Source organism: Ascaphus truei, chromosome 3, assembly GCF_040206685.1.
Source record: "Ascaphus truei isolate aAscTru1 chromosome 3, aAscTru1.hap1, whole genome shotgun sequence".
NCBI classification, from domain to species: Eukaryota; Metazoa; Chordata; class Amphibia; order Anura; family Ascaphidae; genus Ascaphus; species Ascaphus truei.
Window position 1 is genome coordinate 314790738 of NC_134485.1, and position 144179 is coordinate 314934916.

At 42.5% G+C, this 144179-nt stretch overlaps 1 protein-coding gene, 1 long non-coding RNA gene and 1 pseudogene across 2 annotated transcripts; 2 read left to right on the plus strand and 1 right to left on the minus strand.

Annotated features, from left to right (window-relative positions):
- Positions 1-20282: 20282 nt before the first annotated feature.
- LOC142491090 (uncharacterized) lies at positions 20283-45985 on the minus strand. Its single transcript, XR_012800276.1, has 3 exons — positions 45916-45985; positions 23778-23951; positions 20283-20737 (listed from the first exon to the last, which is right to left on the minus strand). It is a non-coding gene; the product is annotated as an uncharacterized LOC142491090 (long non-coding RNA).
- Positions 45986-55439: 9454 nt separating this feature from the next.
- LOC142491759 (U6 spliceosomal RNA) lies at positions 55440-55538 on the plus strand (annotated as a pseudogene).
- Positions 55539-76975: 21437 nt separating this feature from the next.
- DNAJC15 (DnaJ heat shock protein family (Hsp40) member C15) lies at positions 76976-100036 on the plus strand. Its single transcript, XM_075591089.1, has 6 exons — positions 76976-77126; positions 88131-88182; positions 88946-89019; positions 89176-89252; positions 91379-91449; positions 98801-100036. Exons 1-6 carry the CDS (start codon positions 77019-77021, stop codon positions 98869-98871), a joined length of 453 nt encoding a protein of 150 aa, XP_075447204.1. The 5' UTR covers positions 76976-77018; the 3' UTR covers positions 98872-100036.
- The last annotated feature ends 44143 nt before the right edge of the window (positions 100037-144179 follow it).

Below are 144179 nucleotides of genomic sequence, written 5' to 3' on the forward strand. Positions count from 1 at the left end.
TAACAAACACCAAATATCTGGGCTGAACTGAACGAGGCTTAGATATAATAAAATATATTTATTCCTTAAAAAGGTGAACACAGCAATATAGTACAATTAACAGGCAAGAAGGTAACACTTACTTTGGGTTGGGGAATGGAGAAGTATCAGCTAGCAATTCTCCAGCAATCCGGTGACATTCAAGATGAAATCTGAAGAACAAGAACTGTATGGTTGACACAGTTTATATACCTTTGTAAACCTATTCTTAACATTGAATACAGCCTATTGGTGAACAATTATCTGTATCCAATCCTTGACGTGGAAACACAGTTTAACCCAGGCCCTCCAGCTAGTTAGCCCATACATACTGGGACTCTGAGGGTCTTATTTCTGTAGCCCCATAATTAAATCAGGGGTGACGACCAGTCTACCAGATGAAGTATCTGGCAGGATCTTCATTGTTTGTAGGTGTAGATATAACACTTACAAACCACTCCAGTTTGATGCTTCTCTGCCCTCAGGTAAACAGTTAGAGTGGCAGAGTCTTTTGATCAGTACTTGGTTCCTAGACTTTGGGTCACCCCCCTGACCATTTGCATTCCTTTGTGTGAAGGAATCTGCGCGGGTTTTTATCCCCGCCTTGGAATACAATATTAAAGTTAAAACACAGACATATTAAAATATCCGGTTCCGTTAGGTCCAGCAGGTCCAAACTTTCCAGATCTTAAGGCCGGAACTGGGACATCATATGATCCACGTTTCAGACTGCTGCGACCTTCAGAACCAGAGATACACAAATACCACTTAAACCGTTTCATACTTTAACACAAAATTCTCCGCTGTAAAATAAATCACAGTTTGTCACTATACAACTATTAACCCTTGCCCTCCTGCATGGATCCCGGTGTGTGTGTGTGTGTGGTGCAGACACTGACATTATAATGAAAAATGGGAACAAGGGAACATACAGTTTCCTGGCATGACAAGGTGTAAGCCACATTCCTGGACCACAGTCCAGTTAACCCCTTGCCTCTCTGGTGAGGTCAGGGGTGGCCATATGGAGTGCAACCCCTTTAATACCAGCCCAACCCCCCTCTCCCTCTACAGTGCAGTTATTTCAGGGTGTTTCCTTGACACACCCATTGTTCCTACTATAATCCCTATGCTCACACACATTTTTAATTCCTCCCTATACTCTGGCACCTTTCCCACTTCCTTCAAACATGCAACAGTCATACCATTACTCAAAAACAGCATGCTTGACCCTACCTGGCTTTCTAACTATCAAACAGAAAAGAATGGAACTGGGTGCTTCTAGTTAACTAATAATATATCAAGTGTCCTAATGGTGTATATACCCCAATGACAGTGAATAAATTCTGAAAATACCTAACATATAATAAAAGTGACTGTAACCTTATCCACAAGTTAATATAATTAGTGCAATAATATATAGTGAAAATAAATGCAGCAGCTCTACACCCTTATAATGAACTGTCCAAATGGTCCCAAAAGTCACGCGTCGTCTTCCAGGTTAGGGGAGCGCTGTAGATCTCAGGTTGTATATATGAAAAGTGAAAGAAAAATACAAATGATAGTGTAGACCAGGGGGGCGCAAACTTTTTTCCCTGCGCCCCCCTGACGGCTGTCCCCTCGCTCCCGCGCCCCCCCCAACCCCAACTTACCCGCGCTCCTGCGTAATGACGTCACGTTGCCATAGCAACGTGACGTCACATGACCTCGCAGCGTCATTTTGACGCCGCGTTGCCATGGCGCCGCAGGGAGGAAGCCGCCGGAGCCACGGTAAGTTAGGTTTACAGAGGCCCTGCAGCTCCCCCGGCACTTAATTTAAGTGCCTTCGGGAAGCGCGCGGGGCCTCTGTAAACCCCGCGCCCCCCGTCGGCAGTGTCACGCCCCCCCTGGGGGTCGCGCCCCACAGTTTGCGCACCGCTGGTGTAGACAATAATAAAAAACGTGAATCCGAACAATACTGTGTCGGTCTCACTCACAGATTTATTCTGGTCTGAAAAGGCATATCAGAGATCCATCTCTCTCTGATGGGAGCCCTCAAAGATGGAAAGCTTTTTGAAGGTGGCCTTTGAATAGTGTGCTGTACTTGATAGTCTCTAGATTGAGTCCTTATATATTCCTCCCAGGGAATGAAAAAAAGAAAGAGAGCGCACAATAGTGTAGTCGAGTAGAATTAGGGTGTATTGTACATTCTAAACACATATAAATGATGCACTCACATTTTGTAAAAAAGAACAATTCATGGGAGAGAACCGCTGGTTTCTGAAGGTATACGCCGATCAAGCTGCTGCTTCGTCTGCTTCCGCGTACGTCACGCCTGGTCACGTCCTGTGATGGCTCAAATGAGGGCGGAAGAAGCTTCCCTGGATATTCGGCTTCTGCAGGTTGCCAGCACCTTCCCGTATTGATCCTCAGTGGTTTTCCAAACAGCTGATTCTACGCGTTTCACTTTGGCTTCATTAGGAATCATTGTTGGATTCACATTTTTCACAGTATTGTTTGGATTCACATTTTTTATTATTGTCTACACTATCATTTCTAACTATCAGCCTGTCTCCCTCCTGCCTTTTGCCTCTTAACTCCTTGAACGTCGTTTATTCTCTCGCTTGCTCCATTTCTCAACACCTATTCTCTCCTAGACACTCTACAATCTGTCTTCCGCACTGCTCACTCCACTGAAACAGCCCTCACTAAAATAACTAATGACCTCCATGCTGCCAAAGACAGAGGTCATTACACTCTGCTCATATTACTTGACCTCTCTGTAGCATTTGAAAACTGTGGACCACCCTCTTCTCCTTCACATTCTCCATACTCTTGATATTCGTAACAAAGATCTATCCTGGATTTCCTCTTACCTCTCCTATCGTACTTTCAGTGTCTCTTCTGCTAACACCTCCTCCTCTATCGGTCTCTCTGTGGGGGTACCCCAGGGCTCTGTCCTGGGACCTCTCCTCTTTACTCTGTATACACTCTTTCTAGGTGACCTAATCACATCTCTTGGATTCAAATATCACCTTTATGCTGATGACACGCACATTTACTTTTCAACCCCTCTGAAATTACGCCTGCTGTACAGACAGTTTCTGAATGTCTCTCTGCAAAATCATCCTGGATGGCCCTCCAACAACTTAAACTTAACATGTCAAAAACAGATTGTAGAGGGAGAGGGGGGTTGGCCCGGTATTAAAGGGGTTGCACCCCATATGGCCACCCCCTGACCTCACCAGGGAGGCAAGGGGTTAACTGGACTGTGGTCCAGGAATGTGGCTTACACCTTGTCATGTCAGGAAAATGTATGTTCCGCTGTTCCCATGTTTCATTATAATCCTGTATTTTAATGTTTTAAAGTGCATTTCTGTATCTCCAGCTCTGGAGGTCGCAGAGAGTTGATATTTGGCCAATGTGTGGAGTCACTGTAGGCATTAAAAACTGGAAAATTTCGACCCACTGAGCCCACCAGAATGGAACTTATTAATATGTGTAGATATTAAAGTGTACTGCACCGACACACTTTATTCGAGCAAATACCCGGTATGTACCTGGCAGATACCTGGAATGCGCCGCTCCTCACCTCTGACAAGCCCCGTTGCATTTGCCTTCCCAGCCTGGGTTCATGCCTGGCTGATGGGCGGCTGATCTGTTAAATGATAATGATTAGGATTTAATAGGCTGCAATGCTTCGCGTGTCTACCAGATGGCATAAATTCATGAATTGTAATGCAGTATATATATATATACTGTGCAGTATTGCAGCCAGAGGGAATAAAATGCTTCAATCCCTGCCTAGAAAATAACTCAATGCACTCGGGCAGAAAACAGTCACAAACCTCAATACACCCGGGTATACCCGAATTCGTGGGACTAGCCGAGCTCGAATAAAGTGTGTCGCCAGTGTATATGTATGGTATTTTGGATCTGCCCTGAAAATGCAGACTCCATCTGCTATGCTAATAGGTCATGAAGGGCAGCCGGCTGATTGAGCCTAAGCACTGTGATCAAAAGTTAACTGCCTGATTGTTTACCCTAAGTACTAATCAACAGATCAAGTACTAATCAACAGACTCTGCCACTCTAATTGTTACCTGAGGGTGGAGAATCATCAAACTGGAGTGGTTTGTAAGTGTTATGTCTACACCTACAAACAATGCAGATACTTCATTTGATAGACTGGTCGTCGCCCCTAATTTAATTATGGGGCTACCCAGAGTCCCAGTACACATGGGCTAATTAGCTGGGGGGCATGGGTTAATCTGTGTCTCCAAATTAGGGATTGGATACAGATAATTGTTCACCAATAGTCTGTATTCAATGTTAAGAATAGGGTTACACAGGTATATAAACTAAGTTTTTAGTTGTGCTTCTGATTCCACCTGGAATGTCACCGGATTGCTGGAGAATTGCTAGCTGATACTTCTCCATCCCCCAACCCTAAGTAAGTGTTACCTTCTTGTCTGTTAATTGTACTATATTGCTGTGTTCACCTTTTTTTAAGGAATAAATATATTTTGTTATATCTAAGCCTCGTTCAGTTCAACCCAGATATTTGGTGTTCATTATATCTTGTCATAAGCTACCGTGACACAGATCTCCTCATATTTCATCCCAAGCCTGGCCCCACTGTCTCCTACCACATTACTGTTGGAAGTTCTGTCATACACCCAGTAGCCCAAGCATGTTTCCTGGGTGTCCCACTCGACTTCTTTCTCACATTCTCCTTTCACATTCAAAAAGTATCTAAAACATGTCGCTGTCTCCCCTACAATCTATCCTAAACGCTTCTGCCTGAATCCCTTTAATCTTTCCTAAATCTGTCTCAACGTCTCCCCTGCTGAAATCCTTCTCATGGCTTCCTATCAAATCCCGCATGTCACAGTCAATTCTCCTCCTCACTTTCAAAGCTTTACACTCTTCTGCCCCTCCTTACATCTCAGCCCTAATTTCTAGCTATGCACCATCCTGACTCTTACAATCTGCTCAAGGATGTCTTCTCTCTACTCCCTTTGTATCTAATGCCATTTCCCACCTTAATCCCTTTTCACTGACTGCCCCACACGTTCTTCCCATCATTCTGGTACAGGTTGATCTTAGTTTCATCTGTCCAAAGAATGCTGTTCCAGAACTGGGCTGGCTTTTTTAGATATTGTTTGGCAAAGTCTAAGAAAAAAGTGTGGAGAAGGCTTGGAACGGCTCATGATCCGAAGCATACCACATCATCTGTAAAACACGGCAGTGTGATGGCATGCATGGCTTACAATGGCACTGGGTCACTAGTGTTTATTGATGATGTGACAGAAGCAGCCAGGTGAATTCTGAAGTGTATAAGGATATATTGTCTGCTCAGATTCAGCCAAATTCTGCGAAGTTGATTGGACGGCGCTTCACTTTACAGACCCAGGAGTTTTTAAGGCAAAAAAGTGGAATATTCTGCAATGGCCGAGTCAATCACCTGATCTCAACTCGATCGAGCATGCATTTCACTTGCTGAAGACAAAACGTAAGGCACAAAGTCCCACGAACAAACAACAACTGAAGATAGCTGCAGTAAAGGCCTGACAAAGCATCCCCCCTCCCCCGGCAGCAGAGATAGGGTGTACAGGGAAATAGAAAACAGTTGGGACACAGTTTCTGTGATTTCTGTGATTTGACCGAGTTTAGACCTGTTCAAAGGGGTATTTAGCTCAGTGGTTCCCTTATTCTTCTCAGGGTTCTGTTTGTAAATCCGTGCCAGCTTGTGAAAAGGAGTTCATAATTGGAAAAAGGGCACCAGGAACTTTTCAACTTGAGTTTATTGAACAAAAGCATTATCCTTGACAATCAGGACAGGTTTTCAGGCAGACAATACACAGAATCCATCTCCGGCATTTAGAGGAAGTCTATCACTGATTCCTACATAAATCTGGGGATAGAACCTAGCTTAAATCTACTCCCAGTCCATACTTAAACTTGGGAATAGAAATAGATCAATCCCACCCCCAGGTCCCTACTTAAACCTGAAGCTGGATTGCTTCCTGCACAAATGCTTCTGTAACTGGTACCTATCTAGGGCCCTGTACTATGGGATACTGTCCCTGCATAGAAAACAAGAAAGATGGCTTACATACCCCACAGGCTAGCTTAGCCTGGAGACCCCCCTTCGATGGGTCTGGAGTTGGGGTACAAATTAGAAAAGATCCCTGGTGTTACAGATCCTGGGATGAAAAGAGAAAAACCTGGCGCCAAAAGTTCTATGGAAAGTCCTGTACTCCTCAGGGGATCAGCACACTTGCTCCACAGGCCATGTATAGGAAAAAACACAAACACAGATCATAGTGCAACTCTGCAGGGTAAAAACAATGCTACACTACACACATAACATAGAGACTCCTAGTGACATATAAAACACTAATTTATTATATAAAAAGAACTATGCCATAAAATGGTAGGACAAATTAGAACACCGCTGGTCATCCAAGATGGAAAAATCAGAACCCTACTTACAAGCAGCAAGGCATATACTCGCGATGTAACAGAGAGTCCTCTTGGCGCTGATGGTATCTTGGCAGAGTTGTTTTCCCGCTGCGCTGCGGCTCTCGTGCCCACTCTGCCTCCAGGGGTTACCAGGAACAGTGACAGTGACGGAGGCCCGCTCATGGAGCACACAGCTCAACACTGCGTTGGGCCACTCTACTCACTTCCCCCTCCGGTTCAACAGGCTGTCTCTGCGTGCCCGCTAGCGAGTGTGCCCGTGCCCTTAAAGGGACAGTACATGCGTCCTGTATGCCAAGGGCTGACAATTGTAAAAGGCTCCAAAAACGAACCAAGTGTCCCAAATGAGTCCAGTACCAACACAAAGTGACTGTGTCACCTGCCCTACGCGTTTCGTAGACGTTACTCTACTTCCTCAGTGGCTACAACAACTGATACTAGGTGACATACATATATACCCTAACCAATTAAAAACTAATTGACCAATTACAGCTAAATAGCCTGCATGTCATTAGTATCAAATCACTATGTCTCTTACTACTTACTATACATAGAAATACAAAAATACATAAAAACATACAGATTAACGACACATAACTATATATCCTAAATATCCAATTGGAGTATCATAACTTCATATGTATATACCAAAAATACCAGAATGTGGCCAAAGGATAAACAAACATTCTAAACCACTTATTGTGCACATGCCTTTGCAAATAATTAGACAGAGTCAGATAGGTAAAGTGCTATCCATTGGACCATGGTTGCACTTAGTACTAATTGATATCGCTTTAGAGTCACATCATTGATGCTTACATTAACCTTTTCATCTACCCAAAAATGAACCCAGCTCAAAATCAATATTAAGGCCGTTTGGGGATAGAGTCTTAAGTTCATAAATCCAAAAAGCCTCTCTCCTATTGATGTGTTGGATATTATTACCACCTCTCCAATTTGGTGTACACAATTCAATAGGTTGACAGATAAGGCCCTTTGGATTTTTACCATGATGAACCAAAAAGTGGTGGGACACACTGTGTGATGTTAAACCCTTTTTAATATTGTAGACGTGTTCATATATGCGTCTTTGGAACATACGCCCAGTGCGACCCACATATTGCAGGCCACACGGGCACTGCAACATATAAATAACAAACTCTGACTTACATGTAATATGTGACATGATTTTATAGCTTTTGGCAGTAACGTTAGAATGAAATTCTGTACTACAACAACTATACTTACAGGCTATGCATTTGTTACATGGTCTGAACCCATTCTTAACCTGAATGTTGGTCATTTTTATTTCCTCTTGGCTTAAAGGATAACTTGGTGCCAATTTATTCTTAAAGTTACAAGCTTTTTTAAAAACAATAGATGGCTGTGGTGTCAAAAACTTTGAAAGAGTTGCATCCTGTAACAATATAGGCCAATGTTTGGCAAAAATATTCCTTATTTTGGGGGCCATAGCATTATATTGTGTTACAAAGGAAATATTATTTCTCACTTGGTCTCCCCCTTTATCCTTATATTCCAGGAGTTTATCCCTGTCCATATTTTGAACTAAAGAGATAGTATTCTCTAGTACATCTATCGGATAATTACGTTCTATAAACTTATTTTTGAGTTCATCCGCCTGTTCTGCAAAAGACTCCAAACTGGAACAATTGCGCCTGAGACGGATGAACTGTCCCTTCGGAATATTCCGAATCCATTGTGGATTATGGTGACTGTTAGCCATAACATAATTGTTGGCCTGGACAGGCTTAAAAAATGTTTGTGTATGAATATGATCATCGACAATACTAATATTTAAATCCAAAAAGTTGATGGTTGTTTCAAAAAGTCAAACTCATCCTGCGTGATAGTCCCGCATCTAAGAGGGTAACTAATTCAGAGTTTGAGGAAGACAACACCCTATCCTCTGTTCTTAAGGCCTTTTTGATGGATGGGATTAGATTTATATTAACCCATAATTATTTTTGTTATAATTTACAGTATTTTTTGCAGATATGTGGTACCGCTATGGGCACGAGGTTTGCACCAAGTTACGCGAACCTCTTTATGGGAGAATGGGAGAAGGAGACCATTTGGAACAACTGCCCATTTGGTGCAAGCCTCGTGCTCTGGCGGCGCTACATTGATGACGTTATTTTTATTTGGGATGGGGAACTGGATCTATTAGATGAATTCATTTTATACCTTAATGATAACCATAGAAATTTAAAATTAATATGCCAATACGATAAAACAACCATCAACTTTTTGGATTTAAATATTAGTATTGTCGATGATCATATTCATACAAAAACATTTTTTAAGCCTGTGCAGGCCAAAAATTATGTAATGGCTAACAGTCACCATAATCCACAATGGATTCCGAATATTCCGAAGGGACAGTTCATCCGTCTCAGGCGCAATTGTTCCAGTTTGGAGTCTTTTGCAGAACAGGCGGATGAACTCAAAAATAAGTTTATAGAACGTAATTATCCGATAGATGTACTAGAGAATACTATCTCTTTAGTTCAAAATATGGACAGGGATAAACTCCTGGAATATAAGGATAAAGGGGGAGACCAAGTGAGAAATAATATTTCCTTTGTAACACAATATAATGCTATGGCCCCCAAAATAAGGAATATTTTTGCCAAACATTGGCCTATATTGTTACAGGATGCAACTCTATCAAAGTTTTTGACACCACAGCCATCTATTGTTTTTAAAAAAGCTAGTAACTTTAAGAATAAATTGGCACCAAGTTATCCTTTAAGCCAAGAGGAAATAAAAATGACCAACATTCAGGTTAAGACCATGTAACAAATGCATAGCCTGCAAGTATAGTTGTTGTAGTACAGAATTTCATTCTAACATTACTGCCAAAAGCTATAAAATCATGTCACATATTACATGTAAGTCAGAGTTTGTTATTTATATGTTGCAGTGCTCGTGTGGCCTGCAATATGTGGGTCGCACTGGGCGTATGTTCCAAAGACGCATATATGAACACGTCTACAATATTAAAAAGGGTTTAACATCACACAGTGTGTCCCACCACTTTTTGGTTCATCATGGTAAAAACCCAAAGGGCCTTATCTGTCAACCTATTGAATTGTGTACACCAAATTGGAGAGGTGGTAATAATATCCAACACATCAATAGGAGAGAGGCTTTTTGGATTTATGAACTTAAGACTCTATCCCCAAACGGCCTTAAAATTGATTTTGAGCTGGGTTCATTTTTGGGTAGATGAAAAGGTTAATGTAAGCATCAATGATGTGAATCAAAAGCGATATCAATTAGTACTAAGTGCAACCATGGTCCAATGGATAGCACTTTACCTATCTGACTCTGTCTAATTATTTGCAAAGGCATGTGCACAATAAGTGGTTTAGAATGTTTGTTTATCCTTTGGCCACATTCTGGTATTTTTGGTATATACATATGAAGTTATGATACTCCAATTGGATATTTAGGATATATAGTTATGTGTCGTTAATCTGTATGTTTTTTTGTATTTCTATGTATAGTAAGTAGTAAGAGACATAGTGATTTGATACTAATGACATGCAGGCTATTTAGCTGTAATTGGTCAATTAGTTTCTAATTGGTTAGGGTATATATGTATGTCACCTAGTATCAGTTGTTGTAGCCCCTGAGGAAGTAGAGTAACGTCTACGAAACGCGTAGGGCAGGTGACACAGTCACTTTGTGTTGGTACTGGACTCATTTGGGACACTTGGTTCGTTTTTGGAGCCTTTTACAATTGTCAGCCCTTGGCATACAGGACGCACGTACTGTCCCTTTAAGGGCACGGGCACACTCGCGCGCGGGCGCAGAGACAGCCTGTTGAACCGGAGGAGGAAGTGAGGAGAGTGGCCCAATGCAGTGTTGAGCTGTGTGCTCCACGAGCGGGCCTCCGTCACTGTCACTGTTCCTGGTAACCATGGAGGGAGAGTGGGCACGAGAGCCACAGCGCAGCGGGAAAACAACTCTGCTAAGATACCATCAGCGCCAAGAGGACTCTCTGTTACATCGCGAGTATTTGCCTTGCTGCTTGTAAGTAGGGCTCTGATTTTTCCATCTTGGATGACCAGCGGTGTTCTAATTTGTCCTACCATTTTATGGCATAGTTCTTTTTATATAATAAATTAGTGTTGTATATGTCACTAGGAGTCTCTATGTTATGTGTGTAGTGTAGCATTGTTTTTACCCTGCAGAGTTGCACTATGATCTGTGTTTGTGTTTTTTCCTATACATGGCCTGTGGAGCAAGTGTGCTGATCCCCTGAGGAGTACAGGACTTTCCATAGAACTTTTGGCGCCAGGTTTTTCTCTTTTCAAGCACTTTCTGCTAGTACTGGCAGTATTACTAGGCAGCCTTATATTTATTTTGTTATTTGTCACAATGGTGTTGTAATCTTTAGCGCTTGTCACATTTGTTTCTTTTTCACAGATCCTGGGATGCTTTCCTTGGTGATGTGGTTCTCTTTGGGGGTCTGAGGATAAAAGGGTGGGTCCCCGCCTTTTATACTTAAAGCTGCAGTTCAGTCAATATCCTGCATGTGTGTTTTTTTTAATAAATCAGTTCTGTAGTAAGAAATAATACTTTTAGCATTTTCTGTTTTTAAAAAAACAACTTTGAAAGACCAATTTTCTTGTATTCTATTTTAACAGCCACTTGCTAAGGCACCGCCCCTTCATGTCCTGTCACAAGCCCTGGCACACCCCTTTGTCAGCCCTGCCCTCCCTCTAGCACATGTCAGTGCAGTAGTGCTCATGAATATTCATGAGCTTCCACTGACAGACAAGCAGATTATAAACAAATCCCAGCTTTTAATATTTCACCAAATTTCGACCTATCAATACATGGAGAACGAATTGACCTGCAGCTATACAGTTCTTTAGGTAATTAGAGATTGCACACATGAAACTAGTGAAGTAAAAAAATTAATATAAAAAAAAAAAAAGACTGAACTGCAGCTTTAAAGAGTGGCCAACACTCTGCTCCCAGTAACTGGGCAGAATAATTGTTGCCACTTGTCACCGCACCAGACATGTGACCCTCTAGCAAGTTCCAGAGAATCACATGTGCCTTGAAGTGCAACAATTTAGTAACATAACAGGAAATTGACTCACATGTCTAGCCTGGTGAGACATTAACCCTTGCACTGCCTGTAGCTACCAGGGCTGACATGCAGGGCAATGGGAATTTTTAGTAGGGTGCTACATATCATTAACGAGAGTGGAAAGCTCTATAGCATTTCTGGCTATTAATACCAAAATGTATTCACTGTGTCTATCTAGAGTATTTGCCATTAATTAGCACTGAATAAGGTGGTTCACAGCAATTAACTTATTCTGATTAGTGCCTCAAGATACTAGCCACATGCTGCTGAAGTAATTTAGACAAGCAATTGGATGAACGTGCCTTCAGGGGCTAACTTTTTAGTCTTTAGACTTCAGTGTGTCTGTATTTGTTGGTCATTCTTTAGATCTACTCTATTTTAAGTTACATTGTATTTGTACCACATCTATGATAAAATTTGATCATTTTGATCCGTCTGCGCCGGACGTTGGGCCCGCCCTCTAAATTCGCGTGCGGGACTGGAGGCCTCTCCCCCCCAAAGTATGTGTATTTGTTCTTGGGTGGAGGGATATGTGTATATATGTGATTCTTGGGGGGAAGGTGTTTGTGTGTGTAATTATTGGGGGGAGGTGTGTGTTTTTCTTGTGAGGGGGGGAAGAGCGTGAATCTTTAGGATGGGGGTGATTCTTGGAGGGGAGGTGTATGTGTGTGATCCGAGGGGTGTTGTGATTCTAGGGTGGGGGGGGTGTATGTGTGATTATTGGGGGGGGGAGGTGTGTATGAGATTCTTGGGGGTGAGGGAGAGGTTTGTAGGTGGTGGATTGAGTGTGGAGTGGAGATTGAGTGTGAGAGGAGGGGGCTATTAATTTAGTGAGCAAAAAAGGTGGTGTAGTAGAGAGATGTGGAGTAGTTTGAGGGAAATGTGAGAGGGGGAAGAATGGAAGAGCGATAGAGAGGGGGAAAAGAGAAAATAAAGTAGGGCGAGTCAAAGATGAATAATACATTAAAAAATATATTTTGTCCTGGTTTGTCACTTTAAAAATATGGTAACCTTAGGTTTATTGCAGGGACGCCTGTGATATTTCTGCTGCTAGTAAGTGGATTTATTTTATTTTTTGCAATTTCAGTCTCTGACCACCAGGATACACTGTGAATATATTTGTTTGTCGGTGGCAAGTACTGTGCAGTGCAGAACTTCCTAAAAATAGTTTTCGCTTTTATACACAAATATTTTTAATGCTGTGTTGCTATTATACAGCAATTGTAGGATTTAGTCTAAGATTCAAACAGCTTGAGCCTAAAAACCTACCCAATAACCAGGGTATGAGAAAAAAAAAGCACATATTTTAGATACTTATTAAAAAATGTTAAAAATGGTTAATTATGATTAATTAAAACACAACCTTTATTTATATACAATTCAAATTTATGTTCACCTCTAAGTGATAAAATAAAAAGACAATATCATGCTGATGAATTTCATTAAAAGTGTAGAACCTGTGTGTGGGTAAATGGAAAGCTGTTGCTCGCAATTACAAAAAGAAGTAGCACTCCTGGTTTGATTATTTTTTAAAAAATAGGCTTGTAGCAGGGGGTCTCCAGAGCTGAACTACATTTATTTCAGATCCGGGGAGACCCCTGATTCCAGAGATGCCGTTAGCCCTAGCAATCCCAGCTGGATCTGCCATTATAGATTTTTACCTTCCAAATTTGCACCTCCGCGCATTTAGTGGGAAGAGAAGTGATTAGACTGTAAATATATGATAGATGAATACTAATTGGGAATAGTGAACCTTTATTTCTGAGCCTAAAAATCTGTTCCACCATATATACATTATCTCTACTCTACTCAAACCACCCTCAGCTGCCTCTCCTTCCTCCATCTCCGCTCAGGACTTTGCTGACTATTTTAAGGAAAAGGTGGAATCCATACGGCAGAACATCACCTCTGTTTCTTCCTCCCATCCTACACCTCTTCCTAACTCTCCTCCTGCCTTCCTTGACTCTTTTTCCACTGTCTCAGAGGAGGATGTATCGCTGTTGATCGCCTCTTCTCCCTCTACCACTTGCCCTCTTGACCCCATTCCCTCCCATCTCCTAAAACCTCTTGCTCCTACTATAATCCCTACGCTCACACACATTTTTAACTCCTCCCTCTGCTCTGGAACCTTTCCATCCTCCTTCAAACATGCAACAGTCATGCCATTACTCAAAAACAGCAAGCTTGACCCTACCTGTCTTTCTAACTATCGACCTGTCTCCCTCCGGCCTTTTGCCTCTAAACTCCTTGAACGTCTTGTATTCTCTCGCTTGCTCCATTTTCTCAACACCTATTCTCTCCTAGACCCTCTACAATCTGGCTTCCGCACTGCTCACTCCACGGAAACAGCCCTCACTAAAATAAGTGACGACCTCCATGCTGCCAAAGACAGAGGTCATTACACTCTGCTCATATTACTCGACCTCTCTGCAGCATTTGACACCGTGGACCACCCTCTTCTCCTTCACATTCTCCATACTCTTGGTATTCGGAACAAAGCTCTATCCTGCATCTCATCCTACCTCTCCCATCGTACTTTCAGTGTCTCTTCTGCTAACATCTTCTCCTCCTCTATTGATCTCTCTGTGGGGGTACCCCAGGGCTCTGTCCTGGGACCTCTTCTCTTTTCTCTGTACACAGAAACCAAAGTTTCTGAATGTCTCTCTGCTATATCATCCTGGATAGCCCTCCGCCGCCTAAAACTCAACATGGCTAAAACAGAGCTCCTCATACTTCCTCCCAAACCTGGCCCTACTACCTCCTTCCACATTACTGTTGGAACTACGATCATTCACCCAGTAGCCCAAGCACGCTGCCTAGGGGTCACACTCGACTCCTCTCTCACATTGGCCCCTCACATTCAAAACATTTCTAAAACCTGTCGCTTTTTCCTCCGCAATATAACAAAGATACACACTTCTGTTGCTCGACTGCTAAAACTCTGACTCAGGCTCTCATTCTCTCCCATCTTGATTACTGTAACCTCCTGCTGTCCGGCCTTCCTGCCTCTCACCTGTCTCCCCTACAATCTATCCTAAACGCTGCGGCCAGAATCACTCTACTCTTTCCTAGATCTGTCTCAGCATCTCCCCTCCTGAAATCCCTCTCCTGGCTTCCGATCAAATCCCGCATCTCACACTCCATTCTTCTCCTCACTTTTAAAGCTTTACACTCTTCTGCCCCTCCTTACATCTCAGCCCTAATTTCTCGTTATGCACCATCCAGACTCTTGCGTTCTTCTCAAGGATGTCTTCTTTCTACCCCCTTTGTATCTAAAGCCCTCTCCCGCCTTAAACCTTTTTCACTGACTGCCCCACACCTCTGGAATGCCCTTCCCCTCAGTACCCGACTTGCACCCTCTCTATCCACCTTTAAGACCCACCTTAAGACACACTTGCTTAAAGAAGCATATGAATAGCACTGTGGATATTCTGAACACATGATACATAAAGTTTGGCCCCCTGCAGATGCACTTACCAGAACTCCCTCCTACTGTCTCTGTACGTTCTCCCTACCTACCAATTAGACTGTAAGCTCCTCGGGGCAGGGACTCCTCTTCCTTAATGTTACTGTTATGTCTAAAGCACTTATTCCCATGATCTGTTATTTATATTATCTGTTATTTATTTTATTACCACATGTATTACTACTGTGAAGCGCTATGTACATTAATGGCGCTATATAAATAAAGACATACAATACAATACAATCCCAATACCTGCAGTATTGTCCTCTGCCAAAAGAAAATGTTCTCCAGTGAAACGCCTACAACTACAGTGTACAGTATGTGTTTTCCAGGGACATGTGTGCTGTACATACTGCTCGTAGTGTCAATGTTCTATTGCACACCGTGGAATGCATAATAATAATAATAATGTATAACCTGCGTGCCAGGACACATTATGAAAAATGTATTTTTGACTGAAATGTAAGAAGTATACAGTTCCATATCTTTCCCCTTTATTTTGCCCAAACATTTTTATTTTAAAGTTTGGATCAGCTCGGTGGGATGTGGTCTGGCAACCGGATTTTAGTGTGTATGTTGCATTGAATACAAGTACTATACGAGTATAACATCGTACATACATGCTTTTACAGGCTAACCACCGACCGCACTACAACACAACCTACCCCACCCAACGCAATCTCTATCGTGCACACTTTCAAATAAATAAAATTATATGCAGGAAAACCCTTACCTAATGTATATTAAAAATATTGGACAAGCTTACTATTGTTTTTGTGTGGGGGAGGTGATAGAGTTACAGTATGTGTGACCATATAATCAGTATTCAATAGACATGTCATAGAGTTAATGACATACCAGGCAACTTCAACTCAAAATGTTGTTAGGAATTGTGTGGTAGTGCTGTCTCTTGTGCAGTTCTACCTGTAAGATTGTACATAATACCGCGCTCCTCCCTGTAGAAGTTTGCTGCTAGTAAAAAGATAGGCCTTACATATAGAAAAACAAAAAGAACGATTACCAATTAGGCTAAAATAAAATAGAGATCTCATGAATAAGGGTTATTTAGTTAAACCCTTTGGCCAAAGCATTATAAGCCTGAAGCCAATGTCAAGGCATAACCACATTTGCAGGTACCTACACTGATTATATGTATTATTTATTTATTTATTTATAAAATATTTTACCAGGAAGTAATACATTGAGAGTTACCTCTCGTTTTCAAGTATGTCCTGGGCACAGAGTAAAACAAATAATACTTGGTTACAAATACAGTTACATAAATGAACAGGGTATACATTATATACAAGACATTGCGTGCACAGTTAAAGAAAATATATATTATGGGCGTATGAAACAGTTACAGACCAGGTTAAAATGTGAGACAGCCTTGGATTTGAAAGAACTTAAGCTGGTGGTGGATGTGAGAGTCTCTGGTAGGTTGTTCCAGTTTTGGGGTGCACGGTAGGAGAAGGAGGAACGGCCGGATACTTTGTTGAGCCTTGGGACCATGAACAGTCTTTTGGAGTCTGATCTCAGGTGATAGGTGCTGCATGTGGTAGGGGTGAGGAGCTTGTTCAGGTAGCTGGGTAGCTTGCCCATGAAGAATTTAAAGGCAAGACAGGAAAGGTGAACTTTGCGCCTAGACTCTAGTGATGATCAATCTAGTTCTTTGAGCATTTCGCAGTGATGTGAGTTGTAGTTGCATTGGAGAACAAAATTACAAATTGAATTGTAGAGGGTGTCAAGTTTGCTAAGGTGGGTTTGAGGTGCCGAGCCATATACTATGTCTCCATAGTCAATAATTGGCATTAGCATCTGCTGTGCGATACGCTTTCTGACCAGGAGACTTAGGGAGGATTTGTTCCTGTAAAGTACCCCTAGTTTGGCGTAGGTCTTGGTTGTCAGGGTATCAATGTGCATCCCGAATGTTAAGTGGGAGTCAAACCATAAGCCCAGGTATTTAAAACTAGTGACAGGTGTTAGGGTGGTGTTAGCGTTGGTTCTAATCAGGAGCTCAGTCACTGGAAGCTTTTCAAATTTAGTCTTGGTCCCAAATACCATTGTTACCGTCTTGTCAGTGTTTAAAAACAGTTTGTTTTGAGAAATCCAGTTTTCGAGTCTCAAAAAGTCAGACTGAAGTATGTGTTGAAGGTCAGAGAGGCTATGGCTGTGTGCATATAGGATTGTGTCATCTGCAAACATGTGTATTGAGGCTTCCTTACAAGCTGTGGGAAGATCATTAATGAACACTGAGAAGAGTAGGGGCCCCAGAACAGAGCCTTGCGGGACACCACAGGTGATATCCAGGGGGTTGGAGTTAGAGCCTGAGATGGACACATGTTGGGATCTTCCTGATAGGTAGGACTGAAACCAGTTTAAAGCATGCTTCCCTATTCCAGAGCTCTGGAGTTTGTTAAGCAGGATAGCATGATCAACTGTGTCAAAAGCCTTTGTAAAATCTAGGCATACTGCACAAGTGAGTTGTCCCCGTTCCATTCCACACTGTATTTCATTGCAAACTTTTAGCAGGGTAGTTACGGTGGAGTGTTTGGGACGAAAGCCAGATTGGAATTGGCTAGGGAAATTTGTTTTGGTATAGAAATCGCTTAGTTGGGAGTGGACACATTTTTCCATGACTTTGGATAGAATTGGGAGAAGTGAGATTGGCCTGTAGTTTGAGACAGTGTTTTTGTCCCCACTTTTGAAGATTGGGACAACTCTGGCAGTTTTCCAGGTCTTAGGGATATGGCCTGCAGACAGGATAGAGTTGACTATGGAAGCAATTGGTTTGGCAATGGCTGGGGCACCAAGTCGTAGGAACCTAGATTGTAGTAAGTCTGGTCCACATTGGCTGCTTAGTTTTAGTTTGAGGAGCGCATGTATAATCTCCTCTTCAGATACTGGGCCAAATTGAAAATTGTGGGCAGTGTTGGGAGGGGGTGGGATTATAGGGGTACTCCCAGGATGAGATTCAGGTTTGTGGTTTGGGCTGCGTTTCGCTAATAAGTTAGTGGCACACCCCACAAAGTAATCATTGAATGCATTTGCAATGTCAGTGGGGTTTCTCAGAGAAATATCCCCCTTAGTGATATTACTTGGTTGTTGATGGTTAGGAGGCTGGAATATATTGTTGATAACCTTCCAGAAGTTAGCTGGGTTTGATGTATTTTGGTGGAGATTGTCAGAGTAATATTGTGCTTTTGCATGCCTTGTTTGCCTTGTGCACATGTTCCGCATGCATCTGTAGTGATTGAGATCCTTGGTAGTGCCAGTACTTTGTAGCTTTTCCACAAGGCATCCCTGAACTGGTATAGTGCTATAACAGTCAGGTGTAACCCATGGAAGGTGGGCCCCCCGTACCCTTATTTTGCATAGTGGAGCATGGGTATCGCAGAGTTTTAAGAACTCAGATTGGAAATAGTCGAGCGCAGAATCAGGGTCGGGAATTAAATCGATTCTGTGCCATGGGCAGTTGGTAAGGTCATCCAGAAACTGTTGTGGGTTAAAGTTTTTAAATGTTCTAGTGAGGAGAACTTTAGGGCTTGAATGGAGCGGTTTAATTTTCCTTACACAGTACACTATTGCATGGTCACTGAAAATATCAGGAAGGATGCCAGATGATTGGATTCTGCTGGAGTTTGAGGAGAGAATCCAGTCTAGCAAGGAATGGTTATGCGATTTCAGGTTTATCCGTGTGGGTTGGGAAATGAGTTGCGATAGGTTAAGTGACTTGAGTTGTATCTGGATTTTTGTGGTTTTTAGGGTCAAGCCAATTGAAGTTGAAATCCCCAAGAACTAGCAGCTCACTCTTCTCATTGTAATTAATGTCCCATGGACTAGTGACAAATGTGACAAACACTGAAGGGGTTAAATAAAGCATATGCTTTTGTGAGCAGTGCAATTAAAAGCTGGTTAAAGCCAATATCATAGTTACATTTAGTATAGAGGTAAACTGTGGGTGCATAAATTCCCTGGTGTGAATATAATAAAACTTACATATTATATCTTTCTGTCAGTCTTATACATTTACCTACTCTTGGAGGGTGATGTGCAGACTGACACTGAAGTGTAATATACCTGAACTACTGAACTAATTGGAAAATTGGTTGGGGCTCTTTCCTGAAGGGAGAAGACATACACCTCCAAGAAAATGCAATTTTATTAGGCTAATTGGTTGGAGTGCCGGAATCGTTCTTTTTGTTTTTCTACCTGTAATATGATGAACAAATAGATGAAATAATTAAAGACTGTGTTCCATTGAATTGTTGCGCATGAAAAGGTAGTTCTTACATTAATGATACAAGAGAAAAAAAAGTGTGAAGGGCACTCTTTAGTGGTATAAGTGAAAATCAATGAAGTGTTAATCACAATAGTGTATCAATCACAATAATTCACATTCACATTAGTATCAAAATCGTGCCTTCTGTGCTCTGTGAGTATATATACTAATATAACAGATACATGTGAAGAAAGGAATACAAAAAACAACATAATAAAGTGCATGCACTATATCATAAAAAGTGAAAAAATGCAGCTCAAACCCCTAAGAAGAATAGTTAGAGTTGTCCTCTGTAGACAAGTATAACGAAGAATTGGGGAGTGCAGATGTTACCATATAAAGAAAACATAAAAATACAACAAGGTGCAATATGTTTCAACTGGGTATGGATTTCTTAGGGTATTCTGTAAAGTGGGGACTCACATTCTTTTAAATAAAAGACAGCATTTTCCAAATCTGTTTGGCTGAAGTTTTCAGGTTTAGAACGGGTCCCCGATCTTCCTTGAACCACTGGTAGTGTGTGTGTCTAGTAGTTCCTCGGTGATGTGGTGATTTCAATAGAAACAGAAGCAAACCATAGTGTAAACTGTATAGAATGGTAGGTTATAAAAAATGTTTGCACAAACACACTTACATTTTAAACATATACAGTAGCCTTGGCTGGTCCAGTTATCTTTCTGCCCCCTTGTCACGTAAGTTCTCCTAGGAACAGACAGTGACAGACTGTCTTGTGTGGTCCCCCCCCCCCCCTCACACAGCCTCCCTGAGTGGCTGGAGAGGTGGTGACACTGGGTCTGTGTTGCAGCCTATCATGGTGCAGACCCTGTGCTCTACCCTTTTGCAGTAGCCATTAGTCTGAGCTATTGAAATGTTTACATTTAAGAGGTGGGTTCAAAGGTTTAAAATGGATGGACTGTCCTCGCTCAACCCAGGGTAAATAGATATTGTTGTGGGTGCAACCTAGAAGATGTTTTACAAACGAGTGGTGTGCGTAGTGCCGCATGTAGAAAGATATCCTATATATGGTGCACACCTAGTGGTAATAAGTGTGGTTTATGAAATGGTTATTTAGGATATTATGTAACTTTTAATATACCTTTGTACAACAAGCACCGTAAAATAAGTAAACACACACTTATTTTTAATATTGTATTAATAAATACTTTCATTGAGTATATTGAATTGTGCATAAGGCATAGACCAAATTCAGAATCACATGGATGCACTTTCCACATTATCAGGGCATATAGACCATCTTACGTGACGCGTAGATCCACTTCTGCCCCCCAAATGCTTGAAAGCAATCATTAGATGCTGGAAAGTCCCCACTGACCGTCCGTCTCATTCAGTGAGGAAGAATTTGTTTCCATGAAACCCCTTCCTAAAAGAGAAACACAACCTGTTACTGACCTGCTGCAAAATGGCACACTTACCTGTGTTACCTTCAGTAACAGAACGACGGAGGCAGAGACGTATGCCTTTAATTTGGGACCCCTCTCCCTGACATCACACTGTCCATGATTGTGATTGAAATCCTGAATATAATTTTTGCACGCAGCCAGCAATAACCATGTATATTTACCCAGTTGGTTTTTCAGCATCATGTGCCTTTTTCGATTTTTATGCTGAATGGGCAAGAAAGTGAACTTTGATGGTTCTCGCTGCAAGCATGCAATACTAAAGAACTTGAAGAATTACATTTGTATCAGATATTAAGTGGTTCAGATGTAGAGCTGACAATATGAAGAAAGTAAAAGACACACTATTTTGCTGGTGGAACTGTGGGCTCATTGAAACATATATGGTGGTTGGGTCCTAGGGGTTCAAAAATCAAAAGCCTAAATCTCCAGGTTGTGGGGCTTTGCCCTCCATGGAATATTAAATTACTATTGATGAGTAGGCCTGCTGAGTATTTGGACCATAATACAGATGCTCTGATCAAACATATTCTCTCTGCTGCAAAAAAACAAAATTGCTACCAACTGGAAACAAGTTAATCCCCCAACAATAAAGGCAGTCTGTAACAAAATGTATGATATAATGATTATGGAAAGCTAATGAGCCACTTTGAGGATGAACAAACTAAATTGACAAATATCTGAGGCTCACTACACTCTGGTAATTGATTATTACAGTGGCCCTGCTGAACACACGTGTGGTCCTGGCCTTCCAACACCGTGACTCATGGGTTGCCCCCAGTGAACTCAAATCTGTTACATTATTCATGTTATCCATGTGTATCTACTACCCCTTTCACCCATACCCTAATTTATTTCTGTATCCACCTACCTTCCCACCACAAAAAAACATTGAACTATTACGTCATACAGGGGCTGGTTTAAATTTGAAGTTTAAGGTATCATGTACCTCTTCTACAGTTCTTAGTGCTGCATATGCTATGCGCATGCGCAGTAATTCAATAGAACGCATTGAAAGTATAAAACATGTGCAAAGGTTCAGCTGCAGAAACATGGCAGGGGAGCCTGAGATGTCCGAAATGCTGGCAGTGGATAACCACACCTTGTAATTACATATTTTTCTTTTAATTTACACTTAAGGACCTACTGGAGATGTGCATTGGGACGGGCGCCTATTCTTGCACTTTCGCAGGCTGACTCCACCTGAGCTGATGCAAGGGATAAACTTGCAAGAACATGTGGGCTTCAGGAACTATGATGAGTAGTAAAGTTCAGTGTGGGGTATAGCATAGTAGATAGGGATATTTTCTAAGCCGTGTACAAGTTTATCTACAGTACAGTGTATTTAAGTATATATTTGCTAATTTTCTTACTGGTGGAACCTTTACACAAGGCAGCCAGGGCACGACAAAAAGTTGGGGGATGACTGGGGGTGTTTTCTATGCATTAAGATTTTTTTTATACTGTAATAAATATTTTTATTTTCCTATCCCTTGTATGGTCTTGCCTTTACACTCTCCATAACCCTTTAAATTGTCATTACACCTTTATCTAGTAAGTCAACATTTTAAAAGTACAGTGCTTTACAAATACAATCACCTCTTTTCCACAATCCCAATCATCTATTTCACAATGTACAGTACTTTTGTCTACTAAAATATAGTACCTCAATCTTCTTCTGACAGACACTACATACACTGTACCCCCATCCTTTAATCGTCAGTACAGTACCTCCAGCTGCATCTCTTACACATGGCTTCTCACAAGAACAAGGTTAACCTATTCAATTTTGCCCTGCATAGGTTAAAATATTATTAACAGAATAACTATGACTACACTATGTTTCTGTGTTTTACTTTAATAACTATGTACTACTGTAATTTTATAAGACTGTGCTTGATGGCTTTGATTTTCAAATATGAAAGAGTTTATGGGAAGAAGAGGTGGTTATGGGTGGCTTAAAAGTAAAACAACAAACTGAAGTGTATAATACAGTATAGCACCATCTGCTGGCTACTCATAGCAATAGCCTCAAATGACATTGAGTTTACCTTCCCTACATGCTAGCACCACCCATCATAAACTACGGAAATTACAGAAGCAGCAAGACACCACTGGACAGTCAAGTTTTAGCTGAGGTCACGGTACTGCGGTATCAGGCAAAGGTTTAATTACCAGGGAATTTTGCTTCCCTACCGTAGTCAAGGGAACGGTAAGTCTGGCTACATACTTACGTAAAACGTGTATAAACAAAATGTATCAAGCCCTCTCTGTCAAACATTTTGCAGCTATAAAATACTACCCCTGCTTATTAGGGTAGTTGAGAGTATGGCTTGTTTTCCTTGCAACTGAGGCTATTATTTGTGACACAGGTAATGAGTTGTATCAAATTAGCAGTAAATAGAAGATTTTTGTCCGCAAATGAGGAGGGCATTGAAAGAACACACAGTTCCCAAAGTACTAATACATCTTAACTCGTTTGATAAAATAATCACTAAATAGCCCATTGCAGAAAATGAAGATATACAGTAATGCTGGCAGGTGTAGCATATCAGTTCTCATGCACTCATTAAACCTTCCAGCAATAAAGGCTTAATGTATCCTTCTCAATACTGTATCATTAACTGCCTGATCTTTACTTACATTCACAGTAAGGTCTCCTGATACAAAAGATTATAAGTCGTGCTTATTAGAATCAGTATACCGTAGTATGTCAGAGGAGAGAGTAATGTCTCTGTGCCAATTGAAACTGCATATAGGTTGGGTTCTCCTTTAATAAGTCAATTACATAGTTACTGGATGAAAAAATATTAGGCTGATTAAAGTAGCAATACAAGTTAACTTATGAAACACATATCCCCTCCCCCCTTCCCTATGGGAGATGTTGCTGCTACATGGGGTGTTGTGGTGCATACCTGCTGGCTCACAGTAGATCTGAGTCTCCCGCATGGTGGTAGGGGATGTCAGAACAGGTTTGTGGGGTAACAACTAATTCATACTCACGGTGACAGCGCCTCCATCTCTTGCAGGCCCCAGGGATGAAGGGAGCAATCCCTGCAGGAGAGTTTCTTTAGCCTTCCCCTGATAGATTGCAGTCTCAGGCAAGAAGGTATAGTAACACAGGAACACTTTATTGCACACTGTAGACTTCTCAGCAAAAGTCAGGGGTGCCCAATGCTACATCCAATTGACAAAACATATAAAGTAATAAGTATAAAGTTTGAATACTTCAATAATAATATTTACTTGGTTATTTAGTTAAACCCTTTGGCCAACGCGTCATAAGCCTGCATACCACATTAAGGTAAACCAAAATTAATGCAGGTCCTACACTACACTGTGAACCCTTCCCTTTACCTCTGTACGAGGGGAAAGGATCATAGTAGATCCTGTTCTTTGCAGCAGTGAAAAGACCTCCCAAGACTTCACAGTAAAACCAGATATTCGGCTTTCACCCTCAGGATGTTTCCCTGGACACTCACTGCAGGTACAGGGCCCCCACAGCTGTCCATGCTCTTCTCTTACTCCCTGGTGGAGTAAGAGGAATAGTCTCCCTCCACTCCCCTAAAGGAGGGAACACAGATTGGCAGAGCCCTGCACAACTGTTATCGGTAGACCAGCCTCTCTCAAGGGTAGAGGCAACTGCTGAATTTGGTTAGTGCAGCCCCTTAAGTACAGGAAAAGCAGGAACCAGTCCTGATTCCCTGATTGGACACAAGGCCTAGTTGCACCGCCTCACCTGTGACTCACTGTAGCTGCAGGGGGTGAGGAAAACTCAAGATTAGTCCTGGCAGCCTGCTCTTACTAGGGCTTACTGCCAGGAGAAGGGCAGACTGGCAGCCAGAAACCAGGCCTGGCTACACGCTCCTTCTGGTTGAATCCAATGGTCCCCACTTGGACCCAAATTTTCGGATCCATCCTGCAGATGAGTAACCCGAAACAATACATCACGACATTAACATGGTATACAGTTAATAATACCGTCATATGTACACACAGAGATTTACCCACCCACCTTGGGATGGTGATAACTGTAATAACTTGGATTACTCCAACATGAAGTATCCCTTTTTAATAATAATACCTGGGATCATGTCTCTTTATTATCCTGCCCATATGATCTGGTACTTGCACGAAGTAAGATCTGGATGGACCATTCTCAGATCTGTATTCTACCCTGTCCATGAAGATCCCTCAGCCTACACTCCAGACCCTCATGAGGTAACATACCCTCTCCTCAGTTTGATAAGCAGAACTACTACTTCTGGATCTTAGGTTGTCTATAACTGCATCTCTGAGCCAAGCCTCTCTGTTAGGCTCGATCTCTCTCATGATAGGATCAGGTACATAAGGGTACGCATACCCATGAGACTGCCTATACCTGGACACTATAGTCCTATCTGCTCTACTGAGCTGTGTCAGCTTTTTACCCTGAGCCTTGTCTGGTAAGACCCAGTATACATGTTCTTCTGAGGCTATATCCTCGTATAGTATAGAGGGCCCGGCAGGCTTTACAATGCCTAACTTAATTTCCTTGACTCTTTTTCTGAGTTCCTCTGCGGCCTCTTCTGTGGACTAAGTTCACCGCGGTTCATCCCACCAATGGTCTACAGTTTCCCCGTCAATTAGTACAAATCTGGTGCGCTTCATGGGCACTGAGTTCCCTTGGAATAGGGGATACCATCATTTGCGGATAGTACCTAGTGACCCCACTGAAGAAGCTGACTCATCCTCTGTGTCTACTCTAGAGGATACACACGACGTACCTGAGGGACAGGAAGGAGAGCTGTTAGTTTTACTCTTAAACATTTCCTTGTAAGACGTGGGATTCTTTACAGGAACCATACTGGAAGCAAGAATCTCCCCATCAGATCCCTATTCAGATTCCACCCAGTGCCACCAGTCCGTGGATGGTTTAGAAATCTTCCTTTTCTTACCCCCTGACCCATGGTGACTATGTCAGGATCCCAAACTAGATGAAGCATGGGAAATGGAGACTGGGGCAGTGGCGCTAGGGGCTGGGGCCTTGGGAACAATTATGTCCGGGACAAAGTCCTTGAGCCGGGCTATGTCGCGACCAGTTGTGGTCTTCTTAGAGTCTGGGTTTACAGGCCTGCATTTACCTCGGCCCATAACTTCATGTAGATAATATTCCCGGTCTTCCCTGGACCGGGCAATACTCACCAGAGCGGTAACAGCACAGTCCCTGTCCGCTCTGGCGGTCGACACGGAAGAGACGTGATCAGGTGGAGACATTGCGAGATCCCGGTACAGGTCCAGGTCCCGCACCGGAAGTACAACATCCGCAGGGCGTGGCACCGGAAGATCAACGTGCTCCGCCACACGGAAGTAAGTGCCTGGCAAGGCCTCGTCTCTGGATTCCTCTGCCGCTGCCTGCAGAAAGTAAGGGGATGGTTCCTCACTGCTCCACTGGCTCGTGATGGTCGTCGGGTCGTCTGGATCAGCCGCAGGTACCTCCTCAACAGCACTGGAAGCATCCACGGCCGTGGAGCTTCTCCGCGGTTCAGGCCACACCAGCGCTTGCTGTCTTGGGACCTCTGGACTCGCCCGCTCTACGTCGCAGGTAGGTGGCTCTCTCTTTACAGCACCGCTGGAGTGGTCCGCCAGTTGGAGCGTCACCACTGATAAAAGGCTGTCGTGGTCATCATCTGAGGATAGGGGCAGGGACACCTCCACAGGGGATTGGCGTCGGGGCACCTCGCATTTATGGCTGGCTATTGGCAGGAAGCAGCCCCACTTCTGCGCCACGCATGGAAGCGCACCCAACTCTCCCTGGGCAGTCACATTACCCACTGGTTCTGACATATGGGGTTCCGGGTCTGGAACTGGGGCGCACAGACCCTCTGGAACATCTGTTAGGGCGCACAGGCCCTGCTTGGTCGCAGCGTCGAGGCTGTCCACCTCAATCAGCGTAGCTTTGAGGCCTTCCAGCTGGGCACCGACGGTTTTGAGCGGTACTACCGGCCATAGGTAGAAGGTTCCGCACTGCATGCAGCGAGCCGTGGTACTTGGTTCGCCTCCGGGTGTCCTGCATTGGGAGCACAGGCACCGCAAGAACTCTCGACCAGCTATCTCCACTACCAGGAGACCTCCTGGAAGTTGGTATGTCGTTAACCGACAGTTATCCATTTCTTTTATTGTTAGGGTAATCTCGGGCAGCAGCACTGTTAGAAGAGCTCTGTCTTGATCACCAGCTCCGAGGAACTGAGGGTGCGGCAGCTCGCATCCAGCTCCTCCATCAGTGTAGGTAGAGCTCTCTGATTGGCGTTCACTGTGCCCCCTCCCTCTGGTGGAGTTTAGAGGAGGGGCACACAGTAGTAAGGAGTGGTTCTGGCCCTGCATTGAACCACTCACATCGCAGGGGTGGGGCTCTGGCTTTCGTGCCAGACCCGGAAAGATTTCTACAAACAATTCTCGTGCAGCCTGTTTGCAAGCAGCACGTGCGCCATCCACACTTGGCGGGAGACGCCATTTTAGATCACGCAGTCCACACGATGCACTACCTTGCCGGGCAGCCGCCATCTTGAGTAGAATAAAGTGTTTCAGCATAGCGCAACCCTCACGATTTTGCAAAGGGCCCGCTCTCCTGGTACATCTGCTGCACATGGTAGTCTCTGACCAGTGGGACATCAATATACCCCAGGCTAGGCAAAACTCCCTCTGCAGCATACTGCAAACGATTGCAGCCCAATGCAAGTGCTCTGCGGTTCCATAGTCTGGCTACTGGCTAGCAGTACTCTGGGCTCTCCCTGCAGTATTCTTAAGTCGCCCTATCTTGGCAGCCAGTGTCTCGCAGATCCTTCCCTCGGTGGCTCCTGGGGAACATCACGTCCCACATCACGCAGGCCAATAGGAAGCCGTGATGTCATCCGGTGTGTCATTCCCGTGACCTATACCTTTAAACTCTGCAGAGATACAGGCACCCCCTACAGAGGTAAGTATCTCTACTCTCTCAGGGGGACCATGGAGTTGAGATTAATGCAGATTAGCTCCAGAGACCCCCTGCTTCAATCTTATAATAAAAACTAAATATATATATATATATATATTTTTTTTTAAACGTTGCCTCGTGTTGCTGCTTTGAGTATAGGTATCCCTGCCCCATCGCAAGAAGGACAAAACAAGCATCTTCTCTTTTCTATTCATTTTGGTGAGATATGGAACAACGCACACATTGAACAACACAAAATGTTCTACTTAACTAAATTGAAGTTAAAGCACCAACTGTGCATTACCCAGTTTAGTGAACAGGAGCCAGTGATTAAACTCACATTTCTATTAAAAAAAAAAAAGATTCTCCCTCCCCCTCCCACTTATGCAGTTAAACACCCAATTTCATAACTTGAACGACTATAGATGTGGATATGAAATATGTATAATGAATCATATAGAATGTTTGAGTGAAATACTGTATGTGGTTTCCTGGATTGCACAATAGACTACTTGAGTACAGCATGTACTGTACTGTAGATACAAGTCAATAGCTCAACATTTTATGCTCATTCGTAACACCTACATTTTAAGTCTTTTACAGGTGGCATGCATTATTTATTGGCATAAAAATCGGTGCCAATATTTTAAATTATACTTAACCAATCCTTTTCTTTTTTTTAGTAAAGTGCAAAATGACAGGGGTGGATGCCCTTGAAAATTGACTTTTTCTTTTTGTTATCATTATATGTCCAGTAATAATCCTACTGCAAATTAAATTGAAAAGCATTTCTGTACTTGGTTTTTAGTGCAAAATACCTTACCCGGTGCACAGTGTAAGCAAAGGAAAAGCTCAACATAGGAATATTTTAAGGACCATGATTGACTTTCTTGTCAGAAACAAATCCCTTGGCAACTTGGCAACTAAGCTAAGAAAAAGTTGAAAATACATGAAATTGCTTCTAGCAGTTTGCCAGTATGGAATCATATATTAACAGAAGAGTATATCACAATAATGTTGCTGACACAGGGTAAATATGGCCCATATTTATTTCCACCTGTAGCACCCTTGGCAGAATGCCAAGTTATTTTAGTGGGTTCATGGTTCCTACAGGGAGATAAGGGGTTAAATCACGGTACTGGCCATTACACAAATGTTATGTAGCCAGATTGTTCTTGGTCCCCTTTTACCTGCCGATCCGGGTGAGCTTGCAGGGAGACGGTGGTTGGTTGCGGATGCGGTTGTTGGTGCCACCGGAGTGGCAGGCGGACCCGGCACAGTTGCAGGGAGTGCTGCGGTAGGGGCCGGAGTGGCGATTGAATCGCAGGAACTCCGCGGTGTACCTCATTAGCGGGGGCCACCATCTTAGATGCCCGGTGCATGCGCAGTGAGTCACGGCGGCCATTTTGATTACGCATGCGCAGTACTGACTCTGGTATTTGCGGCGGCCATTACAAACAGGGCTCCGCAGGGGAACTATATCACCCAGCATGCTCTGGGTGGTCGAGACAGCTGATGCGCAGCAGCCAATAGGGTTGCAAGGATTACGGTAGCAAGAGTGATACTTTTTGGCACTCTTGAGGAGGACTACACCAGTCGGAGCAGGGATGCAGAGAGGTAAGGTACTTTCTGGGTGCAAGTGGCTCCCAGACTAGGCCAGATAACCCCTTTACGCCCCCTCTAGACCCCGACTCACACCAGATTGTGGCTGCTACAGGGAAAGCCCATAGCTAGGGACATTTCCCCAGTAGTTGCCTATAGTCAGAGTATAGCACCCGTGAGACGCCACACAGTGATTGCGGCCAGTGGTCTGGGACCCGACCACCTACATACAGAGACTCTTAAAGGTGAGACCCTCCAACCGGAGTTCACCCCATGCAGAGGCGGATGCCTTAGCGGACAACGATGTCACTGGATCAGCGGATCCCTGATTGTTATTCAGCAGCATCCGGGTACCGGAGTACCCGGGCAGATACCTCCCCTAAGTGCACCAACAGTTCACAGGGTAGCGCTACTCCATACACTTTTGGGTGGGCTCAGACATTGGGTAAGGACATCAAGGTATTGGTGCCAAGCACCCTTTGTACTTTGGGGGACACTCACTGGGTGTATTGGGGTTTGCATTTGTTATATACTGTGTGGTACAGGCTGCTGATATATACAGTGGTGTGAAAAAGAAAGTATACCCTCTTTGAATTCTATGGTTTTACATATCAGGACATAATAACAATCAACTGTTCCTTAGCAGGTCTTAAAATTAGGTAAATACAACCTCAGGTGAACAACAACACATGACATATTTTACTGTCATGAACTTTGCCATTGGAGAGGTTCATCTACTATCCCTGTGAGCTGTCACCGCTCCTTGCGAGCTCATTCCGGGCAAACCTTTTCCAGGATTGTGAGAATTTGTTTCCAACTGAGATGTTGTTCTTCTTTGAGGAAGCCTGTCAGGATCGCCTAGACCTCCTGCCTAACCATAGCTTCCTTGTCCACTGGGTGTGCTGCTGCCTTCTATTGGCTCTGGGTTCCTCTGTCTGTCTGTCTTCTTGTTGCTCCTGTCTCTGTCCTTATAGCTTGCTTCCTGTCTGTTGGTTTTGCCTTTGCTTGAAGTCAGATTCCTGATGCACATGCTTCTGATATCCTGATCTGTTTTCTGTACCTGTACCATAGAAATCTGTTCACAGTAAAAGCCCTTGCTGGTATCTGGCTTGTCCCTGTTTTTTCCTGTTCTCAGTCCCTGCCCCCAGACCCGTCCTTGCTCCCCTGTCCTGTTCCAGTCTCCTCGTTGCTGACCTCTGCTTGTTACCTGACTTCGCTACCTGCCGCCTGCCTCGGACCTCTGCTTGTTACCTGATGTCGCTACCTGCCGCCTGCCTCGGACCTCTGCTTGTTTCCTGACTGCGCTGTCTGCCGCCTGCCTTGGACCCCTGCTTGTGACCCCTACTACGCTCGTGCTGTTCTGGCCACCGAGATCCTACCCGCCACAGGAGTCTCCCGTGACAGAAAGCAAAGGCCACTTCTGGATCTCGCTGGAACAGATTCTTCTTCTGCCTGCACCCTTTCCTGCCTGCTGCAGCAGACCACATCCGCATGGTTGAAGATAAGTACTTTCGTTTCTTTTTTGGAAATCCAAGTTGGGATTTTGAAAGGTTTTTTTTGTTGCTGCTAAGTGTTCTGCAAGAATTATTGCGTTCATAACGAAAAAACATTTTTTCTGAGACTAGAACTGTTGCAGCAGAGACTATTGCAGCTTTCTTTGAGATTTTTATTTTTGTGCAGTGCCTGGATTAACCCTTGCAGTACCTGTTGCCACCTTTTTAGACTCTGACTTTTCATTTCCTGGATAAGGCTTGTCTCGGCATCACTGGTTGGACCACTGCTGTTCACAGGGTTCTCATTTCAAAAGACAAGAGTGCTTCTATTATTTTGTTACTGCATACTGTGATTTTTCCTGCAATCTGTAGTTTTTCATATGATTGGTTCTAAGGTTTCAGGTTTACCTGCAAGTTCCCCTAGGGTTTGTTTCTCTGCAACATATGATATCCCTACGCCTGATATCAAAGGTTTCAGATTTGACTGCAGGGTTCTCTGTCTGATATTCCTATGTCAAAAGTTTCAGATCTAACTACAAGTTTTCTCTGTATTAGTTTCCTGCTGTCTATGATATTTCTATGCCTGATATCAAAAGTTTCAGATTCAACTGCAGGTTTTCTTTGTCTATATGATATCCCTACGCCTGATGCCTAAAGATTTAGATGTAACTGCAGGTTTTCTTTGTCTATATGATATCCCCACGCCTGATGCCTAAAGATTCAGATATAACTGCAGGTTTCTCTGTCTATGTTTTTTCCTTGCATTTATAATCTCTGTGACTGATGTTAAAGTCTCAAAGGGTCAGCTCTCCTATCTTGTGTCTCTCTGTGTCTAATATTCCTGTTGTTCATTCTAATGCTTCTGTTTTAAAAACACATTTCCTCTTTACTGGTTTCTTGGGAAGTGTGGTTTAATTATGGCTCCCACTCAAACAGTCTTGAGCAGTAAATGTGAACACAGTACCACTGATTCTTCAGAACTTCTCAAAGCAAGGAAGAAGAAGAAAAAGAAGGGAGGCATTACTGTGGAAGTTGCAGAAGGAATAAAGAATGAAAATTTAACCTCAGAGTCTGCATTTGATGAAAGAGATATGCTGCAGCTTAAGGCAACTCACAGACGTATCCCAAGAATAGTGGAAGAGAAGAAAGATGCTCCTACTCAGACGCTTCAAGCTGCACGAAAAGAGATTGATTGTCTTCATGGACGTTTAGATAAAGCGCAAGAAGCTAAGGCTGCACTACAGAGCGGTCTATCCTCAGCAATTGCTAAGTGTGTTCTCCAAGAAAAAGAAAAGCACCAGTTGGAGAGTGACCTGGATGTCATGTCAGGTGAGCTGGAGAAGGCATATGCTGATGCTGCTGAGAATCGGCGCCACGCTTCTAAAAGTAACGAATTCCTGGAAATCTCTATGAAGGAAATTGACAGGCTTAATACAGAGCTTAAAGTCTCCCATGAGGATATTTGCTACTTCAAAAAAGAGATGGAAGTCGATCGGGAGGAGAGATGCTACTTGACAACAGAGATACGTTCTATGAGAGAAATCTTCGAAGGGTTAAATATCAGTTTTGAAACTGTAACCAAAGAGTGCAAGAATCTCTATGTCCAAGTCAGTGAAGGAGATAAGAAACTCCATGAATTAGGAGAGGAGAAGAAACAGTTGGCCCAGGAAAAGTTAGACGTGCAGACAGCACTGCAGAATGCAGAGAGAGTGCTGCAAGAAGAACGTGTCTCCCTGGAGCGGCGCACACAAGCAGAAAATATGCTGCAGAGTCAGCTGCGAGAACTGCGTACACATCTGCAGGACACCAAGGAGAAATGGGTGAATGCTGAAGAAAAGCAGCGAGTTCTACAGGAAGAAAGGTTCCAGACTGCCAACAAAATAAGGATGCTGCAAGATTATTTGAGTACCCAGTGTGTCCCCAAAGAACAGCATGAGGAGCTGAAGGCCACACTGAGCATAACCAGAGCCTCGCTGGAGGAAGAGCTAAAGCTAGCAGCTGAACACACATCTCAGCAGCTTACAGCTCTGCAGGCGCAGATCGCCGAGCTCAAGACACAGCTTGCCAAAAAGGAGGAGAGAGAGAAGGTTTCCGTCTGTCAAGTGGCTGGCCTGACACAGCGCTATGAGGTCAAAATGGCCGATACCTGCAAATTATTGGACCACACAGCCCGTGATAAGGTCCGGCTGCAGCTGGAGCTGGACAATGCTCGGGAGGAGTACCGGAAGCTGCAGATCAGAAATGAAGAAGATGAAACATATTTAAGCTTTACTCTGAGTCAGCTGGGAGATATGGAGTCGCGACTCAACTCCAAAGAAGCCGAACTGACAACTGCATTGAGTGGGAAAAGAAGTGCAGAAGGACAGCTTCAAGAGCTGAAAAATAAAATAGCTGGTCTTAATGAGAATTTAGGTGATACCACGAAACGGCAGTCACAAAAGAAGACCATGGAGCATGAATTCTATGTTCCCACTTACACATGTGAAAAGTCTGCACCCGTCATTGATGCCCACATTCCTGATGTCCGTGCCTCTGCAATGGAGTTGAACGTATCCATTGGGAAGTTCCAGATTCCAAAACTAAAAGAGATATATTGGTCACAAAAAGAGACCACGGAAAGTGAATATGTCCCCTCTGCCGCATGTGAAGAGCCTGATGTATCTGTTCCCGATGCCCCTGCTATGACGTTAGACGGATCCCTGGTGAAGTTCCTTGCTATGCCTAATATTCTTGATGCTGATGCCAACGCTCTTGCGATGATGATAAATGCACCTCTCACAGATTTCCCATCAGCACTTGACGTACACATTAAGTTGGCCTTCCATCAAGATTTCCCTGAAGAGCCTGGAGGGTTGTCCGGAGTTGTTGCTGATCCCTATGTTCCTGCAAAACATGGAGTGTTGTCCAAAGGCCATCATGAGTCGGCCTTCCATCAGGGACACCTTGCTATACTGGAGGGTTATCAGGAGGATCTACTGGCTCCTCTGCTCCTGCTGTGAAGACAAGCGCACGTTCTTCCGTTTATCTACGAATATCTGATGCGTCCTCTGCTGAGCCTGTGACCTACTCTGCAAAGTCAAGCTTACTGCTCACAGATTCTCTGGCGTTTGGGTTGATGCATCCTGACATTCAACTGTTCCGAGAGAGAATTGAATTCCTCTGTCGGCTTTCTGATGGACTTTTTCAGTCTGTACATGTGGAGAACTCTCTGCCCGCTGACAAACCACCAGAGGTGGGTCACCTTGAGTCCACTTTTCATCAAGGCCTCCGGGAAGAGCCTGGAGGATCGTCCGGAGAACACTCTTGAGAGGGGGGAGTAATGTCAGGATCGCCTAGACCTCCGGCCTAGCCATAGCTTCCTTGTCCACTGGGTGTGCTGCTACCTTCTGTTGGCTCTGGGTTCCTCTGTCTGTCTGTCTTCTTGTTGCTCCTGTCTCTGTCCTTATAGCTTGCTTCCTGTCTGTTGGTTTTGCCTTTGCTTGAAGTCAGATTCCTGATGCACATGCTTCTGATATCCTGATCTGTTTTCTGTACCTGTACCATAGAAATCTGTTCACAGTAAAAGCCCTTGCTGGTATCTGGCTTGTCCCTGTTTGTTCCTGTTCTCAGTCCCTGCCCCCAGACCCGTCCTTGCTCCCCTGTCCTGTTCCAGTCTCCTCGTTGCTGACCTCTGCTTGTTACCTGACTTCGCTACCTGCCGCCTGCCTCGGACCTCTGCTTGTTACCTGACGTCGCTACCTGCCGCCTGCCTCGGACCTCTGCTTGTTTCCTGACTGCGCTGTCTGCCGCCTGCCTTGGATCCCTGCTTGTGACCCCTACTACGCTCGTGCTGTTCCGGCCACCGAGATTCTACCCGCCACAGGAGTCTCCCGTGACAAAGCCGATAGTCCAATCTAGGAGGAGACGACTTCAACTATCACGAATGTCAAGGATCCGTTGCTGGTTAAAATGATCGCACCTCCACTGGATCTTCCAAATTTCCAGGTTGCTTCAGTGCTGCCTGATCCTTCATGTCCCAGCGAGGAGGCTACTTCCATGCCATTTACTGTTGCAGAGGATATGGTGCCACCTACCCTTGCGACTGAGGTACAAGATGATTCAATGCAGTCTTCTTCCTCAGATGTGCCGGTGGAGGTCTCCAAGACAGCTCCACTGACATCATCTCCGGTTGCAGAAGCCAACAAGGAAGATGACCTGGTGCCGCCTACCAAGTGCGGATCGCCCAGATCCAACGATGAGCGTAAGCTCCTTGCTTTGCAATCGGGGACTGGTCCAGTAGCTGTGGTGCTCCCTGTACTGAACTGATGGGACCGGATGTTCCACGGCTATGTCACATATTTAAATCAAACCCTCATGACCATTGAGCACTGGTGGGAAACACAGAAGAGAAAAAAGGAAGGATCCAGGCACACAGGCTTTTCTTTAGGAGATTTTTAATCAGCAATGGTGACCAACGTTTCTGCTGCCACGCAGTCTTTATTAAGGTGAGGGCTGACATATATATATACCTTGTGTACACCTACCCCAAGTTACAGCAGGTGTGTAATGGCGTGAAAATGGACGTCGCCGTAACGTCAAGGCCGCGATGGAGGTCCACGCATGCGCATCACCTAACTCACATGAATATGAGTACGACGCCAGCGTGCGGCACAACATCAAAACGGGCGCCCACCACGGAAGGTGCTTCTAACATACCAGAGCACTGTATACCGGTTTACCTGTAGCAGCAGAATTACAGTGACCCCAATAAAGGCAAAACCCAAAGTGATAAAAACAGAGAACACCTACTCCTATGCACAAATAGTACCAGCATCATATTCCCATAAATAAAGCGTAAATACCCTTAAGAGCATAAATTACTGAAACAAGTACAAAACTATAGTGTATATGCAAGCAGGGAAACAGTGAAAATCAAATGAACATATATAAATATATAGAACCCTACATACATAACAAACTACATAAACTAACTACATATAAACCCAATCACAGAAGTATCACGAAGCAAGTTATAAACCATCTCATATTAGAATAGAACTTCCAGCATGCATATCAATAAAGAATGAAGCAGACGGATGTAGAAGACGCAGGACCACCACTGTTATAATCAAGTCAATGCCTGTGTAACTTGAAGCTCACCACAAACGAAGCGCGACCACGGTGCTCAGGTAGGGGATTGGATAACTCCAACCCACAGTCACCTGGGCGCACCTAGGATGTAGAGAAGTCGTTCAAGCCAGGTCAGGGTTATAGATTGGAGAAGGTACTTGCCAAGTTCAGGAGCGGAGCGTTTCGGATGGTCGTAGTTCGTAGCCAGGTTCAGGATTGGAGAGTATCGGATATTCGGTGTACGTAGCCAGGTTCAGGATAGGAGAATGTTGGATCGTTGGAGTACTTAGCCAAGGTCAGGACTGGAGACAGGAGAATGGTCGTACAAGCCGGATCAGGAGTGGAGAGAAGCGGAGTCCAAGGTGCTAGCAGGGTTCAGGCAACAAGAGGTTAATCAGCATACAAGGTAAGGCAAGGATACAGGAACAAGGATGTGGCAAGGCACGGCATCACAATGACTATGCTCAGCAAGGAATGGTAGCAGACTGAGGGTATAAATAGGAGGAAAAAATGTGTGTGGTGCTCTCAAGACAATACTTAAGCCAGATATATGTATAACAGGAAAACAACCCTTGGTAAGTATATATAATGTCTCTAGGAATGTAGCCCGGTATTGACAAACCCACAATCCATGCAGTAAGGAAATGTCAATAACACCAGCAGGTGACCGGTAGATGAAACATCCTATAACTTGAAACAATATAGTGGGACAATATGGAACGAACTCACTTGGGAATCTTCATCCACCATCAGCAGCAAGTCCAATTGAGTTCCAATGTCCAGGGTTGAATGTGCATCCGTAGAAAGTACTCAGAATATGGAACAGTGAAGAAAAAACGAAGCACCAAGTCCAGCTGTAGAATAGCAATGACACCAACAGGGATACGTACCAAAAATAAGCAGTTTAATAGGATCCAGACAAAGTAACAAACACACCTACGCGTTTCGGACCTTAACAGTCCTTTATCAAGGTGAATACAACCGTAAGTAATGGAGCGCCATTTATACTCACTTAAACCGCAAGTAGCCCAATCGCGGAACATATCCGCATATGTCACGCGGGTCGCGTAGATGACCTCTGACCCATGACGTGCGGTCGCGTAGTTACGTTACATAATGCGTGCCCTGGGGTAGTGCCATGCGCGAAGGGGGTGGGAGAATCACTGCACGCGCATGAGCACATGCACCCGATGCTAGTGCCTCCCACTCCATAGATAGATAGCGCATGACGTCACTCCGTCACGATCATGTGACCACAAAGGTCAAATGCTAGGCGTAGCTAGGCAACCGAGCCCAATGCGTCCCAAAGTGCATAATACAAAACAAACACATCTTTATTGACATAAACAAAAAAAATATAATATAAACACTCCTAATGAGGAAATATATGCTAATGATAAAAACAATTAAAAATAACATAAAACAATTAGAGGTGACCTATGATAACACTATTTCAAGATCCTCATAGTTGGTTGTATGGTATTGTGAAGGCAAAATGGAGGCATCTAATAATAACAAATTAATATAATCATATATAAAGTGTAAGCTAAATTGCCTAGAGAGATAATGAAAAAAGAGACCTTCCTTATAATGTCTATATAGTTAATATACCCCATATACATGTCTGTAGTCTGACAATCTAATATATACTGAGTATATAGCCTATTTGGTCACCCACAGAGAGTGGTGTTGCGCAAAGCTAGGTATCAAACAGAAGAGTACCAATGTCCCAGTCTGAGTTTAAACCATATGGGATACGTGTTTGTAAAGTAAATATCCAATATAGTTCTCTTCTGTTTAAGATACCTAGTCTATTGCCACCTCGGATCGGATTCAATATATGTTCAATACCCTGAACACACAAATTGTCTGAATCACCCATATTACAATGACTAAAATGTTGAGATACAGGGTGACTCAAATCTTTTTTAATAATTAGTCTCAAGTGTTTGAGTATGCGGACTTTCAAGTGTCTTACAGTCCTACCAATGTACTGTTTCCTGCAACCGCAACTTAACAAGTATACCACAAACTTGGTATCGCAATTAATAAATGAATTCACATAATATTTTTTACCAGTTTTGAAAGAAAAGAAATCTTTTTTGATATCCATATGTTTGCAAATTTTGCACTTTGAACATGCATAGTTGCCCTTAGGTAATTTCTTAATCACTGATTTGTCTCAAGTGAACAAACTGCCAGATACAAAGTTCGCAATGGTTTTAGCTCTACTGAATACTATCTTGGGACCCTCGTCATATACAGTTTTTAATAAAGGATCTGCTGCTAACACTCCCCAATGTTTGTGAATGGATTCTCTAATGTTGTTAGATTGATTATTATGTTGAGTAACAAAATATGGAAAATTGGTAGATTTTTTATCTTTCCTATTTTGTACTCTTTTGAGCAAAGTAGATCTATCCAAATTTCTTACTTCCCTGAGTGTCTTTTTCAGATCATCTTTTGCATAACCTCTAGCTTCAAAACGCTCCATCAGCTCCTCAGATTGTTTTACAAAGTCCTCATCATTTGTACAAATTCTTCTTAATCTAATGAGTTGGCTTTTTGGTATTCCTTTTAGCAAGGATTTAGGGTGGCAGCTGTCAGCTCGCAAAAATGTGTTGCGTGAGTTTTCTTTGCGATACACCGTAGTGATAATTTGTTTGTGCATATTAACTGAAAGGAATAAATCTAAAAAGTGAATATGGTGAGCGTTGTGATTGGAAGTGAATTTTAAATTAAATTCATTATTATTTAAATATTCTGTGAACAAAAAAAGAGAATGTGCATCCCCGTGCCAAATAAAAATAAGGTCGTCAATATAACGCCTATAAAAAGTGATAAGATGTCTATAGGGATTCTTATCTCCAAACACGTGGATCGACTCCCACCATCCTAGGAATAAATTCGCATAGGATGGGGCAAAGCTGGTACCCATGGCCGTACCACGTGTCTGAAGATAAAAATCCCCATCGAACATAAAATAATTATGTGTTAACAAAAATTGAATTGCATTAAGAATAAAAGTGCTCTGTGCAGGTGAAAGCTCTGATTGTTGTAAATAAAATCTGACAGCTGCCAGCCCATGCTCATGTATTATCACTGTGTAGAATGATGTGATGTCAAGACTAAGCCAAATAAAATTTGTTTCCCATGTGATGGAGTCAAGTTGAATCATGAGATCACCACTGTCTTTAATGTATGATGGCAATGTTTGCACTATAGCCTGCAGGAAGTGGTCAACATATTTGGAAACACCATCTCCCAAAGATCCAATACTAGCGACTATTGGCCTCCCAGGTGGGGAGACCAATGTCTTGTGGATCTTTGGGAGATGGTGAAAGATAGAATCGTTGTGCTGAATAAATTAGATTACAAAATTGAAGCACTTCGACAACTTAACGATAGTTCATCATACATTCTACTCAGAGGAGACCCCACAGCAACATTCATTAAAGAACTTAGAAACCTCTTAGACGAGGGAGCCATTCTTGGTGCCCTTGACGAAAAAGAGCTTGAATACTTATTTTGCCCTTATCCTGTCATTCCTATCTTTCACCATCTGTGATGGAGTCAAGTTGAATCATGAGATCACCACTGTCTTTAATGTATGATGGCAATGTTTGCACTATAGCTTGCAGGAAGTGGTCAACATATTTGGAAACACCATCTCCCAAAGATCCAATACTAGCGACTATTGGCCTCCCAGGTGGGGAGACCAATGTCTTGTGGATCTTTGGGAGATGGTGAAAGATAGGAATGACAGGATAAGGGCAAAATAAGTATTCAAGCTCTTTTTCGTCAAGGGCACCAAGAATGGCTCCCTCGTCTAAGAGGTTTCTAAGTTCTTTAATGAATGTTGCTGTGGGGTCTCCTCTGAGTAGAATGTATGATGAACTATCGTTAAGTTGTCGAAGTGCTTCAATTTTGTAATCTAATTTATTCAGCACAACGATTCTATCTTTCACCATCTCCCAAAGATCCACAAGACATTGGTCTCCCCACCTGGGAGGCCAATAGTCGCTAGTATTGGATCTTTGGGAGATGGTGTTTCCAAATATGTTGACCACTTCCTGCAGGCTATAGTGCAAACATTGCCATCATACATTAAAGACAGTGGTGATCTCATGATTCAACTTGACTCCATCACATGGGAAACAAATTTTATTTGGCTTAGTCTTGACATCACATCATTCTACACAGTGATAATACATGAGCATGGGCTGGCAGCTGTCAGATTTTATTTACAACAATCAGAGCTTTCACCTGCACAGAGCACTTTTATTCTTAATGCAATTCAATTTTTGTTAACACATAATTATTTTATGTTCGATGGGGATTTTTATCTCCAGACACGTGGTACGGCCATGGGTACCAGCTTTGCCCCATCCTATGCGAATTTATTCCTAGGATGGTGGGAGTCGATCCACGTGTTTGGAGATAAGAATCCCTATAGACATCTTATCACTTTTTATATCGACCTTATTTTTATTTGGCACGGGGATGCACATTCTCTTTTTTTGTTCACAGAATATTTAAATAATAATGAATTTAATTTAAAATTCACTTCCAATCACAACGCTCACCATATTCACTTTTTAGATTTATTCCTTTCAGTTAATATGCACAAACAAATTATCACTACGGTGTATCGCAAAGAAAACTCACGCAACACATTTTTGCGAGCTGACAGCTGCCACCCTAAATCCTTGCTAAAAGGAATACCAAAAAGCCAACTCATTAGATTAAGAAGAATTTGTACAAATGATGAGGACTTTGTAAAACAATCTGAGGAGCTGAAGGAGCATTTTGAGGCTAGAGGTTATGCAAAAGATGATCTGAAAAAGACACTCAGGGAAGTAAGAAATTTGGATAGATCTACTTTGCTCAAAAGAGTACAAAATAGGAAAGATAAAAAATCTACCAATTTTCCATATTTTGTTACTCAACATAATAATCAATCTAACAACATTAGAGAATCCATTCACAAACATTGGGGAGTGTTAGCAGCAGATCCTTTATTAAAAACTGTATATGACGAGGGTCCCAAGATAGTATTCAGTAGAGCTAAAACCATTGCGAACTTTGTATCTGGCAGTTTGTTCACTTGAGACAAATCAGTGATTAAGAAATTACCTAAGGGCAACTATGCATGTTCAAAGTGCAAAATTTGCAAACATATGGATATCAAAAAAGATTTCTTTTCTTTCAAAACTGGTAAAAAATATTATGTGAATTCATTTATTAATTGCGATACCAAGTTTGTGGTATACTTGTTAAGTTGCGGTTGCAGGAAACAGTACATTGGTAGGACTGTAAGACACTTGAAAGTCCGCATACTCAAACACTTGAGACTAATTATTAAAAAAGATTTGAGTCACCCTGTATCTCAACATTTTAGTCATTGTAATATGGGTGATTCAGACAATTTGTGTGTTCAGGGTATTGAACATATATCGAATCCGATCCGAGGTGGCAATAGACTAGGTATCTTAAACAGAAGAGAACTATATTGGATATTTACTTTACAAACACGTATCCCATATGGTTTAAACTCAGACTGGGACATTGGTACTCTTCTGTTTGATACCTAGCTTTGCGCAACACCACTCTCTGTGGGTGACCAAATAGGCTATATATATATATAGACTATTCATGGTCCCAAGACTCAACAAAGTATCCGGACGTTCCTCCTTCTCCTTCCGTGCACCCCAAAACTGGAACAACCTACCAGAGACTCTCATATCCACCACCAGCTTAAGTTCTTTCAAATCTAAGGCTGTCTCACACTTTAATCTGGTCTGTAACTGTTTCATACGCTCATAATATATATTTTCTTTAACTGTGCATGCAATGTCTTGTATATAAATGTATACCTTGTTCATTTATGTAACTGTATTTGTAACCATGTATTATTTGTTTTACTCTGTGCCCAGGACATACTTGAAAACGAGAGGTAACTCTCAATGTATTACTTCCTGGTAAAATATTTTATAAATAAATAAAATAAATAAATATACTCAGTATATATTAGATTGTCAGACTACAGACATGTATATGGGGTATATTAACTATATAGACATTATAAGGAAGGTCTCTTTTTTCATTATCTCTCTAGGCAATGGAGCTTACACTTTATATATGATTATATTAATTTGTTATTATTAGATGCCTCCATTTTGCCTTCACAATACCATACAACCAACTATGAGGATCTTGAAATAGTGTTATCATAGGTCACCTCTAATTGTTTTATGTTATTTTTAATTGTTTTTATCAATAGCATATATTTCCTCATTAGGAGTGTTTTTATTATATTTTTTTTGTTTATGTCAATAAAGATGTGTTTGTTTTGTATTATGCACTTTGGGACGCATTGGGCTCGGTTGCCTAGCTACGCCTAGCATTTGACCTTTGTGGTCACATGATCGTGACGGAGTGACGTCATGCGCTATCTATCTATGGAGTGGGAGGCACTAGCATCGGGTGCATGTGCTCATGCGCATGCAGTGATTCTCCCACCCCCTTCGCGCATGGCACTACCCCAGGGCACGCATTATGTAACGTAACTACCCGACCGCACGTCATGGGTCAGAGGTCAACTACGCGACCCGCGTGACGTATGCGGATATGTTCCGCGATTGGGCTACATGCGGTTTAAGTGAGTATAAATGGCGCTCCATTACTTACGGTTGTATTCACCTTGATAAAGGACTGTTAAGGTCCGAAACGCGTAGGTGTGTTTGTTACTTTGTCTGGATCCTATTAAACTGCTTATTTTTGGTACGTATCCCTGTTGGTGTCATTGCTATTCTACAGCTGGACTTGGTGCTTCGTTTTTTCTTCACTGTTCCATATAAATAGGAGGAGCCTCCAATAGCCAGCCAGGGCGGAACCAGGAAGCACTGTAAGAACTGATTGGCTGCTGGTGCACACAGGTGTGCCCTATGATGCAGCCTAATCGGAGATGAGGGTGGAACTGCTCGTGCGCGTCACGGAGGCCAGGGGGCGGAGTTTAGAGCGCGCGTCACTCCCATGCCGATTCCTGGGACAAGAGGTGGCGGGACCCGTCGCGTGCCGACCCACGCGCGTCACGGAGGTCAGAGGGCGGAGCCGAGAACGTGTGTCATTCCGAAGGCGGTCCTGACTGTTCCCAGAGCGCGGGCAGAGCTTTACTTGCGCGTCAGTAGGGAAGCTGGCCGAACGCACACGTCGCGTGACAGAGATGGGGGTGGGATCCGAATCCACGGGCGGGTGATCAGAGTGAGCAAGGTCCGCGTGCGCGCGCGTACTGGGACCACGAAACCGCGCATCCTGGGTATCCATCACGGAAGGTTTGTTGGGATGAGGAGACGGTTTGCGACTGCCAGAATGGCGAATCCTCACAGCCTATCAAGAAAACATTTAAGGCTGCGGCCAGGCAGGGAGCGAGCATGCTGGCGCTCATGCGCAGTTACGTCATGGTCCCTGGCCGGGAGATATGTGGCGGGCTAGGTGCGCATGCGGGGCGGCGATTCGGAGCTGGTTTGCCCTCATTGGGCGAAACCGCTCACGTGACATGCTTGCGGATGACAGATTCAAATTTGCTTGCTCTGCTCTGCAAGCAGCTAAGCGTTGAGCAGGTGCAGGTGTTAGCAAATGCTGGCCACACACTAAGGCTAAGGCCCCGGTCTCTCCGCTGTAACGCGCGCCCGCGCTTTTGGCGGCGCGTTCAGCCGATTCTCCGGTCTGCAGTTCACTGCAGGAGGAGAGACAGGGGGGGGGCGTGGTGGAGGAGTGACAGGGCGCGGCCATGACGTCACCCGGCAGGTTCGCCCTCATTGGCTGAACCGCCGGGGGGCGTGCCTAATCGCTCGACACGAGTCCTGCTCTCAATTCTATTGAGAGCAGGAATAGCTGTCGCGCGAGCGCAGCGGCCCCCCCTCGCAGCGGGCCCGGCGCCACTGCGGGGAGGGCTCTCATGCGCGCAGCGTCCGCCACAGCGGACACTGTAGTAGGCAGCGGGGGCAAGGCCTAAGGTTCAATTGTTCATTGAGTCCACTCCAATACTTGTCCTTAAATGAAATATCCAATAAGCTTCCCTCCTTAAAAGTAGGGTATCTCTATCTACGGCTCCCCTCAATGGTGGTATAATCTCAATATCCATAACCCGCATAGCAGATATCGGATGTTTGTTCTGGACACAATGTTGCACCAATATCATAGGGTCAGTGCCTTTCTTAATGACACTTTTATGTTCAATAAATCGTTGTTTAAACATCCTTGTTGTCTTACCAACATAGAGTAACCCACACGGGCATCGAAGGAATGCGTAGATCTACATGTCTAATCTTAATGCTCTCACCAGTACACGGATGACAGAACGTATCCCCAATACATAAACTATTGCATATAGAGCAACTACAGCATCTGAAATTACCAGGCTTACCCTGTCTTCAAACATGTGTAGTTTGATGATAAAAATTGTCAGCTGGTTTAATTAATGTTTGAAATATTTCTCCCTCGTTTGAATAAAAGCATAGGGAGATCTCGGCAAACCTCGGACAAAATTTGATCATGCTGTACGATATGCCAATGTTTATTCATGGTGAATTTCAAGAAGTTGCTACCTCTATTATACGTAGTGGGAAAAATAATACTCGGTGGAGCTTTTCTTTTGTCCAGTGATTGGTACTTCCCGTTTGAAGGCCTCCTCAAGTGAGGCTGATATATAACCTCAAGCCAAGAAACGTGTTTTTAAATCTAAAATTGCAGGACCCAATCTTTCCGGTCTGTCTATAATTCTCAGGACTCTCACATTTTGTGAGTAAGGAAGAGCCCGGACCAAGGCCGGTGAATGATGGCTATCTGCCCTAATGTACAACATTCCTGTCAGTTCGCTTCCTATATACGTCCGTGTGGATAACCCCATGCTCCTGACTAACCAACACATCCAAAAAGGATATTTGTATGGTGCTCCAGTTACTGGTAAAACGTACCGGAGTAGCTAAATGGTTAAGGTAATCAAAAAAAAGATATAATTTGTTCTTCTGTACTTTGCTATAAAATGAAGATATCATCTATGTACCAGTGATAACAGAGCATATGATCGTAGTATACCGATGCATAGATACAATCCCTTTCAAAGTGAGCCATATATAGGTTAGCATAGGCCGGAGCCACATTGCTACCCATAGCAGTTCCCTTTATCTGCAAATAACTTTGCTGCTCAAACTTGAAATAGTTCTTATACAAGATAAAATGTAAGAGAAGCATAATATACTCACTGGGAATGGAATCTGCATAATAGGATATTAGTGCTGTCAACCACCTCTAGACCTTTATCGTGTGGTATAATTGTGTATAAAGAAGGTACGTCCATGGTAACCATAATAACGCTAGCATTGGATTTAGGAATAGCTCTCAATTTAGTAAGAAAATCTGGAGGTGTCCCTGATATATGAGGGTACAGTATAAACCACTGGCTGTAGAATTGTATCCATATAAATCGCCAATGGCTGATTACAGGAGTATGTGGTGGCAATAATTGGTCTCCCAGGGGGTTTAATCATGCTTTTGTGAATTTTCAGCAGCATGTAATATACTGGACACTTGGGATGTTCCATATAAAGGAATTCAGCCTCTTTTTCTGATAACCAACGGTTACTAAGGCCCATTGTAATAATATCCCTAATTTCTCGGGAATATTCATGTGTAGGGTCCCTGGTAAGAGTAATATAACTGTCAGTATCAGAAAGTTGGCATAATGCTTCCTCCTTATACTCTACATAATCCTGAATAACGAGTGCACCCCCTTTATCTGCTCTTTTTACAATAATATTCCTATTCTCTGTAAGGGATTTAACTGCAGCTCTTTCATTAAGACTCATATTAAACGTGCCTCTTGTATTCCGTTAAGCATATTTACTCAAATCTGCTTTAACTAAACGGATATAAATACTCACCGACTGGTTTATAATAGGAGGTAAATAGGATCTCAACTTACATTCCCTTGTCGTATTCTCAATTTCAGGTGTAAGCGTGATAGTTGTCTACTGCACCACCTCCGATGCTCTGGGAGAAAAGAAAAATTTTATATTCAGGTTTCTCTAAAAATTGAAAAAGATCAACTTCTACATTAACATCATCATAGCTAACAGTGGGAACACAAGATGGTCCTTTAGATAAGACTGGCATTTCCATGTCAGACAGTTGGTGCTTCGACACATTAATCACCAAAGAGTTCATACTCATGTCCTGGTCTGCGAGCGTAATATTGGGTGTTCTCTTGCTTGGCCTCTTCCCCCGCCTGAGTTTTTGGACCTCCTGTGGCCTGACGTTGTCCTAAAAAAGGAAGTGTGCTCAGATCCCTCTGTCGTTCAGCCGAGGAGTGGCCATCAGAATCACTCGTGACTATATCCCTCACAGGCGGCTGTTTAAGTCCCCTTAGTTTCTGTCTTGTCTTGCCTTCTAATTTTTGCCAAAGAAAAATGTGCCTATCTTTGTAATCTCTGACCACTTTCTTAAACTTCTGCTTTTTAAAGTGCAGTAGGTCACTTTTAAACTTCTCCAAGCGTGTCTTCAATTCTTCTAATGAGGTATTGGTGTCTGCACCCGTGTTCATATGTTCAATAAGAATCTCAACTTTGAGAATATCACGTCTCATTTCTGCAAGTAATCCACCAACCTCCTCCACAACAATAATAATCAAATGCTTTGTTCAGGAGCTGCCACCATTTATCACAGAATGCAAGGTTATCAGAACCTATAGTCGGTCTGTTATTAATTCTGAATCCACATGGTGTTAACATTTGGCGATAGTATTCGGCCAATGTGTTCCCATGTGAGTGCAGTTCTATCTCACGTTTCTTGAGGCGTTCCAGCTCCCGTAAATGATCAATGGGTCTGTCCGGTCCAAATGCCTCCTCTGTGGTAGACTTAAACAGAATACAATTAATCTCCTGTTCTGTCAATGTATAAGTGTCCGCTCTCTGGGTAACCCCCAATGAGGAATTACTCAAATTCTCCATAACACCTGAATGTAAATAGTCTAGTGCTAGTGATAACTATGGCAAGCTCACAAACGTTACACAAGACAAACGATAATAAGGCAAGACAGAAGCTCACAGAGGAGCAGGAAACTGAAATCTTGATCAAGATGCTTGATAGTATGAACTACAGGTGCTCTTTTAGTGAGGACATTCTTGATATTTCTGAGTCTCCCCCTCCCCCAGAAGAACCATTGATATGGGTTCTCCCAGGTGCCATTCATTCCCATGGCTTGACCCAATCCAGTAGAGCCGACAGGGTTCTGTTGGACATAATCAGGAAGGAAGAGTGGTATGAGTATTCATATGTACCAGAACGGTTGATGCGTATGGCTGAAAGTGAACGGTATAGGTGGGTTTGATGTATGTGTGGAATGTGGGCAGAAATGTGTACATGGAGAGAGTGGAGTTTGGCAGCTTAAGGGGGTAAACAGCAATGCTATTTTGTAGAAGTCCCTGATGACAAAGGAAGTAAGGTGCATAAACCTGACCCTGCACACTATTACTGATTCCCTGTATGTGTGAGTTGTTTAAGTCAATCCAGTATTACCCATGTTAGGAGGAATGCATTGCCTGGGTTTCTATTATGCAGGTCTGTAAGGTTCCTCTCTGGAGGTTGCCTGTCAGTCAACAATACTATTATGTATGTATTATTATGTGTGCATTACAGTTTACATGCATATGTATTACGTACTTACATACTATATTGTCTGGTTCAAGGTTAAAAGTCTCTGTGACACATTGTGTACAGAAAGTAATTATTCCATTTATCCAGCTGTAAAAGTTATACGGTTAAGTATAAATCCCTAGTATACAGTGGGTATGCTGATTTTGCTAATGTTTATAATTTTATTTTGTGTATTTTAAAGTTGTTACATATGTGTTCCTCATACACGGATGTAAGGAACTGAAGAGGTTAACTCCCTTTCCAGACTTCACGGGTGTCGGATTTCACACCTGAACAGGGAGCTGTGCACAATCAACTCCTGATGGTGCAGGGATTAAAGACAGGAAGCTGTCAGAGAAAGAGAGCTAGGTTTTTCCCCAGGAGGGTAGAGAGACCTCTCCCAGCCAGCAGAGAGCCTGGCTGTTATGTTCAGTCTAGGCCTGAAGGAAGCAGGCCTATGGGGTCCAGCTGGGAATCACACCCAGGATAAAGATTGCTCCCCAGAACCGGTGTGAGTGAAGGAGTGAAGGAGCGACATGGAGACCCTGTGAAGGAATCACTGCAACAATGTCAGAAGACTTTCACTATTGTTCCCTGTCTTTCTAAATACTGTTTCATATGTTTTGTGCTGGGAACCAGGTTAGTTGGCTAGCGCCGTTAGCTAGGGACCTGCTGGTGTAGTTCGTTTCCCTAATGGAAATAGGATTTTGGTTTATTATTTTGTGCTTTGCCTTAAAGGGACAGTAGTCACAATATTTTGGTTGCTGTTTTGTGGTTAATAAAACCAATTCAGTTAAGCGGAACCTTCTGTCTGTGCATCTATCTGCCCTCGCCTACAGGCTGCTCCATCACAGGGGATGACAAGGATTTCCACTGAGGAATTATCAATTACTTTTCATCTGAACCGCTCAAATGGGAAAGCAGACACTCTTTCATGGTTTCCTGAGGAAGGAAGTTTGGAGGGACTGGGCCAAGAAATTGGGACCCCACTTTATCGTTCCTTACAGGATCTCCCAGAAGGTGAACGAGGTGGCCTTCCCACTTCAACTTTCCCCATCACTCAAGATTCCCTCCACCTTCTATGTCTCATTGCTAAAACCGAACATCTGGAACCATTTTTTCAGGACTCTACCCACTCCTGCAAACATATCCATGGATGGTCAACTGGAGTGTGTCATCCAGAAGATCATGGACTCCCATATCTCTAGAAGGTGCCTATAGTAGCTTGGCGACTGGAGGGGCTACAGTACTGAAGAGAGGAGCTGGGTAAAGACTTGCCATGTGCATGGTCCTGCCCTGGTCAGGACTTTTCACAGTGCTTTTCATGTCAAGCCCCTGCCCTCGGCATTCAGAGTCTTCCCCTAAAAAGGGGGATACTGTGAGGACTTCAAACATGGATGCCTCCTGACTTCGCTGCCTCTAACATTATGGCCGAGATTTGAGGTTATTGTCCTTTTGCCTCTACCAAGATGGCTGTCAACAGGAAGTGACCTCACTCACCAACACTGAAGCAACCTCGGCCATTTTGCTTCCTGGCAATTACTGCCCTCACTTCCAAAATGGAAAGTCAGCCTCATTGAGATGGAAATTGCTCACACCTGTCACCTCTCTTTATAAGACTGTCATTCCCAGGAAATCCTTGCCTGTGCAAGGTTCTCTATACCTTGTCCCTGTCAGAATACCTGTGTGCTGTTTTGCCTGCCTTTGGACTTCTCTGCCTCTTTCTGGCCCGTCCCCAGAATAGTGACTGACCATTGTGACTCTCTCCTGCCCTGACCCCGGAAAAGTGACCTCAACCCTGCCACTGCACCCTGCCCTGACACCGGAACTGGACCCTGTGACAGGGTAAATAAAAGCCACCAGTTATATGCCTGGAAAACCTATGTCTAGTCTGCAGTGCAGCACTGACTAGGTTAACTTCAGCTGGGAACCTCAGGACAATTAGTTGGATCCCAGCTGCCTAATCAAGGTGTGTTAAAACCCAGGCTGTAGACACATGGAGCCTGGCTGTTGAGGAGAGAGGAGTAAGCTGCTAAAGAGATTACTGAAACAAGGTCTGAGTAGCAAAGTAGTTGAATTGTGAACTGTCTGTCCCCTGCATAGAAAAAGGGTAGCTACCTTATATATAGACTGTCTGCTAAAGAGAAACTGTTTTGTTTGGTTTGCTGAAGAAAAAGCCATTTTCTTTTGTTTGCTGATGAAAAGCTATTTTTGTTTTGTGTGCTGTATATCTTTTAAGGCTAAATAAATAAGCCTTGTCAAGAAACCCACATGTGTAGTTGCATGTACCCTGCAACAGACCCCATGAGTCTTACTCATTCAGGATCTATATCCCAGGTACGGCTCCGGCTATATACCCCACCTCTGCCTAGCGGGTCTGTCTCCTGGACAGTAACAAGCGACGTACACAAACGTAACACCCACTATGCAAAGCCCCCATAAACTCGACATGCTTCCCAGATGATTTCCAGGTACTTGAACAGGGAAGAACATTTACTAGAATCATTTTCCACTATAATGTTCACAAGGACTGTGAAACCCACAATCCAATTACCATGTTTTGGGGCACTGACCGTCTAAGGGTGTCCTCAGGTTTTCCCATCTGTCGCCCTTGTTAAACTGGTCTCACCTTCAGGGTGGAGTGATACGATAGGCACAAATTCCCCTTTCCATATGTTCTCTTTAGTGGCCAAATGCATATGCATCCCTAATGGGTTATATGCATTTAAAGACACATCATTATAGCTTGTGAACCATTACTGTATTTTAGCTGCCACAGTATTATCTATACTTATCCACTGTATTATCATATTTTTCTGCATTGTCTGTCTAATGTGTATTTTTTTTTGTACTACAGTAGTCATGTTAGATTGCTTGGCTTATTCTTTCAGCAATACTGTTTTTTCTGACCATATTTTATTGTCCTGATATCTTCCAATTTGATTGCTGGGAACACTTTTTTGTTTTGACTATGGATCTGGTTCTTAGATGTGAGTTTTTCTACTGTAACTTCTATATTGTCACAGAGCACCTTTCACTGAGTTATGTCCACTGCTTTCTGGAGACGTGCATGGCGGAACAAGAAGGAAGTCAAGACAAGATGTTTATTTAGTGGCAGCTGTTCTCGACTGGTAACAGCCACTCAAGTTATTGACCATTAACCATCAAAAAGAGCCTCTACATTCATAAATAAAGTCCAACCGATTTTAGCATGCAAATTTCCTATTTTAGAACTTGTGGAGAGATAGGAGGACTGATTCATTGGGACTCTCAATTAACATCTATAAACTGTACCAATGTCAGAACACACTAAACAGTTATTAATTCTACATGAACTGGTCATATGATCATTACAAAACATAGGCATTTATATATTCCTTTGAAATAATTTCATGTTTGGGCACAACAATCCTTTATAAACTGAGTTAAGAAATTTGAGTTGAAAAATGTTATGGCTGGGATTCTCTAAGCTGCGATGCTGGGTATCACACCCGATCCAGAATTGACTCTGGTTGCAATAGCCAGCATCGTGGCTAAGTGAATCCTGGAGTATGAATGCTAATAATCTTTTTCTGATTGCCCGGCACACTATGTTGTTCTTTTAATCAATACATGATACAGGGAAGTGTTCAAAAAAATGTTTTTCAAAGAATGCCATGCTGCCAAAAAATGTCAAGTTATGTGATTTACTGTACTAGGAAATTGTGTATTCATTTTGGTATGGAAGGCACATTCTATTAAAGCCAGTAGCCAAAGAATTTTGGATTCTACTGTAAATAACCTGTGCATGTGGTAATCCTGTCAATGTACAGTATGTGTATCCCACCCAGCAGCTTTATTTCCGAATGCCATAGAATATCTGACAGCAACAGGGATCTTACACAATATATTATGTGATGGTGGGAAATGCAGAAAGGGATACTTTTTTTGTTTTTTAGATTTTACAAAACAAAACAAAAGACAACATATGTGCTATACTGGTCGTACAATATGTTGCAATTGAAATCGGATTCTAGTGAATAAGCCACAAGGCGCTTTGTGAATTAGAATTGCATGGTCTTGGTATAAAAGTATATTATGTAAAAGCACCCAACAGGCCTATTGCCCCCTCAGTGCTGGAGGGACAGCGATGTTTTTTTGGGCTGCAGCTTTTGTATGCATCACTTGCCCCTTAAGTACTGAAGAGCGCAAGACGTTTTGTGTCCCTACAGAATCTTCACAATGAAGAGACAGGGTCACCAACAGGAAGATGCAAGTAATTACTGTACCAGCCAACCGGTTAAAAGTTGACAGCCTCCTACACCTGGGAACCTCCTGGTTTGGACTCCTTCATAAAAGGCGTTTGCTGTTTTACAGCATATCTTCACAAATGTTATTATGATACAATGTATTCAAATCTGAAAACATGTTTGTTGGCACAGAATAACATGTTTTATTGAAAAGCATATTGTCAATAAAAAATAAAGAAAAACTTGTCTGAGATGTTTTTCCCAATTCTGTTTATTAGTCGTATTGTTTATATTTGCTACTAGACTAACACAGCAAAATAATTAACTTCCCATCATTTTGGGAGACTCACTTGCCCTGGAAACAAGGCCTCCAATTCAGCCTATAAGATATTTTTAACTCTTCTGACCTGGGAATTGAACAGCAGTTGCATTAAGTTTCAGGGGAAAAAAAAGATGTAATTAGGTTGGGAGATTAGGGATGTTAACATGTGTCTGGGGACTGTTAGTACAGTTTCAAACAAACAGTGACATACTATTTTTGCAAATTGCATTGCACATTGCAATTCATGTTTTAGATTGACTCTTCTGTGCATATTTTCTATTAAACAAAAGACAAAGATACCCAATGCTACATCCAATGTGACAAAATACATAGTTAAATACTTCAATGTTAATATTGTCATGAATAAGGATCATTTAGTTAAACCTCTTGGCCAAAGCGTTACAAGCCTGCAGCCACGTCACGGCATGACCGCCATGCAGGTCCTAACACCACCTGTGAACATTCTCATTTACCTCTGCAGTGGAGGGAGAAATGTCTCAATAGACCTGTCCTGCACAGGAACATGGAAAAACCTGCTACTGCAGGACAGGTCTATATTATGCCGTGGCCAAGGGGTTCAACTGAATGACCCTTATTCATGAGAATACTAACATTGAAGTATTTAACTATGTATTTTGTCACATTGGATATCTTTGTCTTTTGTTGTATACATATGGTGGGTTCTGGTGTTAGAGCTTGCTGGGATTGTGTGTATATTTGATATTAAGCTACAAAAACAGAAGCAGCCACGGCACACTTACATAGAATAAATCCTACTGACTACAAATACAAAGTCATTTTTAAAAAGGTAATGTGGGTTCTACATACTGTAGCTGAGAAAAATTAGGTTGGGTAAGTCTGTCTACGGTTTACCCACTCAACATTGAAACACTGAAAAGGAATAGAACAAGTTAATATTATAGTCTGCTCATACTAGTGACGTTGGTACACTCCCAAGGTAACGGCTTGACGTCTCTGCATTGCTACAAACAGCTGAATAAAAGGCAAAATTGCATTTTTTTTTTTTCAGTACAAAGATTAAAAACAGAAGCTATTATGGACTGCTGCTTTCTAACCTAACAATATAATGTGACATACTGTAGAAGCCATCTAACCCTAAGGCTGCCCTTGTATTCCCTGTACGTCATGAAGGCTGGCACGCCAGGGACTCTTATGACGCACAGAGAATATCTAGAGAGAAATTGTATTGTGCGATTGGGAGCCCCCCTTCTGTTTGTAAGGAATCGGGCTATTGCTCCACACACCTCCGCACCCCTTACAGAGCGCGGGTACACACGGAGGCTCTCTCAGAACATCACGGAGCTTGGCCCCACTCCCCGCTCACGTCACGCACGCACAGCTCGCGTGCACCACTCCCCAGGTGCGTGGCAACATTCCTAATAATTCTAACAATGCTCACCTGTCTCCTGCATCCTCTGTCCAAGCCCTGCTTCCGCAGGGGCCGCAGCTCCGCTCCACCTCTCACACTCATTGCTCCAGCCTTGCTATAAAAACCCTGCATGCTCAGTCACTCATTGCTGAGCATAAACCCTTGTAGCCTTGTGTTCCTGCGTTCCTGCTTTGTTGTGCCTTGCCTTGTGCTTTGCTATTCTTGCTTCCAGTTGATCTCAGGTGTACCGACCCGGCTTGACTATTTGACCCTCTCTGGATAACGACCCCGGCTTGCCTCTGACTACCCACACGTCTCCATCCCTGACCATGGCTATTGGACCCATTACTATCCCACCAGCTCCAACCCGTGACCACGGCACAACGGACAATGACTACGCTGCTGGCTCCGCCCCACAACCTCAGCAAGTATCTGGACTAACCCATTTTCTCCAACCCATACCCGGCTACGCTGACAACCCACTTTCCAGGCGTGCCTCCGCTGCTGTGGGTGCGCAGTTCTATACTTTCCCACCTCAGTACCGGGGTCCCACCTTGTTCATAGTGAGCGCAAGTGTTACACTGTTCACATCACTGGGGGTCAGTTGCGACCACGTGATTGTTACATCAAGCATGATTGCGATCCCAGGAGACCAAGAGGCCTTTGGGCATTACTAGTTTTTCAGCTGCAAATGGATCAAACAACATATCCGAGTCAAACACCTGTGTGGTAGTTATGACTTTAGAGATTTAAACCAACAATAAAATGAATATGCGATTGTTTGCATTTTTTCTATTTTTAGTTTCTCTATTGGGCTTGTTTCACTATTGATGAACTCTTAAAAGTAGAATAACTTCTTTGCTTCCCACTTGCATCACAGGACACATTTCCTAAGAATTGTGAATATTCCGCAATGTAATTCTGCATATAATTGATTGTACAACAAGCAACAGAGATGCCCACATCCAATACGACAAAAATACACAGTAAAATACTTATATATTCTCTTGAAAAAGGGTCATTTAATTTAACCTTTTGGCTAAAGCGTTGTAAGCTTGCGAGCCACGACAAGGCAGACACCTGTTCGCAAGTCCTAACACTACCAGATAAATTACTAATATATCTCTATTTGGATTAAAATTCTCATTTGCCTCTATCCTCTATCCAGTAGAATGAGACCTGCTGACTTGGGAAGTGGGGAGGGGCGGGCTTAAACCCCTGGGAAGGAGGAGCCACTAATCTCCAAACAGCTGAGACAGCTGAAAATAAGTTAACAAACAATACACAGAACCCCAGTAAGCTCTTTTTGGGAACCCATGAGCCCCCACAAAATATATATGTATAGTCAAAAAGGAAAACTATTGAGCGTGGCAAATGTATACAAGCAACAGAGAAGCCCAATGCTACAATTAATTTAATCCTAATAGAGGTATATTAGTATTTTATGAGGTAGTGTTAGGACCTGTGAACTGTGTCTGCCTTGACGTGGCTCACAGGCTTACAACGCTTTGGCCAAAGGGTTAAACTAAATGACCCTTTTTCAAGAGAATATATAAGTATTTTACTGTGTATTTTTGTCATGTTGGATGTAGCATTGGGCTTCTCTGTTGCTTGTTGTATACATTTTCCACGCTCAATAGCTCTCCTTTTTGACACTTATATACATATATATTTTGTGGGGGCTCAGGGGTTCCCAAAATGAGCTTTCTGGGGTTCTGTGTGTTGTTTATAATTGATTGTAGCTCATCACTTGTCTCCTGTTCTGTGTGTAGGGCAGAAACTTTGCTCTTCCCCATGACAAGGGTGGAAGAGGTCCTAGTGGTCTTTACAAGACACACACAGTTATGGCATTGCCATTTACTTTGTGGCCACTCGCTTCGGAAGCATGCATACAAAACTAAGAACACAGAGCAGATTAGCATGGTCCCTGTGTAAGGATGACAAGTATACAATGATTGACTGAAAAACATGCACCAAATGCCTGTAAATTGATAAGCAGGATTTACCATTACATTTATAAACATTTATAAACTCGCAAAATGATTTAGATCCCTTTGTGCTACAGAAAACTATCTTCTCCTGTAATCTAAATAGAATAAACATTTTTGCACAAAGTTTTCAGATTAATAAATGTATCCCAAAAAAGGTTATGATTATAGAAAATTGCTTGCATTATATAATTTTGCATACCTACTGCATTTAGTTTGTACTGTACCAGGTTTCTGTGTCTTGTACCTTGTACTGAGTACTCTTCTACATATTTCTGCCTGCGCATTTAGATAGACCCATTATCTCACTTAGCTAGTTAGAACAGCTTGGAGATTGCTCTTTTTGTTTTACATGTAATAAGTAAATCATCACTCTATAAATACAAAAGGTACCATTGTTTCATCAGTAAACTGATCAGTGCACATAATAAACTGTACCTGTTAAGGTGCCTTCGCAAGAGATGCTCACTTACTTGGAAGCTCCTGTCGTTGTTTGCAAACTCACAAACACGAGTTCTAGATAATGAGTAGTTTATTGCACAGTAAAGCACAGAGTATGATCATACACATTCACAAGTCAATGAGACTCTCTACTAGGGAGTGTTCAAGCAGGCATTATATACACTTGATTTCCTTCTTGTCTAAACTAGGCAGAATATAATAATCACTCCTTAATTATTAAACCAATTATCTTACAGATCATTAAAACCTGGTTAAAACTAGATTAAAACACACAAAATCCACGGGGAGCATGGGGAGGAAACAAAAATAAATTTAAGTGCAGCAAAAAAAGATGTGTTTATCAAGATTTTAACCCCATGTTTGTATATGAGCAATTGTATCTGTACTAGCCACACCAGTAGCACTTTAAGGAATGGTTTACACCTGTTGATTAATCAGATCACCAAGATATAAAAGCATGCAATGTGTCACAAGGCTCCACACTCCTGAGGAAGAAAGCAGTTGCTTTTGAAACGCGTAGAGTGGGAGTTTTCATTCAGACCGGAGCATACAGCAGAGAAGTTGCAGGAAGATCCAGCACTCACCGCGCGACGAACCCAGAAGTGACGTCAGACGCCAGTCGGAGCAGTGTAACAGCTGACCGGGGGCTGAGGCAGAGGAGTGGGGGAACGTTGCAGGACGGTGAGCCAGCTGGCTAAAATCTTCCTACACTAATGCAGTGTGATATGCCCGTATTTTATTGTTAGAATGTGAGTATAATATTTTATTGTTATAAAGCTATTTTATCTCGAGTGATCTGTGCTATGCCAGTTTTTCTCTCAACATTGGGGTACGTGATCCTGGGGACCCGATCCACTCTGATGACAACTGCATCATCCACTTACCTGTGACTGTTTGAGTCAACCCTGCCTATTTGACTCTTACATCTTGTAAGTAGTTAATTCATTAGAGCCAAGTCATTTGAAGGCTTTTTTCCACGTTGCCTTTTTTTGCTGCACTTAAATTTATTTTTGTTTCCTCCCCATGCTCCCCGTGGATTTTGTGTGTTTTGCTGTTACTGTGGGGGAAGAGTGAAGACTACCCCTTCCTGTGGGTTCCAGAGCAGGGGGTGAAGCTGTATTGATTTAAATTTTATCACATTATCACCTATTTAAGATTTTGATTAGTCACTTATTATTAGTGTTCACTTTTTATTTGTTTGCGCCTTATTTCACTTTACCACTATACAATTGCACTAGTTTTCAGGTGATTGGGCTGCACGTTTAAAAAGAATACATGGAGATCACAGAAAGTACTACTACTGTTTTTTCAAAACGTTTATTAAGAAATGTCAAATTTGATTCTGCACCAATAGAGGAAATTAGAATAGATGAAAATGATGTGGGGAAGATGATAACAGAGGAGTTTCAGAAATTAGAACGATTTATGATCAAAGATACAAAGAAGTGGTTGGATGTAGTTTTTTTAGAGGAATATAAAAATTGTGGTAGAGTCCCTAGGGGATTAAGGATTGGTAAAAAACCTTCCTTTGATCTAGAGGATGCAGATTTTCTGTTACACTGGAATAACATTTTGGATAAGTGTTCAGAGGATTTAATAAACTTGATTATTGAACAGCAAAAATCCCATCTGAAACAACTGGATGAGGATATAAAAGAAATCCAAGAGAAACTAATTATAGTAGAACACACCAGTGAATTTAAAGATAAAGACAGATTACTGCAAATTAAAATAGACTCTATTTCAAAGGAAACTGAAACCAATAAACTTAAAAAATTCAAACGAGATGAAGAAGATTATTTAAAAGGAGAGCAGAGAAACTGGAATAAGGGGAGAAATTTTAAGAGAAATCAGGATAGATACAAAAAGGATAACTACAAATATAGAGAAACGAATGTAGAAAAGGATCACTCCACACATAGGGAGAGATTAGAATCAAATGAATTTAAAGTAGGGGGTACAGCAAATTTCACTCCGATTAACCAACAGAAGAAAGATAAAAGAGAAGAAGAGAGATATCAAAAAAAGAAGGAGAAATCACAGAAAGGGAGAAGGGAGGAAGAAAGGGAGAAAAGAGAGGTTCAGAGAGATAAACAACAGGAAAAAACAGAGTTTTTTTTAGGCGCAGAGGGCCCATCCACTCTGTGGGAGAACAAAAATCGTTACCTCCCACTGATGGAAAAGGAGTCCAAAAATCTAAAAAGAGGAAGACCTTTAGAGGGAGGAGAGGACGAAAAAGAAAGAGAGCGCAAAAAAAGCGCAAAATAAATGATAACATCTTTAATTTAAGCTCTGTAGTCCTCACAGAACCTCAGAGGGAGGTCATTTCAAAGGGTCTTTCTTTTGCACCAGTGAGAGGCCACAACAGCTTTGACCTCTACATTGATGCAAATAAATATCTGCGCAAACTAACCCTGAAAAGATATTTCCTGGGAAGGAATCTTGAACCAAGTAACGATACAACGATTCCTGTGGTGGTACAAGAGGAGAGAAATTTTGTCCATACTGATTTAAGGCCAAAATCCACATTCTATCCACAGTTCGCAAAAGGAAATAATGTAGATGTTTTCTTCAAAATGATCACGAGTGATTTCGATGATCTTATGAAGAATAAAACGAACATCAAGGATAATCTTACAAAAGAAGAAAAAAAAGCTTTAAGGGAACTGGTGGAGAACGAGGACTTGGTCATTAAACAGGCGGACAAGGGAGGAGGCGTTGTATTGATGGACAAGGCAAATTATAACAAGGAGTCCCTACGCCTCCTAGAGGACAAAACTACCTATACCAAACTAAAAAGTGATCCAATTAATGAATACACAACTGATTTGAAATGTCTCTTGGATAGGGGAAGGGAAACTGGCATTCTCAATGATAAAGAATATGATTTCCTATATGTAGATAAGGCGAGAATGCCAGTTTTCTATCATCTTCCAAAGATACACAAGAGTGTAGCCAATCCCCCAGGCAGACCTATTGTCTCGGGGATTGGCTCCCTCACAGCAAATTTGTCCATGTACATCGACAGATTTTTACAAAAATATGTATCAAAGCAAAAATCTTATCTGAGAGACACTATGGATATTTTAAACACACTCACTGAACTAAAATGGGAAGACCATTTCATTATGGCTAGCTGCGACGTATCATCATTGTACACGTCAATAAATCATGAACAAGGTTGCGCAGCCATCAAATATATATTGGAACAGGATTCAGAATTACCAAAGGATCAGGCAGACTTCATTGTAGATAGTATATTATTCATATTAACCCACAACTACTTTTGGTATGGTGGTGATTTTTATTTGCAGAATTGTGGAACGGCGATGGGCACCAGGTTTGCCCCCAGTTACGCTAACCTCTTCATGGCGGTTTGGGAGGAGGAGACCATCTGGCCCATGGGAGAGGTACCGGGGTCGGGCCTGGTGCTCTGGCGCCGTTTCATTGATGATGTGTTTTTAATTTGGAAGGGAGGAGAAGAAAAGCTAAACTCTTTCTTTGATTATATTAACACAAACACAAAAAATTTGAATTTTACCAGTACCTTTAGTTCAAATATGATTCACTTTCTAGATTTGGAGATATATATAGAGGACAATAACATCAAGACCAAAACCTTTTTTAAGTCAATTGACAAAAATAATTATATTTTAAGAACCAGTGGACATTTGCCACGTTGGATGGACAATGTGCCACTGGGACAGTTCAACAGACTTAAAAGAAATTGCACAGACCAAGAACAATTTGTAAAACAGGCTGATTTTATTAAACAAAGATTTTTGGATAAAGAGTACGATGGGAAGTTATTGGATAGAGCAATTGTAGAAGCTGACAGCCGAATTAGGAGCGAGCTTTTGAGACCTAAAAGCAAAAAGAAAAAAGAACATTTAGAGTTTGCATTCATCACGGGTTATAATAAGGAATCTAAAAACATTCAAAAGATTCTAAACAAACACTGGGATATTCTGAAAAATGATTCTATATTGGGAAGTGTGATTCCAGAGAGACCAAATGTATTGTTTAGAAAAGCTGACAATTTGAAGACCAAGTTGGCGCCCAGTGCATTAAGAGAGAGAAACCCAAGTAAGAATAATTGGTTGAGCCAAAACACGGGGTTCTATGGGTGCAAAACCTGCAGGGCGTGCCAGTTTAAATCTACGAACACCGCAAACTTCTGCTCCAATGTCACTAATGAACGCTTTAACATAAAAACAAGTCTTACCTGTAGATCAGATCACGTCGTATATGTATTAGAGTGCCCATGTAAATTGCAATACGTGGGCAAGACTGCAAGACCCATTAGAACTAGGATCCTAGAACACCTTAGCAGCATTAAACGACAAATAAAAACACACAGTGTTTCTGATCATTTCGCCACAGTACATCAAGGAGATGCCACAGGTTTGACTTACACAGTTATAGAACAAGTGAAACAACACTGGAGAGGGGGAGATAGAGAGAATGAACTTTTGAGGAGAGAATCCTTTTGGATCCATCGTTTAGGAAGTCTCACCCCAAGGGGATTAAATATGGAGTTAGATATTCTTCCATTTTTGAAATAATTGTATCTGTTTCTAATGTGGATTTTGTCTCCCCCATTTTAGGAGTTTTTTCATCCAATTTCCTCAGTATCTATCCAATAGCCATTATTATCTGTGCACTTTAGGTTTCTTTGTATGGTAGTAAGTGTCTTTGTATGGTAGTAAGTGTTATATTACCTCCATGATCATTTATATTTCATCATCATCCAATTGTAGGTTTTTAGGATTTTATAATTAATTTGTTAAAATGCATTTGCAAGTTTGTCATAATTTTATAATTAATTTGTATAAATTGTCTGCCATTGTAGATCATGCATATTGCAGATCGTGTATATATACCAGTGATATCAGTGAGTTAAATATGTTTGAATTTATAGCATGTACCACCACTTATATTTTATATTTAAATTTATATTCTCATAACAAGATTCATTCCCTATCCCGTTTACCAAGTATCCCCTTACAAAAGATGTGTTTATCAAGATTTTAACCCCATGTTTGTATATGAGCAATTGTATCTGTACTAGCCACACCAGTAGCACTTTAAGGAATGGTTTACACCTGTTGATTAATCAGATCACCAAGATATAAAAGCATGCAATGTGTCACAAGGCTCCACACTCCTGAGGAAGAAAGCAGTTGCTTTTGAAACGCGTAGAGTGGGAGTTTTCATTCAGACCGGAGCATACAGCAGAGAAGTTGCAGGAAGATCCAGCACTCACCGCGCGACGAACCCAGAAGTGACGTCAGACGCCAGTCGGAGCAGTGTAACAGCTGACCGGGGGCTGAGGCAGAGGAGTGGGGGAACGTTGCAGGACGGTGAGCCAGCTGGCTAAAATCTTCCTACACTAATGCAGTGTGATATGCCCGTATTTTATTGTTAGAATGTGAGTATAATATTTTATTGTTATAAAGCTATTTTATCTCGAGTGATCTGTGCTATGCCAGTTTTTCTCTCAACATTGGGGTACGTGATCCTGGGGACCCGATCCACTCTGATGACAACTGCATCATCCACTTACCTGTGACTGTTTGAGTCAACCCTGCCTATTTGACTCTTACATCTTGTAAGTAGTTAATTCATTAGAGCCAAGTCATTTGAAGGCTTTTTTCCACGTTGCCTTTTTTTGCTGCACTTAAATTTATTTTTGTTTCCTCCCCATGCTCCCCGTGGATTTTGTGTGTTTTGCTGTTACTGTGGGGGAAGAGTGAAGACTACCCCTTCCTGTGGGTTCCAGAGCAGGGGGTGAAGCTGTATTGATTTAAATTTTATCACATTATCACCTATTTAAGATTTTGATTAGTCACTTATTATTAGTGTTCACTTTTTATTTGTTTGCGCCTTATTTCACTTTACCACTATACAATAAAACTAGATTAAAACAGCTCTCTATAGGAGACATATACTACTTGATACCAGGAATTTGGGCATTACTTCAGGCACATTCGTAAATCGACTGTGAGCGAATCTTACTCAAACCACACACACATTCTTACACATAAAATTGACACTAAAAAAAACATAACAGAACAGACAAAATGGAAACAGAACATCGTCTTCAATCCTTCTCCAGAGACCACCCCAGTCCATTTCAGTAATATCACAGTATATTCATTTCAGCAATATTACTTCATCACTCCTCTATCCTGCAATGATGGAGACATTAAAGTCTATGGGGCTCATGGTGTGCTAAATGCCCATTTTCTCCCCATCAAAGTATGACAAACACATAATTTGTGGATAAACAAATTGTGACTCCCACTGCTGCCCTTAAAAGGACATGCTTAACATTTCCACTCGCCACAATAAGGGCACTATTATACCAGGTATCCATATACCTCCTGGGCTCTCCATGTCTGGCAAGCATCAAAACCCAACCAAACGCTGTGACAGAAGATCTATAATAATAAAATATATATTAATAACATCGTTACATACACTGGCGACACACTTTATTCGAGCTCGGCTAGTCCCACGAATTCGGGTATACCCGGGTGTATTGAGGTTTGTGACTGTTTTCTGCCCGAGTGCATTGAGGTATTTTCAAGGCAGGGATTGAAGCATTTTATTCCTGCTGGCTGCAATACTGCACAGTATATATATATATACTGCATTACAATTCATGAATTTATGCCATCTGGTAGACACGCGAAGCATTGCAACCTATTAAATCCTAATCATTATCATTTAACAGATCAGCCGCCCGTCAGCCAGGCATGAACCCAGGCTGGGAAGGCAAATGCAACGGGGCTTGTCAGAGGTGAGGAGCGGCGCATTCCAGGTATCTGCCAGGTACATACTGGGTATTTGCTCGAATAAAGTGTGTCGGTGCAGTAGTAGATGAGGTTGAATAAAGACATGCGTCCATCAAGTTCAACCTATGATAAATTTAGACGACAAATCATTAATCTAATATCTATACTTACAGTATATTGATCCAGAGGAAGGTGAACAAAAAAACCCCAAGTATGAAATACAATGATATATCTTAAGGGGAAAAATAAATTCCTCCCTGACTCCAAGAATTGGCAATCAGATTACTCCCTGGATCAACATCCTTCCCATGATTACTTATTTGTTATATCCCTGTATATCTTTACTTTCTAAAAAAGGTGTACTACTTTTTTTTTTTTTTTCCAAAAATTTTTTTATTAGGCAGTTAAACAATTACATGGTATGTACGGTATAAACAATATGTCAGCCTAATGTACATTTTTTTCTTTTTCTTGAGAGAAAAGAGAAAAGAAAAGGCTCAACGCCTCCCTGATCTCACGAAGTCCATCAGGGAGGCGCGAGTATGGAAACAGAGAGGGAGTAGAGAAGGGGGGGCAGGGTGTGGGGGGGGGGAGGGAGGAGAGGGTACAAAGGGTATAGCGGGGGGTGGTCATGATCCCCAGAACCTTGGTGATTCTGGTTTGGGCTTTAATGTGAATTGGGCTTCTGGTTTGTTAGGGGGCGTTTCGTCTTATATGCGCCAAATAGGTGTACCATGGGTCCCAAATTGCTGTAAATGAGGTGGAAGACCTCTTAAGGAAAGCAGACAATCTCTCCATGTCCATTACTTCTTGCACCCTTCTTATTATTGTTTGTTTCGAGGGGGGAGACACTTTCTTCCAGGCGGCTGCCACCGCACACCTAGCCGCCGTGAGGATGAAGGAGACTAATTTTCCTGTTGGTCGGTCCAGATAGTCTAGGGGCCTGGCCAACAGGTAGGTCAGCGGTTCGACAGGTATTTTGAGGTCTGTGACCTCCTCTATTAATTTTTGTGTTGTTTCCCAGTATTTCTGAATTTCCGGACATGTCCACCAAATGTGGGCCATGTCCCCCTTTTGACCGCAGCCTCTCCAACATAGATCGGATGCCAGTGGGTAGATTTGATTTATTCTGACTGGAGTGAGATACCAGCGGAACAGTATTTTGTAAATGTTTTCTTTGATTGTGGTACATATGGAAGTTCCTGAGGCATTTTCCCAAATACTTTCCCAGTCCTCTCGGTCTATAACTATATCCAATTCTGCTGCCCAATGCAGCATGTAGTCATGCATGGGGACTTCTGTAGTCCCTCCTAGCTCTGTGCAGATTTGTGTTATTAGACCTTTCTGGTGATCTGTTTCGCTGCAAAGTCTCTCGAAACCTGTGAGAGGGGGAAATTCCAATGTTGGGGATAATGTTTGGAGAAAGTGCCGAATTTGTAGGTACTTGAACACGTTCAGTCCTATTATGTCATACTTGGTTTGTAGATTTTGGTAGCTCAGGAACTTCCCGAGGCTCAGGAGGTCGGCAATCGTTTTAATGTTTTTGGTTTGAAATTGGTCAAATTGTCTGGGCTCACAGCCAGGTGGAAATTTCGGATTTCTGTGGATTGGTATGAGTTGGGATTGTAGCGATGTGAGCTTGTACTTGAGTTTGCTTTTCGTCCAGGTCTCCCAGGTGTGTCTCATTGGGCCTAATTTGAATTTGTTATTTTGCATGTCCTCCCTGCTCAGGGACCAAAGGCAAGCCGGCAGTGAAGGCGTTTCGGCATATTGCGTTTCTATATCCAGCCAGCAATATTGATTTGGGCTTGCGTTCCAGACTACCACCTGTCTCAATTGTGCGGCCAGATAGTATTTTGTAATGTCTGGAACTCCTAATCCTCCTCTCCCCCTTGAAGCCAAGAGAACTGACCTGGGGACTCTAGGTTTTTTACCTTGCCAAATAAAATGGAAGATTGATTTTTGAATATTTTTCAATTCTGAGCCAGGGATGTGGACCGGGAGAGTCTGGAAGTAATATAATAATCTAGGGAGTATATTCATTTTGACCGAGATCATTCTCCCGATCCATGATATTTGATATCCTCCCCATTTTTCCAAATCTTGTTTGATTTTATGGAACATGGTCGGATAGTTATGTTTATATAGTGATTGGTAGGTCCTCGATATCTTAACTCCCAAGTATTTGATACAGGAGGAGCTCCAACGGTAATTAAAGTTTAGTTTGAGGAGTTTCACCTCTGGCTCTGGCAGACTTAAGTTCAGGGCTTCTGATTTGTCATTATTTATCTTATATCCTGAGATTTTTCCAAAGTCTCGGAGTTCTTTTTGAAGGTTGGGTAATGAGGTTTGGGGTTTGGAGAGGGTTAAGATGACATCATCTGCGAATAGAGAAATTTTATGCTGCCTATTTCCAATATCTATTCCCTGGATGTCTTTATTGAGTCGTATTGCTGAAGCCAGTGGTTCTATCGTTAGCGCAAAGAGGAGAGGAGATAGGGGGCACCCCTGTCGAGTCCCATTAGTTATCTCGAATCTTTGGTTAGTCCCCCCTGGTAGTTTTATTGTTGCTGATGGATTTTGGTATAGTCTACGGACCCCCTCTAGGTATGTGTCTTTAAAGCCAAATTTACACATAGTCTGGTCCAGAAATTGCCAGTATATTCTATCGAACGCCTTCTCTGCGTCTAAGCTTAACAGTAGTGCTTTGGTGGTACTACTTTTTTTTTTTAAAGAAATCTATTGTATCTGCCATCAGAGTCTCCATGAGTAATGAACTCCACATTTTAACTGCCCTTACTGTAAAAAAAACCCTTTCCTTTGTTGCTAGTGAAATCTTCTTTCGTCCAACCTTGAGGGATGATCCAGAGTCCATTGTACTTACCTTGGGATGAATAGTTTACAATTAAACATTTTCTGCAAACAAAATTAATCTTCAACTCCTGAAGGGCCAATTTAGAATGGTTCCCCCTCGCACGCAATGCATCCTTCAAATTCCTTACCCTCAAGCCTTCCGTTACGCCTCGCCCCCAACTCAGGGCTTAACTCCTCCCAGGGAGGGGAGCGCACGAAGGCTGCACACAGCCCTCTACAATAAGAAAAAAGGGGGGGAGAGGCACCCGCAAGCCAAGAGTCCCCTGCCTTACTGCTGGAACCTTCTTGGCGAGCTAAATGCCCATTTTCTCCCCATCAACGAACAACAAACACATAATTTGCAGATAAACAAGGCCACAGCTTTATTTAATTTGAAACCAGAGTTTGTTACCAAAACGCTTCTTTAACCCCTGCCAGGCAGTCCGACCATAGTACAGAGCCCAAGGGCGTCGCCGTAACTTATGACTCCAACTGCTGCCCTTAAAAGGACATGCTTAAAATTTCCACTCGCCACAGTGAGGGCCCCATTACAGCCGGTATCCACATACCTCCTGGGATCACCATGTCTGGCAGGCACCAAAACCCCGCCATGGCCAAGGACATTTACACCTAAATGGTCCTTGCCCCCCCTCCCCATGGCACAAGCTACCTCTACACCTTATACAAACCCAATATTAAATATATTGTACCCAATAATTGAAAGGTGTATTATCAAACCCCAACCAGGTATGGCCTCGTTACTATGTGTGCTTTAAACCAGGGGTGAGCAAACTTTTTATGCCGAGCCCCCCTTTTCATCCATAAAATTTCTCGGGCCCCCCCTGCCTGATGTAATCAAAATCACATGACAAAAAAAAAAAAAACCTTTATTAAACGGTATACAATATAAATCCAAATATGTTTAAATACTTACATATTTCAACAGCTCGCGCTTGCAAAATTAGGCTGCGTCCACGCTGCCGCTGAGAGCGGTGACATCACCAACTCTCCAAGCATGAGCACAGGGTGTCCTGCATAATTTTGCAAGCGTGGATCGGGGCTATTTGTGTGAGTGTCTGTGTGTGTCTGTGTGTGGCTGTGTGTGTGTGTGTGTATTGACTGCTGCTGAGCGCACATCAAAGTCAATTTTGTTTGACTCCCCATGTGCCAAGCTTGGGAGAGCGTACGTGCACAAAGGCAATCCTTTGGGGGGGCATTCATCCACCTCTTTGCTACCTCCCTTCCCTCTCCCCCCCCCCTTTTTTTATTCCTTCCCCTCCATGCTTTTTGTCTTGCTATCCCCATTGTCATCCAAACTCCTACCTACAGTATTATTTATTTTTACCCGTTTTCAATGTTGTGTTTTCACTTTCTTTTGTATTATTTCTGTACATTCATAGTATGAGTGATATAGGTGCAGCCTACCCTTTCACTTGCAGAGGATCGCAGCGAAACAGGTTGCCAGCGGAGGAGAGCATTAACACAGCGCTATTGCAGGGCAGACACCAAAGGAGGGGCGTTTGACTTCACCGTGCTCGGGCGTGCTCCTCCCCGTACCTCCGAAGCCCCTGCGCGTGCGCTCACACACCATCACGTTGCCGCCACCTGCACTACCCTTTCAGCCACCCGCACACATCTTCGGCTGCCCGCCCATGCACATCTTCTTGGCCGCCCCTCGCGAAACAGCGTCTGCCAGCCCGCGCACCCAGTTTTCGTCGCACGCCGCCTGCGCCCCCCTAAATAATCTTGCGCCTCATTGCCCCCCCAGTTTGCGCACCACTGCATTACAACACACACTCTCTCAATCAATCAATCACCACATACACACACTCACCACATACACTCAATCACCACACACACACACACACACAAACTCACCACATACACTCAATCAATCACCACACACACACACACTCAATCCCTCCCCCACACACTCAATCCCTCCCACACACACACACTCTCAATCCCCCACACACACACACACACCACACACTCAATCCCCACACACACACAATCCCCCCCCCCACACACACACACTCAATCCCCCCCCCCAACACACATACAACCCCCCACACACACACTCAATCCCCCCCACACACACACACAATCCCCCCACACACACACAATCCCCCCCACACACACACAATCCCCCCCCCCACACACACACACACAATCCCTCCCCACACACACACACACAAACTCAATCCCCACACACACACACAATCCCCCACGCACACACACAAACTCAATCCCCCCCCCCCCACACACACACACACAAACTCAATCCCCCCACACACACACTCAAATACACACACACAAACACTTTCACCTGGGGGGGGCGACATGCTCCGATCCCCCAACCCCCCATGCTACTGAAAACTGGTGCGGGAAGCAGACAGGAAGAGAAGTAGGGGCTGTCTGTGTGCAGAGAGAAGCCCCGCCCCCTCTGCAAGACACAGACACATAGAAGCAGCAGCACGGAGCTTCTGGCCGCCCGTGCACAGCTCTGCCCGCCCCAGGTTTCCCTGCAAGCAGCCCGCGCCCCCCCTACATAATCTTGCGTCCCCCCAAGGTGGCACGCCCCACAGTTTGCGCACCACTGCTTTAAAGAATAGTCTCCCAAACCTTTTATAAATTTACCCATGGCCAGGGGCATAGCTTTAGCCTGGGCAGCCCGGCGGCCCACTCTTTTGGGGGGCCCGCTCTCCCTCCCTGTCGACGGCCCATCTGTCTCTTCAGATAGAGAGAGGCTTGGGTGGGTAGGAGCAGAGCGGTGGATGCCGGCTGCGGAGTGTGGGGCTGATCATAGAACAGCTGGAGGGAGGAGGCGAGTAGGGCTTTCTTCCTGCTTAACCACTTCTGGGCAGCAGGTGGTGCTGCAGAGCACTCCATAGCTGCTCCTCTCACGGTTCTGTGTGTCTGTTGGTAAGTGTGTGTGTGTGTGTGTGTGTGTCTGTGTTGGTAAGTGTGTGTGTCTGTGATGGTGTGTGTGTGTGTCTGTGTTGGTAAGTGTGTGTGTTTATAAGTGTGTGTTGGTGTGTGTAATGCAGGGTTTCCCAAACTTTTTTTTTCCATGACCCGGTTAGTTTTGAACTTCACCTTCGTGACCCACTAAAAATTTTATCGCCTATACTGGCCTATAGGGCCTGCACAGACACACAAACAGCCACTGATATACACACACATACAGCCACTGATACACACACACACAGCCACCGACACACACACTGATACACACACGCAGCCACTGACACACACACGCAGCCACTGACACACACACGCAGCCACACAGAGACACTGATACACACACACACACTGATACACACACACACTGATACATACACAGAGACACTGCTACACACACAGAGACACTACTACACACACAGAGACACTGCTACACACACAGAGACACTGCTACACACACAGAGACACTGCTACACACACAGAGACACTGCTACACACACACACACACACTGATACACACACAGACACATACACAAATACACTGATACTGATACACACACACTTATACACACACACAGACACTGATACACACACACAGGCACTGATACACACACACAGACACTGATACACACACACAGACACTGATACACACACAGACACTGATACACACACACACACACACACACACAAACTGATACTGATACACACACAGGGACACTTGGGTGGTAGGGGGGGACAGTGACTGGGTGGGTGTGTGGGAGACGGTGGGTGAGTGACTGGGTGGGTGAGTGACTGGGTGGGTGGGAGACAGTGACTGGGTGGGAGAGAGTGACTGGGTGGGTGACAGTAACTGGGTGGGAGACAGTGACTGGGTGGGTGTGTGGGAGACGGTGGGTGAGTGACTGGGTGGGTGAGTGACTGGGTGGGTGACAGTGACTGGGTGGGAGACAGTGACTGGGTGGGAGAGAGTGACTGGGTGGGAGAGAGTGACTGGGTGGGTGACAGTAACTGGGTGGGAGACAGTGACTGGGTGGGTGTGTGGGAGACGGTGGGTGAGTGACTGGGTGGGTGAGTGACTGGGTGGGTGACAGTGACTGGGTGGGAGACAGTGACTGGGTGGGAGAGAGTGACTGGGTGGGTGACAGTGACTGGGTGGGAGAGAGTGACTGGGTGGGTGACAGTAACTGGGTGGGAGACAGTGACTGGGTGGGTGTGTGGGAGACGGTGGGTGAGTGACTGGGTGGGTGAGTGACTGGGTGGGTGACAGTGACTGGGTGGGAGACAGTGACTGGGTGGGAGAGAGTGACTGGGTGGGTGACAGTGACTGGGTGGGTGGGAGACAGTGACTGGGTGGGTGGGAGACAGTGACTGGGTGGGGTGACTTACCTTGCCGCCGGACGCTTTCCCCTGCTGCCCCCGATATCCCCTGCTGCCCGGGACGGGAGGTGGGCTTGGGGGCATTGGAGGTGGGAGACACTGCTACACACACAGAGACACTGCTACACACACACACACACACTGATACACACACAGACACATACACAAATACACTGATACTGATACACACACACTTATACACACACACAGACACTGATACACACACACAGGCACTGATACACACACACAGACACTGATACACACACACAGACACTGATACACACACAGACACTGATACACACACACACACACACACACACAAACTGATACTGATACACACACAGGGACACTTGGGTGGTAGGGGGGGACAGTGACTGGGTGGGTGTGTGGGAGACGGTGGGTGAGTGACTGGGTGGGTGAGTGACTGGGTGGGTGGGAGACAGTGACTGGGTGGGAGAGAGTGACTGGGTGGGTGACAGTAACTGGGTGGGAGACAGTGACTGGGTGGGTGTGTGGGAGACGGTGGGTGAGTGACTTGGTGGGTGAGTGACTGGGTGGGTGACAGTGACTGGGTGGGAGACAGTGACTGGGTGGGAGAGAGTGACTGGGTGGGAGAGAGTGACTGGGTGGGTGACAGTAACTGGGTGGGAGACAGTGACTGGGTGGGTGTGTGGGAGACGGTGGGTGAGTGACTGGGTGGGTGAGTGACTGGGTGGGTGACAGTGACTGGGTGGGAGACAGTGACTGGGTGGGAGAGAGTGACTGGGTGGGTGACAGTGACTGGGTGGGAGACAGTGACTGGGTGGGTGTGTGGGAGACGGTGGGTGAGTGACTGGGTGGGTGAGTGACTGGGTGGGTGACAGTGACTGGGTGGGAGACAGTGACTGGGTGGGAGAGAGTGACTGGGTGGGTGACAGTGACTGGGTGGGTGGGAGACAGTGACTGGGTGGGAGACAGTGACTGGGTGGGGTGACTTACCTTGCCGCCGGACGCTTTCCCCTGCTGCCCCCGATATCCCCTGCTGCCCGGGACGGGAGGTGGGCTTGGGGGCATTGGAGGTGGGCTCGGGAGAGGGTGCCAGGGTAGGTGAGCTCGGGAAGCTAGCCGCGGGGGGAAGCAGGCCGCAGGTGGAGCTTGTACTTCCCCCTCCGTCCCACATAACTTGCGGGCCGCAGAGGAGCTGGTACTTCCTCCTCCGTCCCACATAACTTGCGGGCCGCAGAGGAGCTGGTACTTCCTCCTCCGTCCCACGTTGGGAGCGGGGGGAGGAAGGGAGCGGGCCCTGCTTGCCCAGCGCAAGCGCGCTGGACCGCGGGGGGAATCGCCGCTATTTTTTTCAACTTGAGTGGGGGGACGGGACACACCGCGCGGCCAGCCTCGCTGTGACCCGGCAATTTTGGTTCCATGGCCCGGTGCCGGGTCGCGACCCACCATTTGGGAAACGCTGGTGTAATGCATATGTGTGTCATGCATTATGTGCATGTATATGTTGTATATTGTGTTTTTTTTTAAATATGTTGAATATAAATGTGTATTTGTATGTGATATGTGTGCATATGGTGTAGTTTTTGTGTGCATATATGTGAGGGGAGGGAGGAGAGATAGGATGGGGGATGAGGGAGAAGAGATGATGAGGAGGAGGGGGGAGAAATGAGCAGGAGGAGGGGGGAGAGGAGATGATGAGGGGGAGAGGAGATGATGAGGGATGATGAGGAGGAGGGATGGGGAGATATGAGGGATGATGAAATAGAGCAGGGGAGCGCCATCTTTTCCTCCTGCGCCCCCCTTCCGACTGTCCCCCTCTCCGTGCCCCCCACCCCTTTACCTTGGTTCTGTGTGTTATGAATGCCATTGCGACGTGTCTCCAGAAGCCGTCTGAACCAAGGTAAGTGAAGCTTACAGAGGCCTTCGCCGCTTCCCTGACATTTAATTTAAGTGCCTTCTGGAAGCGTGTGGGGTCTCTGTAAACCCCGCGCCCCCCATAGATAATCTCGCGCAACACCCAGTTTGCGCACCCCTAAGATAGAGGATCAGGGAGAGGATGGGAGGGATGGAGAAAAAATTCTATTATTAATATTAATTGAGCCCTGAATTATTTTTTTGCCTTGGGACCCGCGAATGTCTAGCTACGCCACTGCCCATGGCCTTGTTTATCCTGCACCTACAAATCAGAATTACCCCGGGGTTCCTAGCCCCAATACAACACAACCGTGGCATAATTTCAGACCAAATTAATATTATTGTTAAACGCCACCAATATACTGTACTTGCCGAATTCCTTTTCATTTCTCACACAAGACCACTGAGCGCTTATAACTCAAGACGTTGCCCCCTACATGTATTACCAAAAGATCCGGGCGGCAGCGTAACCGTTGCTGTCTTAATAAATCAGGCAAAACCTGCATCCACTGTAACCTCTACTGCCCAACCACGTAATGCAAGCCTGGCCCGGGTGAAATCCAAATCGACAGTCGTAAAAGTTGCTCTTTCGCCAGGCTACCGGCCCAGAAGACAAGTGAATCCCCAAGTCCCAGATCTGCCTACAACTAGGGGCTTACTGCCTTTGATGCGATGCGGCTCCAATGCGAAATGTATTTGTCCCGTCATCACACCAAACCCATCACGTATGTATGCTCACCCCGTATAACAATGAAACCTCCATTGTCTTACCAATTCCGTCAACCATTGTATCCGACACCAAACTTACTTGGCCAACCTGCTCCTTTTAGAATTCGAGCCAAACGCAGTATACACTCTCCGGAGACTGACCCCAGAAGGCTATACAAACCGACATAATGCCTCCCCACTCCATACAAGAATGAAATAAATAAAAGTTAACATACGCCAGAACCAGTTCGATGTCTGTTATTTCGATGGGCACTACCCTCAGCCATTTCCAAATGAACCACACAGTCAGATAAAAAGAACGGGGTGAGATCAAACCACTCCCCCTGCTATTGTTCCATACACACCGCGGTCCATCCGTAAAACACTGCAAACAACGCCCTTGATGCATAGAAAATTTGCAAGTATCCATCCCCACAGTCTTTTATTTCAATTGATTATTCAATACGCTAACACCATAATATACCATGATTAGCTGTATAGAGAAAGCCTGTTCCCTGAGGAAAATCTGCACCTTGACTACCAAAAGGCCGCGAGACTGGAGCGTCACAAAGCCTAGTTCTTTACCCTCAGACCTGATGTAATTATAAACCGCAGCATGTCACGCTAAGGATCTTATACCCTTTCCCCAGTATCTATATTTATGCCTAAAAAAAAGACATAACAGCATGAAGGCTCCCTGTCTTGTAATGGAAATGTTCAAAAGTGCCCCGTTTTAAACAACTTACATGCAGCTCCAAACACTCCCGGTTCTTTCTCTGGGACTTACCCTAAAAAGGGGGGTTACCCCCCAAAATCTTGCCATCTTGTAATAACTCCTGTTAAATGTCATACTCTAACACAGCGGTGCGCAAACTGGGGGGCGCGAGACTGAGTGCGGGGGGGCGCGGGGGTTTACAGAGGCCCCGCGCGCTTCCCGAAGTCACTTAAATTAAGTGCCGAGGGAGCTGCAGGGTCTCTCTAAACCTAACTTACCTTGGCTCCGGCGGCTTCTCACACGCGTCGCCACGGCAACGCGGCATCATGTGACGTCATGATGCCGGAGAGGGGGTAAGAGGGGGCGCGGAGGTGAGGGGACCGCCGGCAGGGGGGCGCAAGGAAAATAGTTTGCGCCCCCAAGCTCTAACAGATTATAGAAATTAAACTAGTATCGCTCTTTCCAATATTATACCCATAGTTCTTAAACCTGATTGCTATTTTGTAATGTAACTGCATATACAGTTGCATCAATGGGTGACTCAGAAGTCTGCAACCTGTTGCATTAATGCATACCTCCCCATCTGGAGGTATGCCGATGTAAAAACTAAATCGTCTACCTTGAAATCACAATACCAGACAAGCTTTAAATAGGCTCAGGGGACCCCAAACAAGTTCTATTTATGCAACTGTAACGGGTCTTCCCTGTCAATACAGACGCTACCACCTGCTGTGTAACCTGTGTGGCTCTCAGGAGCCTAAGCCTCCGCTTGGGGAGCCTGGGGTACATACATATAATACGATCTCGTGGTGCAACGCCTCCACCTGGGAGGGATCCCAACAGAGTGGGAGGAGGCCCTCACAGGAAACAATCACGTTAAGCAAACAGTTGTACAACAGAACTGGCTTTACTGCATATATATAAGCATAACATTCACTAAACACATTAACGGTTAGCACTGCATAAGTATATTGCATAATCCCCACACCCACCACCGTGTATCCCCACACCGTGTCCAATCGCACTATACAAGGCCCTTGGCCACTCTCCACGTAAGTGTCCCCAAGTGATACCCCCACCCTTTAGGCGTGCTTCTTGCGTTGCTGTATAGTGTTGGTGCACTTGAAGAATGATACCTGCCCGGGGCTCCCACCCCGGGTTCCGCAGACTACGACAGGGATTCCGCCCGATCCGACGTCGTCCTCCGCACCGCGTTGGGTGAATTCCAGCGTGGATAATATCACCTTAGTCTCAGTGTCTTTGGTGGCGTTCTGAGCCCAGAACCCACCTCGCAGGGCTGCATGGCTTCAGCGCTGTGTCCCTGACTATGCAAACAGCTAATGGGGCAGTGTCCCTATCTAGGGCCTGTCCCTATAGCACAACAAGCTACACAGTGGCTCAGGACCTAACTGGGACCTAGGGGGCTGCTGGCCTAATGCAGTGGGTCACTGACCCCTGCACTCACCTCCTACCCCTAGCTTGTCCTGGTCCTGACTAACGTGCTCCTCGCGCGAAATGTATCAATCCCTCTGTGCAGGGAGATACTCTAGCCCTATTGGCTCCTTGGCGTCCCGTGGGGCGCTCCGGAGGCTCATGGGACTTGTAGTCCCTACAAGAGCCTGTCCCTGGTAGGCTAGGGTTCGCGCGCTTGCTGCTCGCGCATGCGCAACTGTCCCGGCCAAGATGGCGGCGCTCTGCACGGGGAGCCACCGAGAGCCCTAGCGACGCGCCCGCGGCCCTGACAAACGGCCGCTCCCGTCCTCAGCAACCTCCGCTCCGGTTCCCGTCTGCCCCTCACCCCTGCAATCGCCGACGGGTCCGCCATTGGGCTCCGCGGCACCCGCGATCGCCAGCCAGGTGAGGGAGGGCGTCGGGGCAGAGGGGGACCTGGCTACACAACCAAAATTAAATCAAGTAGATTTGGAAGCAGGATAACTGCGCAGCCTATTCAGCCAAATTCTCATAATTCCGTGCCGCCATGACCTATACACATTATATTCCTCACTTCATTGCATGTGTGCGGTACAAAGCTGGTTTGTTCCCCAATTGCTGTATGTGATGTTGAAATTCTGTGTTGGCCAAATTATACAACTCACCAAAGCCGGGGCCAGTTAAAAATACAATTGGCTGGAAGTAAAAAACATTGATGTACACCACTGGACTTGATGAATGTGCTTAGTACCTCTTTTGCATAAAGCAGAGATGGCCTTCAAACCCACACCTCTTGAGCGTCTTGAGCCTAAATCCGTTGCCTTATACTGGTCATCTATGTTAATTGCAGCTTCCCATTTATTATCCTTCTTTATTCTAAGTCCAGGGTGGGCAACCCTTTCGCCATTCGTTACTTGTGGCGAATTGGCAGTGAAACTGTGCCGAACAGGGCCGCCGGGACTCCCTGTGTTTGGGGGTGGGGGGGAGGGGGAGATGATATGCAGCACGGGAGATGGTGTGCGGCACCGGGCTGAAAGTATTAGCCGGTAACATAATCACTTGAGTGAGAGTGAGAGCAGGACTGCAGGGGAGGTGCGCTATCTAGCAGCCTGACCCGGAACTTCCTGTCTGCTGCTATAGAGCACTCCTCTCCCCGTGCTGCTCCTGCTCTGACTCAAGAGATTTTACTACCGGACAAGGTAAGCATGGATGGGAGGACTGGGAGATACTTACTGGTGAGGTTACCGGTTTCAAATCTCCCTCAGTGTAAACAAAATGGCGGCAAAATATTGTGCAAATAGGATGTCGCAACATCAACACTTTAAGATTCACACCTTCTTGTATTTATATCACTAGCTCTCAGCATAGTGCTTCCCCTCAATAATAGATAGATAAATAGGTGGGCAGCACATACAGTACTGTACTCAACATATACAGGAGGGTGATCCTGATCTTTTTAATATGGAATATTTTTTAAGTGAAACGTCTTTGCTGGCACCTACCAAAATTTCGCTTGCACAAAATCGCCTTCATGGTGACGGAAGTTGATAATGGTAGTGACGTCACTGCTGGCAGAAGAGGCCGTCGGTGATGTCAGTGTTGGCAGCAGCGCCCGGCGCCGCGTGCCAGATCAGAAGCAGCAGCAACGCCGCCACACTTGGGAGAATGAGGCCACACACACAGAGACATGGTGAACACCACACAGACACACAGAGACACACACCAGGAATTCACAGTTAGTATAAATCTAAAAGTGCAAATAGCTAAAAACAGGGTGTGTGTACCGAGCACGCACGTTCTAAGTCACACTTCTTTGCGTTTTGTCACTGAAATTGTGTTTTGATTTTTAATTAAAAACATCACCATCACAAAAACAATTTCTGTGACAAAACAGTGACAAAAGACAAAGACGTTTCTATAAAATGTGCCTGCTCGGCACACGCACCCTTTCTGACTTATAATATTTTTCTCCTGTAGAAAACAATATAGAATAACATCTTACCATAAATATACAGATCTAAATTTATTCCCCACTGGAAAAAAAATGTTTACTGTCTCAAAAATTAAAAGCACGTCTAAATATGGTTTCAATCATGATTTGCCAGTGCTAAGAAGCCCATGTTGCTGTTACTGTATGTACTCAGAAAAGAAACACGTTTTGCATATTCCCAGTTTTGGCCTTTCTAGTTATTGGAGGTAGTTTGTCCCTCCGTGGGCACCGTCGCTGGGCTTCCAAAGCACTGTTTTTGACCTGTCATGGCGTCCCCCAGCAGCGGCATGGGCTCGTATGAGTCCCTGCGTTATGCGGAGTACATGAGAAGGACCGGGGGAAATAGATCAGCTACCGACCTTGATCGAAGATTGGTGAGTAATGGACGGCGGGGCGGATCCTGCCCCTCACAGGAGCCGTATCTGCAGTGACCTTGCCAGCCAGAGCCCGCAGTCACCTCCCGCCTGTCACTCCGCAGAGAGGAATGAATAGCAGTGTCACGTTATTGTGATAGAATCCCTGACGTGTCTTTAAAAACAACTACGGTCTGTGTGTGGTTTATTGATAACTGGCATTGCTGGATATTTTGGGGCAGCTTTAAAGGTCATTCACCCACCCAACAACTTTATAATCACTAATTGTTTGCCTTGTTCGGATGTTTCCAAAAATGTACTGTAAACCCTCTCCCCACAAGACTCTTCTTTTCACCTCATTTACTCCATTGCTGTCAAGATCCAAGTCCAAATGAGTGACATTTCTTCATCCTGTATCAAATGGCAATGACGATGTAATTGAACAAATATGACTTAATATGAAGGTCTGAACCAGCAAGTCCTCTAAGTAGTCACTTAGTTTTGTTATACCTGAATCTTTGATTTATAAAAGTCTCCTTGCTCCACTAAAAAGCCCAGTTATATAAAAATAGTGTATTTGCGTTATAAATAATAAAGAACTGTACAGAGAAACAACTATCCTCAGTACTGTACTCTTGCTTTTTGGTAATTGAGATACAGTACTCATTACAGGCCAGAGACCAATGTGTACCTGGGCACAGCTCCAAGATGTATGAAACATTTCATTGCTGTTGCATAAGGGTTTGTTGTGCTGCAAAGGTCCTGACAGGAATGTCTACACACTTATTTTTTTGCTTAGATTGAACTGTCAATGTTATGTTGCTATCGGTATAGATATGAAGGGGCATATTTACTAACCCGTGCTACTCCATAAGACACCTTCCAGCACAGACTAGTAAATATGGCCCCTGGCTGTAAGGTGTCTTGCAAATGTAGTCATGGTATGGCATCCCATGATGGGCACCCTCGGGTGACATGGCACTGTAGCCCCACACTCTTCACTCTCGCAGCTGATTCAAAACATTGTCCGCTTCTCCCGCTGACGCGTTGTGTATGTCCCGATGCAGCGCACCACAGTTTGCAATAATGTGGACTACATCTGTACAGAGTAACATTGCACATAGTAATACAGTCTGTCCCTTTCTTTCCCAATTATATGAAAGGGGTTGTCTTTCAGCATGTTTTTTATAGACTTGCACGTCTTGAAAACGTGGCCAGAAATGTTCTAGGCACAAAATGTACACAGACCTTCCTTTTTTTTTTTTTTTAATTGAATAGGCTAACGTTCATGTACAATGGCGGATTTCCCGTTAGGCCCAGGCATAGGGTGGCAAAAACATCCGCCCCCATATGCATTTGCCACGCTGTCGGACATAATGGAAAGGCACTTACATGTGTCCTGCCGCCTCCTCAAATGACGCATGGATGTTCCAACGTGAAATCACATGGCGTGATGTTGCAACGTCAAATTGTGCCATGACGTCGCGTTGCCATGGCAACGTGACGTCATGCGGTGTCATTTGACGCTGGTGTTCCAAAGGCGATAGAGGGCAGAAGCAAGGAGGCGGCAGAACACATTTAAGTGCCATGGGGCGGCGGATTAGAAAGTTCATGTATTTATATATTCTCAGTTAATTATTTTGCATAGGGTAAATATGGAAATCTGCACACACCACACTCCATTTTATAACCTATTCCTAAATTAAAAATCCCAGGTTTAATGAATTTACATGTTTAGGAAGTTAAATCTGGGTGATTGATGTCGTCTTTTACAAAAACACACTCGCCTATCAGTATTTTAAATAGTTTGTTAAAGTTTTGTTTTTAAACCTCAGGTCTATTTTTTTTCTAGCTACTATCCTAAGTGTGATGTCACTGTTTTTAATAAGAGCTATCATGGATAGAGCCTCTTCTTTCCCTTATCTTGAGTGGTGTCTGACTAAGACATGATGGGTTACAGGTAGTGGAAACATTTGATTGACAAACAGAGGCAGAACTAGGTCGTTGTAGAAAGAAAAACAATATAGAATGTATTATTGTTTTACTTTTGTAGTCCTGTTGAAAACAAAATCAAAGCAATATTACACTATACATTTTTCTTTTTTCTCTTCTGTTTTCCACACGATTTGTGCGTTTGAAATGGATTTGATTTAAAGATACATTTTTAATTGGAAGTGGTAAGAAGCAGCACTTGGGATTTAATTCATAAATAGGGAAAGCATATATTTGTAGATATATTTTTGGATCTTAACGCTGCTTATTTTTGTTTTGTTATTTGCTGATGACATTGAGCATTTTTATTAGCCTGTGAGGGTTGGAATGTGGCTATATTGATTTGTAAGAAATAGAATACCAGAAATCACAATACTGTAGACCAAGGGTATGCAAATTTTTCTCCCTGCGCCACCCTGCCTGCTCTCACCTCCTGCTTGCGCCCACCTCCCCCTGTTCAGCTCCGGCGTCATGACACCACGGAGTTATGTGACGTCACGTTAACATGGTTTGATTTGACGCATCGCTGTTAAGTTTAAGGTAAGTAAAATTACAGAGGCCTTGCGTGATCCCCGGCATATAATTTAAATGCCTTCAGGTAAGCGTGGGGATTTCTGTAACTGCCACGCTCCCCCCCTAAAAATCTTACGCCGCCCAGTTAGCGCACCCCTGTTATAGACCAAAACTAGTCTAAAATAAATAAACTGACAGAGAGTAACTAACTGGGTGCTAAAGACTAGTCTATCCTGGTCAGTTTAGCAGTGAAGTCGACAAAGCATACTTCCAGCACACCAAAATATAGACCATGTCATAGTTAACGGGGGAAGAACTGCATAGGACACTTGATAAAAGGAATATGAATAAAGTACCTGGTTCCGATGGCATGCACCCAAGAGTTCTTAAGAAGAAGGTCAGTAATAGCCAAACCATTACATTAATATACAAGGACTCAATTTCTACAGGCTCAGTACCACAAGATTGGGGTAAAGCAGATGTGATGCTTATATTTAAAACGGGATCTAGACCAGAACCAGGGAATTACAGACCTGTAATCCTGACATCGATAGTAGGTAAGCTACTTGAAGTACAGGATAATCAGGAATACCGAATGGATAACAAAATTATTACTAATAGTTAGCATGGATTTATGAAGGATAAGTCGTGCCAAACCAATCTCAGTCGTTTCTTTGAGGAGGTAAGTAGGAATTTAGACCAGGGTAATGCTGTTGATGTAGTCTACTTGGATTTTGTAAAGGCTTTTGATACAGTGCAACACATAAGGTTAGTGTACAAAGTAAGGAGATTAGACGCTCTAAAAATATTTGCACCTGGATGGAAAACTGGTTGAATGATAGACGACAGAGTTGTCATAAATGGAACCTTTTCAGCTTGGGCTAAAGTTGTAAGTGGAGTACCTGTAGGATCGGTACTGGGACCCCTGCTTTTTAACTTGTATATTAATGACCTTGAGGTTGTGTAGCGTGTGCTCACCACAAATGGGACTAGACCGCGAGGCTGAGGTGGGGATGTATAAAGCCACAGCCCTACAACCACGAGACCAGGTCCGGATTGCAGTGTCAGGGTCGTGTAGCCAAGGTAGGAGCGTTCGGGTGAGTCGTGGTACTTGTCGTAGTCAGGGGTTGGAGAGGAGAGAGTCATCGTAATTGAGGAGAGAGCGGGAGTCCAGAGGCAAGCTGAGGTCCAGGGGCACAGAAGAGAGAAGTCCAGGTACGAGCAGGGGTTACAACGAAGGTCATACAAGGCACAGTAACAGCAGCAAGCACGGATACACAAACAGGAGTTTATACTCAGCCAGTAGCCATGGGGCTGACTACGCCTATAAAGGATTGAGGGCCAATAGGAAGGTAGCAAGATGGAGGTGATTACACATAGGTTGTGTGTTGATGGGTGGAAAGGTCACAGGTATCACGGTGAGGAGCAACTGAGGTTAATGTTGTTTACAGCGCGGCGTGCGGGTGCATGAGGAATGCGGCACGCGTGTTACCGGTGGGGCTGTCCCCCGAAGTTGCGGACGGCACTCTGCGCGCATCCGCCATGACTCTGCGTGATGTGTCCGAGGGGCGTGGCCTAGCCCCGATCTTGACAGGTTAGCATAGAGAGCAAAGTCTCTATCTTTGCTGATGACACTAAATTGTGTAAGGTAGTAAAATCAGAGCAGGATGTAATTTCTCTCCAGAAGGACTTGGATAAGCTGGAAACTTGGGCAGGTAAATGGCAGATGAGGTTTAATACAGATAAATGTAAGGTGATGCATTTGGGAAGCAAGAATAAACAGGCGACATAAATTAAATGGGGATAAATTGGGGAATCCTTGATGGAGAAGGATTTAGGACTGCTTCTAGACAGCAGTCTTAACACTAGTGCCCAATGCCATGCAGTAGCTGCAAAGGCAAATAAGATCTTATCTTGTGAAGTATGCTTGTCGCGCGCTATGCATATGCCCAAGGGCTGTGTCTGAACAGGGGGGAGGTTCAGCGGGAAGCCCGTCAGGAGATTTATGCTTATCCTAGAGATATCAGTGACACTGCGGTCACTCTCCTAAGTGGATAGTCTCTCTTGCCCCGGGGATTAGAGTTCCGTCGGGGACCCGGATATGGGATGCTGGAGGTAAGAAAAAGACGAAGACCGCCTTACCCTCTATAGTGAAGCCTTCCTCAGTAACGGGTCCCGCTTCCGCAATGAATGCAGACCGCACGTCCACGGTGAGGGAACAGACCCTCCTGTGGTGCAACACATGCATGGGAGGACCTTTCTGGCTTGTCTACCACCTACTCTTGTTAAAAATAAAGCCTTTTTTTCCTTTTGCACATACTGGTACCCTTTTCTTTAATTTTTAAATTTTTTGGCTGTTCCTGAACCTGTCTGAGTGCCCTGACTATGCCATCTTCGTTGCTAAGATCTTATCTTGCACACAAATCCCTGCAAGCTCCAGGACCCACCATATCGTATGTATGTATGTATGTATGTATGTCAAAAGGAGTGCTGCTGGGCGTGACCAAATGTATACAACAAAAATACCCACTGCTACATCCAATATGACAAAAAATACGTAGTTAAATACTTAAATGTTTGTATTCTCATAAGAAAGGGTCATTTAGTTAAACCCTTTGGCCAAAGTGTTATAAGCCTGCAGCCACGTCACAGTGAAGATTTGCTCATTAGATGGGTGCAAATAAATGTCCCACCTTCCAATATATGTCAAATAGTCCATGGTCTGGTTCTTTTCTCAATTTAATCAGAGAAAATAGAAAACATCTTTCACAGCATCATTTCAGTCCATTACATCATTCAGGCATATAGAATTTAGTTATAGCGTGGAGAATGGTTTGCTTGGTTGTTCTTAGCTTGGATGATAAATGTTTCTAAATCTTTCATTCAAATATACTTTTTATAGATTTTATTCCAGCAGTCTTAACATAGTAATCGCCTGTTTTTCTCAGTGTCACCCCAAAATGCTCTTGGTCAATCATCAATGTTTAAACCAATCAATCAAAGTTAATCATTACTTTGATTTAAAAGAACCTCTTTGTTCTGTCACAAAGTACAGTCAATACTATGTTCCCTATCTTTTAAGACCTCTCTCTATTGTATTGTCTTTCTAAGTATTTAATTAACCTTTGATTCCAAACTCTTGACCATATACTATTCAACTCGGCAGACATTAAACATACCAAGTTTCTAAAATCAAAGAAAACATCCGCCTGTCTTCTTATTGATTTAACTTCTTATCTTTGTAGAGGCAGCTTATCATTTTCCAATATAATTTCTAACTTAATACTAAATTATTTATTTTAACCAGTTACATGCTGAATATACATGTATATAGACAATATAGCATCTTTATTATTTATGCTTGAAATCGTCCACAGCTGTTTAGTACAGATACTGTACATGTAAGGTTATGCATTTGGGAAAGAAAAGTCAACAGCCGACTTACAAATTAAATGGTGCAAAATTAGGAGAATCTTTTATGGAGAAGGATTTACTGTAGGAGTGCTTCTAGACAGCAGGCATAACTAGTGCTCAATGTCATGCAGTAGCTGACAACGCCTATAAGATCTTATCGTGCATTAAACGGGGAATGGGTAGAAGGGAAGTAAGCATACTTATGCCACTGTATAAAGCATTGGTAAGACCACACCTTGAATATGGAGTACAGTTTTGGACACCACTCCATAAAAAATACATTATGGAACTAGAAAGTGTAGAGAAGAGTCACCGAATTAATAAAGGGGATAGAAAATCTAATTTATGAAGAGAGGCTAGCTAATTTATATTTGTTTACATTTAAAAAGCGGCATCTAAGGATGGTTATGATAACTATATACAAATACAGTCGGTCAATACAAGGAGCTTTTAAAAGAACTATTCATCCAAAGGACAGTACAAACAACACAGGGTCATCCCTTTTAAGGTTGGAAGAAAGGAGATTTCACAAGCAACACAGGAAAGGGTTCTTTGAACTATTCTTTATACAGCTCAACCGCCTTATAACGCTATGCTTGGGGTTCAAAGTATCACATCGCGCTTTAAGCGGACCGCGTTAGAAATAATGTACAATTGTATGCATTGCACAATAAAGTATTTAAGATACCAATAATCGTGTTGTAAAGTATTCGTAAATACAAAAATTGGGAACCACGCTTGCATCGTGTTCTACGCGAATTCGTGTTGTAACGGGGTTGAGCTGTAGTAAGGGCAGTTAAAATGTGGAATTCATTACCCATGGAGACTGATGGCAGATACAATAGATATCTTCAAAAAAAACTTGGACTTCCTTTTAGAAAGGAATACAGGAATATACCAAAGAAATAAACATGGGAAGGATGTTGATCCATAGAGAAATCTGATTGCCATTATTTGGAGTCAGGAAGGAATTTATTTCTCCACTTATGAGATATCATTTGATGATGTTTCACTGGGGTTTTTTGTTTTCCTTCCTCTGGATCAAAGTACTGTAAATGCAAATATAGGATAAGTACCTGTCTAAAATTAGCATATGTTGAACTTGATGTCTTTTTTTTAACCTCATCTACTATGTATAGTCAATTTAATAACTTAAAGCAAATACAGAAGCATCGACAGTTTCGGTGCAGCATGCACCTTCATCAGAAATACAAAACAATATTACTGATCTTTAAACCTCCACTGAGCACCCTACACCGTCCTACATTGGAAAGCCAACACCACTGCTGATCGCGTGGAACTTCTGGGTTGTGACATCACAGCGCAAAAACTGTGGTGATGTTCAGAGCTGGGTATCAGCATGGAGGTAGAAGATCACCATGGCAACATGTATGCAAATCAGAACAGCTGACGAAAGACATAGCAGATGGATCAGTCGTCATGGAGAAGAAGTATACAATAGTGACACAAGTTAAAAACTGGCACAGAGTTGTGTATATGTCTAAGGACAACATTATTAAAGGCTAATAACAAAACCGTCAAATTATAAATACAATATGCTTGACAATAATGACTAACCAGCATCAGGAAAAGCCTTTAAAGAAACAGGTACACCTTTTTAGAATTAAAGAAAACATGTCAGTACAAAGTCGTCATTGAGGCCTCTCGGCTTTAGACTTTTTAGTGGGAAAATTCAAAGGTCATCCCTTGCGGCTTCCTATTGGCCCACGTTGACGAGGAACATTTCAACAGGAAGGTGATACCTTCAGCTCCAAAGGCCCCCTGCTTCAATGCATAAAATAAGCAAAACCTGGAGTGCTGCTTTAAAGCTGCAGTTCAGGCTTTTTAAAAAAAAAAATTATAGGTTTTTTTTTCACTTCAATAGTTTCATGTGGGCAATCTCTACTTACCTAAAGAACTGCATAGCTGCCGGTCAATTCGTTCTCCGTCTATTGATCGGCAAAGTTTGGCGACATCTTTAAATATGGGGAATATATTTCCTCTGTTTCTGTCACTCAGTGGAAGCTCATGAGTATTCATGAGCACTCCTGCACTGACATGTGCAAGAGGGAGGGCAGGTCTCACAAAGGGGTGTGCCAGGGCTTGTGACAGGACATGAAGGGGCAGTGCCTTAGCAAATGGTTGTTAAAATAGAATACAAGAAAATTGGTCTTTCAAAGTTGTTTTTTTTAAAACAGAAAATGCTAAAAGTATTTTTTCATACTACAGATTTATTTTAAAAAAACACACATGCAGGATATTGTCTGAACGGCAGCTTTAAGACCTGTATGAAAGTAATAATAAGTAATATTCAAGATTTAGCAGCATTATTAACAAAATAAACAAAAAGTATAACATAACTAAATGTTTATTGCTTAACTCATTTAAGTTTTTAAAGCAAAACATGTTTTATTAGGTCTTGTAATATTTTTCACAACTTACTTGCCAGTTATGTCAGAGCAATTTTTCCAGTTTTTTCTCCTAACTTGTATGATTTGGTATTTTTGATGCCAGTTTGCAGGGGCTAAGAGGATGTTTGGGTAGCTATGAGGGTGTTGCTGTTTTTTTGTTATAATATGTCATTGGTAGTATTAAAATACTTGCTGTTCGATTTGTAATAAAGCCAATTGTTACTTGTAATATTCCATAAGTGCTTATATAGAGGTTGTTTTTCCCCTCTTTTATATCTACCTTAACTTGTTGGAGATATGTGAAAGTTACCAACCATTTGTAACCTTGATTTCACTTACTAGAGATGTGTATTGTATGTGAATGTTAAACTAATTTACCTCTCGCGTTCTAAGAACGAATGTATGCCACTAGTCTCAGGTGTTTTATTTATTTTTATTCTGCAGGTATTCCTTTTTCTTTTTGGCAGTCACTGTGCTGAGTCAACATCATTTATTTTATTTCAATTTACTGAAAACAAAGTGCTTTGTTCACAGAATTTGAAATAAACTGTAGAAGGCATAAAAACACAAGGATGGCACATTAAAAAAAAAAAAATACAGAATAGACACCTCAGCAGAATGAAAAATGTCAGTGCCCGGGAATGAGAAGCGAGTCATTTCTGTTCCGTAGAGAAATACTTCAGCGTTAGAAATACTTCCAGCTGGGAGTGAGGCAGATGGTTTTCTTACTGCTTCCAAGTTTCACTTACAGTATTGCTAATATGTGATACATTTAACTAGTGTTGTACATGAGAGGTCTCCGGTACATTGAGGAGAAAGTTGCATTGTCAGCTGGCTTGTAAAGAAGAGTATTGATGGAATATTCCCCAATGTTGCTCACCGTTTATTAATAGAGCACTGTGGGTCCGATTTTTGCAAAAATACAGTCAATTAAATGAACTAGGACTATCTGTATCATCTACTAGTTCAGCGGTGGCCAACTCCAGTCCTTAAGGGCCACCAACTGGTCTGTTTTTAAGGATATCCCTGTTTCAGAAGACCACTGGTCTTGAAAGGACAAGAACAGAAAAAGCCCCCTGTTTTCTAGCACTCTTTCTTATGTGGAATGAATGAATTAAAATATAACCTTTATTGGATATAATAGTAAAATAAAGTGACACATTAAGCTAACACATAGAACAACACTAATAATAATAGGTTGTTGAAGTTTACGACATCAAAGATAGGATGTAATACTATATCTCCCTAATGTATAGGGTGTGATATATATACATACATACATACATACACAGAGCTAAATATCTCTGGGTCTGTATACAAGCTGTGTATAGTAATGAAGAGAATTAATAATTCTCAACACCGTAGTATGCAGAGAATATCTATTAACACATATAAGGACACCTAATGATATAGTATTAACGCACCCATTATGCGTTCCGAGTATATCCGATACCTAGTATAGAATCAGCTTGACCAGATATTAATATCAAGGGCTAATACAGTAGTAATAGCCACTGTCAGATTAGCAGATTCCTATTCATATGGTAATATAAACTCAGAATTGTGGTGTGTGTGTGTGTGTGTGTGTGTGTGTGTGTGTGTGTGTGTGTGTGTATCCAATAGTATATAGTAAAGCTCAAGCCTATATTAAAATTCTGATTGGCTTAAATAACTTATGGTTGTGCACATAGACTCCCAATTGATTGGAGTTTTAGAGTTTAATTTAGCAAACACTCCATGCTCTGCCTCATCCCATTCGGTATGGACATTTCCAATACACGCAGATATATGTCCTGACATCAGCCTTGGTAATAGTTTATAGCATTCTTACAACTATCCACCATCTACTCATAACTAGGGCGACATAGATAGGATATTCAACCTTACATTATAACATTCTTGCTTGCATGTAATATGCTTACATTCATTTTCTGGTAGAAATACACCATCCATTTCTAATCTGAGAGTAAAATGATTACATAAGTATTGATGTGTGACAAACCCTCTGTCAGAATCCGCTAAGAAATTCATTTCCAGCTCTAAGTGCAAATACAAGATATTGGTACCACTGTCCCTATGTTAGGGAATAATGTTGTGGACTTTGTACACATTCGGTGAATTGAACCATCACTCAATACATATTTTGACTAACACAACACCTACTGACTGTATTGCATTTAGTGCACTAAAAAAAAGTGTTTGTTTTTTTGTTGTGGTTTTTTTTTTTTGGTAACTTTAACAGTTATATGCCAAAAAGTAAATCTTGTTATTGACAAAAAAATGGAGCTCTAGGGCTCAGTCTGATCTACTTTTATCACAATATTGAACGATTGTATCTGCAACAGAAGCACATAATGATTGAGCAACAATAACTATAGAACATGATCAAACTTTGGAAATGATCTCTTATTTATTTATTATTGACTATCTGTGCTGTGTTTAAAAAAAAATTTTTTAATTGGTGCTGTTAATTTTTTGGCACCTTAAGGAACGAAGCAAGCGTTCTTCTTGCTTGTTCTGGAAAGCAGAATAGGCATGAATAGTTTGCACTTTTTAATTGTGTTCCCTTCACATTTAAAACACACATTTGTTTGCTACACTTACTGTAAGTGGGCTATGTAAAATTACCATAAAAAGCTTGTTTTATGAACACGTTTCACAGTAGCTTTGTTAATTTTGGAACCTTATTCGTTAGGGTGGGACTCTGATCGCAGTGGGACTTGGTGTTGCAGCTGCAGCATTTGCCGGTAAGGAGATTTCTCATTAGTTTTTTTTGTTGTTTTTTTTTTTTTTTTACATCTAGTACTGTAGACGTCTGTAAGGCAGGGTAGAAGTACAATTAATGCTTGTTTACCACTCAAGTAATAACCTATGTCAAATATGCACACCATTACTGATTTTATCCAAGGCTTAAAGGTGCAGTCCCACTTTTCTACTAACCACTTTTGTTCAGTAGACTAGGATAGAAAAAAGGAAATCCATACAGTAGATGTTTTGCTCACAAGCTACTGCTTTCTGTCACCAAACGTATTTAAAAAAAATTCTGGCCAAAACTTAAGTTATAAGTACCCAATATCAAATATAGAAAACATTTAACCCACAACTCAATTTGTGACATGACAGATGTATTATATGTACACACACAGTATGTGTTTTGTGTATATTTAATTTTCAAGGCATAATAACTAGAAATATATTTTGTGGACTACAAATTCTACAATTCAGCACAGGTGTAGTATTTTTCTCTGGTTTAAATTTGCAGTACACATACAGTAAATGATGGAAAGGGTTCATCAACAAGATGCAGACCGTCCAGATGAGCTACAAATCAGATGGTGACGTCTTGATCAAGCCGGCAAACGTAGCTTTTCCCTAGTTTTAAACGGTTTTCAGACATAAAATCAATGCACAGACCTGATATTGAACAAGTATAAAAGTAAGCACGTCTCTGCAAGCAAATGTATTATTTTTGGACAGGTGGTAAAATGTATGTTGTCTGATTATTCTCAGGTCGCTTTGCTTTCCAGCTATGGAAACCTTTGGGACAAGTAATCACAGAAAATGCAAAAAAATTCCCAGCCTCTGTAAGTGTGAAGTGATGTATATGATAAATAGTGCAGAACTGTGTGAGCCTCCCTTTTCATTTTTGTGTTCAGCTTCTGGTCATATCCGTGTGTAGTAGTGTTATATTGGTGTGATTTTTACTGCACGACTTAGTTTTTCTTTCTCTCTCTCCGCAGAGCCTGTCTTATTATTACAAAGGAGGATTTGATCAGAAAATGAGTAGGCGAGAAGCTAGCATTATTTTAGGTGTTAGGTGGGTGTGCTATATTTAAGTGTTACATTTTGTTTCTGCAATACGTGACCTAAATGTGTCCTGTTGTTTTACCAAATCCGTTATTACTATGATAATATGCAGATTAAAGAGCGAACCATCTCACGTAGTGACCAGATCAGTGGCAGGTTGGAATACATTTTATTGGACCCGTATGGAATAATACTTGCCTGTTAGCTCTGAAGATTATATTCTTTCCTTCCACATGAAAATACCATTGCAAAGCCACCAGCCAAGATCTGCCATTTATTGTTATCACATTTAATGTCTTACGGCGCATTTCATAAGGGTTCTCATTAGTCTCATTATTTCAGCAAATTGATCAAAAAGGAGGAGAAGAGGCCGAGCACTACAACAAGTATCCAGCAAATAAATGATCAGGAGAGTGTGCGTCCCATTAAAATATAGTTATTTAATGGTCATGTAGAAAAGAGGGCCAGAAAGCCCCACCAACATTTCACGCTGCACAGAGCGCTTTGTCAAGGTATACATATCCAACTTCGTTAACATATTTATAGAGACAAGCTAACATAATTAACCAATACACATAGCACAAAGTAGAACCGCCCTACCTGATTGCTAACAAGCCCATGGTGTGTCTAAAAAGACTCCTTAATGCATCTGCGGGCATGGAGACCACAAGTCCCGCCCCCGACAACCAATCCAGAGCCAGGACAGATCCAATATCCACCGTGGTACGCGCTTGCGCAATAACCACACTGTAGATAGATCCGTCCTGGCAATAGAGGCCGCCCACAGCGGGAAAAGTGCGGCGCCACTCCCGCAGAAAGCAAGTTAAAAAATCGTACATCATAAGCCGGGCGCAGTGTGCTCACATGACGCTCATACGTCACGCCCCTAGCAACCAATCCAGAGCCAGGACGGGTCTGTCATCCACCGAGGTACGCGCTTGCGCAGTAACTAACTGTGGGCAGATCCGTCATGGCAATGGAAGCTGCCTATAGAGCGTGAGGATGATAGCGTCAATACGTGCATCACAGGGGCTGAAAAGTTTCCTCCCCTCAGACTCCCATAGCAGGCACAGTGTAACACACACCAACACCGGTACGTGCATGCGCAAAACCAAATCAGAGGTCCGTGAGACATGGCCAGCCCTGGGTGTCAGACAGGGAGAGAAATTAACAATATGAGTATCTCAAGAAATATGATAGAATGTGCTTATTATGTCTCCCAGGGTGAACACAAGCCACCTAAGGCCCCAAACCACACGTCATTGCGTGCAAACGGCATGGGTGATATAGTTGTCAATTACAGCTGGAGCTTCCAAAGTCACAACCCACAATGCCTTGCTGTTGTGGATGCAAAGCATTGTGGGGAGTGACTTTAGAAGCTCCAGCTGTAATTGACCGCTATATCACCCCCGCTAAGGTGCGGTTTGGGGCCTTACTAAGTACAGTCTCAGGAACCCACTATACTGCCTGAGATTCATCATTACAGATTTTTTTTGTAGATACCTCACGAACCCCCGTCGGGAATCACTGCATTGCATCAAATTCACACAATTGCATTCAATTGAAGCATGGAAAACACAATTGCTAAGAACTAATAAAGTAAGGTTCATAAAGTATTTTAAAATGGTATGTAGTGTTCTGCAGTAGACGAGCACATTTTCTGCCCAAATTCAAATTTTCATAAACGCATGTTTTCATATTCACGAGCTGAAAAGAAGCTGCTACTAGCTTTTTTTGTTTTTAGATTTGGTTGTTTAAAAACAAACAAAAATTTGAAAATGCATAAATACTCTAACAAATTAAGAGTATACTGAAAAATTAGTAAAAAATTAATTTGAGAATATTAAAAATATATATATATATATATATATATATATATATATATATATATATATATATATATATATATATATATTTAAAAATTTCCACACAGATTAGAATAAGGAAAGACGTTTAAAAACATAAAAACTAAAATACACATTTTATGCTGGACATTGTATGTAGCAGTTTTGCAATGTAGTATTGTGTCTTGCCCACAAGATGGCAAGTCCTTTCTTTTTCTATATTTATAAACCATAAAATGTAATTTACACTCCGTAGTTGATGCAGTTTATTGTAAAAACTTTATTTCTACAGTTCATCTGCTGGCAAACCCAAGATTCGGGCAGCGCATCGGAAAATCATGATTTTAAATCACCCAGATAAAGGTAAAATGGCATTGGGCAGCTATAAAATCATGAGGGAATGATTTTGCAATGGGATTTGTTTATCTTTCAGTAATGTCGACCCCCTATAACGGCCAATAACATATACCAATATGTATACGTGTGTTTACTATCAAAAACAAATGGACAACACATTTTAAATCAGCAGTTCATTCAGTGGTGATTGTAGTTCTTTCCTCAACAATAAACATGCTGCACTGTGTAATAGTGTAATAGTGCTGAAATCAGTACATTTTCTTTACACCAAACTACTAGTCCTTGGAAAAATATATACTTACACAGTTGCCAGGTCTGCAATTTGGGGTTCTCTATGTAACAAGTTAGGTTTCTAAATTGTTGTTCGAAGAGAACTAGGATATTGTTTTTTGGCAATGATGTAATCAATAGGTGGAGTAGTTTACGTGTTGGGGTTCTGTATATTTTTGAAGTAGATGGTGTAGAATGTAACACATCTTTGCAGCTCGTCTCTGAACCAAAACCAGAATGTAGTGGGTTATTGGTTAGGATGGATAGTGCTGTGTTGCAGAAACTATCAAGGACTTGTAGATGATATCCAACCATTTTTACTCATCTGTCTTTAGGTTACCTATGTTAGTATTGCTGATGAATAAATAACCATTAGGTTCTGTAAAATAGTTGTCATCCAAGGTTGCCTTTGCCTGCAATGTAATGCTGGAATATATCTTCTTAATCATTTATAGCTATGAACTCTAAAACTGAGAACACGCTGCTCGATCAGCTCCGTTTTGGTAATACACCTAGAAATAAAAGCTCGATAAAGTTTTCCTTCTGTAAACTTGCCATAAAATATTAATGCCATTCAGAGTTTTGAAATTACAGGCTGCAGAACCAAGCACAAATCCTTTAACTAGCAAGGTTTTGAATGTAAATGATTTATTTTACAGGAAGACTATTATTATAACTTCTAAGTAGACCACATCTGCTTGAAAAAGCATGCCCATATGCTCATTCGAGCTTCTGCTTCTAAATAGCAGATGGTAGAACATTACGCTGTATTTCAAAAGTCAAACAGGAGAGAGTGTATTTTTGCATTCCTTGTGGATAGATTACAGCTCTCGGCATGTTTTACTGCAAGTTACTGACACTTCACTCACACCAACTACAATTACCACCTATGGTCCTTAAAGTTTCTGCAACCACGTGAAAGTGATTTTAAAGCAGGATCTTCAATGTTTGCTAAAAGTGGAATATTTTATATATTCTTACTCAAATTAACAAATGTCCATTAAATAGTCAATATACCGTTCTGGTATTGTTTGGCCAACGAGTAGGTGCTTAAAGTAGACTTCCCACACTGCTTGCAGTATCAAATTAACTAGAAGAGCACACCCCAAAAGGACCATTCATAGTGCAGTATCTTTTAATACAAATATGAAAAGGGAAATCGTAACAAACACACACAATAATAAAATCTAGTTAAAACCACATATGAGAGGGCTGATCTCCACCTTATGGGTCTTTTTCCGACAAACGATGTAACCGGGTCCTCTTGTGTTTGTATTGCTATTTCAGTATCCCGCTCACAGCGCAAAACTTTTCTTCTCCTCTTCTGGGAGATCTGTCCATCTCGGTCAAATGGGGAGAATCTGGACCATTAATGGACTGAAGGAGTAGGAGTAGTAATAAGAACACTGCCTGTGTAGTGAGTGAACACATTGAGCCATGAGCTCTTCTTGTGCCACTGAGCAAGTAACTTTATCCTCCTGTGCCTCGAGGACCAAAATGTAATTGTAACTTTCAGTGGAGGGATATTTATAATCATGGAGTATTAACCCCTTGTGGGGCAAACTTGCCTTTATCACATACTGAGTACTCCCCAGTACAACACCACCAACAAGATTTGAATCACTTATTTCTATATATATATCCTCACACCCTGTGTCCCAACTTTGATATTGATAAAAATGTGTTATTTTACTTTTATGGTCTACTATTCAATAGAATGTTTTTAAGGGAATATTTGTACCATGGATAACGTTATCCCCTTATTTACCCACCCTCCATGAGTGCAATGCAAAAGGGATTCTTTGGATGTAGGATCTTTCTAATATCTTTCATCCAATTTGTATGTATATATAGGTATTATATTCCCTTATGCACCTGGTAAATGTTCGTAAATAACTAAGATTGTTAGGTGAGCGGTAGGTACATAAGTATACGTCAAACCTAGTGGCATACATCGTAAGGAGCTAAGTTTAGTAATAGCCAAATCATTATTTATTTAATGTTCAAGGACTCCATTTCTACCGTCTCAGTACCACTAGATTGGCGTAAAGCAGACATGGTGCCTATATATAGAGCTATGTAGGAATTTAGACCAGGGTAATGCAGTTGATGTGGTCTACTTGGATTTTGAAAAGGCTTTGGATACAGTACCACTCAAGAAGTTGGTGTACACAATAAATGAAATTGTACTCTGTAAAAATATTTGCACCTGTATATTTGCCGTATACTATATGGAACCTTTTCAGGTTGGGCTTAAGATGTAAGTGAAGTACGCCAAGGATCTTTACTGGGACCCCGGCTTTTTAACTTGTTTATTAATGGCATAGAGGTTGACAGAGAGTAAAGTCTCCATCTTTGCTGATGACACTAAATTGTGTAAGGTAGTAGAATCAGAGCAGAATGTCATTTCTCTCCAGAAGGACTTGGATAGACTGGAAAGTTGGGCAGGTAAATGGCAGATGAGGTTTAATACAGATACATGTATGGTTATGCACAGGGCCCGCCAAAATGGTCAAAAACCCACTCTTTCCCCCCCCCCCCCCCCCCACCCAAAAAAACACTCCCTCGCCCCCCCCCTCCACCCCCACAACAGTTGCCTGCGGTGGGGTCCGGTTACGGGGTCCAACAGCGTGGTGCGGCCTTCTCTCTCTTCTGCCCTGCAAATTCATCTTTTCCCCATGCAGCTCCAGTTAAAATGGCTATGAGACGTGAAATGACGCTGCGGTGATGTCATGCGGTGCCGCATAATGTGGCTCTGCATGACGTAGTGTCACATTGCCATGGCAACACGGCGTCATTTGACGGCGTGCGCCCATTGTAATTGGAGCTGCAGGGGGAAAAGATGAATTTGCAGATGAATACGGAGATGCCGCCGCAGGTAAGCCGTTGACAGTGGCCAAAATGCAAATGCTTGTGGCGACCGGGCGAGTGCATTTGTTGACCCCTGGTTATGCATATGGGAAACAAGAATAAATGGACTGCTATTAAATTGAGCAAAATTAGGTCAATCCTTGATGGAGAAGGATTTAGAAGTGCTTGTAGACAGCAGGCTTAGCAATAGTGCTCAATGTGATGCAGTAGCTCAAAGGCAAATAAGAATGTATCTTGCATTAAACAGGGTATGGATGGAAGCATAATTATGCACTGTATAAAGCATTAGTAAGACCACACCTTGAATATGGACTACAGTGTTGTTGGGCACCACTCCGTAAAAAAAAAACATGGAGTAAGAAAAAGTGTAGGGAAAAGCCACCAAATTAATAAACGGGGTGGAAAAATATGACTTATGATATAAATTAGATGTGTTTACATTAGAAAGATGGAGTCTAAGAGGGGTTGTGAAAACTATATACGAATATATTCGGGGCCAATACTAGGAGCTTTCCAAAAAACTACTCATCGCAAGGGCAGTACAAACGACACAGGGTCATCCCTTAAGGTTGGAGGAGAGGAGATTTCACTAGCAACAATGGAAAGGGTTCTTTACATTAAAAGCAGTTAAAATGTGGAAAAAAATTTTACCCATGGAGACTGTGATGGAAGATACAATAGATATCTTAAAAGAAAAAGGGGGAAAACGTTGGACATTTTTTTTTTTTGGTAAGGAAGGTGTAAAGAGATATACCAAATAAGTAAACATGGGAAGGATGTTTATCCAGGGAGAAATCTAATTGCCGTTATTGGAGTCAGGAAGGAATTAATTTTTCCCCCTTATGAGACAATGTATAGCGTTTAATTGTATAATATTATTATTATTATTTGTTTGCCTTGGGATCAAAATACTGTAAATACAAATATAAGCTAAATATCTGCGTCTAAATTTAACAACTTAATCTACTATGTAAAATAGTTGGTTGAACACGAAAGGATTATCACTTCAAGTCCTGGGTGGGAGGGTGTGTCAGTTAGGGACCCTCCTACTGATAAGATATTACTTTTTCTGCTATTCATTTATTTTAGATTGCATGAGACGTGGTCTGTTAGAACCTGTGCTTTTGTTTCGGAATATTTATTGGAGCAAAACATAGCCTTTTGGTGACATCTAAGATAATTATTCTGTCCAACTTTTGTAGAGAAACTGTCTAATATTATAATAGGGAGAACATTAGTGACAATTACAAGGTTCATTTGGTAAGACTTTAAAAACATTTAGAGAGAGAATATAGCAGGGAGGATAATCGTATACCTAATTACTTGACAAGAGTATGAAAAGTATAGTTAATTTGAAGATGTGTGCACGTGGGCTACAGCAATTCAGAGGTCAGTAGTAGAGTGATCATGTAACCACATAGACGTGTTTCTATCGATCTGTAAGTTGACAAACATTGCAACCAGGTAGTTGCAAGACCAACAGGATGATTGCTGTTGCTTAAAGATGCAGACGGTTGTGATATTTATCATGCTGTTAATTTGCGTACAGATGTCATAAGTCATAAGTCATGAAAGGAGTAGGTGATATCCATTGAAGAGCAGCTGATTAAATCAAAGGCATTGTAAGGAAATCGAGAACGACGTGAACATACAGTGTACAGATGTAACATACATTATTGCACATGTTAATCAGGTTTGTGTTAATGCCAACGCGATATTTAACGTGTGCATCATTTAAAACAATGGTGAAGAAAAATAATCCAATGTCCACATTACTAAATTAGTATGAGAACCAAGGTTATGTGATTGAACCTCGGAAGATTTTCTATTGGTGCTATTCACCTGTTTGAAGAATTGCTGTATCTCCTTAATGCTCACGCGTGTTTCTGTGAGTTATTCAAGGTAACAGGGCCAATAACGTCTGCTACCTCTGTACAACATTGGAGGGGCCATGATGGATGCCATAAGGAAGACTTTTCTCTAGTAAAAAAAATAAAAAATAAACTCACAGGTCTCTAATGCTGATGCCATTAAACCAAGTTTTAATAAACCTTGGGATAGTAAGAAGATATCTTGAAGATATTTTATTTAACTAACTTAAAATTAAGTGTACTTTTTTTTAAGAGAATTTTTTCCCGTAAGGGCCACATTTAGTTTAAAAAAAAATTCATTTTGAGAAAACCCCAATTTGAGACCTAGCTCTACTCTGTGTTAATTTGGGCTAATCACTTTATCCCCATTTGCATAGGTATAAAAAAAAATGTGCTAACAAGATGTTCAAGCCCAGGATTAAATTCTGCACACAAAGATGTGAGCCCAGTCATCAGTATTAATTATGATTATTATTATTACTGAGATTAATAATAAAAAAAAAACAGTAGATAATGCAGCACCATACTTTGGTAATCAGGGAGAAGTTCTGGTTTCTAATAGCCAACTTAATGTTTTTTGTTTTTTTTAATTTGCAGTGTCAAGTCACATTGTGAAGCCCCTCTGTCATATGTTGACTCAGATCTGGGGGGAGGTGGGGGACTGATAGTTCATCTCAGTAGAGACTTCTTCAGCCATGAGCAGCTGTGCACTTCGCTAGCAAGGTATAAAGGAACACATCTTTGTGTGACCAATGGTTGGCTTCCATAAGAACAAAACAGGCCAAATCGCATCTGTCCATGACTGCTCTCCTACTGCATGAAAATGAGTAGTCATCAGAGACACTAATGCAGCCAGCGGAATGTGTCAGTGGCTGTAGGCAGATGGTTCCTACTTAGGGGAGAGTAAAGAAAGAAACAGGGCAACACTAGATGATTGCTGAACCATAACACGATTGTTTGGAGAAGTGGAAAGCAATGGCAGTGTTCAAATTTAGAAGGCTAAGGGAAGGAAATGCTTTGATCTGGTGGCCCTTAGCTTACTTTGTAAAAGTATAGTTTTTCGCAAGGAAATGGGAAACTGTATTCTAATCTAGTGTGGACAAGTTTGTGTTGTACATTTTTGCCTCTAATTGTTTGCTAGCATGTTCAGTAGAATTGCCTTATTTAGCATATGACACAATGCTCCATCTGCAGCGCAAATCATTAAGGAGCATTTTACTGTACACGCAAGCATGCCATCACGTCTTGAGAGACGCCGTGTATTCTGCTGTATGGACTATTTTTTAAAACCTATGGGTTGCAAATCCAGGTTTTAAAAAAACACTTATTAGAAAAATCCCTTTGAGAGCCATTTCATTTTTATATTTGTTAAATCTGGTTGTGTGTGTGTGTTTAAAGCCGGTTTGTTTGCTCTGTGGAGATTTTGCTGAGGAGGCGCTTATGACTTTAGAATGCAATATTTTTATTAAGCATTGTAGGTTTAAAAAGAAATACAATTCACTGAACCATACCAGACACTGATACATTTAGTAAGCGCACACCCTACCTCTGTCTCCTCTGCCTCGCCCCCATAAGTCCTAATTATTATTTTTAACTGCACTTCAGTAGCGCAATAATGATTGTGAACATTTACTGGGGGGTGGCGAGGTGGGTTAAGCGATGTGAGCTGACAGCCTTTGTGTGACTATTAACATTTCAGTCCTTGGCACTACTGGATATGCTGGAGAACAGTTCAGCTCCATACATTTCAAGGCATCATTGCCAGACATTCATTTAAATGAAGATAAGCTCTTCTTCAGAACAGGGAAATGCAGCATATTGAAGAGCAGTCTTTGTTTCCATCGGAACTGGCATTCTTTTCTTTTTCATGTTGGTTGGGTTTCTTATACTGTAAATCAGTTTTATTTGAATATTGCAAGGCAGGTAAGGTAAAGGAGGGCGTTATCAGAGAAGTTACATTTGGCCTGTGCTAAATCAACTCCATCACCAGGTCTATACAGTACTTGAACTTTGGTATTCTACTGGTGTTGAGTTGAGATGTACATTTCTATAACTGATTCCTTTGTCTTCCCTCAGTGTCTTACCATTGCTTGAGGTTACTGTTGTGTGCACCAGCATACTGCCTAATTTACAAACAGCAGTTGTTTCATGTTTACTGTCACTCTCTTTCAGAGAGATGTGTCTTAGAACCAATATAACCACATGAAAATTTTAACCGGAATATTCCCCCGTGGGGAAACCAGTTTTATTTGTTTGTTTTTTTCAGCTTTGTCATCCATCCTTTTTTTTTTTTTTCTGCTTATATTCACACAAAAAAATATTATTTAATCTGTTTGTCATTACAGGTGGATCACCTTATCTAGCAATGAAAATAAATGAAGCAAAGGACTTACTGGAATCTAGCACCAAAGAGTGATATCTGAATATGAATACAAGTTCATTTTATAATGATCAATTTCATCATTTTTATCCACTGAAAATGTTTTTGTTTATTTTTTTATGTATCAGTCCTGATATTTATTCTGGTTTAAAAGAAACATGTATTATTGTACCTTATTGTTTCTCCCCACTGTTGTAAATATACAGCAGATATTTCAATGACTTCTTGAGAAGAGAGTACTGTACTGTATATTTTGCTGCGAATTAACATTACCATTAGATTCAAACTTTTACACGGTACAATATGTATCCTGAAAATGCTTTAAATGAAGAGGTGTAAATAATATATACGTTATGCAGGACTTTAATGCATTTAAATATATCTGAATATTTTTATGTATGGTTTGGTTTCAATAGTTTTCCAGATTTCAACAGTTTGTATTGATGCCAAGTCAAATACATTTTGCTGTAACCTTGGCAGAGACACGAGCAGCAGAATAAGTGGGAGCCACTGTATAGATGCTTCATCACATTTTGTGCCTGGATCCCAGCTGTTCCAATAAGGGCCATCAGCCGACTTCACAATCATCTCTCTCCTTGCTTGTCTCATTTCAGCATTGGATGCTGTTTATGTACATATAATGTGCAGAGAATAAATATGTAATAAAATGTTTTACTTGCTGCCAACATTTCTCTGATTCTAGCCATTGTGCCAGTAGAATAGTTACATTTCTAAGCAGCCACCACACAGATTTAATAGGCGGGGAAATAAATTATTTATATATAAGAGGGAAAAAAAAGTCAGACCTGCTGGATATCTAAAGGTAATGTACACATACAGAAAGTATACCGTCAAGTTATATGCTTCATCAAACACATTTCTTAACCCCTCCACCACCACCAACCCTGGCTTTAATTAGCTGGAAGTTCAAAGTATCGGTAATATGAATGGGCAAAAGAGAATGGAGATCTCAGCTCTGAATATTAAATGCTGGCAGCAACCTGGGAGACACAAGAAAGTCAAACAATCACAGCAAAGAAAAGTCTACTGCAATAATAGAATATACTTTTGGTGATCTACCTTTACTACTGTAAATGGCTTGTCATACGTCAGAGGTGGCCTTTGATATATTGTTTATATAATGATCTACAATTGTGTTTACTTGTGTATATATTGGTGCAAAATATAACATTTATAGATATTTTTTGTGTGTGTGTGGGGGGGGGGGGGGGGGTTCTCTGGAGACTGCTTTATGATCCAGGGAGAAATCTGATTGCCCTTGCTGGAGTCGGGAAGGAACTTATTTTTTCCCCCTTTTGAGACATATGCCCCTAATGGGTACCCTGCGATAGCACCGCACTGGAAAGCCCCACTGATTTCAATGTGTTACATAAAACAATGAATACAGTTGCTTTCATTCGGAATAAAATATTATTTCATGTTTTTGATGCGTCACTAAAGCACACAGACTAAAACATCTTGTAAAATCCAATACAGGAAACAAATCTAAATGTGTGTTAGGGTGTGTAAGCATTTTGAAACACTCCTCACAGTGTGTGTAATGGCATTACAGACATTCGGTGGATCCACTTAGCAACAAATACTGCAATAAACTAAAAGCACCCGACCACTCGTTATCATTTCTAACAGCTGTTTTCATATTTCAAGTTATTATTTCGAGAAGCTAGTTTGTTGAAAAATAGGAGCCAACTATCAACAGACAGTTTATATAGCCGCTACTAATCTGAATACTTTAATTGTGTTATATCAAGAAGGAGTAAAGGCACAGACTGGCACTGAGTTTGGAGCAGGGGAACCTGGTTCAATTCCTGGAGTCGGCTCCTTGTGACCTTGGGCAAGTCACTTTATCTTCCTGTGCCTCAGGTACCAAAACATAGATTGTAAGCTCCACGGGGCAGGGACCTGTGCCTGCAAAACATCTCTGTAAAGCGCTACGTAAAACTAGCAGCGCTATACAAGAATGCTATTATTATTAACGTTCTGGGCGCCAACGCAAAACTGCATGTTATTTTAAAGCACTAAAATCTTACTGGCCCCATTGTGGTCATTTACAATCCATGCAGTATTCTACATGTGTGTTGTTTTTTTAATAAATCAATTCTGTAGTATTAGTTATAGGGGTACCACATGATATTAAAAAAAAAAGTTAAAAACCACTGGCCTGGTGACCTCCCCTTTGGACCAGGTTTTTTTATTGCAATCCGCGCTCGTGCTGTCCTCAGAGAAGTAATTCTATACTTTTACTGCCTTCCGTAAGGAGAACTAAAATGTGTGAGCTCCCAAAAGGGGGCTCACACAGCAAAAGACAAAGAAAAACGGAGAGGGCGCACTAAGTATAGGCAATATAAATTTATATCATAGAAATATTCCACAAATGTGGATAACCACAGTTACAATAATCAAACAATATAAAGAACAATTAACTTACAATCTTGCTAAAAGCCTGCTGAGGTATAACCGGGAGATCCGGAGGTGGGATCCAAAGGATTAGATGTAAAGTGGGTCCTGACCGATTCCACCGGCACACCTCTCAGCTTGTTGATGCTCTGCAGTAGCCCCTTGTGACAGCCACTTTGGATCCCACCTCCGGATCTCAACAATTAACAAAGTCTCTTACTGTTTATTTGTTCTGAATTGTTAAAGCAGAGGAGACATGAAAGTGGCCCCGGATAATATATATATGTATATATATATATATATATATATATTTTCCCTTGTATTATCCCTATCCAGCAAGTGTTCCCAAGAACGTAATTATTTTTCAGATATACTTGTTGAAAAGACTTGTATTTCCTAAAACAAATTGGTGTAATAGAAAAAAAATCACAGCAGTGCAGCACATCACAAAATGTAAGGAAGATAAGTTGTCGACAACAAAAAGAAGTGTGGTTATGATTCAGGGTGCTATGACAGAAGGAGGCCCACCCAAACCTACATGTAATAAAATAAATAATTGGTACATGCACAACTGTGTCAATTAAAAGTAATGATTCATCAAGGTCCGATGTGAGGCGTCGCACCCAATCGGGCATTCAAGCCAATGGCAGTTAGCACCGGACCTGGAGCGATACCTTTCATTGGAGCTTGATTAATCTGTCCCATAGGCCTTTATGCTGTATGCTGCGATAGCGCAGTTCCGGCGCTGTTGCACGAAAAGCTCCATTGAAGGCAGTGGGGCTGTCCGCCGGATTGGCGCTATCGCAGTTTACAGAATAAGGACCATAGTGAGTGAACAACAGCCATGAGAAATAGAATGTAAACAAGTACATAATACAGTTCCTCATTATAGACACAGGCCAGTCTTGCCCCAGGCATGAACCCCTTCATATAATCCGTTTATGCATAATAGCTTAGCTTGTTATCCATCAGAAAATAATGTTTCATGTCCAGCATCTGACTCCTCTTAAGCATGATACAATGTGGTGATATAATAAGGTATTACTACCTTCCAAGTCATTTATTATCTGTAGGATTCAGTTGTATAACTGTACAACACTTGTACTTAAAAGCGCATGAACATCACTGAAGAAAGATAGCGCGCGAATAAAAATCACTAATTTGTTTAAGTTTCAAGTCAAGTTCTAGATTCTTAAACGTTACATATTTTTCCGAACTCTGTTTAAACCATGAACTGTGTGCTTAGGTGCTTCTAAGTCACCAGAAGTCAGTGAGGGATTTATTTACACAGCTACTGCTGCTTTGTGAATTATTCTGTACATTGGAGCAGCAATCCTGGCTTCTTTTTTTCTTATTGGGTGAGGGGGGGGGGGTTATTTTTCTTATATTCTTCGGCCCAGAGGGACTTTAAGATGATCCGCGCTGCCCTGACATCCAAGGACCCTACATTTCAGAGATACCAGATCCTTCTTCATTGGATACAACATGGTGCCGGGGTCAACCTTGTTCCGGCAGCCAATAGAAAGCAGCCGCATTATTGAAAGATAACGCAACATTCTACTGGTGACCCCGCTACAATGTGTCGGGATTTTTTTGTCAACCGTGGTTTGAACAACTACAAATATCTTGGGAGTCAGGCGGGTCCCCGGAGGTTGAGGCACCACAGATCAGCTATGGGGGAACCTCCAGTTCAGTACATGAATACAAATTGGCAAATTGCTGCTTTCAATAGGCTTCAATATATTTGGACAGGCTAATTTCTTTAAAGGAGCAATCCATGCAATATCCTACCTGTGGTTTTTTTTTTTTTAATCACTTAATGCCATTTTTAATGAGTTTTACTATAATGGGCATTCTTTGATTTCTATAGCAGGCTTTAGCCCACTTCCCATGCAGTGCAAGATGTTTGTAACACTTTCCTGTTTGTGATAATTTGTTTTCAAAGTTCCCAGCGGTTTGAGCTGCAAAACTGTAACTATAGGTCATGTTACCATAGTAATATAAGAATACATTATAGCTACAGCAAGGCCCCGCTTCTCGGTGCCCTGCTTTTCGGCGATCCGCTGATATGGCGGTACCGAGAAGGGGGCCGCCACGTCTGCGAATGCGCAGAACGGGGAAGTCCGCACGCGCCGAACGGAGGTTGCACATGCGCAGAAGGGAGGAATTGCCTGTTTGCGCATACGCACACGCCGAAAATTGCCTATTCCGCTTTCGGGCAATTTTCGCTTTGTGGCGGGCCTTTAGAATGGAACCCGACGCATGCCAGGGGCCCTCCTGTACTAAGTTACACTGAGTGAAGGATTGATTGAAACGGAAAGGCAGCCATTTAGTGAACCCTGGGAAGCAGGATCTTTGCTGATCGATCACAGGAGAAAGCATCGATCGGCAGCTTAGGTAATTCATTTCCAATAACGGTAATCAAAGGCTGCATATATTAAAACAAACGTTTTAAAGTGCCACTTGGATTACCTCTTTAAATAGGCGTAAATGTTTTTAGACACGCTAACTTCTAATTTACAATGCCACAATATATAACTAGCCTGTTTTCTCTGCTTCCTGTATTTCTGCCTATGTTAAAACCATAACTCCATTTAGTAGGTTCCAAATACAAGTGTTTTTTAATTGTGTTTCTGGGAAGACTTATTTTTTTGGTTTGGATTCTAATCACATACTTCATTGTCAAGCCCTGTGAGCCTTTTAATTTTAGCAAATTTGTGATGTGAAATAATATTATGAGATCTCGTAAATATAGCCAAAATGTAGATTTTTTTTTTAATCCTTTTTATACCGGCCTAAAACATTGCAGCACTTGTACCTCATTTATAATCCCTAAATAACACATAACAAAAGCAGCCTGAGCTGCATATTTCATGGAATTTGTTTTGCTTTTTGGATTTATGCCTTTTGGACATACATTGTGGGGGGGGGGGGGGGGTGGAGGGTGTTGAAATTAAGCATTCCTGATATTAAAACATTTTAAAAGATTGTATAAATAAAAACATTCTCGCAGATCCGATACATGTTGCCATGTGTGATTTTGGCTTTAATCCTCAACACCTACAGTAATACAAGATCAAAGTGACAAATATAAGACATGAATTTTCCCCCCCAGCAACCACAGCATGCAGATGTAGCAGCGCTTACTGTTTTTGATGCCGCGACCAAAACACGGTGAAAATGCCGCGCTGAGGGAGATGGCAGCCGCGACGGTGCTACTGGGAGGCCTGTTCCTTTCAATTGGACCCCCTTGGCATTAATCCTCCTGGGTCGCAATCAGCGCGGTCATTCCACCAAAAACATAAAGTGCTGCTACATCTGTAGCCTATTATAACCCAGAACATCCCGGTTTCCCTAGGATTCAATGACAGCATATCCCTCCAAGGCCCGGATCCTCAGAGGTCCAATAACTGCCTCGCGTTAAGTCTGTCTCAACTACGATAGGGGGAGGGAGGGAGGCTATTTTAGTGGCGTACCAAATGACTTGTATATCTCCCAAAACATACCTGTAAGCATTTTTTATAAGACAAATATATATGTAATAATGATACGTTGTTTCTTAATTAAATTTGCCTTGTTTCTCAGCCGCCTCTTTCTTGCTTACACATAATAAAGGCTAGTTATTCAGGATTTAGTATCACAATACATAGCTATCTATTGTATCTATATCTTTATTTATTTAGCGCCATACAGGTACATACTAGTAGCGCTTCACAGCAGTAAGGAGATCTTTAAAACATATTCTGTTACATTGATTACATTTTCTCTTTAAAAAAAAAAAAAACTAGTCTCGGTTTAGTTATTCTCACATTAATACTTCCCCCCCACTGTGTTTTCAAGTGTGCTTTTCTCTCATTATATTGAATATGTAATTATTATACAGATGTAGCCAACTCGTGGCTCCGTTGTATTAAATTGCAAATCGCACCAACTTATTAATTGCACTTAACATACTGATCACTTCAGAAGCATTATAAGAATTTGGTACAGTAGTGCATTTCCCAATACATGTACTATATAGGAAGGTTCATCATAAGGGTAGAGAAGAGCCAAAGAACAAGAGTAGGGTATGGTTGTTTTGTCTGTTTAGGTCAATGAGCAAGAGACTAAGATGAAAGCCCCAAGCAAGATCTGTTTCCACTCCCAATAGCATAAACTTCAGCCTTGTACAACCCTTTATTGAACATCTTTGTGCTTATCCATTTTAAACTTCAGACCCAGTTACAGTATTATTATCACGGAGTTCCTTGTACTCCAGGAGCACTTTGCATCCCATGACAATGAAAACATTTGACAGTATTTCATTTGAATTCATCTTATATTGTTGCTCAGGCCTAAGTACAGAGGTGGCATAGGGTGACTAGATTTTGAAAATGAAAAACCGAGAAACTTTTTTTTTTTTTTTTTTAATATAACAGTTTATTTATTGTAGTACACTTATACTTTACTACCATTAGAGAGAGAGAGAGAGAGAGAGTGTGTGTGTGTGTGTGTGTGTGTGTGTGTGTGTGTGTGTGTGTGTGTGTGTGTGTGTGTGTGTGTGTGTGTGTGTGTGTGTGTGTGTGTCACCTCACTAATCGAACAAAAAAAAAAGCCAGATGTGAATGATTCTGAACCCATTAACCAGTGTCTGGACGCCCCCTCTTCACAATTTCTAAAGCAGCAATCCCACCTGGGATCTTACCTGATCCGCAGTCCCTCAAGGTACTATACTGGAGGGGAGGTGTTCCCTGCCTGTCTTCCGATGTCTCCCGCGTGAAACTTGAGTCAGATCTGGAAGAAAGCAGGATAGGTTACTTCGGTGTAGGTATACGGCAGTTAAGATAAGACAGAGGGTGAGGGAGACAGGGAGGGTGAGGGAGGGAGACAGGGAGGGAGACAGGGTGGGTGAGGAAGGGAGGGAGACAGGGTGAGGGAGGGAGACAGGGCGAGGGAGGGAGGGAGACAGGGCGAGGGGAGGGAGTGAGACAGGGTGAGGGAGGGAGACAGGGCGAGGGAGGGAGACAGGGCAAGGGAGGGAGGGAGGCAGGGACACCCACTGATACACACACCCACTGATACACTCACACACTGATACATACACCCAATGATTCACACCCACCCACTGATACACACACACACACACTGGTACACACACACACACACACATACCCACACATACACTGGTAAACACACACACACTGATACACACACACACACTGATACACACACATACTGATACACACACCCACCCACTGATACACACACACTGATACACACACACTGATACATACACACACCCCCACTGATACACACACACACACCCACTGATACACACACACACAAACTGATACACACACACCCACTGATACACACACACACTGATACACACACCCACTGATACACACACACACACATACTGATACACACACACACACACACTGATACACACACACACTGATACACACACACATACACACACACACACACCCACACACACCCACTGATACACCCACCCACACACACACACACTGATACACACCCACACCCACTGATACACACACACACACACACTGATACACACACACACCCACTGATACACACACACACACACACTGATACACACACACACACACACTGATACACACACCCACACACCCACTGATACACACACACCCACTGATACACACACACACACACACACTGATACACACACCCACTGATACACACACACACACTGATACACACACACACACACTGATACACACACACACACTGATACACACACTGATACACACACACAGATACACCCCGCCTCCCCCTGCACCGCCCGCCAGCCCCTGCACCACCTGCGACCGCGCAACAACCACTGCCCGCCCCCGAGCCCATCTCCCACACCAAGGGGACGGGGGGAAGTGAGCGCCGGGGGGCAAAGCTGTGAGTGACGGGGGACAAAGCTGGGAGCGACGGGGGGCAAAGGTGGGAGCGCTGGGGGGCAAAGGTGGGAGCGCCGGGAGGCAAAGGTGGGAGTGACGGGGGACAAAGCTGGGAGCGCCAGGGGGCAAAGCTGGGAGCACCGGGGTGCAAAGGTACACGGTGGTACAAAGGCAGGCTCACCCCCGCTACCACCTTCCCCCCCCCCTGGCTGGGACCTGGGACAGAAGGGGGACACTCCCACGCACAGGAGCCGGGAGCGGGAAGACAGACACATTCACGTGTGCTCTGCACAAAGCGGAAGTCCTGCCCCCGGCTTCCTCTGACCTGCCTGCGACCAATCCCCTGCCAGCATTCTAAGTCCTGCCCCCGGCATCATCATTCATCCAATCCCCTGCGGGCCGGCCGTCATTCTAAGTCGCGCCCCCGGCATTCTCCTTCATTCAGTCCGCCCGGCAGCATTCATACACACACATAGAAAATACTTACCGGCCGCCGCATTCTCCTCACCGCCGCTGCCCCGCAATACCGGGACCAGGGACAAAAACCGGGACGGAGCTAAAATCGGGACAGGGCAGAAAAAAACGGGACTGTCCCGGCAAAAATGGGACGAATGGTCACCCTAAAGGTGGCCAACTCCAGTCCTCAAGGGCCACCAACAGGACAGGTATTAGGGATATCCCTGCTTCAGCACAGGTGACTCAAATCAGTGGCTCAGTAAAGAATGACTGCCGTAGTGCATCTACTGGTCTTTCATATGCTTCCTTCAGTTTGCAAAGAACATGATTTCTTCATCCATAATTAGGCTTCCTGTTAACACAAAAATGCCCCTTTTTACTTTCCTTGACTTGTAATGACTACAGTATGACTATTATCCAATTCACTGTAACACTATAAGGAAGTGCAAGTAGTCCAGTGAATTAATTCATAAATAAAATTATTTTGGCGATTCAAAACATGTTGTGGCAATTGGTGTATTTAAAATATCTCCGTGATACCACACCTTTTGAGAATGCCAATGCATTGAAAATATGATAGTATTTGAAATGGTGAGGAATGTGGATTGTGTTTTCTGTCGCTCACACAAAGTTGTAAAATGTTCCTTATTTTCACATTTTTATAGTCCCATCTGAAGAAGGGACCAGTGTGTTCTCAAAAGCTCATATACAATAACATCTTTATTAGATTTTTATGGTTCTCTATAAAAAGTATGACAACGTGAAAATCCAGTTTTCTTCAGCATAAAAATATTATATTGGCACTCTGAGCAGTTACCTTTCATTCTTCCCTTCATACACATGAACCTGTCAGTGGAGCAGCCACGCACATTTCATACTTTGTCCCCGGATCCTGTCCTTCCCCAAATAAACCATCCCTGAAAAGTGCCAACCGAATATAAGGCGTGCCTAAAAGTGTCCCTCCAACAAAATTATAATAGCCTCCATTTTGACCCGTTCCCCTGATTTGCACACCTCTATCACTTTCCCACTCTTATTGTTACCTTTCTTCCACTCTCCTCTATGTGTTTTTTGCCATTTCTCTTACGATACTTCATTCACTTTTCCTATGGACACTGACTCTAGCATGTATGCTATGTGGTTTTGTACAACTGAGCAATTCTGTCATTCTTATGCATCTGGACTGTATATACTGCATGACTTCTGATGAAGTCCAGAGACCTTATTCTGCTGCCTTCGAGAATGGAACAAACAGGACAAAAAAGAAAAGTACAAAGCACACAGATGATCTGCAAGATAAATAGAAGGAAATAATTTTGGTCCATATCCAACGAACTCATGTATGTGATAAAGAATCTTCTATTTTTAGTTGGCAATTATGTATTATTTATTTTCTGTGAAGGACATGATCCAGTACAAAAATAGTACTTTATTCAAGTAGCAATGGTCTGGTTTTTGCTGCTCTCTGTGAAGTTTTGGTCAAGTCCCTGAAATGCTTGCATTTTTTCCAAATGAAATAAATTGTAGGAATAACCACTTCACTGAAGGAGGTGTTTGCAACACTTCGGCTTTACATTCTTTTGCTATTAATCATACTGCCTTTTTTTCTACATTGTACTAGGTAAGAAGACGATGATGTATCATAGCAAATGTGGCGCAAAATTGATGCAAATTGCGTCATTTTCATGTTGCATCTCTTTGCATCAATGTATCGAGGTTTTTGCTCCCCGGTTTGCGCCGCTTGCATCGCCTTGCGATTTGGGAGGCGTTACATGAGGCGTTAGATTGTTATTAGCGTCACTTTTGTATCTTCCAGGTCTGAGGTGGCATGAACCTTTCTTGCCAACAATTTGCGCCAGACGTAAGATAGAAACACTTTCATACGTTTGACGCGAAGGTGAGCAGAAAATTGAGCAATGCGTCAAAACAAACGTCTATTTGCGCTTTCTTTGCATTGATACAACTCCCCCATAGTGTCAGTGCTCCAGATATAAATGCAAACAGTGTGAGATGGAAGACACATGGCAGTGAGGTGGGAGATAAACAAGACAAATTTACTATTTATTTATTTATTTATAAAATATTTTACCAGGAAGTAATACATTGAGAGTTACCTCTCGTTTTCCAGTATGTCCTGGGCACAGAGTTAAGACAAATAATACATGTTTACAAATACAGTTACATAATGAGCAGGGTATACATTATATACAAGACATTGCATGCACAGTTAAAGATTATTTGTATTATGGGCGTATGAAACAGTTACAGACCAGGTTAAAATGTGTGACAGCCTTAGATTTGAATGCCTAAGCATTGCTAACCATTAAGGCACCTTATGGCCTGTCACGTATGACACACCTGTGAGCACATGATCTGCATACAGGACAAAGATTAATACACAGCTCTCAAGCTGGCCCACTTTTCACCTTCACAAAGGTCCCTCAAATGAACAATATCTCCCCTCCATCTGTCCCAATATCCAATAGAGCAGGAACAGTACATACAGTAAGTGAGCATGTGACTTAGATATGCAATGACAGTTAATACACACAGCTACTGTAGCCAACTCACCTTTCTCCTCTGCAGGGTACTTTCAATGAGTTAATATTAACCCCTTACTCTATTGCAATTATATCTATCCGCTTCCACCACCCAAGAAGTATGAAAAATATGTAATTAATATATATCTGCTAGGGTATCAGGTCCCTGTTAAATATAGAAAAACTATTCACTTAACACACACAAATCTGTTGTAGCAAAATGTGTCCGAAAATGTAAATTACTCTCTACAGAGCATGCAACGGTTAATTTAGAGCCCAAAGCATCACTTATTAAATGTATATATATATCTATATATATATCTATATATATATATATATAGATATATATAGATATATATATATATATATATATATATACAGTATACAGTATATATACCCTATTTCCTCGATTCTAAGACGCACCTTTTTTCCGATTTTCACATGTCTGAAATCGGGGTGCGTCTTAGAATCGATGTATTAAAAAAATACAAAATAAAAAGTGTCCACAGAAATAACCCCCTCTTTTCACTTACCATGTTTCAGGAGAGGTCCCATGTCAGCGGAGGATGAAGCGGGCGGCAGCAGGAGAGGTCCCACGTCTGCATATGGTTGAAGATGGACAGCGGGCGGGAGTGCGGCGGCGGCAGCAGCAGGACAGGTCCCAAGTCTGAAGGTGAATGAAGATAAGACGACAGCGGGCGTGCGGTGGAGGTGGCGGCAGGAGATCATAATAGCAGGAGATCTGAGCAGGAGCAGAGCTTCATAGGGGAACAGCTGGGGATGAGCACACTGTAACCGGAAGTCAGACACCGGTCAACTTCTGGTGTTACAGTGTGCTCCTTCCCAGCTGCTCCCCTATGCCATTCTGCTCCTGCTCAGCTCTCCTGCTATTATGATTTCCTGCCGCCACCGCACGCCCGCTGTCTTCTTATCTTCATTCACCTGCAGACTTGGGCCCTGTTCTACCGCCGCACACCTGCCCACTGTCCATCTTCAACAATCTGCAAACGTGGGACCTCTACTGCCTCTGCCACCGCCCGCTTCATCCTCCGCTAACGTGGGACCTTTCCTGGAACATGGTAAGTGAAAAAGTAATTTTCCTCGATTGTAAGGGCCAAATTGATGGTGCGTCTTAAAATCGATGGCGTCTTAGAATCGAGGAAATACGTTTTATATATATATATATATACTATATACTGTAAATACAGTGCTTTAGATAACAGAAAACGATTACAAAACATACAATTACAATAAATGCAGAACAGTTTCTTAAAATGACAGGATAAAACATAAAACAGAAATCCTTATAGCTTGCATTACCATATGTCATAGGTTTTCCCCAGAGAGGTCACTGTCGTAGAAAGATGACAAATCATGTGTTTGATCCCAAAACACACCGATGTTGCATTCTGATTCATAACTCTAGGGCGAGACCTATATACCATTCTTCTCCCATTGAAACAGCATAAGCCCACCGCTGTCGTAAAACAGCTGCTACAGATGGAGCATGATTCATTAAAAAACATTTCTGCAAGGAAACTGCAGCCTCAGTGGAGGTTGAACGAGGCCCGACCACAGTTTGCCCACACCCAAAAGTTTGGTACACTAATTTCCCATCAAGATTAACATAGCGGGTGTCCCTGCTTTTGAATGTGAGCCCTACTGCGTTAATCCTACCGAACTGTACCAGTCTGGAAGAGCTGCACAGTAAGAGCAGACAGAAGCGTTCCCTGTCCCTGCACAGCTCTTACAGGCAATCGCACTGTTTTTAAAAAAAAATTATTACATACAGTAGGGTTGATGCAGGAGGTCTCCCGAACTAAAACTCATTTATTTCAGGTCCGGAGTGGTTGGTGCCGCAGTTGGATGAGTAGGATGAAAGCCTTCATCCCAGCAAGGGTAAGATACACGTTTATTGTATTTTATTTAACTGTGGGTTTTTTTAGGGTGCCCATTCGTTGCCAATATGGCTATCTGTGCCCCCATTGAGGGCATAGATAACCACAGTGACAATTAATAGATGTATTGGCTAGTGTTTTTATTGTATTGTAATGTTTATTATACTTAATTGTGGGTTTTATTTTGGCATCACAAATAAGCAAATACGCTATTAGCCATATTTGGCTGCTAGGGCGTTTGCCTTTTGTTTGTGTGTGGGGATGAGGGTAGAGGGGATGGGTCATGAGGGTAGTTAACCCGGGGAGGGTGGTTGGCCTCGCGGGTGGGTAGCGGGAGGTGTTAACCCCCTAATTACCATAGTGGTTACTACTCGCTAAGGTAATTGGGGAGTTGCTGGCCAGTAGCTAGTGTTTTTATTTCAATGTAGAAGCAGAGGATCCCTAGACCTTAAATTAATGCGGTTCAGCTTCAGAGACCCCCCTTCTTCAATCCTATGTAATAAAAATAAAATGAAAACAGCGTGATTGCCTGTTAGAGCTGTGCAGGGAGAGGAACCGCTTCTGTCTGCTCTCACTGCACTGCTCTTCCAGACTGGGGGCGGCCCTGTAGGATTAACACAGCGGGAGTCCCATTCAGAAGCAGAGACCCCGCTGTGTTAATCCTGATGGGAAATTCTCCCCTGCGCTGCACCTTGCTGTGATCAGGCGGCACTTGGGCTGTGGTTGACCCACTCCAAGTGTTGGGTAAGGTGGAGATGAATAGTACTCCATCTGTATGTTGACAGTTTTACGACAGAAAAAAAACTCCTCTTCTGATGTTTAAAAGGGTGCCTTGATATATGAAAGACCTCATAACTATATGGTCCTAATAGTTAGACACATGTGAGTCATATCAATAGTTTCAGGCGATTATCACAGATGTAGCAAGATGAATTTTGACCAACTAGCTCCTAAATTTGAGTGACAAATGGATATCTTTCCCTTGTCACCTGCTAGAAATGAAGGGTTTGGCCTTATTGCATTCATTTCCTTGCAATGATTACAAATCTCTAATTCTTACTCTTATGAATTGCTGTCAGGCGCATAATTTCTTCATTTCAATAAAGGCCTCCAACTAAGTGGTGACCTGGTTGTCACCCCTCTCTGGGATCCACAGGGGTAGCTCAGGAATGCTTTGGAAGTACCTTTAAAGTGTCCGGTTTACGTTAGTGTCAAGAGAGTCATAATTTACTCTCATCTCTGGCAAAACAAATACCCTTATCTCTACATTCTATCAATCCTAAAACCAAGCCTGGCTAAGGGATTAACAGACCATAAAACATTTAGTTGAATTTTTAACACAAACAATAACCACATTATCCCCCTGAAGCACCATATTTATTAACATACTTAATATTCCCCACCATTTTCATTACATTGCCTGAATGAGTTGTGAGGTGTTTTTACATCTTTGGTCATGTTAGCATAATTGTCTGTTGAATGCAAGCAGAAAGGGTAAACGCATGTGTACGATTTGTGTGGCAGTTTGTAGTAGAAAGTGGTTCCCAGTTAGTCAAAGTGAGCATGGGTTGCAGAGGTGAAGAAAAGCAAAGGAGAAAGCTTTTATTCACAAGTGGGCTGTACAAGTCAGTGTTCTAGAGGCAAGCAAGCAGGTCTCTTTCTATTACTTGACAAAAAGGGGAGCTAAAAATGTACAGAAGAACAGTAAAGGAACATTGAAGGGTCTATTCATTAAAGTGGGAGAATTTACTTCTTTAACAATAAATGACAATACTGCCCAAGAAGCAGGACCGGATTGATGGTGGTTCCATCGGTGCAGTCGCACTGAGCCCCATGGTTACAAAGACCCAGCGCTCTTCCACACAACTGTAGCCATGCATAATAATGACTGCATACGTCTTCTCTGTTGGCAGTAAGTCCTGGTATATACAGGCCTGCCCACAGTAGTTATGGAGGTTTTCCCTCACACCCTAGTGTGGTGCCCTGTGTAAGGAAGGGAGTGGCTGTATGCTCTGAGTCCCTGGATAGTGACCTCAGAGATGCGCCTGCCCCCTGGAGTATAAAGGGCACAACACTGACAGTTAGTGTTGTTGTTGGTGGAGAAATAGTAACCAGAAGGTACAGAGATTGAAGAACCACTTTTGTGACCCTAGTGCTGTAACTAGCGGGAGCATAGTGATAATTCCAGTGTGTCTACGCCACGCTGTGTCCAGGGACCTGGCACAGTGGTGATCTCTATAGGAGAAAGGGAATCCCACTTCAATATTGGAGGGCGTACCTGGCAAAGGGACATCACGCAGAGATGTGCGGCTAGAGCTGGCAGCTGCATGGGGCAGTCTGCTACATCCCTGTACTTAATAAAGATGTCCTTGAAAACAAGAACTCCACTGTGTGAGTGTGAGCTTACTCGACAGTGGATGGCACCAAGAAGGAGTTCCTCACCAGGACCATCTCCCTGCGGAAGCATAGATCCTGATGAGGTGGAGGCGCTGCATATGATGTAAGTTGGACTCGTACCCACTACCTCGGCTACCTGTCCTGATGACATCCCCTAATAACACCAAGCGGGAGACTCAAGAGTCCTGTTACTTGCAGGTGCACCACCACACACGCCTTGTAATGGGGGACTGGTTAGACTACACGGGCCAATATGAGATTGGGTGGGTCAGGCCAGAGGGAGCACCCGTTACAATTGGAGGTGCTGCTGAGAGACCTGTTAACAGGACAGGCTTTTGCTAGGCACACAGTAGGAATTAAGGAAAGTGTCTGCTGCCACTTTGTGCTTGTGGGACGGAACCAGGGGTAGTCAGGGAGGTGCTGGAGCTGCATGCCGCAAAGACGCCTTGGGATCCGTAAGGGGTTAGTGAGTCTGGAGCCGGGGGCTATTGCTGTCCTAGTCGCCTTGAGGTAGCGCTAGCGGGGGACGCCTAAGGGGTAAACTGGTAACTGAGAGCAGGAACTCTGGACGGGTCCGCACTAGGCTAGCCAAAAGTAGGTCGACGCCCAAAGTGCTGCATGGAAGAGCCAGAGTACTCTAGTCCCCATTCCAGATCACTTACCAAGGAGCACAGACTGGAGGAACGTGTTACAGTAGACACAGGAAGGGTGAGCCTAGTCTGAGGTAGTGCACACACGAGTCAGATCTACGTTAGGTACACAAGGTGGTGCACAAGGCATGTTTATTGTACAGATGTGGTAGCTGCCCCGCAGAGCGGAGCTCCACGTACAGAAGATCGGTGTTCAATCAAAGAAACAGAGAGAGACCTGTCAAAATGGAGGATCTGTACAGCACAGAAGGTCCAGGATGGCAGGGAAAGAGAACCACAAGAATGGAGGATCTGCATAGAGCAGAAGGTCCAGGATTGCGGTCATGTGAAGAACAGACTACAGAAGAGACTTTTGTGAGTTTGTTATGGAATGGCGTGAAAGCCGTGGCTGCGCCGTGTTTGTCGTGTTTTTGTTCTCGGGATGATACCCCTGAGAATAATGAGCAGGACAGTGTGCTTCGATGGGAGGAACGAAATGGACTTTGTTATACACCAATTAACAGACAGCCAGACGTTGCCTTCAGTGAAAGAAAAGACAGTGAACGAAAAGACAATGCTTACCAAGATGGCGGTTCCCGCGTTCCCGGGACACCGCGTGGGCATGCTGCAAAAGGTCTTGCAACTTTGCAGTCTGCTAAATGTTGGCCAGGATTGGCGCCAACGCGGAAACTCCACCCCGATGGGGAGTTTGGCGCGAAAGCTGGAGCCGCGCCCTCATGGACTATGACTCACTCCGCACCTGTGCTGGGTCAGCCTACAAATCTACGAGACATCCCCCTAGTTTCAACCAGGGGGAGTGGTTTGCGGTCTCACCGGATGTCGCAAGAGGAAATGGGAGGAAGGGTGACTATATCAGCCCATGCCTTTCAGTTGCGAAGAGCCATTGATCAGTATCGACCTCTGAGCAGAGTACCTCCGCTGATAAAAATGGCTGAAGCTATTGATAAAGTGGACCAGGGTCCTGTGATTTCCACGCATCCTTATTCGGCTCCAGGAGGCTTCCTGCTGATCCGGGTAGAGGGTGTGGAGACTGTGGCGTGTCTCTGCCTGCAGTGCAGACTGCCGGGCGGAGCTGTGGGCAGCGAAGCCCGATGCCCCCACTGTGGACTGCAGTACATGTGGCCCATGACCACATTCGTACCGGTGCAATCTACGGGAATGACCGGAAATGTACCGGTGGTGACAGAAGAGCAGCCGGGAGCTCTCTGGAATAAGAGCCCAAGTCCCACAGAGTCGGAGTCAAGAGTGGTGCTTCCGAGCGATAAAGCGAGTCATCGGAGAGGTGATCACCGAGGAGCCCATCGCAGGTCTCCTACTGGGATACCTCGGCCGAACTGTAAATTGGAGTCCTCGGACGAGGAGTGTGCTCGGCTGGCAAGTGAGTCGGTCCCAAAAAGAGACTATTATTTCAGTTCTACGCCATGGAGGACTGCCACTCCTCGTGGTGTGGAGACGCGGAGTCGTGTGTCTCCCGTACCACGACCATCCGATCGCCGGAGTCCCACTGCCGTGGTGACTAGTGGATCGGACGGAGGCAGATCTACCCCTACCCTGCACGGGACTAAGACACCGTGTCTGTCGCAGGCCCAGGAGGTGGAAGATCCGGAGGAGCGAGTCCAGAGCCAGACTGGATCGCGTAGCAGAATGGCGTTGGAGGAGATCCTTGTGGAGGAAGAGATTCCGCTTGGGAATCCACCGCAAGATGGCGTCGCAGCACGTGCGTGTGCGGAAGTGGTGCCGGAGGACCAGGAAGGCCCCGAGTGGGAGATGGTGCCGCCGCTGCGATCGAGCAGCGGGAAGCGATCCCCTATTATCCAAGGGAATGGGCGGTTGAACGGAAAGCCCAGGAGTCCCAAGGTTGAAGACAGAGATGGACTTTGTGGCGATGCTAAGGCAGGTACCGCTGGAGAGCAGGTCGAAACCCTGTCCGTGCCTATGGGTCGGTCCCGTCCCCAAACCCCGTCCACACCCAAGGTTAGTCCTAAGGCCCTAGCTAAAGTCCCTGTACCCATCCCTATCCTATTTGGATCTAGTTCCAGTTTAGGGTTGTCCGGGGAGTCACGGGGTCCTTTCGATGATCGGACTGGAAGCCTGGACTTGGGTACGTCGGATGATGGGTCCGAGGGAGGAGGGAGCATGTCCCGACAAGTGTCGGTGTCGAGTGATTGTCCTAGCGGGATGAGTATTACTGTTAGGAATACCTCTCACCGTAAAGGAATTAATACCAGATCTGAGGGTACATCTGGAGTGTCTTCTGGTGGGCCTGATGAGGAGTCCCTAGAGGAAAATGCAGATTCTAGCTCCGAGGAACGGAAGGAGACTAGGTGGTGGGCCCCCTTGTACGAGGGGTACGTATCGTGGTTTGACCGCACCCGCTTTATTTTAGAGAGGGAGGGGGTGGTTGATCACTGGTGGGCTCCCGGGGATTTTGACGATGAGTCATACCTTAGGGCTCTAAGGGTAAGGTGGGACCGCATACAGGCAGGCCTTATTATTCCTAAGGGATCCGCAGGATTGGATGATCCGGTGGAGACACATGAGCCCCTATCATGGGTGTTGCCCGGGACGGCTGGTCAAACCAGTTTAACTAGGGCTTGCAGAGCGGAGCGAGCTATCACTGCCAAGTACAGGAAGTCCCATGGGCTTGATTACCCCTATGTCCCTGAACCTCTAATGAGAGAGATAGAGGAGAATAGGGAGAGATGGCTCAAGACTGATATTCAGTATCATATCATTGAGAGAGGGGGAGCCATTAAAGGTATACAGGCCGAGCAGAGGGTAGCTCAACTGATGCAGGTCTGGAAGATAGGGCGCAGTGTACATATGCACAAGGTGGTGTACTGTAATGAGAGAGGAGTACCACGGGAATACAGTGTGACTGTGCATGATGCCGCGGGGCGAGAGGTAAAGAAGCCAGATCCTCGGCATTACTATTGAGTGTCCAATAGAGTGGTCTGTTGTTTCTTTTGCGCTCCCTGCTGGTCAGTGAGTGTACTGAGCGTTCATTATTATGTTATGTAATGATGTTTGCTGTGTAATTTGTGTGTTCTTTTGCAGTGTTTCCTGGCGCAAGGTACACCAAATTTAGGTCCCAGCCGGGACGGTGGGTATTCACCAGGGGGAGTATGTAGCCATGCATAATAATGACTGCATACGTCTTCTCTGTTGGCAGTAAGTCCTGGTATATACAGGCCTGCCCACAGTAGTTATGGAGGTTTTCCCTCACACCCTAGTGTGGTGCCCTGTGTAAGGAAGGGAGTGGCTGTATGCTCTGAGTCCCTGGATAGTGACCTCAGAGATGCGCCTGCCCCCTGGAGTATAAAGGGCACAACACTGACAGTTAGTGTTGTTGTTGGTGGAGAAATAGTAACCAGAAGGTACAGAGATTGAAGAACCACTTTTGTGACCCTAGTGCTGTAACTAGCGGGAGCATAGTGATAATTCCAGTGTGTCTACGCCACGCTGTGTCCAGGGACCTGGCACAGTGGTGATCTCTATAGGAGAAAGGGAATCCCACTTCAATATTGGAGGGCGTACCTGGCAAAGGGACATCACGCAGAGATGTGCGGCTAGAGCTGGCAGCTGCATGGGGCAGTCTGCTACATCCCTGTACTTAATAAAGATGTCCTTGAAAACAAGAACTCCACTGTGTGAGTGTGAGCTTACTCGACAGTGGATGGCACCAAGAAGGAGTTCCTCACCAGGACCATCTCCCTGCGGAAGCATAGATCCTGATGAGGTGGAGGCGCTGCACATGATGTAAGTTGGACTCGTACCCACTACCTCGGCTACCTGTCCTGATGACATCCCCTAATAACACCAAGCGGGAGACTCAAGAGTCCTGTTACTTGCAGGTGCACCACCACACACGCCTTGTAATGGGGGACTGGTTAGACTACACGGGCCAATATGAGATTGGGTGGGACAGGCCAGAGGGAGCACCCGTTACACAACATTTAAACTGATTTGTCGGGGGAGAGCGCAGGGGCCTCTGTAAGTGCCTTTTACCTTCTCTCCGGCTTCTCCTCCTGCAATTTCTGATTGTGACGACTTGCAACGTCAAATGGCGACGTATTGCCATGACAACTTGACGCCGTGTAGAGATGGGCAAAACTGTCAAAATCGGTTTCACGGGATTTCCCGAGCTTTCCATTCAAAATCCGTTCCACGATGTAAAATCCGTAGGTGGATTATTCCAGTTACAATTGGTGCGGATTAATCCAAAACCAACATTGGATTCAATGCGCTGGTGGATTTTAAGAATCCAATCCACAGATTCCGCAATACGTGGGAGGATTTTAACATTCCAATCCACAGATTCCGCAATACGTGGGAGGATTTTAACATTCCAATCCACAGATTCCGCAATACGTGGGAGGATTTTAACATTCCAATCCACAGATTCCGCAATACGTGGGAGGATTTTAACATTCCAATCCACAGATTCCGCAATACGTGGGAGGATTTTAACATTCCAATCCGCGGATTCCGCAATTACTATAACTACAATTGGATTGTTAAAATACAGCAGCAGATTGCAGAATCCATGGATTTGATTGCCAGTGCTAAAAAAAAAAAACACGGAAAAGACGAATCACCCTTTTTGAGACTGATTAGCGGAAATCCACGGACCAAAGGAGCCGGACGATCTGAGGCGGATCCAAACCCGCATAATAAAATTCGGCCATCTCTTGTCACATGACGTCGCAGAGATGAGGAGCAGGACGAGAAGCCGGAGAGAAGGTAAGAGGCCCCGCTATCTCCCACCGGCACCGAGGCCCACCAAATTACAAGCCGGCCCTGCCAAGAAGTACAGTAATCTCACAAATCCAAACCAGAGAGATTTCTTTACTATACATCTCCCACTCTCTTTATATTACACGGACCATACGCTGACTATTCAACTTGTGATGAGATGTAGTCATATAAGATTTATATATGCAAAAATATGCTATGCTTATTTTCATGACAAATGTTGTCTGTGGGAGATGACAGCCCTGGGAGGGGGGCCAGAACACTTCTTTGTCTTTCCAGCTGTTGTATTTGTATATATTTATATATACAGTAATAATATATGTGAAGCACTTGAGTGCAGTGGCTCGTGTTTTCCTTTGTATTGTTTTAACATTTTCAGAGGAATGATTTGCCAGCAGCACCTACCCTTTACTTCTACATTATCACTCACAAAGATTTCTATACATACATGCACTTGTTGTGAGATATGTGAGAATTATTATTATTATTATTTTTTACCACAAGTTGAACAGGTTAATGCAGGGGTTCTCAACTCCAGCCCTCAAGACCCCCCCCCAACAGGTCATGTTTGAAGGATATCCCTGCTTCAGCACAAGTGGCTCAATCAGTGGCTCCTCAAGTGTCATGAGTGTCAGTGTTATGTAAGGAGAGCAGAAGGAGAGGAGAGCAAAAGTGTAAAAACACTTTCACTCCCAAAGTTCACAAGGAGTTCAGAAGCCAAAAAGAATAGGGATTCCAAATTGGAAGCAAATGCAAAGATGTTCACTATGCATACACAGTTACAGTGAAATACACATAGTAACATGCATACAGATATAGCCAGACTTACCTTCCCCTAGAGCCACGCACAAAAAGCTTGCGTCTCCGGGGAAGGAAAAAGCTATAGCTCATTCAGAATGCCCACAGCGTTAATCCCCGCAGTCTGATGATGCCACGGTGGCATTCTCACACCTTTCCCTGGCAGTGGGAAAAGTTAGTCTGGCTACATCCGTATACATACTCGCATCTCTTCTATCCCTAGTCATTATCATTTACCAACACACCGCTTACCTTCATGGGCATAAGACATACACACCTGGATAAAGGTTGCATGTTGCAACTGAAACGTTGGATTTCTTTGGGCTAAATAAATTGTAATTTTGGCAGACAGCAGTGCCCTGCTCTTCACTTTTTCCTATATGTTATTCTACGGGGGTCTTCCAGGAAAGGCCCTTTTGAGCAGGAGCACCAGCATTTTTTTTTTTGTATCTTTATTTACTAGGTGTGCCTGGGGAACTCCTGCATGATAAGTACAAGGCGTGTGGTTTAATGTTGAAAAAGAAAGAAAAAAAGAAGCGCAAATGTGCTAATGGTATAAATGTATATATTATACAATCAGTAACTATTACACTCACATTGTGTTAACAAGCTTGTCCCAAAGGGGGATGTCACTACCACCAACGCTCCACTGAACGGCCGGTTCAAGAATGATACCACCGATCTGGGCCCAGAACACAGCGAGAAACATAACGTCGCTTACGTGCAGCAATGGGAAGCAGACAGGAGCAGGGCGGAGAAGGGAATTCCTGCAGTGTTGCAGTATAATCAGCTGGCCACTACCCCCAATGCTTTTAGTGGATCGCGACTTCATTAATGTGGGCAAACCTCCTCCTTTAGATACAGCCCACAATTGTATGTTATGTTATTGTTTATTAAAAACTTGTATATTTAATAATTGTCTAATTAAAAACTAAATTAAAAAGGCAACATGGAAATAAAGATGTATGTGTAAATACAAATGGTCAATTGCAGCATATACTTATAAAGTGATTCATGTAAAATTAATATATTAGGAAGAAAAAAACAGCAATAAAAATGTAAAATACGTATATAAAAAGGATCCCTGCAGTGCCAAGGGACGATAAAAGGTAATAGAGAAATAGGACAGAATAATGTTAAAAGGAAGAACAAAGACTACAAAATATATTCAAAAAGGCAACAGGGGTGAATGTATGTTATGCAGAAATGATAATATTAGTGCATTGCAATAAAAATATATACTGTAGGTAATGCAATAAAAAGAGGGGAAGCAATACTCACTAAAAATGGAACACAAAACAATAAGAAAGGATGTTTGAGGAATATATATATATATATATATATATATATATATATATATATATATATATATATATATATATATATATATAAATGTAAATACAACTGTATGCTCATCTGCATGTCTTAGGCAGGTCTGCAACCCCGCCTTTCCCCATTATCACCCAGCACACAGCACTTCCACTGCAGCAAGGGATTCTGGGAAATGACATGCAAATGAGCACACAGTGCCACTTTTTGCTTCAAAAACCATTTTTAACATGGTTCCCTATAGGCTTAAGCTTGCTGCATGGTCACAGCTTTGAGCACAGCCAGGGTTAAGGTGCATACCCAGAAAACCACCCACAGACAGCTGTTTCGACCTTAATGGGTCTCATCAGTGTGGGGTTGATTAACTGGGTATGCAAAGAAGCTAAAGGATAGGCCAACCATAATACTGAGTTAAGTTATGGTGAGTAAAAAAAAGTGACAAAAACCCTCCACAGCAAAGCAAATATGCAAATGTAAATACAACTGTATGCTCATCTGCATGTCTTAGGCAGGTCTGCAACCCCGCCTTTCCCCATTATCACCCAGCACACAGCACACAGCACTTCCACTGCAGCAATATATATATATATATATATATATATATATATATATATATGAGCCGCGCTGTCTTCTTTTTGTTTTATATATATATATATATATATATATATATATATATATATATATATATATATATACACACACACTAGTATGAGAAAGTACTGTTTAGAAAAAGTAACAAATACATCCATATACACCTATACATAATAATACATATCGAAATTAAGGAGCCGAATCTATAGTCTTATTAAAAACACTGGGAAACATGGTGCTAAGATTAGAAATCAAAGAAGCATCTTATGCAGACAATTCAGACAAATGAGTTTAATGTTATCCTGCTTTTTCTAAGTTACCATAAATAGCCTCTAATTATAACTCCATTGCAAAGCATTAGCAACAATTAGCATGTGATTAACAGAGAGGAAAAATCTGGTAGCATTTTTCTGAGTCTGCACGGTTTTACTTGATTTGTAGCTATTTCTAACCACTTAAACAATCCCAAAATTGGTGGTTTACTGGTTGCTAAAAATGCTCATAAAATTACAAAATGCTCATGTGTATGTCAATGAATTAATTTTGTGTAAGGTCTAATTAGGGGCATATTTACTACGCTGCAATAATAACATAATAAAAACCAAAGGCACAAAGTAACCTTATTACCCAATAGTAACCGCAAAACAAGTCACAGACAACATGTGTACAGTAGGTGTCCTCATGTTGTTGTGTACCAAACAACCTACAGATGCAGCGGCCATTATTTTAACAAATCAGGCTGTGTATACCTCGGAATACCCATGTCATGGCGCGGGATTTCTTCCAACCGTACCGCCTTAAGACACGAGTACATAAAATGGCATTTTAGTGTTCTGTCTTTTAAAGCTGCAGTTCAGGCAATATCCTGCATGTGTGTTTTTTTTTAATAAATCAGTTCTGTAGTAAGAAAAAATACTTTTCGCATTTTCTGTTTTTAAAAAAACAACTTTGAAAAACCAATTTTCTTGTATTCTATTTTAACAGCCATTTACTAAGTCACTGCCCCTTCATGTCCTGTCACAAGCCCTGGCACACCCCCTTGTCAGCCCTGCCCTCCCTCTAGCACATGACAGTGCAGGAGTGCTCATGAATATTCATGAGCTTCCACTGAGAGACTGAAGCAGAATATAAACAGATCCCATCACTAATGATGTCACCAAATTCCGCTGATCAATACATGGAGAACGAATTGACTGGCAGCTATAGAGTTCTTTAGGTAATTAGAGATTGCACACATGAAACTATTGAAGTAAAAAAATAAATTTAAAAAAAAAAAAGACTGAACTACAGCTTTAAACACTTGAAATTGACACAGCAGCACAGTTCTGTACACATTACAATTCATTAATTTCATTGCATTTAATTGCACACAATCCATAAAATTCAAACAAAGCAACCGCGATAAACACGTGTGCCTGGGGCGATTGGCAGCGTTAATGCCGCGTGGAGTACAGCAGCGCACACGAAAATGGCGCCATGATTTGTTAAAATAATGGCCGCTGCATCTGTAATTACAGGTGTGCAGAGCATAGCGCACCATGCTGAATATGGGACATTTTCCATGTTGAAAATGTTACCACTGGTAAAAAAAATATTTATTCATTCAGTAATTAAAAATGACCCCAAAAGTAGCAGGCGATATAAGATTTGTTTTCATTTCTTGTACTTTTCACAGACTGTAATACAGTACACAAGTGAGTCAGTGTCACGCAGTGCCTTGTGTAGACTCACATTTGCAAATGTGTGCACTATAGATGTGCACCTATTCTGTGTTTTGCATTTGTTAGTAAAAAAAGAATAAAAAATATATGTGTCTTTGTTTTTGCCTAATCTTGTCAAAAAGGTTTTCGTTTCGGCTTGGAAATGTAAAGTTGATGAAACAAATAATAATGACGTAATCTGGGGCTATTTTTTGCTTCCTATTTAAGTGTGTATGCCATTTACAATCTATTTAGCAAAAATAATGATAATAAATAATGTATGTTATTTCTGTTTCCATTGTGCAGCAATCTCTCTCTCTCTCTCTCTCTCTCTCTCCCTCTCTCTTGTGTGGCGATCAAAGAAACTTCTTTGTCTTTTGTCACTGTTTTGTCACAGAAATTGTATTTGTGATGGTGATGTTTTTAATTAATAATCAGAACACAATGTCAGTGCCAAAACGTTAACAAGTTTGACTTAGAACGCGAGTTTTAGCTATTTGCACTTCTATATTTATAGTAACTGATTCCTTGTGTGTGTCTGTGAGTCAGTGTGTGTGTATGGGTGTCACTCAGTGTGTGGCATTGCGTAAGTTTAGTTGAGCATCATATACCTTGGCCTGTAGACTTTTTACATACTAAGTGGCAGTGTATGCTAATTTAATATTTAGGCGCATGCTCAGCAGTGCTTGCTTAATGAGCAGCTTTCACTATACAGCTGCATTCAGTCTTGTGATCATGTATCTGTCGCTTTTTTGTGTGTTTTATTTGCTTATGTGCATATCTAGCAGTGCTGGATTAATGAGCAGCTTTCATTACACAGCTGCTTCAAGTTGTTTGATCATGTTTCTGTCGCTTTTTTTGTGTGTTCACCCCCTATATATTCTATGCCTACTCCATTGACATCACAGAGCTTGAGAAAAGACCTTGTGGTCTGAAACGTACGTCGCTCTGGAGCTTGTTTGACTGCCTGATGATTTATTGAGAATAAATAACTTTTTTCTACTCGTGAGTGCTGCAGACTTTCTATTTTTTGTATATTAATTGGACTGGCTGTTGTTCCCTGTCCATCTGCAAGCATCCTGATAAGTATATTTATATTTTTGTATATATTGCTTGTTTGAGTGCACCCAGCATTTTCTTTGTTTACATATATATTGTGATGCCCACACCACGTTGTAGCATCTTTTAGTCCCAGATAAAGGCAGGAAACGTCATACTTCTCTTACATGGGGTTTATTTACTGGGATTAAATCAAATGCTAACAGGCCCACCGTCCCTTTAAATCATAACAACACATAAAAATAAGACCTATTCCCTTTAGGGAAAACTGACTACACCATATCTTTAGCCCTTGCTAACTGGATGGCCAGCTAAGCTGGTTCCCAAGCCAAAAACATGCCCTGGCATATGCAACAATGTAACAGTCTCTGCATACAATAATAAGACTTTTGCTTATCTCAGTCCTTTTGGAGCAGACGTCCCTGCTTCAGCACGGTCTCTCCTCCTTTCTTCCTAGGGGAACTCAGCCCCACATTGAGCCCAGAGAAACTCCTCTGTAGGTCCTCTGTACCAGCTTCCGCAGCTGGGGAGCACTTCTAGCTCCCCCCTTCTTATGGGAAAACAGTCTCTCAGCATAGCAGCTTTCAGTGTGTCTTTTAAACCACTTTCTTGTTCACTCAAGGAGTCTGATTAACTCCATTAGTTATCAGCTGCTACTGGCTTCTCTTTGAAGAATTAACTCTCTGTGGACTGGAAAGCACACTTACTGCACTGTTCCAGCCCCTAGAGGACAGTGATGGTATCACAATATATATATATAAACAAACTGAAAAAAACAGAATCCTTCTTGTAGCACTCAAAAATAACCGCAAATACACATGATATAAAGAATTAATCAAAAAAATGAATTTTAATATACTGTAATACAACTAATAAACATACAATTTAAAAAACATAAAGTAAACACTCTGAAAAAAACCTCCTAAATAATGTTCAAGGGAACTGACTACAACCAGGTGCGGTTAGCATAATGTTTACCACTACTCAAAAGGATAACAGAGAAGGCATGGGGAAAGAAAAAACATGGCAAAACCCAAGGAATCGTTCATGCCATGCGGCATCATAGAATTGAGTTGACCGATCCAGCAAGATTTCTTTTGTAAGAGCGCTTTTTCTCCATCGCCCCCCCCCTAATTCCTAATGATACCTTATCAATCGCAAAGGCTATCAGAGCCGTATTATCAGCACCATGTACTGTACTGAAATGCCTTGTTACAGATGTAATTTGTTTGAAACCATCAAGGTCTCTCTGGGCAAACCTAATGTTCCGGCAATGCTCCAGAACTTGTTGTCTTAGTTCTCGTGTAGTCATGCCGATATATATATATATAAATTTACAGTGGAAAATAGTTATATCTGTGGCGCTCTGCACTAATAAAATAAACAAAATATAATAAATAAATAATATACAACCAGTATCACGGAAATCGCCGTCCATACAGGTGCTCCATGTGGTGTTGTAGTACATGGAAAAAATAAAAAATCAGAATCATAGCATAATACTGTAACAAACAAACATGCAACATAGACCTAACACTAGACAAACGCTGAGATCAACAGGTAACAAATTACAAACACATTTAATTATGACATATCATTGTTAAAATTACATAATAAAATACATATAAAAAAGCTTCTATCAAGATACTCCAACTCAGGGGGGGTACCCGCTTACCAGAGGCAAGAAGGTATCAGGCGTTGGATAGATTAAAGAGTATCCCCTCTTATGGAAAGCTGCTGCCGTCGCTGACGTCTTGGCTCAAACGTGTAGTTCTCCTGTATTCACAGGGACAGGCTTCTCCAACCTGCGGTGTCTGCTTCCGTCTGCAATCAGCAATCAGCACTGCACACGTGTGGTGGTGGCTGTGGAATGGTAGCCGCAGATGTGTCCTGTCCTGCCCCCGCCAAATGATGTATTTTCAAAGTGCGGGAGATTCATGCACAAACGAAAGTCAGCCTGCAGATATCAGCTTCCCAGGAGGGTAGCAATCACACCTGAGTGTAGAGAATCACGTAGAATCACCCTACGCGTTTCGAAAGTCCTGCTTTCTTCCTCAGGGGTAAAACGTAATGATAATATAGTCCCTGTAAGTCCCGGTATAAGTAGTTCCAATTTAAAGAGACAGTGCGCGATTACAAAAATTGGTCATGCGCAGAAGGTGGATAAATGGACTGGGACACTCAGCGCTTAACAAAACAACACAGCACATGGGAACAAGAACAAAAAACAATGAGTAAAATATCATAAGAAATCAATAAATAATGCAGATATGCCAATAATTGTTTTCATTGACAGTTACATTGACAAGTTCACAGTTTACATATATTTTAGATGAAATGCTATATTCTATATGCTATAAGCACCCATTACATTTAAAAAAACCTTTTTTTTATAAATGTGGACAAAAAAGTTGGATTCACAAAGGGAACATAATGGCTATGCACTAGCCTATCCCGTAAATTTATTGACTTGTCATGCTAACTTTCTCTCCTAAAGCCAATTTCAGTTTCTGATCAGTACATAAGATTGACCAATGTTTTTGTAAAATATTACGTAAATCTGACCAGCGCTCATTATAAGTTCCTATGAATCATATTGTACAATCAGTTTTTTTAGGTTTGGGTTTAAGTAAAAGAGCTCTGTTACTTGCAACGTTGAAGTTGTAACCTCTCTTAATACATTTAACCATAACCCCTACATTCGAATCGCCGTTTCATTTCTAATGCTCTTTCATTGAACACCGCATCCGTAGAGCAGTTTCTCTTGAGCCGGGTGAATTCGCTGTGGGGATACCTTGGATTTGATGACAAAGGGGAAAGCTTGTAGCATGTAAGTTCTAATTAATTGAGGTACTTTTTCTGAAAATATCAGTAGTGACATTACCCTTAAGATCAATATTGATTTTAAGATCTAGAAAAAATACCGTGGTGGTATTACATTTTTGGATAAATCTGATGTTATAGTCATTGTGGTTGAGAACATCGACAAACTCCCCAAACTCCGAAACAGAACCCTGCCAGAGAATGAGAATATCGTCGATAAATCTCAATCACAGTAGAACATCACTAGTAAAGTTCTGGTTAGCCTCATTGAAGACGGTCTCACGCTCCCACCATCCCAAGAACAAATTCGCGTAGGAGGGCGTGCAAGTAGCCCCCATCACAGTACCTCTTTTCTGAAGGTAAAATTTGTTTTTATAAACAAAGTAATTGTGTGTCAGCACAAACACCAAAAGTTCCATGAGAAAATTTATCAAATTAGGACTCATTAGCATGGATAGAAAATACTTGGAGGCCCTCAGTCCATCCTGATGATGAATAGAGGTATACAAGGCCTCCACATCACATGTGGCAATAATTGTATTGGCGTCTACCGCAACACAATCGAGCCTAGATAGGCATCTATTGTGTCACGGAAATGGGATGGCAACAATTCAACAGCTGGCTGCAGAAAGATGTCCAGAAATGTGCTATGTTCACAGAGGCCGCCTATTCCTGTCACTATAGGCCTGCCCGGTGGGCGTGACAAATTCTTGTGAACCTTTGGAAGAAGGTACTGTAGCAGGTGGGGACAATAGGATGTTTAGAAATCAGGCCATCTCTATTCTTATTGTTGATGGTAGGCCTTCTGTAATATATGAAGAAAAAAAATGATCGATATCAGCGCTGCTCCTTGGGATGACAGACTCACCAGGTAGGTAATAAAATCAATTTATTAAATCTACATAAAACAGATACTAGAACATAACAAAAAAGACCTCCTCCCACATGTGAAAGGGCGAACTCGCCCGAAACATTTAGAAACAGGTGACATGAACAATTTTGACTTGAACATTCTTCATGTGAACTTGCAAATTGTTATCATCAAACATTTTTTCGGGAAATTTATTCACAGAAAAACAACAAATTTCCCAGAACTCGCAATTAGTTCACACATATATGGTTGACATTTTTAACAGAATTAGATAATACTGTGCATCTAAAATTGTGTATTTCTATTTTTCTTGTTAATAAAGTACTTGATTTCCATTATTTAAGGTTTTTCCATTTAACATTTATTTTTTACTCATACAGGCTGAAAATGACTGCATTTATTATGCTCGACAAAAATGTCTGGCAATAAAAAGTTTGAAACCCCACCGAATCTTATTCTGTTGATCCTTTTGAAGTACATTTTATGCGATGCAGCTTTTATACTAATCAATTCAAGTTTTCGTAACTGTGTGAACAGAGATGTGCCTTTGTTTTGAACTATTACTTTGACAATGACATTGATGCAGTCGATTTTTCCATGACACTTTTTTTTTTGGGGAGAGGGAGGGGTTATTTTTTTATTAATGAATGTTGACTTCCATGCCCTTAAATGTCACTGTAGATGTATAATACACATGTGATGAGTAGCTAATGAGCACTCTGTGTCTATTCATTTTAAGTACATTCTGACTTAAGGAGAAACACTGAATTACTGACATCCATGTCCTCCTTATCCTGCACACAGAATATAAATTAAGTTTTATTATTAGCTCCCTGCTTTTTTCCATTGCCCTCTCCATTCTTTTGAGACCACCTTTATCTTAGCACCCAGATCCCAGTAGAGCTGAAGAAGTGACTCAGTGAGCCCCTAACTCGAACATCAATGCCACTGGCTTGGATGCAGGGGAACCTGATTCAAATTTTGGTGTCAGCTCTAACGCTGAACAAAAAGTGCTGTTTTGTGAGGACATTATTGTTTTTACCCAGTTTATTGTAATAAATGTATTGTGCCATGAGATTTTCTCTTCTGTTTATATTAAGTGAGGTATCCTGACTAAGCTTGAATTTAGCCTTATCCAATTGATGCAACATCTGAATTATCATCTGGGAACGTAGTTATAAATTGGAATAACAGCTAAATTTGTAAGTGTACCTGCAAACTTAAGTGTCTAAATTAAGTAATTTTGCTCATTAACACACTGTTCTGCATCTATCCTATGTTCTGTACTTCTACTTGAGTCTACGTGCCGGAGGACACCTTTTCTTTTCCACTCGTTCTTTTGGAGGGACGTGAAACTCTCTCCCTGGACTCTGGCAGCTGGACTTGAGTTTACCATTATTTACGGGACTATTTTTTGTTAATATTTGATGCACTTCTTTTGTTAATCTTGAACACACATCACATTATAGTATATATTATCACTAGGTTTAGTGGTTAGCGCTACTTCCTCCTTTTTTTCACAGGCCTTATACTGTATAAGGTCAGTCATGTCTCATTTGAGCCCAAGAAGCAATTGGATCAACATCTCCTGGACATGTTGGAGAAGAAAGAAGAGAAGGAAGAAGAACCTAGAACTACTCACCGGAGACTTCTCTTCAAGCAACTGAGGATCATGGACTTCTTCGCTTTTTGCTGCTGAGCATCATTGCATTGTGGGGCAAGGGTTGGATGAGTAGGTTGAATTTTTTTTAGGGTACCCATTGACTGGCAATGTGTTTTTCTATGCTTCTTGGCTAATAGCACGTTTAGCCATTCCTATGTGGTGTTATTGGTAGAGGGAGTTGGTGAAGGGGATAGTTGCCCCGGTGTAGGTGTTTAGGCCTTGTGGGGGGGGGGGGGTTAACCCTTTCATTACCTTCATGGTTGTAACCGCTAAGGTAATGAAGCAGTTAACTCATACTGCAACCCTCCCTGGAGGCCAAACATTCACCCTGGGGCAACTACAAGCTTCACCCACCCCCTCTACCAACAACAAGGCAACAACAAAGCAGTTTCTGCTATTTAACCCCTTCATTACCTTAGCGGTTAGCCAATAAGGTAATGAAGCTAGGCTGTAATATTCATTTTATTACGTAGGATTGAATTCGGGGATCACCAGAGCTGAAATGAATGTGAGTGAGCTCCGGAGACTCCCAGATTCAATCCTATGCAGTAAAAATAAAATCAACTCCGTCAGAATCGTGATTTTGATCTCGCCACCCTTAAGCTAGCGAGAAAAGAATGCAAGTGTTTAACCCGTGCTTTGCATCTCGCAGCTTTACATGACAGTGTTCTTACAGGCATTTGGGACACCTTGATAGTAAGTTAATGGAACTCGGCATTTGCTTGAAGTAAAAATAATTTCCTTCTTTCCTGGGAGCATCTACAGTAAATGTCTTTTGATGCAGAGTTTCTGGGTCTGGACTCTAGAATGCATAGCTTTAGCTCGATAATATTATGTTTTAAAATAAATCCGTTCTGTAGTATTAGATAGTGACTGTTTTTTTTAAATTATTTTTTATTCAACTCAATCCCATTTTTAATCAATTTTAAAGCAGCCTTTCATTTCTACAGCAGGTTTTAGCCCACCTCCCCAGCAGTGTAAGATCTTTGTAACACTATTCTTTTTGTGATCATTTGTTACCAGTGTTCCCAGCTGTTTGAGCTATAAACTGTAACAATAAATACTGTTACCTTAATACTATAAGGATACATTGTAGAATTACAGTGACTGAAGGATTGATTGAAATTGAAAGACGGCCATTATGTTAGGCACACAATCAGGATTTGTACAGCTTTATAACAGGAGCACCAAACGATTGCCAGTTTCGGTAAAAATGTAGAATTCTAATTGTCACATGCTTTACATATACAGAGGGGGGAAAAGCGGGGCGGAAGTATTATTGCTGCTTTAAGTCTCCCTGTGGATTACAGGGATAGATTAAACGGACAGACTGCAATTGCAACATAAACTACATACGGCAAAGAAAAACAAAAATAGAAAAAGCTCATTTATTTGGAGAAATTGCTAAGAAATGGGTTATGCTCTAGGTACAAAACTGCATCACAATATTAATTATAGATGGTATTGTTGCTTAACGCTTCAAAATCAAAAGTAAAATACATTCCACATATTCATATTTTTATTTATGAAAAACAAATAGGTTCTTTTTTTATTGATTATTCCTCAATTCATTGTACATTTTCTACATAGTGCTTTGTACACCATACATAGGAGTTCTTTCTCGGCGTGTCTCTCTCTTCACACCTTACGTTGCTCTCAACAATCCATTCAGTAGCACCCACGGCACGGTGTTTAGATTGAGCGAGGTCTCTCTGTTATCTGTGTAAAACGAATTGGCGCCAAAACGAGATGCATTATTTCCTCTTATCTGTTTCTTGTCCTGATTATATCTCAATGTGACTAATATGGATGGCACGTGAGAAATGTGAAATTATTGTATCTTTAGCAGACAGGGAAAAAATAGGTGAAACTGCTTTTAGATATACCAGTACAAGGTTTTCTTATGTCTCATGTACCTTTTCTCTGTGGTTTTAAGACTGGGGATGATGCAAACGGTTAAGTCTGGTTTCTAACAGTAATAATCCTTTTAGAACTGGTTATAACAAGAATAAATGGCCTCTCTGTTGAATGATAAATAACAAGTCATAAAATGCAGAGAACAACCAATTTGCTGTGCTTTAATGCTTGAATACATTTTGTTAAGAAGTTCAGATCATTAAACTTTGAACATCTGATCAAGACTAGAGATGGGCAAAATTGTTTTGTGAATTTGGATCGCCTTGGATAGACCGGTTCCTTTGGTACCAGTCATACGTTAAAAACACAAAATAACAATTATTGATAAAAACAAAAACAGAAGTGACTCCTTATAATGGGTGAGTCTTGCTGGGAAAATTACTTCATTCAATAATTCTTCTGATTTGTCATACAGTACCGTGCAATAGTTTGTGGCAGTTAAAAGTACTTTAATGTCAGTCCTGCTGTAAATCACCACTTGATGTATACAGCCTGGCGATGTTACACCTTAGTTATCACAGTTGGACCATGTAAACGTTGTTTTATTGAATACATCAATGTGGCAGGGGGATCTTTCTATTCCACATAAGAGGTAACAGGATGACTATAATAGAGTAAATATTCTTAATGTCTCCATCTTAGTTGAATGATTATTTGTTTGTGATACAGAATACTATCCTTAATAGATGCTTAGGCTGATCTGTTCTTCATACCCATGTATCAAAGATAGGTTGTTAGTTTTAGTTTTAAACTGATCTGTTGTTCATACCCATGTATCAAAGATTAGTTGTTAGTTTTTGTAACAAATTTGTAGGTATAAAGTATCCTTCTGATTAGATGTAACTCTATTGGCCGGTCCCTTTCTAGTAGAGATATTCTTATAAACCCCATATACCATTGACATTCACAGAGGGATAGAATATTTCTTTGTTTCTCCAATGTGTCTAATGCATTCTTAATCTGTATGTATAATACAGTCTGTATCTATTCCATCATCCAATCTCCTGGTTTATAAATCAGGTGACATTGCAAATGCATTCAATGATTACTTTATGGGGTGTGCTACTAATTTATTAGCGAAACACAACCCAAACCACAAACATGAATCTCATTCTGAGTGTACCCCATAGCCCCACCCTCTCCCAACACTGCTCACAATTTTCAATTTGTTGCAGTATCCAAAGAGGAGATTACACAATAACTCCTCAAATTAAAACTAAGCAGCCAATGTGGACCTGACTTACTACAATCTAGGTTCCTAAGACTTGGTGCCCCAGTCATTGCCAAACCAATTGCTTCCATAGTCAACTCTATCCTGTCTGCAGGCCATATCCCTAAGACCTGGAAAACTTCCAGAGTTGTCCCAATCTTTAAAAGTGGGGACAAAAACACTGTATCAAACTACAGGCCAATCTCTCTTCTCCTAATACTATCCAAAGTCATGGAAAAATGTGTCCACTCCCAGTTAAGCGATTACTATACCAAGACAAATTTCCCTAGCCAATTCCAATCTGCCTTTTGCCCCAAACACTCCACCATAACTACCCTGCTAAAAGTTTGGAATGAAATCCAGTGTGGAATGAAACAGGGATAACTCACTGGTTCAATATTCCTAGATTTTGCAAAGGCTTTTGATACTGTTGATCATGTTATCTTGCTTAACAAACTCCAGTGCCCTGGAATAGGGAAGCATGCTTTAAACTGGTTTCATTCCTACCTATCAGGTAGATCTCAACATGTGTCTATCTCAGGCTCTAACTCCAACCCCTTGAATATCACCTGTGGCGTCCCGCAAGGCTCTGTTCTGGGGCCCCTACGCTTCTTAGTGTTCATCAATGATCTTCCTACACCTTGTAAGGGAGCCTCAATACACATGTATGCAGATGACACAATATTATATGCACAAAACCATAGCCTCTCCGACCTTGAACACATACTTCAATCTGACTTTTTGAGACTTGAAAATTGAATTTCTCAAAACAAACTGCTTTTAAACACTGACAAGACTGTAACAATGGTATTTGGGACCAAGACTAAATTTCTAAAGCTTCCAAAGACTGAGCTCCAGATCAGAACCAACGCTAAAACTACCCTAACGCCTGTTACTAGTTTGAAATACTTTGGCATATGGTTTGACTCCCATTTAACATTCAGGATGCATATTGATACCCCGACATCCAAAACCTATGCCAACTAGGTGTACTTTACAGGAACAAATCCTCCCTAAGTCTGCTGGTCAGAAAGCGTATTGCACAGCAGATGCTAATGCCAATTATCGACTATGGGGACATAGTATACGGCTCGGCACCCCAAACCCACCTTAGCAAACTTGACATCCTCTAAAATTCAATATGTTTCTTTGTTCTCCAATGCAACTACAACACACATCACTGCGAAATGCTCAAATAACTAGATTGATCATCACTAGAATCTAGGTGCACAGTTCATCTTTCCTGTCTTGCCTTCAAATACTTTCTGGGCAAGCTACCCGTCTATCTGAACAAGCTCCTCATCCCCTACCACTTGCAGAATTTATCATCTGAGATCTGACTCCTAAAGACTGTTCATGGTCTCAAGGTTCAGCAAAGTATCAGTCCGCTCCTCCTTCTCTTACCGTGCACCCCAAAACTGGAACAATCTACCAGAGAGTCTCTCAGACACCACCAGTCTAAGTTATTTCAAAACTAAAGCTGTCTCACATTTTAATCTGGTCTGTAACTGTTACATACACCTATAATATATCTCTCTAACTGTGCATGCTATGTCTTCTATATAATGTTTACCCTGTTCACTTATGTAACTGTATTTGTAACCATGTATTATTTGTCATCTTAACTCTATGCCCAGGACATACTTGAAAATGAGAGGTAACTCTCAATGTATTACTTCCTGGTAAAACATTTTATAAATAAATTATAGTGCTGATGCACTTTTGTCAGATTATGATTATTTTTGATCATCATAAATCTCCCCGTAGATCGTCCTTTTTCTCTAGAGTTTAATCAAAATAGTCAACATGTAACTGTTAATCTGACCCATTTGTGCTGTTCCTATACATATTAGTGATGGTGACCTATATAAAAAAACACTATTGTTTTAGGTTGTCTATCTAGTTTCTACTTTCTGGACTTCTGTCAATCTCAGAGGAAGGCTGAATACACAAAGCCTTCGTTCAGGCCCCTGGGAGCCAGGATGACCAGGGTGTATATCCATTTCGCCTCTGTTCTCAGAAGGGTATAATCTAGGTCACCCTTTCTGATGCCCCCGGATATTTGATCAATACCCTGAAATCATAGACATGTGGTGTCTCCCCATGTGGAGTATCTATCTTATTTCTAATGGTTCCCATGTGTTCCAATACACGTCGTCTTAGTTGACGTGAGGTTTTGCCCACATATTTGTTCCCACAACTGCACATGGCCATATTGATCACCCCAATTGACTTGACGTTAATACATTTCTTTATACTGTAGGTCTTAGTGTTATTCCCATTCAGGAATACTTTTGAGGGATTCATATGTTGGCAAGCTATGCAGCTTAACAAAATTGAATTAATTATTGGTGTAACTGAATGTTTAAGGATAGTATTTCTATTTTATTGCAGTCTTCCACGTCTTTCTTTCTAGTAAAAATAGAGTAGCTAAAATCGTCACCATTACTAAAATATCAAAAATGTTGGTGTTGCATGTCTATACTGCTCAGTAGGAAACTCTCAATCAACATTAACAAAATTAACTAATTAGAAGGCCACTGTCCTACAAATCCCAATTCAATATCCAAAGTATAATCTTGATTATTACATCCAAAAAAGTTGCAGATTTCAATTCATTTTATTTATTGATATTTACAGGGGTGGAACTGAACTATAATCAACCAAGCCTATGGTTATTGATCCTAGTCACAGTTTATTATAGAGCTGTATTTCTCAATTTAAAGCCAGAGCTACATGTGAGTCAGTTGCAGACAGCCTGCTGTCTCCTCAAAACTAATGACAACTCTGTGATTGTGACATTTCAGTGATTAAATAGATGAGGCTGTGTTCCAGAACTCTGCCAAAGTCCCAATGAAAATAATTGCCTTCCAATTAGGACACTGCCATCCAATGAATGATAACACCCTCTATTAAGTTATTATTTATGCCTGTCTTACTGTTAGGACACTGTCATCCAGTGCATGAAGATGTTCTTAATGAGATATTATCTTCACTATAATCTCAACCAATTGCTCATTGTAATTGAATATTGGTCAAAGACAATAACATGAAGGTAGAACATTACAAAATGTATTTATATTGTTATAGAAGGTAATGAAGCCCCTGCTCGAGAGGGCTTACATTCTACAATACAATTATGATATTGTCAGTCCAATCAGTAGTGGCTGCAAGATTACAAAACTTGGCAATATGAGTGATAATATTCCAAGAATGTTGTTTAACGTCTAACAAGGTATTTTCTCTGTTTCGTGTTTGAGTCTTTCCTTCAAAATTCCCCCTTAATTCGTTTTTTCATATAAGGTTCCCAATGATACAGGCGATTTTAGCCCTATCCGTATCATGTCAAAGGTTTAAATCCAAATTGTATCTGACATTGTGCAAAAACATTTTGAAACATTTGTTGGGTCCCAGTTGAATCGTTCCAGTAATTGTAGGTGCATGGCAATTGGTGCCATGGGAGCAGCAGGTTGTTGAAAAGTTTCCAGAGCACTGAAGCTTGTTTAACAAGATAACAACTGTATGAAAAGTCTTTGCAAAATCAAGGAATATTGCAACAGTTAGTTGTCCCAGTTCGATTCCATACTGAATCTCATTGCAATCTTTTAAGAGGGCAATGTACAGTAGTTACCGTGGAGTGGTTTGAGCAAAAGCCAGATTGGGGTTGGCTTAGGAAATTTGTCTTGGTATAGTAATCACTTAATTGGGAGTGGAGACATTTTTCCATGACTTTTTGGATAGTATTGGGCGAAGAGAGATTGGTCTGTAATTGGAGACAATGTTTTTGTCCCTCCTTTTATAGACTGGGACAACTCTGGGGTTTTTCCAGGTCTGCGGGATATGGCCTGAAGATAAAATAGAGTTGATTAGGGAGGCAAGCAGCATGGCAATGGCAGGAGCACAGAGTCATAGGAACTTTTATTGCACTAGGTCAGGCTCACATTGGCTATTTAATTTTAATGTTAGGAGCACCTGTGTAATCTCCTCTTCAGATACTCGGACGAATTGAAAATTGTGAGCACTGTTGGAAGGGGGTGGAGCTATAGGGGTATTCACAGGTTGAGCTTCATGATTGTTGTTAGGGTTATGTTTTGATAGTAGGGAAGTAGCACATACAACAAAGTATTCATTGAATGTGTTTGAAATGTCAGTGTAATTTGTGAGTGTAGTATCATCCTTTTTGATATTCGATGGTTGTTGCTGGCCAGAAGGCTGGAATATATTGTTGATGACCTTCCAGAAGTTTGATAGATTTTATCAATCTTGGTGAAGATTGTCAGAGTAATATTGACCTTTTGTAAGTCGTTTCCTTTTGCATGTATTCCACAGGCATCTGTAGTTATTAAGATCCTTGGCGGTGCTAGTTAATTTGCATCTTTTCCATGTAGCATCCCTAAAATGGGAAAGCGCAATAAGGTTGGATGTAACCCATGGAAGGTGCCCCCCCCCCCTGTACTCTTATTCTGCATAGGGGAGCATGGGTATCACAGGTTTTTAAGAACTCTGGAAAAAAACAAGCGCAGTGTCAGGGTCAGGTGTCAGGTTTGAAAGATCTGTCAGAAATTGTTGTGGGCTAAAGATTCTAAGTGTTCTAGAGAGTAAAATTTTAGGGCATAACTTGAGTGGTTTATTTTCCTTACACATGACACTGTTGCATGGTCACTGAAAATGTCAGGTAGGATACCAGAGGATAGAATTCTATTGGAAAAGAGGATGGAATCCAATCAAGCAAGGAACGGTTGTTAGATGTTACAGTAGGTTTCTCAGTGTGGGTTGGGAAATTGGTTGGATTACATTTAGTTACTTGAATTGTGTCCACATTTTATTGTGTTTAGGGTCAAGCCAATTGAGGTGGAAATCACCACGAACTAACAGCTCACTCTTCACATTCAGAGAGGACTTTGTGCCAAGAAAATGAGTGATATCAATCAGGGATTATAGTGGGGCTTTAGGGGGGCGGTAGATGCCAGCAATAAGAATATGCTTAGAGAAGGGGACGCACATTTTACCAGCTGGCTTTTCAAAAGAGGATGGGCTTGGGGGCAATTAAGTTAAAAGTCATGCAGTAGCTGCAAAGGCAAACAAGATCAGGCATGATGTACCCCCCAGAGTTATCACTGTGCCACCGTAGTTGGAAGGAGGAAGCTCCTCACTCTACCCAGCTTTAGGATTTAACTACTGTTGATGCACATGTGCAAGAACAGGTCTGGAGCCAAGGATCAGTGAAGGGAGAGACCAGGGCTGTGCACGAGCCCAGGGGAGTCCCCCGCTGACACCGACAGCTGATGTCATTTCCTACGTCGAGACGGACACCGTGCCGACGCCCTGAGAGAAAAGGGAGAGACGTGTTGAGTCCGGAGTGGGAATCCTTTCAATGCCATATGTTTATGGCCGTTTGTGAGTGAGCATTCTCTTTTAAATCTTATTTTCTTCATTAAATGTTTTTATACTATATCCTTCTTTATGTTTTGAGGCACATCAAAGAAGTATTGTGGGAACCTTTTTCAATGAGTTGCAGCTTATGTAAGTGTTCCTCTGTTCAACACTAATCAATATTAGGCTGCGCATTGAGTCAATTCTAACCACCCTGTCTTCTGTGGTTTGTTGTTTTATTTCTATCCCTATGTGATTTGGGGACAACGATTATAACCACACGCCGGAGGACTACTTTTTTCCTTGAAAGATCTTATCTTGCATTAAACGGGGAATGGGTGGAAGGGAAGTAAGCATAATTATACCCTCTATAAAACATTAGTAAGACCCTACTTTTAATATGAAGTACAGTTTTAAGCACCACTCCATAAAAAAAGATATTATGGAACTAGAAAAAGTGCAGACAAGAGCCACCAAATTAATAAAGGGGATGGATAATATAACTTCTGAGGAGAGGCTAGCTAAATTAGATTTGTTTACATTTGAAAAGAGGTCTCCAAGAGGGGATATCATAACTATATACAAATATATTTGGGGTCAATATAAGGGGCTTTCAAAAGAATGTTTTAGGAAAGGGTTCTTTAAAGTAAGGGCAGTTAAAATGTGGAACTCATTACCCATGGAGACTGTGATGGCAGATACAGTAGATATCGGCAAAAGTTCAGAATGTGTGTGTTGAACATCCCTCACACTGCTGATTATGGAGGCTCCCTATGGGCACCTTTTCCCCTTCTGTCACAACATAGCAGCAGCAAACCACAGTTTAATAGCTACCTCTGCATGACTATTAAGTTTGCAAGTTTGTGACAAAATTACTATTTGGACGTCGGAACGCTGACCCCAATTTATTTACTAGTGGGAAACCAGAATATAGGTTTCCTTCTGTGCTCTTATCTTTGCATTTTTTAATATGTTAGCTGTAAATTCTCTCCTCCTGTAGGAGGGGTTCAGTTCTCTTGAAATAAGCTCCTTATGCATATGGAGCAGAGAACATCTCTGTGACTAAACATCTATCCATCAGGGATTGACCTGGGTCCATATATTGCATTATACTACACTAGTATTATATACTATAGGATTAATCCTAAATGAGATTACAGCTATTCTGTGTCTTGTTGTTCTTATTTATGTTGTGTCTTTGTCCAACATTATTTTATTATAACTACCTAATAAAGATTATATTTTAATCAAATCATAACACTTGATATTGAGTGCTGAGTATAGGGGCTTTTTCTTCTTGTTCTTTACAAGATATTGTTTTCTACATGATTTTGCTCCTAACACCTTATCTACTACTTTGACTGTAGCAGGAGAACTTGTCCTATCTCCCCCTTCCCTCCCACTTTATTTAAAAATAATGTTACTTAAAGAAGTAATGGCGATTATGCATATGTTAAATTAAGACTAGGGATTCACCTATCCTATTTTAATGCTAATCTAGCCAGACTTTTCTTTTGCAGGTGCACTAATGATAGCAACTCAGGCAAACTGAATAGAGCATTTTCAGTAGCAGTACTAGGAACGCTCTGCAGAATGCTGAATTCACTCTCAAGGGATACATTTTGCTTGGTAGCTCTTAACATATTCTTCAAGGAAAATGTATACTCCATAGTGCAAGTAGCTTTATTCAGTGCAAGTGGATATTAAGCAGGTTATTTCATAATTCCTTAGATTACAATGGATCACATGATACACTAGTGAGGATGATCGCCCTTGTGAGGAGATGTCTCATTTAATACAGAAAGGCACTCAGATTCTTTTAACAAAACAGTGCAAAGGATGGTTCTGAAAGATTTATGTCAAATATATATTCATTAATAAACCACTACCTTAAGGGAGATCTATGGACCGCTTACAATTGTAACAAATGCTTGATAATCCAAAGAAGTTCTTACAATTTTCAAGAACCACGTGTGCAGAAAATCAAAAGTGATGCTCGACGCTGGTTGCCAGTTATAGAGAGGGCCGCTAACAAGGGTGGGTCTGCTGGGGTTGGCATCCCAGAACTGGTGAGTCGGGGGGGGCCCAGCCAGCACTTCAAGTTGGGCCTGACCTCTGGCCAGGCCCGTCTGCCGGTCCTCTCGCGGCCGGGCCCCGGCTCTCCCTTAGCAGCAGCCTGTATGACTATCCCTCTGTCTCATGCCAACGGGCCTCTCTGATGTCAGCGCGCCAGAAGCACTGTGACATCAGTTCTGTCTGCTTCCGATGCGCGACGGCATGAGAGGGAGGCCTGTTGGAAGCTCGGCGTGGGACAGAGGGATAGAGGCATGCAGGCTGCTGCTAAGGGGAGAGTCGGGGTCCGTCCAGCAGCCAGACCTGGCCAGAGGTTGACCCCAACTTGCAGTGCAGGCCCCCGGGCCCCCACATCCACTGGACCCGGCCTGATCATCCACAAGGTAAGTCTTTTTTAATATGTATTGTGGGGGTATTTTTAATATGTATTAGGGGGGTGGGGGTCTTTTTTTATATATGTATTGGGGGGTGGGCTTTTTTAAAATATGTATTGGGGAGGTGGGGGTCTTTTTAATATGTATTGTGGGGTAAGGGGGTCTTTTAATATGTATGGGGGGTCTTTTTATATATGTATTGGGGGTGGGGATCTTTTTTATATGTATTGGGGGCTGGGGGGTATTTATATATATATATTGGGGGACTTGGGGGATTTTTATATGTAGTGAGGAGCTTGGGGGTATTTTTATATGTATTGGGGATCTGGGGGGAAATTGTATATTTATTGGGGGGCTCGGGGGTATTTTATATGTATTGAGGGGCTTGGGGGAATTTGTATATGTATTGGGGGGCTTAGGGGAATTTTGATATGGGTTGGGGTATTTTTTATATGTATTGGGGAGGGTTGTTTTTCATATGGTGTGTGTATATATATATATATCCCAGGACCCTCCGCAGCATTAATCCTACAAGGCCATCCAGTCTGATAGAGCTGCGCAGAGGGACAGAAGCAGTCTCTCTCCAAGTCTCCCTGGGCAGTTCAGAAAATGAGAAGCAGTCAGTCCGGTCTGTCCTGCCCCTTGAAGATGTAGATGCCTAAATTATTTAAATGTCCTTTCCAACCTCCATGATGATGTAGATGACCGAACATGGTCCTATAGTATTCCCCTTCATGATGTACAGTAGATACCCATATTTGAGCATTTACATCATCAAAGGGCTGACCAGACCAGATTGATACAAAAAAAATGTACAGTACAATATTTTTAAATGTATGTATATGTATCTTTATTTATATAGCACCATTAATGTACAGTACATAGCACTTCACAGCAGTAATACACGTGACATAATAATATAAATAACAAATAACACATAATGGGAATAAGTGCTTCAAACATAAAAGTAATATTAGGAAAAGGAGTACCTACCCCGAAGAGCTTACAATCTAATTGATAAGTAGGAAGAACTTACAGAGACAGTAGGAAGGTGTTCCGTTAAAGCTGCAGTTCAAGCAATATCCTGCATGTGTGTTTTTTTAAATAAATCAGTTCTGTAGTAAGAAAAAATACTTTTAGCATTTTCTGTTTTAAAAAAAACAACTTTGAAAGACCAATTTTCTTGTATTCTATTTTAACAAGCATGCTTGTTCCTATAGCAACCATTTACATTCCCCATATTTAAAGATGTCGCCAAACTTTGCCGATCAATAGACAGAGAACGAATTGACCGGCAGCTATGCAGTTCAGGTAAGTAGAAATTGCCCACATGAAACTATTGAAATAAAAAAAAAAAAAAAAAAAAACGGGAGCTTGAACTGCAGCTTTAAGTACATCTGCAAGCGGCCAAGATCGATGTATGAAGTGTATAGTATCAGCTACGGAGCTACTCATATGCTTCGTTAAGGAGGTGGGTTTTATGATACGTCTTAAAGGTGGATACAGAGGGTGCTAGTCGGATATTGAGGGTAAGGGCATTCCAGAGGTGTGGGGCCGTGAGTGAGAAGGGTTTAAGGCGGGAGAGGGCTTTAGATACAAAAGGGGTAGAGAGAAAACACCCTTGAGCAGAACACAAAAGAGTCAGGATGGTGCATAGCGAGAAATTAGCTCTGAGATGTAAGGCGGGGCAGAAGAGTGCATACTGCTGCGGCCAAGTTTATTCGAGCATTTGCCCGTTCTTGGCCGCAGCAGTAGCCTGGCACGCGCCCGAGAGTGACGGGCGCGCGCCGAAGCAGCGGAAGAGCGCCCTCCGATCGGGGCGCTCTCCCTACCGCTGCCGGGTCCGCCGGGTCCCCCGGAACCCCCTGCCGCTGTCCCGCGATCGCGGGACACCAGGGCTCCCTCGGGGAGCCCCTGGACGCGCGTGCAGGGGGCGCACGCTCCCGAAGACGCGTGACCGCGCGTCTATGACGCGCGGCACGCCGAGGGGCGGCCACTAGCAAGCCGGGAAATCTCCCGGCTTGCGGATCTGGCCGCAGAGTAATAAAGCGTGTCGGTAGTGTAGCCTTAAATGGGAGGAGAAGAATTGAGTATGTGATACAGGATTTGATAGGAAGACAACAGAGGGATTTCAGCAGGGGAGACGCTGAGACAGATTTAGGAAAGAGTAGAGTGATTCTGGCAGTAGCGTTTAGGATAGATTGTAGGGGAGACAGGTGAGAGGCAGGAAGGCTTGACAGCAGGAGTTTACAGTAGACAGCAGGAGGTTAAACTACTTATCCCCCTTCATTACCTTAGTGGCTAACCACTTAGGTAATGAAAAGGTTAGCTCCTCCCACCACGCTCCCTGGGGAAAGTACCCATTCACTACCACCCACCCAAGCCCCCTAACAAAACTATCTCCCCCCCTCAAGACTAATGTCCAATATCACAGTCACAGGAGGGGGTAACCAGGCTATCTAATAAAGGTTAAGCCTTCTGGTTACCCCTGAAACCATGGGTTCCCTGGCAGCTACATAGCACATTAAGCCATG

Coding starts and splice junctions, on each gene's coding strand:
- DNAJC15 (XM_075591089.1), top strand. CDS start 77,019: ATGGCGTCCCCCAGCAGCGGCATGGGCTCGTATGAGTCCCTGCGTTAT. Junction 88,183..88,945: donor TGCAGCTGCAGCATTTGCCG/GTAAGGAGATTT, acceptor GATTATTCTCAG/GTCGCTTTGCTTTCCAGCTA. Junction 89,020..89,175: donor CAAAAAAATTCCCAGCCTCT/GTAAGTGTGAAG, acceptor CTCTCTCCGCAG/AGCCTGTCTTATTATTACAA.